This window comes from Sphaeramia orbicularis, chromosome 7 (assembly GCF_902148855.1).
Source record: "Sphaeramia orbicularis chromosome 7, fSphaOr1.1, whole genome shotgun sequence".
Taxonomy (NCBI): domain Eukaryota; kingdom Metazoa; phylum Chordata; class Actinopteri; order Kurtiformes; family Apogonidae; genus Sphaeramia; species Sphaeramia orbicularis.
Window position 1 is genome coordinate 15,448,367 of NC_043963.1, and position 120,011 is coordinate 15,568,377.

General features: G+C 38.1%; 4 protein-coding genes across 8 annotated transcripts; 2 read left to right on the forward strand and 2 right to left on the reverse strand.

Annotated features, from left to right (window-relative positions):
- Positions 1-36,228: 36,228 nt before the first annotated feature.
- On the forward strand, positions 36,229-43,304 carry perm1a (PPARGC1 and ESRR induced regulator, muscle 1a). Its single transcript, XM_030139367.1, has 4 exons — positions 36,229-36,271; positions 37,052-40,929; positions 42,336-42,452; positions 42,586-43,304. The coding sequence occupies exons 2-4, from the start codon at positions 37,077-37,079 to the stop codon at positions 42,693-42,695; spliced, it is 4,080 nt and encodes a 1,359-aa protein (XP_029995227.1). The 5' UTR covers positions 36,229-36,271; positions 37,052-37,076; the 3' UTR covers positions 42,696-43,304.
- A 1,597-nt stretch (positions 43,305-44,901) lies between these two features.
- plekhn1 (pleckstrin homology domain containing, family N member 1) lies at positions 44,902-58,514 on the reverse strand. The gene is made up of 16 exons (XM_030139939.1): positions 58,333-58,514; positions 56,543-56,633; positions 56,259-56,420; positions 55,156-55,236; positions 54,561-54,651; positions 52,581-52,714; positions 51,874-52,023; positions 50,705-50,785; positions 50,519-50,594; positions 50,105-50,250; positions 49,685-49,831; positions 48,704-48,946; positions 48,042-48,197; positions 46,920-47,150; positions 46,630-46,690; positions 44,902-45,720 (listed from the first exon to the last, which is right to left on the reverse strand). The coding sequence occupies exons 1-16, from the start codon at positions 58,404-58,406 to the stop codon at positions 45,536-45,538; spliced, it is 2,109 nt and encodes a 702-aa protein (XP_029995799.1). The 5' UTR covers positions 58,407-58,514; the 3' UTR covers positions 44,902-45,535.
- Positions 58,515-72,102: 13,588 nt separating this feature from the next.
- Positions 72,103-91,702, reverse strand: klhl17 (kelch-like family member 17). 3 transcript variants are annotated; one of them, XM_030139070.1, is made up of 12 exons: positions 91,306-91,702; positions 87,887-88,151; positions 84,866-84,987; positions 84,552-84,773; positions 80,679-80,795; positions 80,332-80,563; positions 79,481-79,625; positions 79,008-79,175; positions 78,315-78,403; positions 78,091-78,164; positions 77,772-77,953; positions 72,103-74,638 (listed from the first exon to the last, which is right to left on the reverse strand). In XM_030139070.1, the coding sequence occupies exons 2-12, from the start codon at positions 88,098-88,100 to the stop codon at positions 74,410-74,412; spliced, it is 1,794 nt and encodes a 597-aa protein (XP_029994930.1). In that variant the 5' UTR covers positions 88,101-88,151; positions 91,306-91,702; the 3' UTR covers positions 72,103-74,409. The 3 variants fall into 3 exon arrangements, with proteins under 3 accessions (XP_029994930.1, XP_029994929.1, XP_029994931.1); XM_030139069.1 differs by lacking the exon at positions 91,306-91,702 and adding an exon at positions 90,194-90,708; XM_030139071.1 differs by lacking the exon at positions 91,306-91,702 and adding an exon at positions 90,194-90,702 and having other exon boundaries at positions 80,350-80,563.
- Positions 91,703-91,733: 31 nt separating this feature from the next.
- On the forward strand, positions 91,734-115,935 carry noc2l (NOC2-like nucleolar associated transcriptional repressor). 3 transcript variants are annotated; one of them, XM_030139066.1, is made up of 19 exons: positions 91,734-91,788; positions 92,767-92,910; positions 93,505-93,688; positions 93,779-94,034; positions 94,529-94,619; positions 94,730-94,808; positions 95,013-95,123; positions 95,216-95,329; positions 95,536-95,724; positions 96,905-97,044; positions 98,583-98,694; positions 101,043-101,156; positions 102,632-102,733; positions 103,608-103,751; positions 106,494-106,607; positions 107,643-107,778; positions 113,426-113,518; positions 115,514-115,518; positions 115,598-115,935. In XM_030139066.1, the coding sequence occupies exons 1-19, from the start codon at positions 91,769-91,771 to the stop codon at positions 115,739-115,741; spliced, it is 2,292 nt and encodes a 763-aa protein (XP_029994926.1). In that variant the 5' UTR covers positions 91,734-91,768; the 3' UTR covers positions 115,742-115,935. The 3 variants fall into 3 exon arrangements, with proteins under 3 accessions (XP_029994926.1, XP_029994927.1, XP_029994928.1); XM_030139067.1 differs by lacking the exon at positions 115,514-115,518 and having other exon boundaries at positions 115,599-115,935; XM_030139068.1 differs by lacking the exon at positions 115,514-115,518 and having other exon boundaries at positions 115,602-115,935.
- Positions 115,936-120,011: the final 4,076 nt, after the last annotated feature.

Consider the following 120,011-nt stretch of genomic DNA (forward strand, 5'->3'; position numbering starts at 1 on the left):
TATTTTAACCCTTCCATGCATGAATTATGAGAACCTTAGTCAAGATTTTTTTTCCTGGGTGTTTTTATTCCTCTTTAGGCATGAAAAAGCCAGTGTGATTGAATTTTTTTTTTTTTAATGAACCTATTTTTTATGGAGCTAAAAAAATGTCTGCTCAGCTGGACACCATGCATTTAATTTTTGAAGCAAAGAAACATATTTAAAATGCAATAACAGAAAGTGATATACTGTGTGAAAATGCAGCTAATGTGATGTTTTCTCACATTTTAGCATATTCTAATACTAGTTATTACTCACTTCATGGAGATAATATGCAAAAAAAAATTGTTTAAGAAAACTTAATTAATTTAACTTAATTAACTTAATTAACTACAAACTGTTAAAACAACTACAGAATGATTTACACTCAAACATGTTACTGCAGATCAGGTTTATTAAAAACAGCAAAGTTACAGTAATTGTGTGAACTGCAGTGTATGAGATGGTGCATAAGCGTCCACTGTGTTGGCTAATATGCAAATAAAACAACAAAACCCATGAATATACAAGAGAACAGCTGTAGAATAACTGTCCACTGTAGTGACCACTGTGCATGAAAGGGTTAAAGTAGTTCATATTTTATTAAAAATAAATGCCTGAAGTGTAAAGTGTTATGTGAAATTTCACTGAATTAACCATTAAGGGACTTTTCAGGTTTTTCTATATTGGTTTGATACTCTCATGTGTCAATTTGCAGTTTGACATTTTGGGAAATACACTACAAACAAAAACTTAAGGATATTTCTTGTTTTTTGGGGGGTTTTTTTGGAATTTTTTTTGGGTCATTTTTGCCAGCGGAAAATAAAACTATGTCTGGTCATTAAAAAAATGTGTTTCAATTCAGTTCACACACAAAAAAGTAAAAAGCGCTGTGCAAGAATCCCAACTGGAAAAAATTGCCCAGAAATTAAAAATATCCTTAACTTTTTGTTTGTATGTATAGTAGCTCTCTGAGAAACACACTTTTTATGGAGGACACCACTTTAACTTGTTGTTGGTGGTTCTTCTCAGTTCAACTGGACTGGTTTGGACTTTATAAACCAGTCCAGTTGAACTGAGAAGAACCACCAAGAAGAATGATGACCTGCGTAAGTGAGAACCTACACAGACACTTGAACTTGTGTTTTCCTTTAATTACTCATCTGTCTGTATTCAACGTGAGAAAAGTCTGAAGGTATGACAAAGCAGAGCGAAACTTGCTCATCACCCCGGTCTTTCCTCCTCCTCCTCCTCCTCCTCCTCTTCTTCCTCCTCCTCCTCCTCCTCATCCTCACATGACTCTTTGTCCTCGTGTCTGGCACACACACTTACCAGCTTCTTCTGCCCTGCAGGCTCATACACCTGCCTGCTTTGCTGGAGCAGAGTCATGTTTCAGCGATGAGGCAATGTCCGACCAATGAGCTGCGGTGAGAACGGTTAGGGAGCGTGGTGGGAACTCTCCTCCCATCGCTCCTCTCTCTACCTGGGAACCGGCACTGCCTCAGGGAGGGGCCGCCCAGTCGCTCGCTGTCTGAATGAACACCAAACAAAAACTCTCACCAACAGGTGAGTTACACGAGTCAATGTTGGTTTTTCTCTTGTCTATTCTTCTTCCCTCCCCCCTCATTTCTTCATTCATGGCTGGCACACTGCTTTACATTTTGGCAGGATTGAAAAAAAGAGAAAGGACACAGAGAGAGAAACAAAACAGTCAAAGTGTGGGAACTTTTTCTTGTTCCTTTTTTCTTCCTCCAAGAGCTTTTATCAGTATTAACTCCGCTTACACAGGTATTTGTGCACCTGTGGCACCGGATTAGTGGATCAGCTTCTTCATTGTGTGAAAAAATAAGCATTGTGGGCTTTGTTTTATTTTTATTACTGATTCAAAACACATTAATCCTCAGCTGAATGTTGAAGTGAACAGTATTCTTGATTCGCATTAATAAACTGCATCTGTACATCAAAGCAGAGAGTGAAAAGCAGCTGATTCAGGGTTTTTTTTTTGTTGTTGTTAATGGTGTCACACTTGACAGCTGCTGACAGACTGATAACACAGGGTATTTTTTACTTTATTACTTCTATAAAGACAAGGTAATTTAATGATGAAACGTTAACAACCCCCAGATCTGATCTGATCTGGTGATATATTTATCTATTATGAAAAAAGTTCAGACTAAGTTCTGGTTCGAGAGGCTAAAGGTTAGGGAACACCTTTTTGTTGTTACATGTGAATTATTTTGTACTCAACACAACATAAATTATGCCCCATTGGAGCTGAAGTTATTGTTCTGTTGTCAAAGCTCTAAGTCACTTAATAAATGCTTCTCTTGTAGGATTAAATCAGCAGTTACACAGCAGGTTCAGGCCAGTACAGGGTTTTATCCACACACACAGGTTAACCTGAGACAAAATAAAGGATTTTTGACAAATTATTGTTTTGCTAGTTTCAGGGTTATTATGAAAATTTGAAAACTGTATCAACTCTGGTCCAACTCCATTATAATGAAAATAAACTCTTCATTAAAGGTCAACCAGGTCACTTAGCTGTTATACTGTATGTGTAGTCACATGTATTTAACAGACATACAGTTTAAAACCTAAACACTGTATTTTAACTCTTCATTCTCTTCATACGCTTTTGGAATCTCTAACTGCCACAATAAGTGCATTTCCATAAGCCTACTAAAACACATTTTTGAAGTTACACATTTGGCAGTGTTTCTACACTCGCTTGTGTTTTTTTTTTTTTTTTTTTTTTTTTTTTTTTTAGATTTTTTGAAAAAGACTTGATACATAAGACATGAAATGAAAACACAGTCATCCAGTGAGTTCTGATATCACAAACATTTAACTCATATGACTGATCAGCTGGCTATCCCCCAGTGACTTCTTGGGTATTTGTATTCCTATGAAGTACTAAAATATGACTGTAAGTTACAACACGGAGAGTGCACAGATGGGAAATGAAAAATGAAAATATTCCTCAGTCTCACCAGTGGAAAAAACCTCATAGCCCAGAAACATAATGTTCTTCTTCTACAGCCATGTGTAACATAGCCTATAGAGGTCTGAAGTCCCACTGTGCCTCATGGGAAATAACTTTTTCCTTATCCAGTTCATATTCACACAGTGTTAGTAGTCAAGAAAATTGTTATTAGTGACAAATACAGTAAAGAAATATGTAGCTTAATGTGAGCTCAGTGGACAGCATCACATGTCTAAGATAATATTGCAAAACCAAGAAAACTGCAGTTTGTGGGAAAGACAGTAAAGAATCATCTAGTTTGTGTTAAACAGCTCAGTAGACTGCATCACTTATCTATAGGCTACATGTCACCTGCACCAAAAACAGCTGCTGTCTTGACACATTTTACCCCATTCTTCAAGAAAGAGGTGAAAAAGTAGTTCCAGACACAACAAACCCCGCCCCTTGCATGTATTGTAGCTTATTTTGACATCGATCCAGCTGATGTCATCATGTCTATGCATGTGCTGATGTCAGCATATCAATGGCCTCTATATATGTGCCTAGTTTGAAGTATATTGAAAGAAAATTGATGTTTTTATAGACATTTGAAATTTTGCCCATTATAAGTAAATAGGAAAAGAAAAAAAGAATTTAAAAATGCATAAAAAAATTTGAACTCTGACCTACTTTTCCCAAAATGTAATCATATCTATTCTGGGTCACTGGTAATGTATAAACCCAATTTGGTATGCATTCAACCACTAGTTTTGATGCTACAAACATGTGAAATTTTACCCATTATAAGTAAATGGGAAAAAAAAAAAAAGCATTAAAAATTTAAACTTTGACCTACTTTTCCCACAATGTAATGACATCTATTCTGGGTCACTGGTAATCTATAAACCCAATTTGGTATGAATTCAACCAATAGTTTTGTTGCTAGAGTGTTAAGAAACAAACAAACTGAACCAAAAACAATACTACCCCTTTGGGGGGTGGGGTATTAAATTTTAAATGTGGTGTAAATCACTACAAGTCTGGCCACGTTGAAGCTGCACAAACACCTTCAGCAACTGTGAACAGATCTTGGAGAAAGACGATTATGATGACATCACCTCCATGACTTCTGGATGTGTAGTCTTTCTTTTATGTATTTTCAGTTTTACAACCAACTGTGATTTCCTTGACTTGCAAAATGATCTTTTAACCCATAAAGACCCAGTGCTGCTTTTGTGGCAGTTCCCAAATGAATTTTTCTCTATTTTTAACCTTTCTTAAGCGATTTCTCATCATTTACTCTAATATTCTGCTCTGTATTTAGCATTTGTAAGTGAAAATCAGGTATTTTCCTATGTTTAAATTATTGATTATGTAAATGTTCATAAAAGCTCAGCTCAAAGTTGAAGATTATCATATCCAAAACAGAGAAAACTGAAGAAAGAGATACATTTTCCTACAAAATATATCATCAGGTGAACATAAAATAAGTGTCTCCAACCACTGTTATTGATCCAGTTCCATGAGTTTTACTGGTTAAACCAATGTTGTAGAAGATGACGGTGTTTCCATGGTAACTACAGAGCCCTTGAATGTCCAAATGGGTCGTATCTGATGACCATGAAAAGATGACAAACTACGTTTTACACCAATTATTGACATGGATTGATAGGATTAGTGGATCAACAGTTTAGTTGATGGTTGTTTGTGTCTTTATGGGTTAAACTGACAAACATCATATGCATAAAGGAAACAAAAGTCAAACAGGATCACAAACATTACTTGTCTCTTACCACTGACTGTAATACAAAGTTTTTTTTTAGCTCTACTGTGCCACATGACCACACTATGTACAGTAATCTAGTTTATTTATTATTCTTATTCTTATTCTTATTCTTATTCTTATTCTTATTCTTATTCTTATTCTTATTCTTATTATTTACTGACATTTATTGATTTTTTTAAAATATTTATTGACATTTGTTTCTGTTTTTATATTTTAACTTGTTTTATTTATTTGATTTTATTGTTTCTTAATGCTTTTATTATTTTTTATTGTGCTTTTTGTCTTCTCTACAGCACTTTGGTCCACAGCGGTTGTTTTAAAGTGCTTTATAGATAAAGTTGGATTGGATTTAGCTTCAAACCTATTTCTGGAATGACGCACACTTTAGTTTTCCTTCTTGCAACTTCTGAAAACTTTACTTGTAATTATCAACCAATCGTACACAGTGTAAATGTTGGCGTGCGTGTGTTTATACGTATCTGCTGGGACACTGTTACTACCAACAATGAACACTCACAGCATTAAATGGACTAAACAGCAGGATAGACACCTAAGTGTGAAAAAACCCTCCCTCCTCTTTAAATGCAGACCCCCCTTCCTATACCCCCCCCCCAGACTGCACCATCCACTTGACCGCCCAATAAAAACAAGTAAAAAGCTGACATTGCACTTCATTTAACGCCGCATGCCCTTCACTCTGCCTCCTACTTAGGCCATTGTCATTCACAGAGACTTCGCAGTTGTTAAGAGATTCATGTTGTCCATAAACTAAAACTCCAGACGACAACAGAGGGGCAGCTGTTTCCTGGGCACACGGCCTGTTTTGTATCCTACAAGCAGGTGCCTTTACACTATGTCAGTTTATGAGAGTACAGTTTACTTTTGTACTTTATAACTGAACAAAATCTACACACGGACATAGTGTTGTGTCCTCACCTTATCTACCCTAAATCTACGGCTGAACAATAATGCTTTGACCATAAAATAACCCATAATCTCTAATGTATAGGTATGAAACTGAATCCAGAGCTCACCTTTAGAGCAGGGTAAGTGGTTTCTGCCACAGTTCCCTGGGGCAACGCTTACAGTGATCCACAACTTTAATGCACATGCTCACTGGGTTTAACTCCGTATATGAGAGGAGTCCACAGAGGAAACAGGAGACATGATGAGCTACAACCCCACATTATCAAAGAAATAGCTGAAAAATACGTGAAAAGCCTGCAAAAAATAACACTGAGGTTAAATACAGTACCTTTCTTTTCTTTTTTTTTTTTCTTTGCTTTGTTTTATTTTACTTTTTCCTTCTTTTTGTGCTTGACTTTCATTTTACATTATGCTTTATTCTTAGTGTATACACTGTACATTTACATACATATGTATGTATAATATGTTTTTGCTGTTCACGTGAATGTCACTGATGGTAATTTTGTTTGTTGAAATAGATGCAGTTATGGTTTGCCTGGATGGCAGGAGGACACATTTGAAAAAAAAAAAAAAAAAAAAAAAAAAAAAAAAAAAAATATATATATATATATATATATATATATATATATATGTGTGTGTGTGTGTGTGTGTGTGTGTATATATATATATATATATATGTATATATATATATATATATATATATATATATATATATATATATATATATATATATATATATATATATATATATATAATATAAGTAGCTATTTGTCTTATTGTTTTTTACATCTTGTCTTTTTGTGTATATGTTTGTGTGGGTGGGAGTGGTAATAAAATAGGGCTGTAGAAAATATCTGTACTGCATAACTTATTTATTTCTACCAGTTATTTACCTTTTTTGTTCAGCTTTTTCTTTATCACATTGCAAAATTGTGATGTTGGGAACAGAAAATGAAAATTTGACAGTAAAGCAAAACTAATATAAATTTTTATTGGCTTCATTTTTAAGGAGATAATGTCCATCTTGTGGCTCTTCCTGGAGATCCTTCCATTATTTTTTTTTTTTTATTTTAAAGTTGTTAAAATTTTGTTCTGTTTCTTCTTGGGGACTTTTCCACATCTTAATCAAGTCTGGAGAGTCACCAGTTCGACTCCCCAGACTGGCAGAAAGTTGTTGGCTTATGTGCCCTTGAGCAAGGCACTTGATACGGCAAGTCCACTGCTCCTAGTCGGCAGCATGTGGTGTGTCCCTGCATGTTCTAGTGTTGAACTATCAGGGTCCAAATACACAAATAAATGTACCAAAGACTAATAAAAGTAGGTTTAGCAAAATATGACCCCTTTAAGGGTTAAAATGAAAACAAACCTGATGATTGAGGCTCCTATATGTGTCTATATGTGAAGTGTTGTGAAACTGCCCACACAGCTGAAGGCTGGACAGACCAAAATATCACAGTGTAACTTTCAACTGTCTAAGTGAGTTTTTCTTCATTGTTATTGGAGTTTATTTTACTATTGGTTGTTAAGAGGAACACAAATGTATCAGCAGAGGAGGAGGCAAACACTGTCTATTTATTTTCTCTGTTTCAACTCCGATGCTTTCAGACGTCTCCCTACTTTTCTTTACCTTTCCGACTGCTCTTTTCCCCCCTTTTGTTCTGCCTCTTTCAGTCTTTGGTTTACAGCAGCTCCACGGGGGAGACGGACATGTTTGCTCACTCTCTCACCAGAAGGGGCTGTCAGAAAGCTGGCAATCACAATGTGCAAATATGTTCATGCAAAGTCAGCGCCACTGAAGGGAATTGTGGGTTGTTTGTTGGCATATGTGGAGCGGGATGGGGATTTGGAGGTCTTGTCATGACCGCATGTGTCCACATTTTACAACTGTTATATTTCTTTCATGTGTGCGCACTCACGTTGGTGACAGATGCCTTTCTTGGTGCATTTACTGTAGCTTTTTGTCCTCCTGAGTCAAAGAGGCAACACTCCGCACACACAGCAGAGGAACTTTAGGTCATGAGAAATTATATAAGGTTACATCTTCAAGAAAGCGGTAAACCTAAAAATTCCTGTGAATTGCAAGACGTCTTATTTTAGCCCTTTACTAATGTGTCTTACAGATCATCTATGAGTGTTTGTGAACTGACTCTGAAAAGTTGTAGTCCTTTTTTTCAGCCTTATTTAAAAGTACGCGCAAAAAGTCTGCTCTGTTTAGTATTTCAAAGCAGACTGGGAATTTCCACTGATAGAGTCAGGCTGCATTTATAGTCTGCTCCGGTATGGATGTAGACTTTGGTCTGACTCACAGTCTTTCAGGTTGTTTAAAGGGGTTCTGTGCACTATTGATATTCTGATCTCTAACCAGCAGGGGGAAGTGACGCAATAGAACACACTTGAGACAACCAAAACCACCAATCAACTTATCAACACTATGTATCCACAGACTGTATCACTCACTGAATAGAGTGTAAAGCTAATTGTCTACACACATCTGGATTATGGGATTACCAAGTTTTCTTCTTCAATCTAAAACTCATAGATACATAGATGCTCCATCAGCTGATAGTTTACATTATAGCGCTGTTAGCTTAGCTCTGTTTTTAGACTGAAAACAACCACAGTAAAACCACAGATCATCTGTTTTCTGTACAGTTTGTGTTGTCAATAGCTCCATTAAAGATCTGTTTAGAATCGTCTAAAGTCAGAACTGTCACAGTTTAGTCTGAACCGTAGATTAACAAACAACAATTTAGCAAAGATAACTAGAAAAGAACTCGGAAAGCGTAGACCTCCGCCAAGGCAGATCAGTGCATCCCTCCCTGATCACCACCAAAAGTGAATCATTTGTTCCTTGTGCCAGTATTAACATTTCCTGAAATTTTCATCCAAATCTGTCCATAACTTTTTGAGTTATCTTGCACACAGACAGACAGACAGACAGACAGACAGACAGACAGACAGACAAACCAATGCCGGCAAAAACATAACCTCCTTGGTGGAGGTAATAACATCACATAAAAACTATACCTTCATTTGCCTCATCATCAATCTCACCCATGTAGAAGAAACACTGTCATTTCATCATCAAACTCCATTCTTTTCATTTATAGCTGTGGTGAAAACAACAGTACTTCTAGTTTTTAATCACTTTATCACTTTCTTTGACTCTAAAAGTTGTTTTTTATCAGTTCTCATCCCATCTGGTCACTTTCTGATGCTTTGATCAAATGCCGTGGTGTTCGTTTTCCCCAGAGTGACTCACTACTCCCTCTAGCGGTCACATAAATCCCCGGCCTGTCGGTGTAAATAAATTCAGTTCATATCTCTACAGTCCGATACACTGGCATTTTTAGCTGAATGTCAGTAATCTTTATTCAGTTATTAACATTAAATAGAAACAGAAAAAAACTGTGGAAAGAGACCAGTGTTTGGACCCAAGATCTGATCTCCATAGTTGGCCTGTCGCTGCATTACACAACTACTTTTTAATCTTTAGAGACCCAGTACGGGAGTGTGGGTAAATGTACGCCTTTGTTAACAACATGATATTTTTCCCATGCATCTATTTTTCTTTATCTTCATTTTCCAGCATGAGGGTGATTTATCACTAAGTCACATTTGTAAAGATACCAGGATGACCTGACAATCAAGATCATCTGTCTTGGTGGCAAATGCCCTAAAAAGAAAAAAAAAAAAAAAAAAAAGAAAGAATCACTCTTCCCACACAGCTTGCAGTCTGAATCACCATTTTCATTTCTCTTTTGTGGTAGTCAGCACACTGATGTCACAAAGAAAACAGGGCAGCTGACAAGCAAAATTTGAATTTCCAAAAAAAACCTAAGCCATGTCTGTGTAAGATAAAGATCCACAGCAAAGAGCAGCAGCTACTGTTGATCTGTTTCCTATTCTTTGTCAGGTTTATCAAAAAATACAGATAAAAAATGTAGTAATGTGTGAATGTTTTATTACATTTCCAACCACAAAACTTAGAGCCCCATGTAGTTCACACTGACCACAAACATCATCAGTTTGATACAGAGGCAGATATTTATGTTTCCTTTCTTATGTTCCTGACCAGTAAACCAGAACACATAAATCACACCTCCTACAACTGACTTGCAATAAAAGCTTCATTTGTTTGAGAGTCTAAGTTGACCTTGTTAGACTATTTTATGGCACAGTTTAGAAAGACGTGTGAGTAAGCAGATTGCACACTTAAACAAGTCCTGTTGGTTCTCTGGTAACCAATAAGAGAAATTCGTCACCTTGCAGTAATGTGTGATTTCACACACATGCATTGTTTCCAGTATGACTACATGCTAAGTAATCCATTAGTAGTGGTAAAACTAACTTTGCAGGAGGGTAGGGGAGTATTAGGTCATCCTGGGATTATCTGACAGATCATAGAAGTTATCTCAGATCCGACTGAGTACATGTTATGGCTGAATGTCAACCTTTGTCAAAACTTAGCATAAGATTTTCAGTGACAGAGGTTTTCCTTCAGGCCGTTGAGTTCCTTTTCCTCTGGATTTCCATGTACCCTCCCTCCCTGCCTACGGAGGAAGTGACTTGTCAGAGTGGCACAAAAGCCTGCCACCTAATAAATTTAGGAGGAAATAAGTGAAAGAAAGCAGAGAGGACCAGAAGAGAAAGCAAAGAGGATTAGGGTGTGAAAACACTCAGGCAGAATGGTTTTATGGCTCCATGTTAATTGAAGTGATTTTAAAAAGAATCCCATATTCCTTGAGGGCTGAAAGAGACAGGACAGAGCAAAGGAAGAGGGTGCACAGCCATAAAACAGCTGCTCTTCACTAACCTACTGAAACTCTAAACACAGGCGCAGAAAGAACATTTGCATGTGGAAAGTCCATTATAATAAATGTGATGCTGAAACACATTGGATTTATGTTCCTTTAATATTTCAGCTTAGATACAATTACCAGTGGACAACTCAACACCCATTTGTCTGCATTTTTCCAGGAACCTAGTCGCCAGCAGAAAAGGTTGCAATTGTCTGTCTTTGCAAATGACATTTATGTATAATTTCAATGCAATTTGTCATTGAAAGATCAGCTACTGTTTTCCCTTTTGCATAACAGCCCTGATGGCACATGGGGTGAATGGAGGACAAACAAAATCCAAGGGTTTACCACCAGAAAATGGAGTTTGACTGATCTCACATCCTGTAAGCTTTAGTTTTCAGCAATAAAGACACTTTGGGAACTGTTTGGGAAAGATTATGTTTTGCTGTTAATATTACTAAATTAAATATGAGTCCTTTTAATAACATTTTTGCAGATTTTTGTATACGTGGTGTCATTCTTTAATAGTGAACTGTTCTAAAAATTTTGGTTTGAAATGCACTTGTGCTTCAAAAACTTTGGCATATACACTGTTGGCCATAAAGTTGGAATAATTTTGTTTTCAGACACATTCCTCTTATTATTCCTATTCATTAATATCAACTATGATTACATACTGAATCCCAGTTATACTTTATCTACCACAAATAAATCACATTGTCGCAATCATTTCATGAGAAGAGGTAAACATATTTTATTCCAACTTTATGGACAACAGTTTATGCATCTGTGGCTCGCAAAAACACACATTTTATTCTGATTGCTTTCCAAATGCCAAATCAAGACTTAGTGTAACTACTTGTGGATGTGTCAGAGGGGATCACATCCGTTTGTTTTCTGTATCTGTGTCTTTGTCATTTTAAGGTCTCTCTTCAGCCCCACAGCTTGGTCATTTTAAGCCAGATCAGACTCTCTACCTCCACGTTTTGTTCCACAAGCCTCCTGCTGGACGCTGAGCTCTAAGACAAAGCCCTGTTTACACTAATGGCCCACTAGGCCTTTTGCCACAGAAACAAATAGCAGTGGGGGGAAGTCAATAGAATTTAACATTTTGACATTTTTCCTCAAGCTCTCAAAACCAATATTGACCCAGCTCCCCTGCATGGCTGTCTTTAGTCCAGGACCTTGGCATACAAATCAAGCCAATGCAGCCAGAACCGCAGGCAGCCAGTCAAGGGGTGAGGCCAACAATAGCCTGCCCAGGATGGGGCTCTCCCACTGGGCAGGCAGAGTGGCCACTGTCCCTGGTCTCAAGCTGGTCCACAGAGGCCTGATGTATGAAAGAGCCCATGCTATCCCGCCCGCTTTAATGATTCCATCTGAGAGGACCAATTGTGTCTGTACTTTAGACCCTGCTGGTGAGTGAGGTGGACAAGTAGAAGGGACAGTGGGGGCGCTCACATGTGCAGAACAACCCCATAGTGGGCCAGCACTTCTCAAAGGCCAGATTACAATCAATTAGAGCCTAATGAGCGAGAAGCTGGACTTGTAACCTGTTGCAGCAGGGTAGTTGTTTAGAAAGCTCTCAGTTGGCGAACACATCAATAACCTCTGAAATAGCTGCAGACTGAAAGCAAGTCGCAGCAGGAAGTGCCTGAGTGCGTGGCCACCTATATCTGAATCCTGCTTCTGTCCCTTGGGCCACATGACTGCGTTGCCCAACACAGCTGCCAGAACAAAATCTTGCCAGTGTTGGCAATGGTGTGTTGTCTGCACACCATGGATACATGTAACAACAACATAAATTTGGGAGATATGTGTCCTGTGGTCCAGAAGTATGGTAGAAATTTTAGTTATAGGCCTAAAAAAAACCTTTTTGGTGGTGTTTTTCTGTACTAAAAACTAAGTAAAATAAGAAAAAAGCTTTATCCATAACCGAATGCTGTCTATGTTGAAACCTAACTTTAAATTACACTGTAATTTCCCAGTTTGGGATGAATAAAGTACATCTATCTATCTATCTATCTATCTATCTATCTATCTATCTATCTATCTATCCATCCATCCATCCATCCATCCATCCATCCATCCATCCATCCATCCATCCATCCATCCATCCATCCATCCATCCATCCATCCATCCATCCATCCATCCATCCATCCATTAAAAAATTCATAATCCTGTTGGGGCGACACAGTGGTGCAGTGGATAGCACTTGTGCCTCACAGCAAGAAGGTTCTGGGTTCGATTCTATCACCAGTCCATGGGGGTGGGTCTTTTCTGTGGAGTTTCCATGTTTTCCCCGTGCCTGCGTGGGTTCTCTCTGGGTACTCCAGCTTCCTCCCACCATCCAAAGACATGCATTGATAGGTTGATCAGTTAATCTAAATTGCCCATAGATGTGAATGTGAGAGTGATGGGTTCTCTATATGTCAGTCCTGCGATGAACTGGCTACATGTCCAGGGTGTACCCCGCCTTCGCCCATAAGTAGCTGGGATAGGCTCCAAGTGACCTCCGTGACCCTAGCGAGGATAAAGCGGGTTCAGATAATGAATGAATAATTCTGTTGTTTCTGAGACATGGTTGTTTTTAAAACCACATTCTAAACACCAAAAGCACCACGAGAAGTAAAAACAATGACATTGAAAAATGTGTATCCAGAAAAATTTGATATGAAACATATTTTTGGTTCAGAAACACTGACATTTGGCACATCCAAAGTTTGCATAAACAAAAAATGGCAATGTTTCATTGGCAAGACTTTTGGGGTAGAACACTGAAATAATTGACCAACCACGCAGATGCTGAGACTATATAGCTATTATCCACACAATGGGCACTTTATTCCACAACATAACACACCTTTCTATGGCTCTAATATATGAATAATGATGGCTTCTTCTTCTCTAGATGCATATATACAGGTGATTCATGCTTTTTTGGTAAATGTTTGTGGATATACAGTACTGTTAGTCCTCGGCCAGCATTAGGTTTGTTGGTTTAATAAAGTTCTAATGACCACACATGCATTTCTCAGTCTGTGTTTTAAAATACAATCTAGATATATGGGAAGTATGTACAGCAGTAGAAACAAACATTTTAGGGAAAAAAAAGCTTCTATAAACCACAGTGGTTGTATTTAGTGAGACCTGAACAGCAACAAAACAGCAACTTTCTCATATTTATTGGCTGATGGGAAAACACTAGAAGCCCCAGTGATGGCAATGAGTGGATCTTGATCCCACTGCTTCCCAAAAACCACTGAAAACCACTGAAAAATACCCTTCCAGAATGAGTAAAGGTTAGCGCATGACCAGAGGGAGTGCGTCAAGTTGCCGATTGCAGACTTGCATCGGTTGCAAACTGGTGACACATCAGTAAAAAAAGCAAGTCAGCTTCTCCCTTGAGTAGCAGAGTGTATGTAATGTTTTAAACTGCATTGTGCCTGACATTGACTGAACGATCATGTACACTCTCCAAACATTCACCCCAGACCGCATCAGTTAGTTTTACCCCCAGCTCATCCTCCCATGCCCTCTTATTTTGTGCGTCTTTTATGGCTGTGTACATATTTCTTGTATCCTATAGGTGTATGTGAAAAGAGAATGAGAAATACATGTACATGCTAATTTCAACTCTAGAAACAACCGACCTATAGGTGGTGTAAGACCTATATATGGGTGAATTCCCTGGATCTGCAGTCTCATAAGACCCTCAATAGTACTTTGATGGTTTATACAAGAACACTAATATTTATATGGTCTAGCACTACCTTTACATATCTGTATTGTGTGACTTTTTGAGACATATTTTATACACTAGCATCTTCTTCAATGACTTGCCACAAACCTTATGTATATTGGCACCCCATAACAACAAACCTCATTACAGAGATGTTTTACACACTCAGTATTTATTACATTAAATATTGAGCCTATCCTGTTATTTTTGTGCGTATTTGTATTACTGCATGCTAGGATCTTGCTTCCTAAAACCATACCTCTTGGACATGACAATACTCATTACTTCTCTGAATAGTTTATTTTGTAAAATATGTACGTACTTGTAATTTGAAGATGATTTGGGTTGTAATTTAAGATGACTTCTCTGCCCGTGTTTCTCTAAAAGTATGAGAAAAGATCCTCAATGCATCATAATTGAAACATACACTAAGATGTGAGCTACACTGGTGTGGAGATTGTTCTGGTTTTCCTCTAAATATGTTGCTACCACAGCTTTGAGCAAAGAGAGTCAGAATAACAACAAACAGCAACAAAACAATCCATTCAAAAACTTTATATTGTGAATGTTTCATTGTGTTAGCCTCTTCTGTTTAACTTGTGATGGCAGGGAACCTGTTTTGGATGACAATAAGGATTATGGCAGTAGGTAGATGATCCAGGAGGTCACACAGAGAGCAAACAATAACAAAAATTGGGTGGATTCACAAACATAGCAATCAACAGGTTGTTTTCTCCTTCCTGGCATGTGTGTGTGAGAGCATTGACTGCTTGCTCGCATATGTGTGATACTAAACAATTGTGTTAGTTTCGACCAGAAGAAGCTCAGAGAGTGTCCCAGCCCAGTAGGGGAGCTCGTCCTCAGGCCGCTCGTACCTGAGGAGACCCTCCCTCCACAGAGAGGCTTTTTTACAAGGTTGAGCCACAGCAGGGGAGAAGAGAAGGTGAAACAGCAGGAGTAAAAGCGACACTCCGGCCTGAGGTGAAATGGGGGGAGATGAGGGGTTACAGCAGAGGAATTGTGAACTGCTCTCCAACAATCTGAAGCCAACAGGATGAATGAAAATATTTTCCCAAGTAAGTCAATCCGAAGACTATCCATGCTTTGATTTGATTAAGCAAGTAGAAGATGATCTCTATGTGAATTAAAAAAAAAAAACTCAAATATTTCCCACACAAAAAGTCAAGCCCCAGAATCACTGGAAGAAATTTTGTTTCATTAACTAAACCAAAAGAGATCAAATTGAGAATGTACTTGTATGAAACTAAACAAACAAAAAAAGTCTCATTTCAGCAAAGATTGCACTGCGTTGAGTTTCAAGCATTATTTCAATTTAACCCATAAGGACCCAGTTTGATATTTGTGTCAGTTCCCAAATAAATTTTTCTCTATATTTAACCATCCTTAAGTGGTTTATCATTATTTATTGTAATATTATCTTCTGTATCTTGTGTTTTTTTCCCAATAAAAATCAGGTATTTTCCAACATTTAACTCACTAATCATGTAGATGTTCATGAAAGGTCAGAGTAAAGTTGAGAATTATTATACCAAAAGTAGAGAAAACTGAGGAAAAAGTGACTTGGTCTTTACACTACATACAGCCTTCTTTTTTACCATATGCTTTTTACATTTATCCTAGATTTCTATACATTACAATTGTGGGAAAAAATTATTAGACCATCAAAAGTCATCAAAAACAATGGATATGCAATCAAGTACTAATTCCTGTGTGTATCATGTGACTAAATAGACAGAAAAGAAAACATGGAATGCCTAAAAACACTGTTTTTGCCAGTACAATGCCATAGATATTGATGTAAGAACTGAAGTGATTTTGGTTATTATCAAGAAAACCATGGAAAATGGATAGATATCAGCTCTGAAATTAAACTACTATGAGCTATTTTTGTTGTTATCATTATATTTGTCCAAACAAATGTACCTTTAGTTGTACCAGGCATTAAAATGAACAAGAAATTGAACAAAACAAGGGGTGGCCTAATTATTTTTTCCGCAACTGTACTTATTTTGTATAGTATGTGAGAGCTAATGGTATGTAGAACATGTTCAACGCATATGTTTACGGGTTAAACATTTAATTTTGTAGACATAAACCATATTTCTCACTCTGAATATCATCTTATGTTTGGACAGGCAGTATTTAGGGTCTGTGAAAGCACATGAAATCAATGTGTCTAAATCAATCTCCCTCAAAATAAAAGTAAATGTGCTTTTGCTATCAGAGTGTTTTAGCTTTAGAACTGCCCACTGGAGGAGATAAGATTTGTAGAATCAGTGAGTTTTTTCTAAATTACATTTTTTTTTACATACATGCAAACTTTTCTAAGTCATTTTTGTATCTGCTTATTCTATTGGGTTTTTGTCCTGTTATTCCCCATAAATTTTCCGCAGAAGCATATAGATGCCAATAGTTTTATTTCAATCCACCTGTTTTTATTTCCATTTTCAATTTTTGCAGAGGTGAACAGAATGGAAAAGAGAAAAATGAAAAACATTGAAATATCACCAAAAAAAAAAAAAAAGTTTTCAGGCTTTGGAGAGGAGGCAAAGTTGGTGGATCAATAAAAGGCGAATGCATTGGATGTGTGGACCAATGTGGAGACCAGAACATTCACTGAATAAATAAATAAATAGAGAAAACAAACAGAAATAACATATTAGATAGAATCACCAATGAAACAGCAGCATGAATGTAGAGCTACAGAAATGAACATTAGATAAACCATGGAAGAGTCTGAGACAGCATTAGCTATATGATCCAGATTCAGTGCAGCTCAGGGGGATGGAGCTAAATCTTACAATACTGTCTATAAACTGCACAATCAATAACTTAGTAGTAGTTAAACGACGTCTAATGGGCAAAGCTTTCTATTGTGACGATGATGAACCAGGTCTTAACCCATAAAGACCCAAATACCCACTGGCGACCAAAATCATCTACCAGTATAAAATGTTTAATTACTTGTGATCCACTAATATTATCAGTCCATGTAAATAATTGGTGTAAAATGCAGTTTGTCATCTCTTCATGGTCATCAGATATGACCCATTTGGACATTCAGAGGCTCCATAGTGAACGTGGAAACACCATCATCGTCTACAACACTAATTGACCAGTAAAACCCATGGAGTTTGATCAGTGACAGTGGATGGACACACTTGGTTTATGTTCAGTTAATGATACATTTTGTTGAAAAAGTCACTTTTTCATCGTTGTTCTCTTTTTCTGATAATATGACAACATGATCGGTAACTTAAATATTCAAAAATACCTGATTTATATTGAAGAAATGCAAAAGACAGAGGATAATGTTATATTATATTATATTATATTATATTATATTATATTATATTATATTATATTATATTATATTATATTATATTATATTATAAATCACTTAAGAAAGGTTCAATAGAGAGTAAAATTCGTTTGGGAACTGCCGCAAAAGTAGCACTGGATCTTATTCACATCACACTGGTGGAAGGAAACACGCTTAATCCATAAAGACCCAGTGCTACTTTTGTGGCCGTTACAAAACATTTTTTTCTCTACATTTAATTTTTCTTATGTAATTTATCACCATTTATTATGATATTATCCTCTGTAATTTGTGTTTTTTCAGTGAACATCAGTAATTTCCCTATATTTTATTTACTGGTGATGTAGATGTACATGAAAGCTCAGATTAAAATTGAAGGTTATTTTATCAAAGACGAGAGAAAGCTGAAGAAAAAGGGACTTTTTCAGCAAAAATATCAATACCTGATTGTAAGACCAAGCATCTCCATCCCAAATTAATTTTGATCTATATTTATCCATCCTTAAGTGGTTTATCACCATTTATTATAATATTTTCTTCTGTGTCTTGTGTTTTTTTCAATGAAGATGAGGTATTTTCCAACATTTCATTAAAGCTCAGAGTGAAGTTGAGGGTTATTATATCAACAATAGAGAAAACCGAGGAAAAAGTGACTTTTTCAGCAAAATCTATCATTAATTTAACATAAACCAAGTGTCTCCATCCACTGTCATTGATCCAACTCCAGGTTTTACTGGTGAATCAATGTTGTAGAAGATGACGGTGTTTCCATGGTAACTACGAAGCCTCTGAACGTCCAGATGGGTCATATCTGATGACCATGAAAAGATGACAAACTGCATTTTACACCAATTATTTACATGGATTGATAGGATGAGGGGCGACACGGTGGTGCAGTGGTTAGCACTCGTGCCTCACAGCAAGAAGGTCCTGGGTTCGATTCCAACACCAGTCGACGGGGGGTGGGACCTTTCTGTGTGGAGTTTGCATGTTCTCCCTGTGTCTGCGTGGGTTCTCTCCGGGTACTCCGGCTTCCTCCCACAATCCAAAAACATGCACTAATAGGTTAATTGGTTAATCTAAATTGCCCATAGGTGTGAATGTGAGAGTGATTGTTTGTCTCTATATGTCAGCCCTGCGATGAACTGGCGACTTGTCCAGGGTGTACCCCGCCTTCGCCCTTATGTAGCTGGGATAGGCTCCAAGCGACCCCCGTGACCCTAGTGAGGATAAAGCGGGTTCAGAAAATGAATGAATGAATGATAGGATGAGTGGATCAACATTTTACATCACTAGAAGGTTTTGGTCGCCAGTAGATGTTTGGGTCTTTATGGGTTAAATTTGTATGTTCTTCTGCTGATTTTCTGAAAATTTGGTTAAAACTTTCAGCACTTTACGTTGGAGATTATGATAATGATCTATACAAATGAGGACTCTATGTGCACTCCAGGCATCATAATTAAGGTTCAGATAACATTAACGTCTGGTAACTGTGAACTATGTGAATGCCAGGATTAAACTTTTACTCCACGTATTCGCAGTAACCATTCTTTGAGCTCATAAACTTACTAAAAGCTGACAGAGACCAACTCTATCCTTTCAGACACTCAATATTAAAACGACCTCACCCTTTTAAATCTGTCTCCACATGCTCACCTTCTCAGACTGTTGTGGGAACACTTTCGAGCCCCGACCGATCACGGTAATATATGATGCTATTAGTTTCCGCATGGCGAGCGGTTGGGTACCACCGGTCACCACTGTGCTGAAACACTTTTAATCAACCACGACCCACTGTGAAAGCCCCAACCCCACCCGGCTCCCCACCTGCCAAAACCAAGCACTTCACCTCAGCAACATCTACGCAGCAGCTAGTATTTAGTAATATCGTGTGGCAGCCTTGAAGCTTCAACTATAATGTACCTACTGACAGCACTAACCTCTCCCAGGCCTGGTACCCCCTCCTAAGGTTATATTACAACACAGTGGGAGCTCTGAGAGAGTAGAGGAGGGAAAGGAGTGATTGTTTGGAAGTTCTCATGACAAGCTGGCATTTTCCCAGGCTACAGTGGGGGTAGACTTTCTCCCAGCATGCTTAGCTCTGTGTAGTTTGATTAAAATTGTGAAGTACAGAGTTGCTCAAGTATATGGTCTTTGTTGGCTCGTCTCTCTCTGCAACCCATCGCCTCGGCATCTATAGTCAACGTGCCATCACATAGAGACTTTCATTCTGACCGCTGTGAGGCTTATTCGAAGAAATATTGAGTAGGCAATGTTACTCAAAGCATGAATGCTGACTCGTATCACTCCACGGTGAAAATGACAGTGTGGTAATGTAATTTGTTCCGTGAATACATAGCGCAGAGTGGAGAAAAAAAAGCCTTGATTTTGCAATATAAGAGACTGACACACACTGAAACATGCACGGATACTCTTAGGCCAGTGTTTTTCAACCTTGGGGTCACCTGAAAATTTCTAGTAATTGATAATTGATGTTTTAATGTTTTTAATGTTGAATATTTAATTTTACCCTGTTTTGGTTATTCATTTATATTGACATACATGATGTTGTTGTATTCCTTTCATTTTGCATTGATCTGACAGCATCATGTTATGTTATTTCTGCCCTCTCTGCAACAATACATTCCAAGTTAGTCATGGTTTCACGTTTGCTGTACTTTTCTCTTTTATTGTGTTGTTTTCTATGTTTTTATTCTGCTGTTGTGCACTTTTGCTTTGTCTGTCAAAGCACTTTGTAAACTCAGTTTTTAAAGGTATTATATAAACAAAGTTATCATTATTATAAAAATAGGACCAATGGCCCTGTAGCTTACTGGCCAAATTAAAAGCTTTGGGAAATGTATCCAGATGCCATTTATTATCCCCCAGTTATGTGTATTTATTATATTGCAGAAATAGCCCATGTTTTGGTCATATTCCAATCAGATCTGTAAAAAAGTCAAATTCCAACTTGACATCATTGATACTTACTGATTTATTGGATCAATCCACTTCCTATCTGTTATAATGGGAAAATGTGTCAAAGTGGCATCAAATCCAGAATCAGATCCGGATCCAAATAATGTCAATACCTTGTGGTGACATCATCATAAAGAAGCTGTATACCAAGTTTAGGAGAAGAAGACGACTGAATTTTTTTCCACATAAAAGCCCATGTTAAATTTTCTGTAAGTTCCCAGATCCAGAAGAAGATCCTGATCAGCATGTGGCCATTATGTTTTGGTCATCTCCCCATCAGGGCTGGACTGTAGAAATTTACACTGGATATCATTTATATTTACTGAGTTATTGCATTGATCCACTTCCTATCGCTTATAATGGGGAAATTTTTCAAAGTCGCACCAAATCCAGAATCAGATCCAAATAATTTCACTAAGTTTTGTTGACATCATCATAAAGAAGCTGTATACCAAGTTTGAAGTCAATCGGAATTGTAGTTTCGGAGAAGAAGATGATTGAAATTTTTGTAACGGACGACAGACGACGACAGACGACGGGCGCTGCATGACGACAATAGCCTACGGCCTGTTGGCCGGTAAGCTAAAAAATTGCTAATAAAAAATATTTCTTAATGATTCAATATATATTTTATTATAATTAAAACACCACACACTTTTCCTAATAAAAATCAAGTTCAAATAAAATGCAGGATATAATATCTGAGAGGGCATATCTTGATTGACCTGATCATGTGACCGCGTGCGTTACTACGCTTCAACCTGCCCGGACACAGTCGCACAGAGAATGGAAAGATTTCTTCTCCCACCTGGCCCCACTAAGACATCTCCAAGAGAAACTGAGAAGCAAACACCAAAAAGGTGTATTATATACATTATATAGCCTGAATGTCATCTAAAATTAACGTTTATTTGTAACTTAGTATAGCAAACTATTACATGATCAAAAACAAATTAATTTTAGCAAAAAAATGTCTCCGTTTTGAATGTCTGGGGTCGCCAGAAATTTGTGATGTTAAAATGGGGTCACGAGCCAGAAAAGGTTGGGAACCACTGTCTTAGGCTGAGAAACTGCAGATGAGAAATTTTAGCTTTTAGGCGTCCACCAGTATTACAACACAGTCACAGCCCACTGTGGTTTAACAATCATACCAGATAAGACGAGAACTTGCAGTGAACTCTGGGAAGGTGGTGACATCATACCAGAGAAAAGGCTTTATCGTCCAAACTCAGGCAGGTGTTTCATTCTTTTGGCTCTTCTTCACATTTACAGGAAATCACTGCTGTCAGGTGGAAGACTGGAATATTGGACGCAGCTTGTTTCAGTCTGTTTTAACATCAGATTTGAATTTCCAAATGATTCATTTAATAGAGACAATAGAGTTGACATGTTTCCAACACTGAGTATGAAAACTGATGTGCTGCTCATACAGGTTGTATAATTCAGCTTCTGACATTGATTTCTCTCTTAAAAACTGTATGTTATGTATTTTTGATGCTATATTAGTACTTACAGTTTCAGAAAAAAATATTAGACCATCAAAAGTCATCAAAAACAATAATTATGCAATCAAGTACGAACTCCTGTGTGTATCATGTGACTAAAACAGACAGAAAAGAAAACATGGAATACCTAAAAGTACTGTTTTTGGCAGTACAATGCCATAGATATTGATGTAAGAATTGAAGTGATTTTGGTTATTATCAAGAAAACCATGGAAAATGGCTAGATATCAGCTCTGAAATTAAGCACTTATGAGCTATTTTTGTTATCATTATATTTGTCCAAACAAATGTACCTTTAGTTGTACCAGGCATTAAAATTAACAAGAAATTGAAGAAAACAAGGGTGGTCTAATAATTTTCTCGGCGACTGTATGCCGTGGCATGCAAAATCTTTTCAGACAGATATTAAGGTACATTAGTTATTTCTTCTCTCTTATTTTCATTTTTCCAAACAAATTCAAAAAGTACTACTATGTAGCCTACTTTATCTTTACAAAAAATAGAAATTTGTAAGATACAACCATCAACATAAAAATAAGACAGACAGAAAATTCATAACAGAAACTCACTCTGCCAAGGCCAACAGTAAACTTCTTTTTTAACAGTCTTATTAAACCTCCAACACTGATCTATGTTTCCTCTTTCAGTTGTCAGTGGTTAGTTTAACCAGTTTTACCATATGTTACCATGGTAACAGAGGTCTTCCTTCTAAATTAACCTGGGGATAAGCTGCCCTCCAGTGTTCTGAAAGGTAAAAAATATTCCAGTCTCCTTCAAACTTGAGAGGTGTGCAACCCTGATCTATTGTTCCAAGAAGATTTATCGAAATCATTGCAGTAGTTTTTGTGCAGCTTTACTGATAGGCATGAAAAAATGATCACAGAATATCCTTTGGCAGAGCTGAAATGTAATTTCATATTTAAATGTCACAAAAAAGGTTGATCAAAAGGTCTCCAAGGTGTGGAAGTTAAGTTAGGTAAAGTCATTTAATGCTTCTTTTTGTTATGCTTTCCTCCAATAAACGGCAGAAACTGTGTTATTGTCTCTTTTAGCCACTAAAACAGTGAAAACTCCAATAAAATGCTGAATCCTACATTTCCTATTATGTAAATCTGTGTTTTTCCTGCCAACATTGTCTGGTTACTGCCTGTTTTTAACTCCATGTCACCAGTTTTTAGCTCAGATATTCATTAAAACACTACTGTTTAAAATAATACTGTCATAGGTTGTCAGAAATTATTTTTGTGTTGATTGAAACCTCTCCAAACTCACAGGAGTCATTACACAACTGTTTTCTTAAGCTGAGGTGTTGCTCACCATGACAGTTTTATTGACCTTTAGAAGTTCAGCTGAAGTGTTTCACATCTGAAATGTTGCAAGCTTCCAGTAAACAGTAGTGAGCTCAGTATTATATCACAGGTTGTATCAGACATAGGGCATATTAATGACATATATATATGTAAGTATGTGTACTATTTAACTAAATGTTTGGTGCTCTTTTTAATGTTCTTTTGGTCTTGCTTTATGACATGTAGGTTAATTGTTTTAAGCCTGACCGCACATGTTCTGATCACTGGAGCATAAAGTCTGATTATTCGGTGAAAGGGTTGAAGTGTTGAGAGGGTTTGGGAGCTGATGGCATTGGCAGTGCCGACCTCTGACCGCTTGCTTTTGTTGTTCCTCATTAAGCGGTGGGAACACATTAGCCAATACTACTTATTACCCTTTCTGTTGTGGCAACTAGCAAACAAATAAGCTTCAACTTGCCTCTTGTTACCTAAGCTCCCCATTTGGCCTCTGGCATCATACAAGTGAAGAGTGTCTTTCCTTGGAGAGCTACTCTCCCCAAGACCCAGACAAGCTCTGGAGCACTTGTCAGAGACCCACCATATTGTGGCATGAATGGTGCAACCTCAATGCGAATTCTCCCACCCTCTCAGGTGGCAAAGGCCAGCATTGACTGACTGGTTGTGTTAATTTAGCTGCTTTCAGTCCTACTTGATCCAGTCTTTTGGACCTCAATGGCAAAAGAGTTAAAAACATCTCAAGTGTCAGTGCAAGAATGTGCCATTCAGCCTCCAGGCGACGCATCATTAACAAATGTTGTGCCACAAACAACCAGCTGTGATTAAACAAACCAGGGATTTTGCGTCTACAGTTTACCTCACTCTGTTGTCGGCTATTGATAACCTCGTGCACTGAGTGGTTTTAGGAGAGTCGTTTAACACAGTGGGTGATCCACATCAACAGGAAACAAACACCCTGCAGATTTGGAAGAGGAAATATGTGGCTGTTAAACCACAGAGGCAGTGGAGTTTGTTTGTGCTCTGGAAAACGAAGGACCTGTACTCTGGTGCAGTCATTCTGCCCAGTGACGAAGCGGCGTGGAGGCAGACTGAGGTTACAAAGGGGATGGCCCGTACCCTCAGTGGCGCTACACCCACTCTCACCAACAGGCTGACTCAGATCCAGAGGGCAGCCAGGGCACAGCACACACACACACACACAGACTGAGTTAGCCTCGGTGTGTGTAGACTTCACGTCTGTGGGTGTGCACTGCAAGCCTGCTCGACCCGGCTGTGATTTACAGGCTGAATTTGACAAGGTTGCAACCTGCGCAATCCGCCTTTTCCTTACTGGGGAGGAGACACCCTGAATACCCTGTGATCGTGTTACAGACCAAATCTGTTTATAACACTTTTACAAGGGCCAAGGTCCCAATTTTGATTTTATTACCACTCGTCTACCGTCTCTGTTAAGGGTAAACTGGCGACTGAAAGTTACACAAAATACTTAGATTTTATTAAGACATGTTCATAAATGTGCCCTTAAACTTCACATGGTAAACCATCATGTCACAAATGAACTTTTTAGAGAAAATATTAAGACACACAGAAAAACGTAACACTGTACAGCAAAGCAGTCCTTTTTCAGTCCTACATTTCAACTTGGGCATGCTTACATGTACTGTAAAACACTATAAGTTGTACTGTTATAATTTGTAGTAGCCAAAATGAAGAAAATAGCGGATACTTGGTTCTATTTTGAGCTTATTAATATAGATGCATTATTGTAAAAGTTGTATATTACTATTTCATTTGATAGTTGGTTGATGCAATGCTAATTGTGGCTATTTATACCTACTTAGAGCTTTCTATTCCACTGCTACTTTCAGCTTTTAAGCAAAGAAAAACAAACAAACAAAATCAGGAGTGTCAATCACGTTTTAGATGTTCATAAATGAAATTGCACAGTTTTCCATGTACTTTAATTCTATGCAACCCATACTCAGAGGCAGAAAATCGCAGCACACCTCAACTCTCGCTTGACAGTAAAACTGAAGCAAGAAATCTGGGTGTAATTATAGATAGTGATCTAAATTTCAAAGGTCATATCAACCACACTACAAAGGTATCATTCTATCATCTCAAAAACATTTCCAAACTAAGGGGCTGTTTTTAAATACAGGTTAAAAATGTACCTTTTTTCAGCAGCGTTCTGTTGAGTTGTGTGTGTGCATGTGTGGGTATGTGCACATGTGTGAGTTTAAGCGTGTGTCGATGGGATTGCTTACTTGCACTTGCACTCTCTCATGATTGTTTTTTATGTTATATACCTGTTGTGAAGCACATTGAATCTGTCTTGTGCATGAAATGCACTTAATAAAGTTGAACTGGATTGAATTGAATATACTCCTTTGTCACCACATCTCAGTGGTAAATATTCCATCCTTTACTCCAGCACATTGGTTTAACAGCTTTAGTTCCTTATTAGATTACAGTTTTTCATTCACATCCTGTCAAATGAAAAACCACAAACTTCCAAATGTGTTGATCTTAAATGTTTGCGATAAACCGAAGGAGGAAGTGTTCCTTGTGGGTTGGAAAAAACATCTTGCTGAAAACATCTCATGAAAAGTTTTCAAGATACAGTCATGGGAAAAATTATTAGACCACCCCTTGTTTTCTTCAATTTCTTGTTCATTTTAATGACTGGTATGACTAAAGGTACTGTACATTTGTTTGGACAAATATAATTATAACAACAAAAATAGCTCATAGTAGTTTAATTTCAGAGCTGATATCTAGCCATTTTCCGTGGTTTTCTTGATAATAACCAAAATCACTCAAGTTCTTACATCAATAGCTATGGCATTGTACTGACAAAAACAGTGCTTTTAGACATTCCATGTTTTCTTTTCTGTCTGTTTTAGTCACATGATACATACAGGAGTTAGTACTTGATTGCATAACCATTGTTTTTGATGACTTTTGATGGTCTAATCATTTTTTCCGCGACTGTACATGTTCTCACAGTGATGCTGCAAACATACGGTGATATTAAAGAATATGATTATATGCTGTAGATTAAAAGAAAACCCACAGTATATATAAAGTTCGAATGAGTGTTGTTAATATATAGACATAAAATGCAACATACATGTTAATGCAGCAGTAACAGGAATCCAAAAGCATTGCATATAATGGTAAAAGATTAACAGAAACCAATTTCCTGCTCAGTGGTTGCTTTAACTTTATAACGATCATCATCACACAAATACTTTGTCACACTGATCTTGCACTTCTGACACTGTGCAAGTTGTTTTCTATGCCATTTGACACATTTCCACATAGAGGCGTTAAACCTAATTCCGCCAAACAACACGTACTGTCCCTGTACATTGGTGGTACACTAAAAGACCACTTTCCCTGAAATGATCGCTGTCAGCCTCAGACAGTGTGCAGCAGTAATAAATGAGGTCAGGGGGCTGTTTCATGCTACATGACACCCTGACCAAAGTGATGACAGCACAGGAGCCGGTGTGTTGCATGTGATGAGAACCCTGTGGAAGGATAGCTCTGTTTCCCAGCAACACTCTATGCAATCTATGTGGAGGCATGCGAGAGGTGAGTGGCAGCGCTTCAGTGTGACTGGTCGCACCACTTCCTATTGTTCCCCTGTCACTGATAACCCCTCTGACCTGAGCCAAAGGAAGGAAGGCCATCGCTTGGATTGTAGTGTTGGGCTTGTCAGCTCTTTGTCTCCAGATAACTTATTAACCCATGAGTCTGCTGAGAAATGAATGATTTCTCACATGTCTTGCCGTATGGTTAACCCAGAGTAAACAGCTTTTCAGGAGTCTCTGTGAGGTAAAAACAAGGACAGGGAGGATGTTATCCACGGAGACTGAACAGAAATGACTTTAGAAGTAAGGGAAACATCCAATATTTAGACCCACTGAAACTTTTGGGGAGGTAATTTATAAACATTTAAATAAAAGTAAGATAAGGATTATTGTTTAATTCTGTTATGTACTTTGAGCCCTGTTGTCATGTGCAACCTGATCATACAGTCGCAGAAAATATTATTAAACCACCCTTGTTTTTTTCAATTTCTTGTTCATTTTAATGCCTGGTACAATTAAAGGTACATTTGTTTGGACAAATATAATAATAACAACAAAAATAGCTCATAAGAGTTTAATTTCAGAGCTGATATCTTGCCATTTTCCATGGTTTTCTTGATAATAACCAAAATCACTTCAGTTCTTACATCAATATCTATGGCATTATACTGACAAAAACAGTGCTTTTAGGCATTCCATGTTTTCTTTTCTGTCTGTTTAGTCACATGATACACACAAGAGTTAGTACTTGATTACATAACCATTGTTTTTGATGACTTTTGAGGGTCTAATAATTTTTTTACGTGACTGTGTAAGTAACTTTATTCATCAAGCAAGTAGAGCTGGAGGTTAGAAGATTGAACATGGCATAAAAGAAACTCTTTCAATCTGAAAAAAAAAAAAAAAACAATTATTGAGGTTTGTTTGTGTGTTCCATCTTGTTTCCTGTCACCCCAAGTTTCCTGTCTTTAGATCTTGAGATCCAGCAATGCATTTTTGTCCTGTATAAGAGACAAGAGTTTCTTTTCTTTTTTTTGTCATTTTGTTTTTTTTTAAAAAGGCAACAAAATATCTCCAACATTAACACTCATACAGATATGATCTATTAGAGCCCTTTTCGTATTTCTAATATTATACATACAAAAGTGTAAAAAAAAAACTAACATATGAACTGGGTGCTCACACTTTCCGTATTTCTTGCTTAAAAACAATCATAGCGTTACAATACCTCGGGAATCTTTAAACATTACACGTTTATGCAGAAAAACATAACACAAAGAATAAATACAGGGAGATTATTAAAAAAAAGAGGGGATTATTATAGGAGTGATACAAATTCTGGCCTGCTAGAGGATACAAAATAGGGGACAAGAGTTTCACAGCTTTCCTGGGTCTCAGGAGGTTAAAGGTAATGACAGAAAAACAATATGATTACAAAAATGTAATTATAAGCAGTGTGTCCTAACCCTGAAAAACAGCTACAATTCATTTTATGCACACAAACAGATTTGGTTAACATTGTTACAACAAGCAGCTGTTCAAAGCAGATAATTAATCCTGCTGATGAGGTCTGCAGGGTTCTCCAGTCAGGACAGAAACCAGAGACAGACCGGTGTCAGCCAAGGTCACCCCACACCTCAGGCCCCGAGGCCGCCGTCACGCGTCTGCTGCCTTAATTGAACACTGCTCAGCGTTACTGGCTCGCTTTACAAAAACTTGTGCTGTTTGACTTCAAGGGAAGAAGCAGTGAAAATGGGTCAAATAGTTTTATGTGAAGGAGCTAGACTGCCTTAAGGCTGGGAACACTAAGAAGCAGCCTCGTGGAGGACCAGATGTCTAAAAATATCTTGACACTAGCTAATGTGTAACGCCGCGGTTTGGCAAGTGATGAAGAGGAAGTTCTAGCTGAAGATAACTGTTCATTAGAATGTTTGATCTTATACACAGAAATCCTGGATCATCTTCATGATTAAATTACAAATAAGAATAATTTTACATAACTTTAAATAATTGTATGTTTTACTGGGATTACAGATACTTTATAAATTGGTCAAACTTTAGAAAAGAGTTGCAGCTGACAAACCACAAAAAGAGAGCATCTACGCTGAGTACAAAGACATTTTAAAACATAACTGAATTAATAAAAGTCCATTTTGTGGAAAATTAGAAAGCTAACTATGATTTCATTAGTCTGCTGTGCACTCAGCTTTGGTTGCACATGTTACTCACACCGAGACAGCCATGTTAGTCCTGGAAAGAAAAAATAAATGTACTCAAATCAAAATCTGAGATACCTATTTAAGTACCTAGAGATCACCAATATTATCATACTTGTACTACTTTTACTCTACTGTTTACTGGGGTAAAATTTAGTTTTACTCTTCTAATCTCCAGCCCCGCACTTATCATTTGTTGTTTTGCATAAAGCCTACTCATTGCATGTCAAAACTGGTTTAAACTATACTGTGAAGTCCACAAAATGAATGCAGTAGCCTGCTAAAAATGCCAAAGTGACATAATAAACTACCTGACCTAAAAGTAGAGACACATCAGCCTGAGAAGAGAAAGAAAAGTCAGTTCAGCACTGTATAAACTGCTATCTGTGAGGGTCTTAAGGGGGATTTTTACCCACAAAACCTGCAAGCAATGGCACATCAATGACCCATCACTGTCATTTACCATCACTGTCACTTTACATCACTTTTTACAGATTTCACCTGTCACATTTGCAAATTTTTATTCATTTGATTGGATTCTATAGCTCAATTGTATACAAATATAACTAAAAATGCTAGCCTGAACACTGAAAGTGTCACTTGTAGTGCTATTACCTTACGTTTTTCTTATGTTCACTGAAAACCCCCTCATACCTTTAAGCCACATGCATATGTGATTAATTAACAGGCATGCATATAAACTGGGGACACTTCTAATTATAGCTATTATGAGTAGGATACAGTAATTTGTTCACAGTATTTAGGTGAATTTTTGCACAGCTCTAAACCTGTAACATTCTTTTTGGCCAAAATATATAATATAATGAGTAAGCAGCAGTGAGTTAGTTTTAGATTTTGTACATTTCTGTCATTTAAAAACAGCACAAAATATGAGATACTTTCCCATATAATACTGTACATGGTGGAGGGGTGTAACACTGTTTTATATCAGTCTTCTTGGACATGTCAAACATTAGCAATAATAGTGATTTCATTGCATTAGCAGTTTTTGTGAAATGTATGACCCTCATTAACTTGCATTGCAATCTCATTTTTAAATCTCACATAAAACAATACTAATGAAGTGAAATCAGTGTTATTGCTACTTTTAAACATATCTGAGACTCTACTCACCTGCAATAACCCCACACTATTAATTATATTTTTAAAAAATCTTTTTTTTTTTTTTTGGTCTTATTTTTTATACATAACAAGTGACATGAATTATTCAGACTAGCATTTAAAGGGCTAAAATCCTGAAAATGATTAACACATTTTGATACTTTTAAACAGAACTGAAATGGTTGAAGAGATTTATGCAGAAAAAACATTGACAAATGATGATTTTATGCCAGCTTTTGCGCATGTGCAATTGTGGCTCGAGGGTCGACCGAGGATAATAATTGCTGGGATCCACAAGGCTGAAAATATCTTATAGCATTGCGTTGTTTATTAATCTTACCACCTTTAATCTTCCTCAAACTATAAATATCCTTGAACACAACACAGGACAGTACCAGTTGTTTTGTATCAGACTCCGGCTCAGTTCAGACCTAACTAACAGCGGTTATTGTCCGCCATCTTGTGGGAAGCCGGAAGGACTGCACTCTGCTATAACCTGTGGACGTGCTCCCTCCACTCAGTAAGTTAATTGTTTTATCATGTCAAGTCAGAATACTTTAGTGTAACTACATTTATAAACCGTATCCTATCAAATGTATCGCTCCACTCCTCACATGAGCACTTTTCTGGCTAACTAGCAAGCTAGCTAACCCCGTTGACTTAGCATGTGATCAAGCAAAGTGATCCGTCTGGAGTTATTTTCATTCAGAAAATGTTGATGAAGTTGCCTGTAGGAACAGTATAAATGTGTCAAAACACAGTTGGTGGTTTTCTGACACGATCTCCAAACAGTAGGTGCACTCACTGACACCTGAGTGTGACATTTGAAGAGAAGACAATGATGTTTTGTTGGTGCGACTGATCAAATCTCACCATTGTCAGGACGCATAATCCTCGTGGGGGCCTGCAGGCGGTCTGTGTCTTTACACCACGAATAAAACTGGTGACGGCAGACGAGACGGAGCTGCAGGATTTCAATACAATCGCGTATCGGGTTTAAAGGGACGGGTTCAAAAGTTAAATCAGGTCTGTTACAGGTAACGACGGGCCTGCATGTAAATGACTGATATTCATACATACAGAGGTGATGGAGAATTCAGCTCTTTATGTAGAAGTACCAACATCACACCTTGAAAACTCAGCTCTTTATGTAAAAGTATTAACATCACAACTTGAAAATACTTAATTCTGTATTTTAAACCTTATTTGAATACAAGCAGGCTACTTATTTGCATTAGGACATGCATGTAAACCCTTCAGATTAAGCAAAAACAAAAAAAATACCTCTTTATGCAAGTTGTTTTTGTTATTTTAGATAAAGATTTGTAGCAACTAGGTTAGCAGCTCAGAGAAAAAAAAAGTCATGTCAGAAGATTAGTCAGAAGATTAATCAGACATACTTGCTTATATGAGATACACATAACCAGGATTAACATGTGTTTTAAGCATGTAGTAGGACATTGGTCCCACTACATATGTTTGTAGTTGTTTAGAACATTTGAATTTATTAAAGATTATAATGTAAATAGCGTCTCTCATCACATGTTTAAGGGCTGCCATTTATAACCTGAGGACTGCCTCTAGGGTCTATTACAAAATATATCTTGTAAATTAATTTTTGATCTTAACTGTTTGTAATAATTTTGTATAAATTGATTGATTGATTGATTGATGTTAAATATTGTTTATTTAATAATATTTAATGGGTTGAAACCAGTTGTCATTACGTCATTGAGCTTTAAAAAAAGGCCATCAAATCATTCATTTCAAGCAGCGTTTTCCAAACTTAGGGTTCTCAAATTTGGTTTTATTGGATCGTCAAGTGCCAAAATTGTAAAACAGTATTATGATACAACAGTACTTTTTTTTTCCTACATAAATAGACAAGGGTTCAGCTCATTTGCTGAGTGTGCAGGGATCTCTTGCAAACCTCGACCTATAAATGTCATCAATTTTTTGCTGACACGTGTGCCTTGATTGTGACAATTGTCATTCTCTCATTCTTAATCACACGCGCGATGTTGAAATGATGCGATTTTTAGGAATGTCAGTTTCATTAAAGTCATTTGAAAGAGCAGAGAAGAGGATGAAATGTATATTTGGTAAAGGGGGTTTAAAGCTGAACAAATTGGACTCTGAACAACAGTGTAAGAAGTCATCATTGCAGCATCATTTCAGTTAACATTCTGAACAAAGAAACAGTTTTGACAGTGTAAAAGTCAGTTGTATGTGTTATCATTTGACTTTATTGGTGACATACTGTATGTTGCTAGCTGACTATCATTACTCATCAGTTTTAGCTTTGAGTGACATTTTAACATTCTTACCCTACATTCTTTAAGTGAACAAAGTCAGTAAAAATGTAAATGGTTGTAGCAATTCATTGTGTATTTTTCTGGGTTTGGGTCCCTGGAGAGAGAACGTTTCTGTTTTGAGTCTTGAAATAAGAGGAGCCCCTGATTGAAAATACATTTTCTTCTAGATCTTACTCAATTTAACTTCTGTCATTGAGACTTATTTCGGCAAAACACAAATTAAAATGTTTCGCTTATGCTACAAAAAGTAGCTATAATAATGCTAATAATGAAAAAAGAATAAAAGTGGTTTTATGGGCTATAATAGCTTGTAAATCATGTACTTTATAAATCATTAATCTACTTCCATCTCCTATTGTTTTTTTTTTTAATTCTGTAAGTCTTAGAGTGAAACTAACCCTGAGATTTCTACATCAACCTGTGTGGCATTAGTAACTTGTTAAACCTCCTCTTTGCTTTCTAAACAGTTACCAAAGATCCAAAATAGGCATCTTTGTCTACAGTTTTCTGTTTTTCTACCCTTTGCTTTGCCATAATTAAGACTTTGCACCCCTGTTTGGCACAAAAGATGCCACCAACTGAGGATGCTTGGTAACGGGGCCATACACAAACTTCCTTCTGTTTAAACATCATGTCGCTGAGCTTGAGCTGAATGTGTCTGTTTACTGGGCTTTGTTTAATTGACGCTGAATTGCCGGGGCTGACATGGTAAACAATTAGAGGGAAATTCTCTCACATTAGCCGCTGTGAAACAGCCCAAACAGATTTCAATCTTAACTCCAAGAACTGACTCATGAGAGCCTAATCCTGTTGATGGAAACAGAATCCCACCCGTGTCAAAGCGGCCCGCTGCCCCAGGTGCAGTAGCCACACAGGCCCTGGCTTGTCCCCCTTTATCATGGCTGATGAATTGAGAGGGCCCTCTTGGGCACACAGCCCAATCTGTGGTTTGGCTAATTAGGGGGTCTGTTTCTCATAAATGTCTATAGAAATTAAAATTAGGCACATAATGACTGTATTTACAGCCTGTGAAAGTGTTAGATGCAGATACACCATTTGGAAAAAAACCTTGTTGATGTGTGCAAGAATTTGCTGTATTTCAGCTTTTAAGGCCTAAAATAAGAACTAAGTTAAATATAATGCAGAAAAACTTTTATTAAACAATTTAAATTCACCATTTTAGATGTAGTCAGTTCACGAAACAGTAGTATAAGGTAACATTTGATTATATCCTATAAATTTTTTGCTCTGAATGACCAATAAGACCATCATTGTTAATCAATGTATTTAAGTGCAGTTAAGATGCATTAGACATCTGTTAAGCACAGTTTAACAGCAGTTAATGAGATCAGGACTGATATGTTATCTTGGTATCTTTTAGTGTCAGTGACATTCTGTGAGCGAGGATGGCACTGTAGTAATCACAGTAATCACATTGTCCTACTGATAGCTGTAAACAGAGGCTCAGTACCACCTCAGATAAGCTGTCTTCCCTAATGGTAGATTTCACATTCAAGCAGAAAATAGTCCTTGGTTTTAGCCTGACATCTGTGCTGTAATTTAAAGTAGATAAGAAGATAATGGTTATCCAGTGGTTGACAAAATATTCACAGGTTAATTTTAGGTAAAGTATTGTAAGTTATTTAGAAAGTATAAATGCCAGTCAGATTTAATAGGAACAGTTAAAGATAAAACTGGTTATAAAAATTAACCTTTGATTAACTTTAAAATCATAGTGCAGCTTAAATCAATATGTGATAACTATATGTGGAAAAAAAATTCAGACAAGTGCAAATCTAATTGTTTTAAAAGGCTAAATCTAACTTTGAGGTTTAATTATTTAATTAGCCTACATGGGACATTTCTCATCACACCTTAGACCAGATTGATAATAATACATACAATACATAGGTTTTATGTTAAATTGGCTAACTAACATGTCCACTGGACAATAAAATGTGCTACGTAGGCTTGCAAAGTATTTAGCCCTTGGATGTTTCTCCTGTTATTTATGCTAAATATAATTTGGATTTTTTTCAACAATTTCTAAAAAATAAAATTGAAATCTTAAACATCGAAGCAAAGACACATTTCTACAAAGTAATGTCAGTTGAAAATGTATAAGTGACTGCATAAATATTCACCCCCTGAAAGTCAGTACTAGTTGTGCCTGTGATCACAATCCCAGCACTGAGTCTTTGTGAATATGTCTGTCAGGTTTGCACATCTGGACACTTCAGTTTTACTCTGTTCTTCAAGGGCTTGCTGCCAAGAAGCATTCCCACAGCATGATGGTCCCAATTCTTTCCATTTCTTAATGATGGATTTAACAGAACTCTGGGGGATATTCATTGTCTTGGAAATGTTTTATGTCCTTCCTCTGACATTAACTTTTTCTGAGCTGCTTGGAGTGTTCTTTTGTCCTCATGGTGTAATTGCTGCCAGAAATACAGATTGACCAGGTACTGGACCATCTAGACACAGGTTTTGAGACACATTCATTTCTCCCAAGTAATGTTTTTCACTCATTATGAGACTACTATCACCAAATGACTGCATCAGGATTGAATTAAGTCAGTCATTTTCAAGGGGGTGAATATTTATGCAGTCACTTATTTTACAATACAAAGTTTTGCTACTTTGAGTAGATGTTTTAGAAATTTACTCAATTTGACAAAGTGTATTTTGTTTTTAAATTTCTTTTCAGAAAAAGGAAAATTATGTTGACCATAATTCCATTTATAAAAGCAATACAAGTGGAAAACATCCAAGGGGATGAATAGCTACTTATAATAGGCATTGTATGCATTAAAATGCATAAGCTTGTTTTAAAACTGCTACTTGTAAAATCTAAGGACAATGTGTAAACTGTTCTTTTTATAGTGTTATAAAGCACCAATAAATTATTAACTTCATATTATTCATAGTGTATTATATAGATGCTCCATAGGATTACTTATGCTAAAATGTCATCTGAAATATTACAGCATGTAAGCCTATTCATAAAAATGTCTCATCAATTAATCCAGCCATGTTTTTTTTTTACCATAATACTTTTTAAAATACATTTGTCTGCATTCTTTCAACCAGGTTCAGATGGGTGACATGAGTCACTCCAGTCTCTCTCTGGCCAGTCTGCTCTCCAGTAGAGATTGGAAACATTGCAGAGAAAAGATTCAGATCAACTTTCACCCCATGACATCACACCAGTAAGGTATCAGCTGACTAATGTGCATATGCACTCACACCTCACATGACTGCATATCTGCTGTGTGAATGGTTGAGTATCTGAATGTTGTTGAGTCTTATTGCTACCACCAAAATAAAGATGCAAAAATAAACTCAAATGTTATTAAATAATTTTTAGTAAGTATACCTAATCAAACAAAGTAAAAGTAGAAACAGTATGCTGTGTCACACATTGAGGAGTTAATATCTATTTAAAGATCTGAAACTTTATGCCTCTGTCGGAGATGGTTGCTGTAAGAACATTGCGTGTATTACGTGATCAGAAGCACCGCTCTATATTTATCAAATCATGGGGCTTGCCGTGCTCATGACCAAGGACGTCCACCAGAGGACATTCAACATACCTCCCAGACTTTCTCCTCCTGTAGACCAGGATCACAGCTGAAACCAGACAGGTAGGACCCCAGCATGAAAGTTCACATAAATGCAAGAATAAGTGCATAGATTATTAACATTGAAAGTTGTCATACTCTAGCATACTGAAATTTGACTTAATGTGGGGTAGTTTTACTTTACTGCACAGGTATGTGTTACAGAGTGTAATGTGAAGTTATAGTGAGATATTCAGTTGCATTTAGTTCAGTTTAAAACAGTGCAATAGAAATTATAAGATCAAAATAAATTGTGTTTTTTTGCAGCATGCTTATTATGATGTAATTAGCATGCAAGGTTTTTCGTACCATTATAAGACTTAGGTGCAGCAGACAAGGCATTTTGGGCACCAACCAAGACACAGTCATGTAAATTCAATGTGAAGAGCCTGAAAACTGACCCAAATGTCTTTTCAGATTTGATAGTTGTAGTTGATAGACAGTACACTTAAGCAAGATTTGGTTTTAAGTTTTTTTTTTAATGTTTTTAATGTTTTTCCAATTTTCTATGTCCACATAAAATAGTATAAATGTTCAAAATCATGCTGAAGTATATGTTTTTTATTGAAAAAGGTAATATTTTCTTGAACTCCAAGACTCCACAATACTGTTCTTAAGTCTTTAACACAGTTAGTGAAAATACTAGAACAAATCAGCACCTGAGCTTTATCTAGCATGTTGAAATTAAATAGCATTTTCTGTATCTGTTTTGTTTTTTAATTGTTTTATGATTCTAAAATTAAAGGCAGTAAATGTTTTTAGCAGTGCTTATTCTAATGACAGTTCTTCTGATTGGTTTTATAGGTTGTACTGAGGCCTGTCTGTCAGAATGGAAGACTTCGATTACAGTGTCGAGATCTGTGACCGTGACTGGGAATGCTTCTTTGCAGAGTGCGAGGAGTGCAACCTCCTTCCTCCTTCATTAGCAGGTGTGGATAGCTCAGGTATGAGTGACATGGATGATACAGGGTCCATTCTTGCGAACAGGGATCAGAAAGAAGGCCAAACAGCAGGCTTTGTAGAGGCTGAACGATCTATCGAAGGTCCCCCAGACAGTGAAGGCTCTCCTGTGGAGCTTTACTTCAGCAAACACAGCATGGGAGGAATGGAGAGCGTCCTCTCGGGCAGTGAGGAGGATATACACCTGCAGTCAGTCAATATGTTCTTTGAAAAACTGAAAAGCCTTACAGAGGCTGAAAAAATTACTGAGCCAAACCAAGTGGGAGCTAGAAAAAACAGAGAAGCAGCAGCACAGGAGGAGGAGCAGTGTAGTGATGGGCAACAAGCCAGCTGCACTGGCTGTACTTTGCCAAAAAACATCCCCAAGTTAAACTTTGTGTCTGCCAGGGGTGAAACAGTCGTTGGCAGAGAGACCGTGGAGGCTGTCAACACCATCAGCAACATAAACACAATGAAAACAGATGAGCCTCGATCCAAAATTTCCCCTGAACCTTCTGCCAGTAACTCAATGCTACACACTTACAAATCAGCTCACCCTGAAACTGAGTTATTCATCAGAGAGGAAGCCTGCACAGAAAACAGAGTTTATGAGATAATAGAGTCAAATGACTCACAACCGGGGAAGGTTGTCTGGTCAGAAGCAACACCTCATTCTAACAAAGTGACAAATTTGGAAGAGGAAATATGTACACCTTTGTGTGATGTCACGCAGGAAGATTTTTTGAGAAACCCTCTGACTCTCATTAAAAGCCAACACACTGATTCACCCAGAAGTCTGGATTCAGTCACAAAGGTCAAGTGCAAGGACGACAAAAATGAAATCTCAGAAGTCTCAAGCAAATTGTCAAGCCTAGAGTCATCACCATCTGCCTCTTTCAAAAGAAAGAGAAGAAAGAAAAGGCGACTTAGTGTTGAACCAGCAGAAAGTGGTTTTGGAAATGAGAAAGACTCAGAAGAGGAACAGTTCTTATGGAAAGGAAGACTGGATCCATGCTTGCCAGAGGATTTTTACTTACCTTTGTTAAAAGAGCCACAAATGAATTATGGCTTCACACCTCCTTTATACACATACTTGGTCACAAATGGTCACCCTGTAAACGTTAAAGAAAAAAGAGTAAAAGATCTTTCCCACTCTGTTCCTTCTTGTGACATTCAACACCTAAAGTTTCAAGACAGTGTTTTCAAACAAGCTAGCTGGACTGAAAGTATTACAACAGATGACAGGTTTGCAAGCCTACAAAGTCAAAGTGATTCCAGTGTTGTGTCAGCACAAAGCGATGCTTGTAATGTAGGGATAGATTTACAGCCATGCAGAAAATTAACAGTAAAAGATGGACTGACTGAAGATCCATCGATGACACTTTCAATTTCAGACTGTGAAAGAGACAAATCAACCCTTACCACAGAAAAGAGAGACTGTGAAAGAGAGGACACTCATGCTGAGAGCCTCGAGCTGTCTAATAAAATGAATCATAGTTTCATTTGTGAAAATGAACAGTCTTGTGCAGATGAGGTCAAATCAGTAACTCATACTGTTTTACCGAGTGTAGAGTTAAATGATCCTGATGTGAAAGTCTGCCAGCATGACACAGTATCCACTGCTAAGTCTGTCATGGGCGTGGAGACTGAAAGCTCTGGCGTAGACAACCTTTCACAGTGTCAAAGACTGGCTGAACTACAACAGCTGGAAACTGGGTGTCATGACACATACCAATATAGCTATATGCTGGAAAAAACTAAGCTTCACTCTGTGAATGGTTCTGATGTGCAACAACTGGCTAATCACAACACAAAAACTCTTCAAATAAAAACCAGCAATTCTTCATCGTATGAGAATGACCCCACTCAAAGTGACAGCTTGACATCAAATGGAGACAGTTTATCACTTGATAAAAACCCCTCCAGTGTAGATATATTAGTGAACCAAACAGAACACCCTCCAGATGATCCAAAATCATCCAAACAAACAGATTCATTGGTGAAACATGAAACACCTGAGAGATGTGAATTAGCAGTGGTACAAGTAATGGGTGAGAATCTCTTTCCATGTAGTGAAATGAATCAAATAGGTAATGGAGAGATACAAACAAATCCCAATTTCTCTGAATCTGAAGATTTATCAGTATGTCTTCCAAATAATTCATTAATATCTTCTTGCTATTCTCTGGAAACACAATCTCTTGAGTCACTCTCAAATGAAAATAGCAAAGATGCACTGGGAAGCCCTTGTTCTTCTCTTAGTCCAAGTGACACCAGATGTGAAGAAAAAAAATCACAAATCCTCACAACAGCTGACAAAAGAGAGGAAACATCTCAGGATAAAGGCCAGGATGTATCATATGTCACAGAAGAATCAAACTGTGACTTAGCTAATGAAGTGGAAGTTTCCACAGTGAGATCCCAAGTAGAAAATGAACCTGTGGATTCAAAGTGTTCAGTGTTTGCCATGTCATCTTTTTGGAGGGAAATGGAGAAGCTGACAATAAATGATATTTTAGGTTTAAGAGTTATCAACAACAATCCCCCAAGTTCCCTCCCACCATTACTGGAAACCGAGAATACTGACTTGGTAATGATGGATTCTGGCTGTTTCTGTCAGGTCGATGAATCCAATCTAGGACAAACTAGCATGGAAGCGTCCATTGTCTCTGATCCTGTTGACTCAAATTTAAGTTCTGTTATAGCAGTTGATGCATCCTCTTCAAAAAGTGTCATGTGGGAAAGTGAACCAGTTTCAGTCAGCCTACCTGTGGGTATTTACCCATCGAGTATGACTTTAACAGCTGCGAGTGACATTTCTCAACCAGTCTTGTCTGATGGCACTCAGAAATCCCTTCGAAAAATTTCAAAAAATGTAAGTGTACATAATCTACGTGCCCTTGAATCTGAGTCTTTTAGCCACAAATATGAAGGCCAAACTTCACAAATTTTAGAGGAAGAGGAATGTGCAAACTTAGAGTACGTAACTGACAAACATGTGCCAAAACAAGACTTGAACTCTTTACCTTCAGTTTCAGCAGAAAGCTACAGAATTTCTCTCACAGATATATTTCAGTATTTATTCGGTGGAAAGCAGTCAAACCCCAGTCAGCCACCTACAGACAGCATTAACAGCAGTTTCACCGATGGAAATTCTGTTCCTGAAACGTATGACCATTTCTTCTCAGAGTTTGATACAGATACCTTCTTCTATCCGCTCATCACAGCAACAGATGAAGCCAAAGATGAACTTGTGCCAATCTTCTCCTACTCTCGCTCAGCAAATAGAAACCTGCAGTTTCCTGAGGCTTATGATTATTTTTTTGTCTCCTCATCCTCTGATGATTCCTCTGATGAAGAGGATAAAAATGACCACAGGCCTGTGAGGGTGGTAACAAGATTGAGCCGTAAGGCAAGCGCAAGTAAGATTTCAACAGATGTATATGATAATTTCTTCACAGATAGTGACCTCAAGGAGGATTTCTTCTGGCCAAAATCATTCTCTTTTAGGAACATTCAGTTAACTGGGCGTGCCATCCAGAGGCGGAACTCAAATTCTTTGCCTTTACCTGTAATGCAAAAACCTCAGTCCCTTCGTAGGACTCTCACTCCCATCAGTGCCCTGGGAAATCAAGATTTTGTTCCTGATCCACTTCTCTACCACCTGGAAGAGAGGATCTTCAAACAACTACAACAACAACCTTTCAGATATGAGGATCTGCAAACAGCTGTCGCAAATCCAAGTAAGTCTAGTTATGGTGACAGTAGGAGTTGAAGATACCCAGTTCCATTATTTCAGCAAAGGCATCAAAACACTAATATGAAAAATAATTACAAGGTCCTCCATGAAATATACTTAAGATATCCCTAAGATAGATGTAAAAATACAGAAGTATTAGCAGCAAAAAGTAGTTTAAGTATTGAAGGAAAATCCTATTTAGTCTCCCTGGTTATATTATTATGTATGACATTGTTAGGTTATTAATACTAAGACATCAGTGTTGTTGAGCCATGTTACCGTTGTAACTTCTGAAGATGCAGCTGGTTTGAAATACTTTATATCATATTTTATCAACAGGTACATCAGAAACATCTGAAATATCATTACATGACTTCGGTAGAGTTCTGACACACAAATCTGTTTTCAGTTTTTGGACAGTATTACTATTTATTGAAACAAAATCATATAGGAAGTTTAATGGGAAAATCAGTATTTGGTGGAGCTGTTAGGGAAATGTTGGAAAACATTAGTTTAATCTTTTACAATGTGTATTTGTGTTATTATATTCACAGTGTAAAAGATAGATCTCAAAAGTAACCAGTAACTAAAGCTGTCAAGTAAGTGTACTTTTTTTCAATACTTGTCTTTGAGATGTAGTGGACTAGAACTATAGAGTAGCATTAAATAGAAATATGGATGTAAAATTCATGCAAAACTACCTCAGAGCTACAGCTCTTGAGAAAATGTAATTACTTTCATAATCCATTGACTGACAGTTAATGAAGATGCACAAATATTGTCAAACAAAAAGGAGAGCCAAACTGTTCTATTCCAGCTACACACTTTGTGTATTTCACCCACTGACAAAAGTAATGGAGAATATGTTATCCACTCAGTCAGCTGTTGCACTCATAAATGGGATGGACTCTCTTCCTTCAGCTGCCAGCGGAACGTGGTTGTACGTGATAGCTTGACTTCAGTCAATGAGTGTCCCCTCTAAGCTGCCAGTAGAACACTCTAATTTATGAGGGAAATGAAATCACTCCACTTAACTTCTTATATGTCAAAAAAGCTTTAATTAAGATAACTTATAGCACAGTGGTATGGCATCTGGTATTCAGCAGCTGTCGTAAGAATTAGTTTACAGCCTTTAAAAGCCATGAAGTCAAATATCATTTGCCTTGTTTACGTAAGTGTAATTAGTATGGGTGCTGTCAAAGCTGGGCTTTGACTGGGTCATGGTTTGACCCAAACAGGAAGTTCCAACACATTAACAGAGGCTTGTCCTCAGCTGTCGGTGTGTTAATACCAGTTAGACTCCCTCTCCCACTGACTTCCTACTGTTTGCCTGTGGATGACTGTTAACATATGTGCATTTGTGTGAAACCCTAACGGAAGGAAGATGTGTATCTGTCATTTTATTTAAAGGGTTGGACTCCTCCTTCCTGCCTCTCAGACACTCTGATATGTGTCTAGTTTGTATTGCATTTGCTTCATGGGTGCTGAAAACTGCAAACCCACAGGATGGAGACACCTGGAAGGCTGGTATGTATCTCAGTAAAATATTACATAAAGAATGGACTGTGATGGGCTAATGATATTGTATATACATAAAGGATCAGACCTTAAGTATGAATAATGTGATGATTACTCAGCTTTTCTTTGTATTTCTCCACAGTTCTGTTGGCAAATGTAAGTGCCCTTTCAGCCATCCGATACCTGCGGAAGTATGTCAAAGTGGAGGCAGCAGTTAGTGACAATAAAACCAACCATGCAGCTAATGTCTGAATCTTGATATCTGCTGCTATTAATATGCTGAGTTTGAAATGATGATTTTCCCATGAATATATACTAAGTTGTGAATGGCTGAAGTATTGTGAAATTTGTCATGTAAATGTTTGATGTGCCGCTACAAGTCAGTTTGCAATGTGTTTGCACTGTAATTATGTTATTATCTTAGATTTTATTAATTTCTGTGAAAGCTGAAAGGACAGTGGTAGGTAATGTCAACAGAACATTCACATGGATCATGAAATGACCAAAGCAGAGAGAGGCTGTGCATTTACTGAAAAGAGAGTAGTGCCAGGTTTAGTCAGAAGTGCTGACTGCAGTTTTAGATGGACATGTGATAACAGGTTTACTTGAGGCATGTAGGATGATGTTTGAGCAAGGTTTTTTTTTCCATTGTATCACATGATTATGGCATATGATAAATATTTCCATTAACACTAATTGGAAACATTTTATAACATGGATGAGACAGTATTTGTTGCACTGCGAACTTAAAAAAGACACATTAATAAGACAGCCTAATGAATGCATATTTAATGATTGGGACTTTTTCTGTGCCAGTGTTGTATGAGAGACATTTTGTTTTTCAGTATAACCTTTTGTATAGTTGACTTAAGCATTGTGTCAGATGGATTGGTCTGTGATGTGATGTGATGTCATTCAGTTTAAATGTGATTAAAAGCACTTTTAACATACATGTGTTTCCTGCTTTTCCAGAATCTCTGAAACAAAAACATGAAACTTTTCAAACACTAGAGGGTGACATGAGTTAACGTTAGAACCACAACTGGAGTCTTGTGTGACCTGCAGTTTTTAATTAATGTATCAAAAATCATAAAATAATACTATTCTTGTCAACATTGTTGGCAGGTATTCCTATGTATGTTTTCTCTTATACATACCTATTACCACCAGATGGCAATATTGAGCCATGAAACATGTCTGCACACAGCCCAGTATGACCCTGCTCAGACTGCGTTAACATTCAATTTGATCTCGTGTACAGCTCTAATACAAGATCTGAACTCACTCGGGACACATTTCCATCTGATGATTCAGATTATGTTCCTGGGTGGTCTTTAACAAAATTTTTCACATTCTGTAGTAGTCCTGGGGACGTGTTGAAGGACGGCCTACTCAGCAGACATGCTCAGTTCATCATGCCAACAGTGCAGTATTCGAGTGTTTTAAATACGTCTGAGCTTTCAGAAATTTCCTATGACTGCTTAATATTTGTGATGTGGCCAGAGCTCGCCTGATTGACACTCCGCCTTTGCCTGTTTTTTTCCTTTGTGGGGAAATACACTATCCACAGTTCATATAATTATATACAAGTTCATAAGCACTTGAAGATTCAGTTGTCATTAAAGTGTAAAATATATCATGCAGTTAAACCAAGAAAAGGAAATGGACCGGTCTAGTGACTGATTACGTGAAACAATCTGCCATCAGTCTTTTAGTGGAATAGTGAATTTTAACTGCAAATAAACATTGCAAATCCTGTCTGTTCAACTTGAAATTAACATTTGCTGTGGTTTCGGCTATAGATGAGCTTCTTTATTTGCATATTGGTTGGAGAAGTCAGATCCAATTAGGAGTGATCTATGAAGACATATCTGGAGAGGCTTTTTAACACCAGGTATGAATAAACACAGATCAGACAGCGGTATTTGTTTTCAGATATCTCATGATGAAGTTAAAGCAAAGTATGAACAGGGTCTACAATTATGATAATTCTGTTGTTATATCGATGTAATATTGAGTTCCACGAAAAACGCATACAATTGTCATTTATAAACTACTGAAATATTTAACTAGTTGTTATTGTTTGTTTGATGTGATGGAAATTTGAGGACACCACAACCTCTACAAACTGTACTGGAATTTGTAGGGTTTGTAAATGTGTAGCTACTGCTCTGATCTGGTTGATTGTGCAGCTCACCTTGACTTGAGTTTAGGTGTTTCAGTATAAGAGAAAGAGATTGAAACTCTTGTGTGAACTACGTATTGGACACTAGGAAGAATAGCTACAGCCTAATAAACTAAATTGAAGCTCATCAAAAACATCATCACCAATTTATCACTCTAATAATAATAATAAATGCAGGTATTTTTCTGTGAAACACCCGAATACACTACTGTATGTAAGATATATTATCAAAGAATCTCTAGCATTAGAAAAAATAAAGATATGAACTTATCTGTTCACTTTTCCAGTTTTATTTAGAATATAAATAAACACCTCAAACAAAATATTTATAAAAGAAAACCACACAGTTACATACATTTTGCCACAGTGATAGTATTCCTAGCACTGTAAAGGCAGTCAGTTGAAGCCTGTTTACTGTGACAGTGAAGTATAATAAAATATTAACTGTACAATTTTTACAAAAATATACATCCTTTACAATAACAAGCCCTGCTGGAATGCCTTTTGTAGCTTCACTTATAAAATGAAATAGATAACAATATGTAAACTGGACAGCAGGTTACAAAATACCTTAAATATTAACTGAACATATAGTTAACATACAATTTACAGTGCAATCCCATGAGAAATTCAAAAAATAAGAAAAATGCTACAAGGTATATACACTGTTGTCTTCTTGAATGCTACATGTTAAACAGACAGTGGATTTCGTACTTGTTTTCTTTCAACATTCCTGAACTCATTAGTCTTTCGTTACTGCCCCACATCTAAAGTAGTTCATGGGATTTGTGGTTCGTACTGTACATAACAGGACCAACACCGGCTGTGATAGTTGACTTTTATTATCCCTCTGATAGAGATCTGTTGTTTGCACACGTCCAGACGAGTGCCGGGCTATTGTTATGTTTTATGACCATCTCTGCTGGGTTGCCATGGCACCAAGGCCTCTGGCCCCAAAGTCTAATCCTGTCCAGTGTGCTGAAATTCCAGACGTTGGCTGAATCATTCCTGTATCACAATCGTACTCCCAAATGTTGTCATAGTCCATTTCCTGGTCATCTGGCTCTGTGGGTTCAAGGTATGAGTGGTGATCTGTAAGTCAGAGAAGATTCCCAGGCTTTAGCTTCAAACAATGACAGACAGGCTCACCCTGGCTGAACAAACTGGGGCACAGTCCCAGCGTACTTATGGCATGATCGGCCAAGTCCTAACATATAAACCTTCTGCAAAACCAGTAGCGCCACATGCCACTTCTACACCACCTTCATTCTGACAGTGCAACACAATGACTTTGTCGCAACAACTTTGATGAAATCTAATCAAAGTCAAATGAAATGTTTTCATAGGTGATCAAAGAATCCCTAGATAAGAGAGTGTGACCCTGGTCCAGTTGTATGCTGTCCATCACAGTCTAGAAAAAATCCTGTTTATGGAATAGTGTTCCCTTACATTGAGCTCCCCCCCATGGGGCATTTGCACAAATGGTATTTAGAGCTACACTAAGCTCCATTTCATTGGCACATTTGCGCATTTCCTGGACTTTCAATTCTGTAGCCTTTAACCTTCTGACTACCTGCTGACAGACCCAAGAGGTCAATAAATCCAACATGTATGCAGTGTTTAATTTAGGTGTAATGGAGTGTGAGCAATGCTCTGTCTGTCCTTGGTGTTATTTAGGTAGGCGGCTGGCAGTGTTGACTTTCATAATTCACACTTGTTAGGAAATATGATCCTGCAGTGTTACAGCTGAGATCTGACTTCCTGTTGTTTCTCTATGGAACTACAAATTATACTTGGCTGTGCTATAGTAATTGTTTTCTTTTTAACTGTAATTATTCAATTTAATTTCTTGCATTACATGGAAGATGGATATTTGTTTTTGTGATGGCTGGAAGCATATAATTATTGTTAACTGACAAACATTCTTAAGCATTGAGTCTACACACTGGGTTGCGCTTCATAAACAATAATGTTTTAAGTCTTCATGCCTTTAGTTCTTACCTGGTGAGTAACCGCAAGACATCTGAGAAGTGTTCATCATAGAGCTTGATGGGAGGAGTATCTGTTAACAGATGTGACAACAAAAGAAAGTTACTTCCCATGATCAACAATAACAAATACTCTCATGTTTCCTTAAATATTTTTTATTTATGGCACCTGTTTAAATATCACCTGCAGAACGAGTATATACACATTCTGTGCTTCCACACAGTGCACCGTGGCACCACTTTGTCCTGCTGCATTCCAGAAACCGGAGTGTCCTGGGAGATGAGTATCTTTATGTTTCTCACCTGCTCTTGCACTTGGCCAGGCATCGGCAGCAGTTTTAGCCTTGACACGGCCTCTGCTCTCTGCTCTGCTTGGCTTTGAGGAGTTTCCAGGCCTAAAGCGTGGCCCTGGGAGTTGGTCAGGACCAGGCTTCTCCTGCAGCGCCTGCCCATGGGAGGAGTGCGAAGCTGGAATGAGGAGGGTAGGAGCTGGGGGGGTTGATGATGGTGAACCGGCTCCTGCCAGCTCTGGTGCTGAAGAACAGAGAGGGGAGGTTAGAAGGTCAGGCTGTGATCACATTGTATCTTGGATAAATTCCAAACAAAATAATCTAAATGTATCATCAACAGAGTAAACTGCAGTGAGGAAGTTTTGATTGATTTAGCTTATAGATCTTTCAGTCAAGAAGAGAATGGTAGGTTTTATCTATTTGATTGAAAAGGCAATGATTTTTTTTTTTTGTTATTGTACAAACAATTGATCAGATATTAGATTTTTTTTATTACAGTGATTAAAAAAAAAAGGTTTATAGAAAGGGTGAAATTATCAAATAATCTTTAAGTGTGTATATGTTTATTCTGAAGAAAGATTAGCGCCAGGTGTAGTCAGAGCTGTACAGAGGAAAGATGGAAGACGGTGATAACAGATTTGCTCGAGACATGCGGGAAATGTTGTTTGAGCATGTTTGTTTCCATTAAACCACATGACACATAAAACCACATGACATATTTCCAGTAACACCACCTGAAAACATTTTATAAAATAAGGTAGAATGTGTTGCATATCTGTATTAGTTCAGTGTTATCAGAGACATTTTGTTTTTCATTGTCATCTTGTGTGTAAGTATTACATCATATGGGTTTCTCTGTGCCCTGTTGATGCTGTTCAGTTTAGTTGCTCAAAAATTGATCCCCAGGTTCAACTCCTCTAAGAAAATAAATAAATAAAAAAAATAAAATGATGAAATGGAACAGATTTAAGCATTTTTAGTAGATGTGGTACTGATTCAGTAATAGTTGTAACCAAAAAAGTAGCCTGATTGTTTCTGACCTATGTGTGTACATATGTGTGTGGAACTCATGATATCAGACAAGCTGTGCAGGTGTAAACTGAACCTATGGATCTAGTATCATTGACCCACTTACCACTGGCCTAGCTTCATCCAAGGAGTAGATTTCGGGGCTGCAGGGCTCATCGTACAGGGGCGACAAAGGCTGTCGGGATGCACACAGGTCTGAGTGACGCTGGGGTACATTCAGGGAGTAGTTCAGAGATGTCTGAGGGGTGCTCCAGCTGTTAGACTGATAACAAACAGTTCAAACAGATGCAGGAGTTAGATTCCCCAAGTGCTTATAAAAAAACACTGGTGAATTCATTCTTCTGTCTTGCATTCTTCAAGTTCATACAAGGCAATCACATAAACCACACTTCATTAAAGGATTTCGAGTCAGATTCCAAAGTGTAGGTGTCGGATTAATGCCAGATGTAGCTTGACACCACTCTGTGGTCTTACAAATCTGATCTTATCTGTGCACTTCACTGATGTTGACATTTTTAGAAAAGTCTCCAAGTAAAGTTTTAACATTTTACTCAAGATTTCATTCACTTACTGCACTGTCAAGTAGATGAGTCTTTCAACCCCAATTTGAGACAAATGTCACTATTACACCATTTGTTAACACTATCACAACCTCGTCTCAGCAGACTACTTGGTGTTTCTATTTTAGTTGCTGTGCACATGATATGTCAAATAAGCCAGCAGTCTCGAGGGGGATATTTGGTTAAGTTAGAGGCCAGGCTAAATTACCTTTACAAGCGGGGTTTTCTCCAGACTCTGTGGGCTGGTGCGTTGCAAGGCAGAGTAGGGGGTGCTGTAGATCTGAGACAGTCCTGAGCTCTCTGCAGGATGAATGTAGGAATTGCGCTGGGGGGACGAATAGCGTAGGGACAAAGGTCGCAGGTCGCGCTCAGGCTTCGTGTGGGAAGACACGCTGTTGGTTCTGCTGCCCAGGCGTGCAGTCTCTGTTGAGGAGGGACGGCTGGAGTTGTACTGTTGGGATAACAATCACAACAGAGCAAGAGTTAGTTAAGACTAGTGTCTATGCAGACACAGGTGTCATTGGGAGTTTGAACTACTCTGTGTTTGTAAAGCATACATTATAAATGGCCTCTTCATTCGGCACAGCACAAAATTCACTTTCTGCATTGTTTTGTGTTTTTTTTTTTTCTTCCCGGTATAGCAGTCTAAGCGTGAGAGAAAAATGTTTCCATCAATTTAATTGGGAGATTGTAGGTTCAGGTCAGAAGCTGAACAATAACATGTCTTCTGGGCACTGAGCCTTTCCCACTTAAAGCTAATTAGATGGGCAGTTGGCCTACATAGCCCCTCTCCCTAGGGAGTTCAAAACTCCTGATAATGCAAAGTGCTTTTCTTCCTTTTTCCAAAGTTAACAAGTAAACTTTTCAGTGATGAATCAGCAAATAAAGGCATTGAAAAGTTTGGATGTTTTGGAAAAAGAAAACAAACAAAAAACATTCCTACATTGCCTTTAGACAACCACTTCAGCCTTTGTTGCTGTTACAGGAGCAGGTCAGTTAGAAGGTGCTTAATAATTAACTTTGCAAAGAAAAGTATTGCTGTTCAGATACACCAAAACAAACAAGATTTTTTTTAGAAGTTGTAGAACTAACTCCACCCACATTTAGAGCTGTCCAACTGTTTTGATAGTGTGGTACTCAGTTTAGTTTCTGAATACTTTATGCAAGAAGAAGCCAATAGTTGACTTACACAAAGGGGTTCAGCATATCCAGGAGAAAGGGGGTTGTCTTCATGTATTGGTAACTGAAGGTTACGAGACCCACTTCCACTGTGGCTGAACTTTAGGGACTCATTTCTTCCTTGGCTGTTTCCACTCCACCTGTCAAACTGTGGAACCTGAAGTTTGTAGAACAAAAAAATGTGACTTAAAATATAATAGGTAAAATAAATCAAAATGTTGCATTTTAGAGCATTGATTTTGTAGTATTGGAGAATGTGGTAGTCATTTCATTCCTGGATATAAATTTACTTAAGAATTAGGGCTACGTCTTTATCGCTTTTCCTCATACTTAAGTTCACCCCACCCACAGGTTCTCAAACCAAGTGGAAATAGCTGGCTAGATAGTTATGGATCATCAGTGGCTATGAAAGGAAGGTGGGCAGCCTTACCTCTCTCTGTGTTGGAGTGTAGATGATGTCATACACAGGGGGCGGCGGGCTGAGAACAGGCACGTCAGCAGCTTTGAAATGCTGGATCCAGTCGCAGAACTCAGTCCTATCCAGACAGGACACGACTATGGGGTTGATCAGCTTCCCTGGGAGAGAGGAGGGGGACAAAGCCTGTCATTCGGTCCAGTCGCTCACTGGAATGTGCTAAAGTCAGATTGTCATTCATTGGGGATAAAACCAGCTCATTCATGGAGGGTTAAACTTTGTGACGTGAGTAGATTCATGGAAAAGGCCACTCAGGGTAAAACATGCATAAGAATGTACACTCATTAAAATCCCTTTAACATGGATGTTTACAATGCTCATGTGTTTAAGAGCGTGTCATATAACAGCTCACTGGTTCGGTGTATTTACCTTCAATCATAAATGTGTTTGGCTTGACATCTTGGCAGGGTGTGGTCACAGTTATCATGTTGAGCGGAAGTTTTCCCTGTAATCACAGTGACACCTAAACATGACTCTGATGCAAGTATTGACAATATGGTAGGCAAATATCCAAGGTAACGATTTAGAAGAAAAGGTTAGTGAGTTCAGTGGTACCTTATAAAAGAGCCCATCATTTTCTTCTGATAGGATGATGAGTGTTGATGGGTACATCACCAGAAGTCTGTCACTTTGTTCCTGTAGACATGAGAAAGTTGTGAGTTTACTTATTTTATTTAAGCTATGGGACAGTATTTAATTATTAGCAACATAAGCAGAGACCTTTCCTATTTATGTTTGCCACTGCATGCATTGTGTATGCAAAGTGCCATAATAATCGCAGAGATACCATATCCGTGTTGAGATTTCTGCTTTGTAAACTAGATAAAGTAAATAAAGGAATAAAAAAAGTAAATGCATTACCCAGTCACAAGAAAGAAAAATATAAACTTTGAGCGAATTAAACCTGAAATCTGTGGATTTTTATATAGATGCAGTTAACAAAATAAGAAAACCAGATCGATAATATGACTGTGTGCATGCAATATAAAAAATAACGCAAAGTACAGAATACAAATATTATAGCATAATACTCTGTTGAGACATGCAGTTTAAATCCCAGTAAGATCTTCTGTCATACCAGTTAGGGGGCCATTTAAAGGTGCGGCAGTTTATGTTTCCTCTCCCTTTCAGAGGGAGTGTCTGGACAGACAGCTGACATTCCAGCTGTGAGGTGAGTCGAGTCACTGCGTGAGCTGGGCAAATGCCTCTCACACACCCAGGCCCTAAATCTCACACACTTCAATAGAGATGCCGCTATTTCCCACAGAGAATTAATTACAGATATCCAGCAAGTTGTCTCATGACTGATGTTTTTTTTGGAAGAATTGTTAGTTTGCACTTCTAATTTGTTTAGCAGTGTCACATAGTTTAGATTTTGCTGGCTGCAGGTGTCTGACATTATGTCATGTATTAAAAGCAAAACAAATATAATAGACCATGGCCCCACCCTTATCCGTCACTCCTTACATTATGTTGAGGTGATGTGTGTCTTGTGCAATTCAAAATCTATGTGAGTCACCTGGAATTAGTGATTTTTCCACCTTGTCATGGTGGGAAAAAAATCCCAGAGTGTTAAAATGCGAATGTATCACAGGTTTCGGTCTACTGTACTCTATAATTTTTTTTTTTTACCATAAATAGTGAAGAGCAAAGACTGTGTTTTACAGCATTGTAGCTTGACATAAATGATTCTAAATGACTTGATGACCAGTGAGATGTCATACCTGACAAGGGAGGTGCTGTAGACGGACTTTGGTGACATAGGTGATCGGACCCAAGCTGTCCCTCTGAGAACCTTCCCACTCATAGATGGGCTCTTTGTTGATGGAGTTCCTCAGTTCCTCTCTCCCTTCGAGTGTCTCATCTTTGTGTACCTACAGTACAAACAGGGAATAACAGGAATAGGAGAGAATCATGAGCAAAGTCAGTATGAACAGGGCAAATTTAATCACGTTGTTGTTCTAGATTTGTTTCTCAGAATGTCATGTGTTTGTTTATCTAAAAGGATCCTAAGCCAAAGCTTTAAAACAGTTATTTATTGTGATCTCAGTCTAGGTGTTTCATCAGTGGTTTTCCAGCTGTGGGTGTGGAGTCAGTACTTTAACCTTGCTTAGATATCTTGGGCAGTTGGATGTAGATTTTGATGTGGTCAAGGCCACTCCCTAGTGTTCAGCCCTCAGGGAGAGCCAACCATGACCTACTTGACTCACCAAATCAACATGCTCACACACATCCTTTTTTTATCAGAAGTGATGGGAACCATCACATTTTTTTGGCTAATCCACTGCATGGATTAAAACATGACCACATGTGAGTGCATGTTTGAACTTGCATGTATGTTTTTCTTTAGGAAGCTCAGGAGACTTTTCTCACATAACAAATGTGGCTCATGAAGTTTTTGGTGAAAGGTGGCACCAAAAATAAAACTTACTTTGACTCTTGTGTAGTTTTCAGGGGCAATTGCAGTGCCTCCGTTGGCCTCAATATTTTCTTTAAGCAGTCCAAACCACATGTCCATTTCCTCTTGACTGGCGCAGTAGACAATGATCGGGTTAAGGCTAACACCTGTAGGGTTCAACAGTCACAAGTTCAAAAAGGGAAAGTGTCACCAAGTCCAAAGAAAACCAAGCCATGGTGGTTGATCATTAATGGTGTTCAAACTCTCTGAACAGCTCTGCTATCTTGACTGTTTATAGGATGTTAGCTGTAAAGTAAAATAAGGCAGTATTACACATAGTCATGACAGAAAACCATGTTAGACCTTGGCCAGAAAATTCTTTCTGACCTGCTGCTTTTGGCATTTAAATGTCCTCCCACGGCCTGCACAGGAGGAATGAGCAAGACCTGGGATGAAAAGACCTGGAATCTCCCTTTGTCAGCCCTACACATACCACAGATAACCAACACAGATAGCCGTTGGCTTTGTACTGTAATTGTTGGAAGCTATAGTCTGCTGATTCTTTCTTAATAAACAGTCACTCTAGACTTATCTGTTGAATTTAGATCAGTTCCAACTCCTCATATTAGACTTGATCATGACCCTTGAAGAGTAATGTTTTTTTTTTTCACAGTTTAAGTACTGCTGAAGGCCTGACAACTATTAAAGCCACATAAAGCTTTCTAACCCCTATTGGTAAAACCACTCAACTATCATTATGTAACTTTAACAGCTACAGTAATTTAAACCATGTGAAAACTTCCTGGAATTTTTACCGGACATGGTGCGTGTTTGCTTCGTCACTCTCTAATTCACCCACGTTTCTTCGGCTGATTCATATTTTCAGCTCAGTGAGAGGAAGGCACAAGTCTCACAGGAGAATTTGCCATTCTATTGGATCTCTCACTTGACTCAGAATTTCATCATGCTTCCTCTACATACTTCCCATCAGCCTCTCCAAAGATAAATAAAGGTCTATACTGAACAAAGAAAACAACTGAAATATAATATCTCAAAATAACAAGTTGTATCTGGGAAATATGGCAAAGCCAAATGTGATAAAACAACATCAAGGTGAGTCAATATTATGATTGCAGACATGCTTCAGACTTCAATAAGAACAAAGAATTATAAATACAGAAACCTTACACTGATCATTACTGGGACTGACTTTCCTCTGTATTTTACTTAAATCCCTGACTTCACTCATTTGATTGTTTCTCAGGAGAGGACCAAATCCCTAGAGTCCCCATATTCATGACAGCAGCCTTTTCATCTTAATGAAAATAAATCAAGTTTGAGATTATTTTTTGTCTCTTCAGAGTTCAAAAGATAAGTGAAATTATTGCCCAGCATTAACCTGAGAAGTTTTTGGAATGTGCCATAGATTATATGCAGTGACAAGGCTAAGAGCGGTGGCTGGGCTTTTCTTTGCGACAGCTGGGTTGACTGAAGTGCACCTGTTCTCTAACAAGCAAGGCCTTTAAGGCCAGTTTGGCCCCCTGACCAAGGGTGAAGGGGGCCCAAGTCTAGTTAGTCTAGGGGTTGAGTAGAGGTGAAGTGGGTCGCGGCACCTTTGAATCACTGGAATGTGACAACATAGGAAATGCTGCAGCTTGAAAATAGCGTGTGGTTTCCTTTTGGTTTTTGAAGTGATGAGAATTTTTAACTTTGATTCCTCGGTGTTGAGAGGGACAAACATAGCAGACCACCTTCAGAGGTGAAAAATAGTGACAGATTAAAAGTGCTAGACTGAAAAAGTATGACCCTTAGACTCCAGTCAAATTTAATGCTTGTCTTCCTATTTTGCAGTTTGAAGTCAGCCACTAGCATCTAATCATCCTGCCTGATTACCCAGTTCCAGTTTCACTAATTGATCAGTTCAATTCAACACGACCAATAAAACTCAGAATGGATGATTAGAGCATTCCAGGGCTTGTAGCCAACACCCACTGTCCTTCAAGTTTAACTTACCGTTTATTTGAAAAGCGAATTCCTGGGCTTGGCTGTGGTTGCAGTTCTGTTGCAGGTTGCAGATTGTGAGTTCTTTCAGTGGAAGAGTTCCCTGTACACAGCAAAACCAAAAATTTTCAAATATACACTTTTAGTAAAAAGTATTATCTTTCATACATATAAAGTTTAGTCTACTACATTCATTGTTCTGTAGTTATACTGTCAAAAAGTAAATGTTTCAGAAAATGAATCACTAAGGTCAGTCTTGTAAGTCAGTGATGTATTCATGTCTGTCTTTTATTTGTCGTCATCTCTGTCCTGACTCAGCCTTTCTACAGGTGCTTTGCTATTACTTTTTGACAGGCTGCTCCTTACAGACACTGTGCAGTGATGATTAATGGCTGCTCACGCTTTATGAGACAGGTGAAGACACTTGATCATACTGTTTACTAACACATTGGTGGTTGACAGGGTACGCATGTTAAAAGGTATGATAATACAACATAAAATTTTGCCCCACAGGAATAATAAAAACTATAAAAAAATCTATGTGATAGTTGAAAATGTAACCCTGTTTATTATTGTTCCTTATGTAACTGTGAGTTACAGAACTCACCTGGTATGTCAGTCCCGTTGTATTGTTTGACACAAAGTGAAGGTGTGTTTGGAAGAGATCCAGGTAGCAGTCATGTACATCCTGCAGAAAGAAACAGGAATTGCGGCTGAAAACATAAACTGACTGTCTTCATTGAAATAGTTCTCTATGTGCGCATGCATTCAGTATGTGCAGTTATTCAAAGACCTGAAGGTGCATGTTGTATTAAAATGTCTACTGTCCTCCCGGATGTGTTTTTACAGTGTGAAGAGAAGTCAGATAGAGACTGATAAACCTCTGAATCACTATCTTTTGATGAATTACCTTTCAAATTCCTGCCAGAGGCTTTGTCTGACAGCTAATATTTTTGTATTTAATTTTGAAACAACTTGTTCAATAATACCCTGATGTTGTAATATCATGAACCAACTATGCTGTGATGGCTTGATAAAAAGTTCTAGAAATGTGTGAATCATACCAAAAAATTTGATTTTTCCTTTTTTTTTTTGGACAGTGGTTCTTCCTGTCTTTCATTTTTATGTAGCTTCCTGTGTCAACACTTTCTGTTTCTTTTGTAGTACCATTTTGTGTTAAAATACAGTATGTTCTTTTGTCATCATGATCTCATTGAACACAACATTCCCTATATCAATCTTTTCTTTCAACTTCTTGACAGAGCTGTTGTGTCAAAGCTCTGACAAATTGCAGTTCCCACCGCGAGGAGCCGGCATGTCCTTTATCAGTCGCTGGGATCAGAGGAACACTCTCTACCCTGAGGTTTTCTTTCCTAATAGTTTCACAACTGTAGCACAGACAAGCATGTCCAAACACAGGCTGCGGTGTGCTTTTTGGAAAACTGATTTGATTATTCACAACCACCAGTAAGTTTCAATATATCTGTGGCTGCAGTGTAACATCCTGTTACTCTCCACCTGTTTTCGTAGTTTTGACACTAAATGTGCTCACATGGCTGATGGGCATGATGCGTCATTTATAGGCTTGGTCATTGTTTAAGACCTCATTAACCACAATGGGAATTGTGCAGCATTAGCTTTGTTTTCCTTTCAAGTAGTGTTTCTCATATCATGATGCAGTCATTAGTGATGTTATTTTGTTCCTCTCACCTGGCAGTGGAGGAAGCGGAAGCGGACTTTGGAGCTATGAATCATCCTCCCATAATTCTTCACATTGATGCTGCTCTTCTTCCAGCCGCTGGCCGGGTCATAGGGAAACGGTGGATCCCATTTTATGTTCTCTATTGTCTGCAGATCTTTAGGAGACATTTCCTGCAACAAGTTATGACAGAATGAGCAGAGTCAAACACAAACCAGTAAGACCTGCTGTTAAAATCAGAAAGATGGCACCTAGTTTTAGTTGGTGTGCATTTCATTAAGTTGTATATAATTACCTTTCTGGGAGTGACGGTGCACAGGATATTGATGATACTGTTAGACTTCTCCTGTCCTTCTTGGGGATTCTTCTTGCGAAACAGGCGACTGCTGCTCAAGATAGAGATAAACATGCATTACTACCTACTTTCCCATGTTTGACATTTCGCTATATAGTTTACTGCCCAAATGCTGTGTCAACAAGGAACTTTTCCTGTTCATACGAGTCCACATTATCAGATGGATAGATGACCCAAAGACAAGCTTTACTGATTTGCATTTCAAATTCAGGGTCAGTAACGTATTTCCCCATTTTTTACAGTACTCCAGCCACTTAAGTCAGTTGTTGCAGAAAATTAATGACATTGGATAATGGTTTGTGTTTCCTGTTAAATCCAAGAACCAGAGCCTTCTTTTGTCCTCATTTCTTCAATGCCATCCATTTAAATGATAAGAACAATCAGGACTTGTGTTTCCAATAATGAGGATATGCATAGGAAAATGTGAATTCAATGTCCTTCTTTGTTTTGCATGAACCTCAGCTGTTGCCATTAGTGTCACATCTTTATGAGGAAGCCCCTACATTGCAGTGATAAGGCATCGTGACTGCTTTTACAGTCTCCATATGTAGTTTATCTGCTTATCTGCGAACATGTGTACCAGTGTCCTTACGGAAACAACACAGGCTTTGTTTGTGCGATGGGAACCAAGGTCTGTCTCATCAGGAAGCTCATGTCCAGCATTAATCATTATGTTAGTGTGTAGTTGAAGACACTGTTCTGTTAAATCCCACTTTAAATTTCTCTAGTATGCAGACATGATATGATAATCATGCACACTGATGCAATCCACAGTTGCAGAGTGAAAGAGGAATGTAGATAATAAACAGGTAGTGTTTTGAACAACCAATGCTATCCAAGCTGCTGCTGTGGCATTCAGTCAGAATTCACTGTGGGGAATACCTGAGCCTGGCCTGATTCACCAACACAAAAAGGTGGGTTGGAAACACAGGAAACAGGGACACTGAAAGTATTGTTCATGCTGAGCCATCGATCCAACGTTAGGATATCAGCATTCAAGCTCCAGCTGAGAGTTTTTCAAATGTAATGGTTGTGGTTCTGTTTTTATTTGAAAACCAAGGCCCACATGGCACGTTTGACAAAACCAGACCCTGACTCACTGCACAGCACAGGGCAAAAGACTGGAGCACACACTAATTAGAATCAGATGCAGTGGTCCAGTAGAGAGGGCTGGACCTAAGTGTAACATGTCCTGGCATAAACCTTTAGGATTAATTAAGAACACCAGGTTGAAAATTCAGCAAAACCTGCCACTGTCAGCTGGCATGGTCCGAGTCATATTACTAAAGTATAAACTATTAACTAATGCATCAATGGTCATGTCTGGATCATAAATGTTATCAATTAATAATTATTATTGCCCACATCTGATGGAGTCAGGTCCTGGGTTTTGGAGGGAAACCAGATTCACTGACAGCTGGCAGATCATCTTCACAGAGATGCAAAGAGGAGGCAAATGGTAACTGGATCATTGACACCGTTGGCCAGACGGACACCGCTCAGGAACGGCTCTGGGACTATCCCGTATTACCATTTGATCCTGACCCTGGCCTCACAAAATTCACAACCTCTGTTTAACCCCACATCTCAAACCCTGAGAAATACCAAGAATTCCTTCCAGTTGAAATACAGAGTCTAAAATAACAAACGGCAGTCAAGGACATGACATGCTTTGAGTGGAGCAAGCACGAGACAAAATTACAGTACTAACACCTGGAAAAGTTTCTTACCTGTTTCTGCGTATGAAACTCTTGCTAGAGAATCTGAAATTGTGCTGGGGGACACATGACATGCTGCTCCCCATGCTGCTGTGGTCTGTTGGTATTAGCGCCCTAGACAAACTATACTCCTTCTGTGATGGATGACTGTAATCCAAGAGTGCAGTGTGCTCCCTGTTGAAGTCAGAGTTGTACTGAGGCAGAAGCAGGCAGGGTGAGGGCTGTTTAGACAGACCGGTGAGAGCTATCTGCGTAAAAGGGGTGGGGTTTAGAGCTGTGTCACAGGCTGTGTGTGGTGAATAATCAGTAGAGCTCACACCTCCTGTGAGTTGCCTCTGTCTGTTAAATCAATCCCAACAACAAAGACAGGGGGGTTCAGGGAGAAGTGTGCCATTTCACACCTTCCAGGAGCCAAATGGAGCTCATTGTGGCGACTGCTGAAATGATTGGTCACTAAACACGCTGGATGGTGTGTGTCAATCAAAGGTGAAGCTGGGAGTGAAGATAGCATGCCCAGACATGAAAAGTGCCTTCAGTCTTGAGAAGTATGTTTATTATTGTACCACGTATTTTAACCATGTGAGTGTCATTTTGAAATTGAAATATATGGGAAATATGCTAATGTTTGAATAATGGACAAAAAATAGACATAACATGGCTTATAACTGTAACTGGGAAAGTGACTGTATCATATTTCTGTCAAACACTACGAAAATTAGCTTTACTGATTGTTGTTGCTGCTTCTTTTTATAGGATATTTGCCTTAAGCCTTTCACCAGTGCTTCTGCAGTCATCTGTCACTAGTGTAAAGGAAGGGTGGTATGTAAACATGAGGCTTTTATATTCAAAGCCACTTATTTTCATAAGTCAAGAGGTGTATGCAAACAATGTCTTGTGTGTATGCAAGGAGCTGAATGACACATCCAACATATGTAAGAATGGAAACTACCAGTGAAAAAACACACTCCCACTGAAAAAATGTCTTTTTTATTGGTGAAAACAATATTGAATTGGAAATTATCTGACAGTATAAAATTGAGCTATACCTTGGTTTATAAATATTGATGAAGCAGTTCAGTCCTTAGTATCCTGTTGAGAAACTGCATTGTAATAACATGAAGTTTAGTTTATTAGTGTATTAGTTTGGATCCCCATTAGCTGCTGCACACCACAGCAGCTACTCTTCCTGGGGTCAGTAACAACATAAAAACAAAGCACCACAATTTCCCACAACTCGCTCAACAAACAGGATGTACATACACTCAACACAACAACATGAAAACCAAATTTCAACAGCAAGCATACAATGCAAAACAATTACAAAAACCTAACAAATAACAAAAAAGAATAACTAAATAAATATAATAAACCCAAAAAACAAAAAGAAAAACCGCTCCAGAACAAACAAAAGAAAAACAAACCATCTAGATGATATCACTATAGGATGTGCAATAGCTCAGACAGTTATTCTTGGGTGAATATTAAAATTCTTAACCTTTTAGAAAAACTAACTGCTTGAATTTATGAAATTAGAAATTAATCTTTAAATAGTTTACCGCAAATATTTTCCACATAAATGTAAATCTACTCTTTCACTTTCATATCGAAATTTGTTAGAGTTAATAACAGTAGTCTTTAGGTGTGGTATAAAATGTGTAATTTTCAGATCTCCATAAATAGACAGTGACAAGTGGTCTTATCAGTCAGACTGACGAGTCAACACTCATAATCATACAGTGTTTGCTCACTAATTAGATCATTGTCTGTGTTAAGCTCTAGTCATGAAACAAAGTAAAGTAAAATGTGTGCCGCATCCTGGTAATGCCAACCTGTTTAACCGGATTGTTTAAACGGATACACCTGAGGCACCAACAGTCCTCAGCCTGTTTAAAACCAACTGTCAGAGCTTCAAACACAGTGCATTATTGTTCTGTGAGGTCTTGTGAGATGAGCCGCAGCGCTCATGATAAGGTTAGGTCAAGTAATTTAATCATGGGAGAACACTGACTGAACTGCGTGTGGTGTGACCGAATAACAACATCTGTGAGAGAAAAGGTGTAAACCCAAATAATGAAAATGTCTTTATCACTTCAGTACATGAATTGCAGACAGATAACAGCAGAAAGTGTCTATCTTATTAACTAATCTCAGAATTAACTCATTATTTCTCTGAGTTAATCCCTGATGACTGACACTGAAAGAGATTGTTCTACATAATGTTAATTTACAAGGAGTCAGACGTGACATGTTAGATGAAGGGATGGCCCTCAAAACCACAGTGTCATAAATATCAGTCTAATGACAGCATGCATAAAGTTAGTCATCAAACAGGAATATAAATGAAAGTCAATAAAAATGCTTCTGTTCCTCATAAAGGATCTTCTTTTAATTTAATAGGTACTGAATTAAAGATTAAAAACAGATTGGTAGTTGAACAGTGATTGTAAGATAAGAAACAACTTTGAATACTTAAAAAAAATTATTGATTCATTCTTGAAAACAAGTTCAATAATTCATTATAAACATGAACTATAAATCAAATTGGTAACTATATATTAAATATGTCTGAGCTTATAATTCCAGTGACATTCAATGGGAGGAATAAGTAAAAGATTTTAAAAATTCTATTTAGAGCAATTTATTGTTGGTTAAAACTGAGTTTGAGTAGCAGTAATTTTAGTTTTTGGTGCTGAAATATAGTATGATCAAAGCGTATAATACTTTTGTTTTAGTTACTGTTGTGTTTGTTTTTACTTCTGCCTGAAAGGTGATTAGGATCATTTTAAAATAATATGACTGTTTAACAAGGAAATCCAGTTGATTATATCGTTCTCAGTATCACAGTCTCAATGATGTAAGAGGGTATGGTTATAAGGAAGCACCTCTCTAGTCTGGCTTTGGATCATCATGGAAAAGCAGATGATGACTCACATGTGTGTTGCAGTATCCCGAAGATCTGATGAAGGAACACTGCTTGACAAAAAACAATCTTGGGAAATTTTACTCTGAAGTAAAACCAGTTTCAGGATGTGAAGGATAGGTTCTTCCCAAAGAATTTTACCTGTGCTTACATGGAAGTATACTGTGACTCAGTCATTGGCGTGATCTAGGATGCCTCTAAATTCGCTGAATTCTTCTAACCTTCTTGATAAATCACTTAACACCTGTCAATTTGTAAAAGGACTGTGATATATTAAATTTTAAACATTTTGGACTCTGTCAAAACCTCAGTAAGTCTGTGATTGTTTTTTTTTTATTTAGTTCTCAACCCGGATTCAACATTTATTATGTCAATAAGACTTGAAGACTAAAAAGGGTCTCCGGAGTTACGTTTGTGTCCTTAAAAGACTGCGAATGCCAAGGCCAAAAACAGGCTTAGTGGTACACACCTCACCCCTTACTCCTTCGCATAGGATTTGCAGGTATAGAAAATAAAGATTAAAAAAAAAAAGTTTGTACCTCCATTGCTGTGTGTTACAGTTTGTTTTTAGTATAAATTCAGAGTAGTTAGTACATTGACTAACATTCATCTATTTATGTGTCTATTTATAAAAAAGGTTAGAAAATAATGGGAGTTTTACAGACCCCAAAGTCATGTACAGTTCCAAAAAACAATCGCTGGTTTGACTATTTATACAGTCGCAGAAAAAATTTAGACCACCCTTGTTTTCTTCAATTTCTTGTTCAATTTAATGCCTGGTACAACTAAAGGTACAGTTGTTTGGACAAATGTAATGATAACAACAAAAATAGCTCATAGTAGTTTAATTTCAGAGCTGATATCTATCCATTTTCCATGGTTTTCTTGATAATAACCAAAATCACTTCAGTTCTTACATCAATAGCTATGGCATTGTACTGCCAAAAACAGTACTTTTAGGCATTCCATGTTTTCTTTTCTGTCTGTTTTAGTCCCATGATACACACAGGAGTTAGTATTTGATTGCATAACCATTGTTTTTGAGGACTTTTGATGGTCTAATAATTTTTTGAGTGACTGTAGGTATGCATTTGAATAAAATAGTCTAGAAACCACTGACAATGTGTCTCCATATTTAAGTAAGTAAAGAAAAGTTAAAGTAAAAAAGTAAAGGTAGTAAACTGATCTTTAAAGACCATAATACAATAAAGTTTTAGGCTACGAGTATAGTAATCAGTGTTAGGCATATTACGCCTGATTTTCAGACACATCTGTCATGTGTCTTGGTGTGTTCTTCAGTCTTTCACACTGGTGCAAAAATGCAGGCAGCTCAGCTTTGTTTGATAGTTTGTGACCTCCCTTCCTCTTGATCACATTCCACAGATTTCCAAAGGCATTCGGGTCTGGGAAGTTAGATTAGTCTTTGAATGTTTCTAGGGCTTTGTAGACATCATTTGTTGTGTCTGACTAATAGTATAAACCACTTAAATATTTAGTTAACTAAAATATTGAGTCTTGGAATTAATTATTGGACTACAGAGACGTGGTGTTGAAATGCATCTTCCTTTGTGGATTTTGGTGGAGTCGTGCTCCATTTTCCTGTGGAGGTTATAATAAACAGCTGTTTTGTTTCAACTTCAGCTCTGTTTCTGTTTTTGTTTCCGAGTCTGCTAGCAGTGACTAGCACATGAACACGAATATTAGCCAGATTATAGGTTATTAATACTTTAGATTGTCTTAACCTCATACATGTAACTGTTTAAAGTTTAAATTAATGGTGCCTCAGAAATGTTTTTCATCATTTAGTGTAAAATTAAAAAAAAAAAAAAAAAAAAAAAATCAGTGTTTTTTTTGTACATAATTTATAGATTGTGTTTTGTTATTATCATATTTATCACTGCTGTAACAAAGTGATATAATCATTTAACCACTTTGAAATTAGTATTTTGAAGGGTCACTGTATTGAACATCCACAGCAAATTAACTGGTGGTCTGATCATTTTTTCCAAATCTGTTTGACAAAAACAACGATTGATGTCCTCACATTATGAGAAGAGGGAACTGAACTAGTAAACACAGAATCAATTATAGAAATAGTTGCCGGTTGTTATTTATTTAATGACCATTTATTGTTAAAGGTTAAATTAACATTCCATTCAAAGGAAATAACTGGAGTAAGGCTCACTCTTACATTTTTGTGTCGCATTACAAGACAGGAAGGGGGAATACCGGGTGTTTTGCCAAAAGCAACACTGAGTGTATCCAGAAAGGCAAACAACCCATTCATTTTTTCCTGGATCATTTCATGTGGTGGTCACAATTCATGAATAAGCCATATCCGGACCATATTCCCACACAGTTTCCCATCACAAATATCCACCTAAGTATTTGGTTTGTGTCAGTGTCTGTGCCCCTCTCTGTATAATTTTAAGTCTATGTAAATATTTCTTATATTTGGGCCCTAGATTATCTGTTTTATTTTATGTGTCACATGTGCTCAAAGCAACAAGCCCAGAATTCAGAATGTCATTCCCTCCATGTGTGGTGGGTTGAACTTTGGCTCTCCCTGAGAAGTCACTCGCTGGTGTTTATCCAGACTCAGTGGGTGAGAGCAGCGGTGCTAAAGTCACACCTTGGGCCACTAAAACGGAGTCTGGATATGAGGCCCCCAACATCAGGTGTCCAGCAGAGAATTCAACGTGCTGAAGTTCTCACACAGGATGACCATAAAGAAATCTTAATTGGACCCTGACCCGTCTTTGAAGGCAAGATCAGTCAAAGTCAGTTTAACTAAACATTTCCGTCTCCTCATTGAATGAAAGCCTGTCAAATACCACATGTGGTAACAATGGATGTGAGTTTTGTTTAACTATGCTAATATGCAGTATCAACAAAATGTATGATGGAAATTGGATTTAGAGATAATAAAAATCCATACAATTACAGAAATACATGCCAGTATTGACATTAGAGCAGGGGCCTTAGACATGCGGCCCGGGGGCCAAAACCAGCTCGCCAAAAGGTCCAACCTGGCCTGCAGGATGAATTTTGGAAGTGCCAAAATTACACAAGATATTAACAATCAAAGATGTCAAACTCATTTTTCATTCAGGTTCCACATATAGACCAATATGATCTAAAGTAAAATAATAGCACAATAACCTCTAAACAGTGACAACTCCATTTTTCTAGGTTCAACTGGACAAGTTTTGCTCTTTTGAAGCACAACTAGTCCAGTTGAACCTCAAAGAACTACCAAGAAGAACAATGACCCGGGCAAATGAGGAATTGAATGAGAAATTGTTCTTATTTTAGTTCCAAACTCCAAAGTTTTTTACAATATTATGCCTGTTACCAAATGTTTGTGTAACATTGTGTGTTGTACACATAAGTTCAGGCATAATATTGTTAAAACTGCACTTATTTTTCTTACAAATTTAATTTTTTTTCAGGTTATTCACATGCTTTTTGTTAAAGGGTAGTTTGTAAATGTAAATATTTTCATAATTTAATGTTTTTATTGCACTAAAACAAAGAGAAAAAGTTGTCATTATTTATAGGTTATGATGCTTTTACTTTACTGGTCTCGCCCACTTGAGATCCAATTGGGCTGAATGCGCCCCCTGGAAGAAATAAGTTTGTTACCCCTGCATTAGAGTCTGTAGCATTAATTATCTAATGCTTAGAATGTATTTTCTTTCTATGCAAAAAATTTAGAACGCAGTCAGGATGACTAATGTTAGTGATTTGTGGGAGCTTGTTTGACATGACTGTTCATTTCTTGGGAAGTGTATTCATAGAAACCCGAAAAACCACTGACTAACCACCGTAGGCTTTGAATGCTGTGGGTGCGGCTTCTATTTACCTAAGAAATATTGAATCCTCCAACTAGTAAACTAGTCATGATTATTAAAAGTATATATTATAATTATCAACAACGCAGAAAAAATAAGGACTCCGAGTGCTGTTTTGTGGATTATTAGCTGTAGTTTCTAATGTGCTTAAAGGTCTCATGCTAAGATCCTCCTCTGTTACGACCTTGCACTTCCCTGAAAATTTGCAGTGGGAGGAAGAGAAAGTTACTCTGTCAACCTACGTTTTAAAGGAGCTTTTTAAAACAAATGTCTTTCATCTGTACAGTTATCAGTACTTTTAATGGGGCTAACAGACCTTTTTCTTACAACCCTAATTCTTAAAAAAAAAAGGGATGTTGCATAACATGTAAATTTAAAACACAACACAATTGTTTGCAAGTGTCATAAACCCATATTTTATTCACAATACAACATAGAAAACTACTATTTTACTATCTATTTTAAATATTATTTTACCTCTGTAGCATTCCCTCTTCTTTTAACAACAATTTGTAAACATCTGAGAACTGAGGAGATAAGCTGCTGGAGTTTTGAGAAAGGAATGTTGTACCATTAGGATTGTAGTTGCTCAGCTGTCCTGAGTCTTATTTATCATACTTTTCATTTTTCATTTCATAGTGTAGCAGATGCTTTCAGTTGGTGAAAGGTCTGGACTGCAGCACACCAGTTCAGCACCTGTACTTTTCTACTACAAAGCCCCACTGTTGTAATAGATGGAGTATGCGGATTTAACATTGTCTCTGAAATATGCAAGGCCTTCTCCGAAAAAGGCGTCGGGATGGGAGCATATGTTGCTTTCAGTTTTGTACCTTTCAGCATTGATTGTGCCTTTCCAGATGTGCAAACTGCCTATTCCATAGGCACAGATGCACCCCCATACCATCACAGATACAGGCTTTTGATCTGAGTGCTTATAACAAATCTCTCCTCTTTTGTCTGGAGGATGCAGTGTCCATGGTTGACATTTCGATAGGTCTGACCCCAGTTTTCTACTTTGCCTCAGTTCATTTTAAATGACAAGACAGCAACATTTCTGGATCATGTTCACATATTTCTTGTTCTTCGCATGACAGAGCTTTAACCTGCATTTGTTGATGATGTGGCAAACTGTGTTTATAGACAATGATTTCTGGTAGTGTTCTTGAGCCCAAGCTGTTATTTCTATTACAGAATCACGCATGGTTTTAATGGAGTGCCCCCTGAGGGTCCAAAAATCACATGTACCTGATACTGATTTTCAGCCTTGTACCTGGTACAAAGAGATTTCTTAAGATTCTTGGAATCTGTTCAGTACATTATGTGATGTAGATGATAAGATATTTACTGTCAACAATGAGGATCACTGTTCTGAAAATGTTCCACAATTTGTTGACGCAATTTGTAGCAGATTGGTGAGACTCTGCTTATCTTTACCTCTTAGAAACTCTGCCTCAGTGTGATCTATTTAGACCCATCATATCACTAGCTGGGTTTCCATTACAGTTTTCTGCAAAATAAAAGCAGTATTTCTACAATTTTGACCAAGTATAATTGCTACTTGCAGGTGTTTCCATTAAAGAGTGTGTGGCTTTTGATGCATGATTCTACTTAAAGTCATGTCTACCAGTCTCATGATATGTTGAAGTTCTTGCAGAGAAAGAGTGGGGGGGGTCTGTGCGTACCTCACACTTTCACTCTGCAGGCACGCCTGATTGTCCCAAGGCAAAGTCCTTATTTATGGCAGCGGTCACGCATAATGGATTTCTGAGAGAGAATTGTACAGTATTCACCAATGAGTAGTGGATCTAGAATTTACGAACGACGTGAGCTACATTTAATGAACTGTTATGTTATTGAACCTCTTGTGGCACCGGACGTGTCATGCCCATGACTAGTGAAAGTGCGCAAAATGTGTTTCCATTACAGTTTTGCGCAATACTTATGATTCGAAACGTCTCAAAAACCACCTTATGAGAGTGTAATAACTTTTTTGCTATCTTTGACAGTTTTTGCCGCATTTTCGTGTTTTCATTACCAGTTTTCTATTGCGCAATTTACATTTTGCGCATTTCTGAGAGAAATGGAAACCCAGCTACTGAACTGTTGCTAATGAACCTGAATAGATGCAAAATGACCAGTTTCTTTTTGGAATTGGGGTTGGAATTGGGCTTTATAGGAATCATGACGAAACACAACAATGCGGCGATATGAAATGCTCCAGTAATGAACCTGTCCAGCCCCTCCATCAACCCTCCCAGCACCCACCCACTTAATCCTTTGAGCTTCTGCATTTTTGACTCTTTCGGATACCAAATACAGTAGTTTGTGGAGGTAATTCTCTAACTTGGCAAGGCAAGGCAAATTTATTTGTATAGCACAATTCATACGCAGGGCAATTCACAGTGCAGTTCCCAAGTTAAAAACATACAGCGACTATTAAAACATAATCAATAAAACAAATAATCAATTAAAACAAAGTAAAAGAGAAGAGTGCAGATAGTACACTTTCAGTTGTTCTATGCATGGTTGAACAGAGCCGTTTTCAGCCTGGACTTTAAACATTGTCAGAGTAGAGGCCTGTCTCACATCATCAGGAAGACTATTCCAGAGTTTTGCTGCATGGAACTAAAACGCAGCTTCACTGTGTTTAGTCTTGACTCTGGGCACCAGCAAAAGACCTGTCCCTGAGGTTCTCAGAGTCTGAGATGGTTCATATGGGACCAACATGTCAGAGATGTACTTTGGTGCTAGACTTGTACATGAGCAGAGCTGTTTTTAAGTCTATTCTGTTCCACAACTTGCTCCAGTCTTCAGAAGTAATCTTCCAGTATTCCCCTAAATTTTGAACAGGGTTGACAGGTTTTACGTTGCAGGGCTTGACTTATCTGGAAGTAGTAAACCAAAAAATGCATGTCCGTCTTGCAGTAGGGGCAGTGGTCTGGTTTACACTTCAGCTAAGCATCTCCATGGCCTGATAAGGGCTGCACAGAGGCTGACACTCAGGGAAAGAGGAGAGGCTTCAGTGGCATTTATGCAGGAACTGACTAGCCCCCGGATCAGCTGCAGCAGCTCTTCCACACTGAGCACATTCATTTAGACAGGTTGTAAACTCATTACCATCGTCATAGCAGCGGAGGTGACTCACAGCTACAGCGATCAGAGGCGTGCGAGTGCAGTGATCCATCCACATATCAGACACCTGTACATAATTTAAAGTGATGCACCATCCAAAAGCTTTCAGTTTTAAAGACTCACCTCTTAAGTAGGGTGGTTAACTTTTAACTATCTCAGCGGGCACAAATTCTTTGTTTTATTATGCCTCTATAAGCCCCTCTGGTATCTTTGAACTTCTGCTGGAGTTACCTTTACCACAGAGATTATATGACCAGTCATGTTTATCTGCATGTCAGATGGATTATGCAAACATTTCTGCACTGATTTTCATGAAACCAGTTGAGAAGGTATAGTATGGATCAGGGACAGCCATTGAAACTAACCAGTGGTACCAGCAGACAAATTAGTACTAAGAACTTTATCGGCAACAGTTTAACTATTCAATGGAACTAACTGACATACAGTTGTGGAAAAAAATATTAGACCACCCCTGTTTTCTTCAATTTCTTGTTCATTTTAATGCCTGGTGCAACTAAAGGTACATTTGTTTGGACAAATATAATGATAACAACAAAAATTGCTCATAAGAGTTTAATTTCAGAGCAGGTCCATTTTCCATGGTTTTCTTGATAATAACCAAAATCACTTCAGTTCTTACATCAATATCTATGGCATTGTACTACCAGAAACAGTGCTTTTAGGCAGTTCATATTTTCTTTTCTATCTGTTTTAGTCACATGTTACACACAGGAGTTAATACTTGATTGCATAACCATTGCTTTTGGTGACTTTTGATGGTCTAATAATTTTTTCTGTGACTGTATTTGTATTCTGTTGGTTTGGTTTATGGTTAATTAATTTTGTGTAGCAAGTGTATTTGGGTTTGTGGAGGTTTGTACTCTTTCAAGTTATTTATTTAGTTCATTATAACAAAAATTTAGTGAAACAACAATTTCAGTAATATACTGAAAATATAGAATTATACCAGAGAAATGGATAGTGTTATATGTGAGATGAGAGAACCCTTTACTAGTTTTCATAGTTTAATGTAAGGTATGTACAGTTTCCATTAGTACATCTCTGTATAGTTTAATTCTCTACTTTAAGAACTCAATACAAACTTTTTGCAGCCACATTTTAGCTGCTCAGCCTCTGTAATATTTTGAGTGTGATATTATTGTGAGGGTTGTTAAACTTACTTTAAAAATGCACAGATCCATATTGTGTTTATAAAACTGTAAAAACTTAAATGTTTTACTGATCTCACTTTAAAATGATTCTGCAACAGGAGGGATTAAGCCTAAATATTCAGTAAAAAGGGAAAGGTAATGTTTCAGATTTTCTAGTGTCACATTTTATTTATTGCCTATTTATGCCATTTTCATTTTTCCTTCACAACTTTTACATTTAAAGAAAGTCACCAGAATTTGTAAACAAAATCCATGCTTTTACCTGCAGCTTATACTACAATGCTGCAACACAACTAAACTGATCACCATGTGTGTCCATGCAACACGTCCCTTTTTGCGCCAAAGCTGTGTTTTGCATTGTGTATATGTAGCCTGTGTTTGTCTGTGTTGTGGGAGTAGGAGTTCATAGGTCTGAGTGTGCAGAGGCAGCCACAGGTGTGAATGCCATGTGACTGAGGTCAAGAAGGGTAAAGTGAGAGTGCTCAGCTGTCCTCTTAGATCACTGTGAAAGAGGAGTATGTTGGGAAGGTATCAAGCCAAAGTGTACAGAGTGCCTAGCAACTCTAGTAGCAACACAACCTTTAGCATGTGTTTGTGCATGATTTCATCGGACATTTAGCTTCTTCTCTTACATATGTATAAGGAGTGCAATAAAATGCAGCATTTATTGATATGACTAGTGGTGGGATATAAATATAGTGCATTTACTCAGAGACTCTTCTATAGGTGCTTCTATGAAACTGGTCCCTAAAAACAGGACATGGGGGCTAAAAATTCAAACCAGATGTAGATTACTGTTATGAAGCAAGTTTGGAAGCACTTTAGATCTATTTTGAAAATAAGTATTTCCTGAGATAAAAGAGAAACAATTTTTTCAGATAAAACACATTTTTATATTATTTTTATACAAGAATCCGCACCTAACACAGGAAAAAAGGACACAAAAATTATGCGCTACTATTTTTTCAAATATCTTTTTATTCTGTCAGGTACATTTTGGGAATCGAACCAGTTATGCAAGGCAGTGTGTTTCATAAAAATGGCTGCTGTTGCAAAATCCCTCAAGATTTATTTGTGTTTAAATGGGCAGGTTCCACATTTAACGCCAATGGACACAATGGGTTACACATGAAACCTGGAATGAGACTGAGATTCATGAAAAACCCACATCTGAATTAGAAAAACCACTAGGATCATCAAATTTAACAGTGTCTTTATTTATAGTAGTATAAAGGATCATTTCAAACCATGTTTTTAACATAAAATGCAGTGACACCTAAGTAGCTTTTCCTGTCTCAAATATGGTCCTGTTTTTAGCCCCAATATTTGATAAAAACAATATTAATTTTGGGATGGCTCAGAGCTATAGTATTTTTTTTTTTTGCATTTATCTGAGGTCATCATTACGTACATCCTGGGGGGAAATATGTCTAAATTTCTCTTTTATTTTTTGGTCTAAAAATCTGGTAAAGTGCCAGGTACCAAAATGAACCCTGTTTCATAGAAACACCCCTGTACAAACGTTATATGCCTTTACTTGAGTATTTCAGTTTTACACAAGCCTCTATGTGTACTCCACCACATCTCAGAACTAAATTTTAACTTCAGTCCACTATATTTGTACACATACATTCACATTATAATTTTCACTGTTGAAATACGTATGGATCTGACTATTTTTAATATAAATAAGAGCCATAAGTATTTCAACAGTGACACAAATTTTGGACGGCCTTCACTTGCACTGACTGCTCTTTGGACCTTATTGAGAATTCCAGTGAACAGCTACCAAACTCAAATTCATTATTTGGAATCAACTCCAGACCTTTTATCTGCTTTATTTGGCAAAGAATAACCAGGGAACAGGACACATCTGGACATGAAGCTGTTTGGGAGTCTGATATCCAAGTACTTTTAAGTCTATAAAACTGGAGCAACTTTGTTTAAAATGCTTCTAATTCCTAAATTGTTAATGCAATGTTTCTGTGTAACTCCTTGAATTAAAGTTCAAAGTATACACTTTAATCACAACTTAACTGCTTCATTTCAGATCCACATTTGTTTTCCTGTCCAAATACTTACAGACATGACTGTAGATGGTCAAGCTAACTTGAAACAGATGGTTCTAACAGGACATCAATGCTACCAAAGATATGATATTTTAACGCTGCATAACTGGTCCTTTCTGCCTCTTCTAAAGTTAAGGTTGAAACCCAAAACGGGTCACCCAACTGTTTTTATTGGCCCACCTATAATCAGAGTAAAATACATAATATTATATGCAAGTTTGTTTTCCCAATGAAAACAAAAGTGTTCTCTGGAAGAGTTTATACACCAGTGAAATGCAGTTTCCTATTTCCCCATGCTGTGAAAGTAGAAAAAGGTAAGAGAAAAAAAGATGAGACAAAATTGGCAGAAAAGAAAAAACATGAAAATGACAAAGCATGTAAAAGATGCAACCAGATGTAAAAAATGTGAAATTTGTAACACTGAAAATGTTGAAGAAGTAAGGGTTGTAATGAAAAACATAAAGAGACATTTAGACTGAAAGACTGGGAACAACTGCTGTAGATTATATAATATATAAAGTAATTAAAAATGAATTCAACCTCATTCCCACATCTACAGCAGTAAAACAGAACTAGTTGGAGCAGTGGTTTTTAGATTCCCACTCCTACACCTCATTAAATACAGAGCCAAATTATCACGTTTGAAAACATCTTTATTTTAATTTTTGACAGTGTATTGCTCCATTTCGCAATAGTGCAAAATTCAATATTTTAAACTTTGTCATAAATAACAAACATGTAATAAACAATTTTCACCACACTGAACACAAACAAAAAAAAAAGCTACAGTCATATCGAAATTGCACAAATGGATTTAAGATAACTTGAGCAGTCGTTCTATGTACAGTTCAATCCACAGAATGAAGGCCAAAGTCTTATGTGGTTTTGTGCACCTTTCTCTTCAAGTGTGTCCCTGACTTACATCAATTTCAGAGTAACAGTATCTCCATAAGACCATCACAGCCCCAATTCCACTGGGTCCACTCAAACATCTAAATGAAAAGTCGATTGTTTTAGATAAACATAATTGGATCTGCAAACCCTTTAAAAAAAGGAAAAAAAAGGCAACTTCTCAGAAGTGGAATGATATCACTGCGCTACACATGAATTAAACCAAGTCCGGGTAATCAATATCACCCACATGTTCTAGCCAGTAAAATGATGTTTAATTATATAGTAGTCACAATATTTCTAGGTAAACGTAGTGTAGTTGGTGAGAATAGAATCCATTTCAAGAATGAGGTAACACGACAACATACCACACTTGGTAGGGTGTGGTGTGGATGATAATATGACAGCACAAACTGACGACAGCATTACTCATTAATGTCAAGTGTTCGTATAGTATACTGTAGGTAAACTCGAGATTTATGCTGTAAAATCATTTTGAGCTGTTGTGGTCCAGAGATTAGATCCATCACTTTTCACTTTTACAGTTTTAAATGGGAAAAAAAAGACAATATAGACATGTAATTGACTGAATCTGTATCATGTGAGATCGTGCTTGTGGCAGTGAACAAATTAAATGCTGCATATCACAATGCAAAATTCATTCCTCTTAACCAGGAGAAATACAACTCCAAATGCACACAAACTGAACTACCTGTCACACCTAGACATTCTCTTTGTCATTTCCATCAATGATATGCACACCACACGCCTAAATAAATACATTAAAACACTCTTAAATAGGTCTGATCTATTTCCTTCTCTTAACATTTTGAAAACAGAATATATTTTATACATTTTATAAATACATATCGCTCAACATAATTATTCTTTCTTTGTATATTTATATATATACTGTATATATAAAACAAATTCATTTACAGTTCTGAGGGCCTAGCTTTCATATGTTGGTATCCATGCTCTCTTGCAGTGTGGAGGGGTTTATAACATTGCCTGTTACTGCCACCTAGTGTGAAACAGCAGCACTACATCATTTTATCCTCCTGTTGGGAGTCAATGCCAATGTAAACATGCATGGTACAGCTAGTCAAAGCTACATTCTAAAAGTAAATCATTCAGTTTCTCTTGTATACATTATTGCAAAAAATCCTGACATCAAAAAAAAGAAAGAAAGAAAACACTTGCAAATGACAACAACAATAACATTAAACCAAAAAACATTTACATTACACATGACAGTTAAGTATCCACCAAGTTTCAAGACAAGTGTGTCAAACACTGAAGTGGTGGGAAAAAGTGGGGCTCAAGTAAAGACAGGGGATTGTTGTACACCTTCCAGGAATATCGTTGCGCTTTTAAAGAGGGTGGGAGCTGGTATCTGTTTGGTGGAGCTGTACAGTAAGGTTTCAGGCATCTTGAACTGATACATTGCAATCTAGCTTTAATGGTGAACTTGGAAAAGAGCACCCAGATTGTTTTGACCATAGAAACCCCACATTATACAGAAGGCATTTTAAAAGTTAGTATTATTAACAGAATTACTGTATTTTTTATTCTAGTGTTTCTCCATCACTCCAATTCTATGACTCAAATCAACATTACAGCAACAGTAGTTTGTTTAAAACAATAGCTGAAGCTGTAAAAGTACTGAAATCGAAATCCTCTCCTTGTTGCTGTAGGTACCGTAAGAAAATTAAAATAAACGGTAGATTATGTCTTTTGGGATTACAGGATGCTGCAAAAAATGCCTCTGAATTTACAGCACCGATATTAAATATTAAAGCTTATATTTTACAGCATATTCTGACCAGTTTCACCAAGTGGCCACTGATTGCAGAGTACAGTGCATTAACCATGACAAGAGACTCATTCACACCCTCTTTCCCTCCATCCATTCACTTCTCCACATCCCTCGTTTCTTTACCTGTCTCCCCTTTTCCTCCCCCATGTTAAACCGAGCAGTTGCGTCTTTTCCCAGAACCAGTCTGGGCTGTAGCAGCAGAGGCCGAGATCAGCCAAGCAGTGACCCCGTGTCAAAGGCTGGTGGAGGAAACCGAGAGGGTGGGCGAGGAAGGCGGTGGGAAGTTAAGCAGCTCCAGCACCGCTACACCCACACTGCTGCGCCGTGTGAACATGCAGGAGGCTGCCACCCATTTGTTGCTGCGCGGGTTGTATTTCTCGATGGAGTTGAGACTGGAGCTGCCATCGTTGCCTCCTACTGCGTATAGCCACCCATCCATGGCCACAAGGTCATGAGTGCTCCTATAAGGGGGAAAAAATAATGAGACAAAAGGATTTTACTCAGGCTTTAGTCACAAAATATCTGTGTTAATTTTTATTCACTATTGCACTATAACATGATTATGGCTAGGATATTATTTGTATTATGTTTTTTTTTTTTTTTTTTTATGACTTGCAATTTTTCTTAAATTTTTCAGAACATATCACATCATCGCATATCAAATACTAACATTAGAGCATTGGTAAATTACTCACCCTACCGCCCACCCACCCATAACCAGAAGGGGTCTTCATAGTCGATATTGTGGCTTTTATCCCACGCACATCAACTTTGAGTATCCATGTATATAATATATACATACACCATAAATATCTACACAGATGTGTCTAATCATAATATACACACATGCATACATAAGGTATGTGATCATTGTCTTCTCAGTGTGGATCCTCTTAGTCTTTAGTCTTTGAGATCTAAAGATGCTAGGTATTTGTTTCATTTCAATTATGTTTCTGTCTTGTCCTGCATCCTATATGACATTCTTTCATATGCCGCTACTTTTCCAACTTCCGTCACCCATTCCTGGAACGGAGGTTCTCCATATTTCTTCCAGTTCCTCATTATAATTTGTCGTCCAGTCATTAGAACAGTCTGTATCCTCTATTATGTTTTTTAACACTAGCACTAGGGATAGTTTAGTGGTGTGTGTTGTTTTGGTCTGTGTAAATGGAGCCTCTCAGCAACTGGATAAGAAAAGCCACAGAGCTGATTATAGCATGGTTTATTCATGCTGTTCACAGTCAGCTGTTGTCAGGTTTACCCGTTCCTACAGTATGCTTACTCACAGTGTGGTTGTGTCTGTGTATTTAGAGACCTGGGAATTATGTGAATTTGCTGATGGGTCTGCATCTCAAAACAGCCCTCCCTGATGCAAATCTTATTCCAACATTTGTTGACTGCGTGCATGCACGCCTGTTTAATAAATACCCTCAAGACAAGTTTCATCTTCTAAGGTTTAAAAAGAACTCACTGTTGTGGAAAATAGGTCATTTGGCATGTAAGCGCTGAGTTTTTCGGCATGGAAGACCTCCAAATGCCCTAAATCCAAAACCTAAAGCGCAAAAGATTTTCCACACAGAAAAAATAATCACTGAACTTTCCTGCAGCCTTTAAATACAGCACTTACAATATCAATGTAGTTTTTATCTTTTACCAAAATAAAAACAAAATCTGGGTTAGACTGATAGAACCAAGCTGTTATTTTGGCAGAGTTGACTATAGCCTGTCTCATGGAATTACACAAATTCAGAGCCTGGATTCACTCCAGGGCATCTCCTCTCCTATATCTCATTCATCTCTTTCATGTTAACTGAAATATAAGGCAAGAAAAACACAAATGAATAACTAAATGAAGCCTATAGAAAAGTACAATCCCACAGGAGTCAGAATTATGGCTACTGTTTGATTTTTTTGAGTGAGTTGAATGTAATTAGGTAAGGAATAGTAAGTTGAAAGATTTTGCACTTTTTCTTGATGAACTTGATAATAAAAATAATGTCAGACACTGTCAAATTTGAGGAATTAATTTGGGAAAAAAAATCAAATGCACCCTGTAGAGTTTTCTTCTAAATAGGGAAGGAATTTGAAGGAAAAGTAATTTTTCCTTTGTCATAGAACATTTACACATCCAACATGATCATATTTTGAAACCGTATTTGTTTGCATCTGTGTTGGTTATATCGCAGTTATCCTTTTCTATCCTGTTGCATTAGTACATCTCTTGGCAGGTTGCCACCACCATTTATCAGTGGTACTGCTTCAGACTCTTAACAGGAATGTGTATTGTAGAGATAGACCAATCGAGATGATAGGACAGTTTACAAACTATTGGTATTGGCAGAACATTCCTCTGATAGCATCGCATAACTGAAATCAGGCTGGAATTGCAGAGTCTGAGGGAATAATAGCTCAAAAAAAATAAAATAAAAAAATTACACCCACATTCATCTAAATTTTTGATGGTTAGTTTGAGGTTTAGTTATCCAGATTTATTCATTTAGGACTCTGATGTTCACTTCATGTATAGCAGTGTTTCTCAATGGGGGCAGTACAGCCCCCCAGGGGGAGTTGGGACATCTTCGGGAGGCGTTTGGAACGAGAAAGCTGAGGGGGGCACTCAGGCACAAATGGGGGGGCATTATCCAGTGTTGTACATCACACACACACACACACACACACACACCCCCCACTGTAAGGAGCCCATGTCCGACATATAACGGGCACATACTCACTCACATACTCCCCTCCAGTCTTATACCTACCCCCATTGCAAATTTGTTTTCGGGGGGCACCAGGTGGCCAATGATGAGGTGAGGGCGGCTTTACCTATTGAACTATATAGCCCCCAAACAGGTCCGTTGCGGTCACAATTTTTTTTTTCCAGGAGTGGGGGGGTGGCATGGGGCTCCAGATGCCATTAGTGGGCATTTTGTTAAAAAAAAAAGTTGAGAAACATTGACGTATAGCATCATCTACATATATGTTCTTGTATTACCTTTGCATGCAATTCCAAGGTATAAGGGTCGGCTCAGAAAACATTTTTACATATGGCTTAAAGTATTTATTGCACTGGTCTATGAGTAAAATACCTACAGAACTAAAGTAGTGAAACTTTACTAAGTTTGAGTCACTAATAAAGACAATTTCAGTCAAAAATGCTGGTTTGCTGTAGTTTTCAAAATACAGTCTTGGGTAAAAATGGGTTTTACTCCAAAGGAATGTTTGCCTCAGACCTACCAGATCTACTTCAAACCAGTCTGTACATTACAATACATTCACTTTTCAGGTTCTTTCTTATGGAAGATTTGTATTTACTATTGCAAAGATGCACATAAACCAATTCTGTGTAATAACAACACCATCATATACATTGAAAACATCAGCTAACCAGCACTTTTTAAAATTTTTCCTTCAGTTCATCTTATTAAAATATGTAAGATTTAGCATATTTAATCTCCAAGGCAGATAATTTCTAAAACAAAAAAAAACTGCAGACCAGTGTTACAGTATGTAGCTGTATTTGTAATACTTTACATTTTACACTCTATAAAAAATGTCACTTCAATTTGTTTGGTGAGAAATCCTGTAGCCTACCTGCGTATGTTCATGGGGGCCACTCCCTCCCAGGTGTTTGCCTTGGGGTTGAATCGCTCCACTGAGTTCAGGCAGCTTGTACCATCGTTGCCCCCTGCCACATAAAGCATGCCGTCCAGCACCGCCACCCCGGCACTGCTGCGTCGACTCAGCATATTGGCAATCGCTGTCCATGTGTTGCTCTATTCAGCAAATCAAAACACACTGGCACCATTAGGATTCATCCAGCTTATTACTTTATTTTCCACATGTATTTGATCAAAACCTGGCACATGATTACCTAGTTCTTTAATCATAAATTCAACAGCTAAGAATTTACCTGCGGGTCATATTTTTCTACTGTTGCGAGATGTGAGGAGCTGTCATAACCTCCCACTGCATACAAGCTGCCATCTGGAGGGGAAAAGGGAGTAAAAAATAAAGAATGTAAATATTAGCAAGTTGGCAATATCTGGTAGCTTCAGACATAAATCGTACTTAGTGAAAAGTAAACCTGAAAAAGAACAGCATGTTCATTTCAATGTGTTTTGGGAAAGACTGTACCTAAAGTTGCTACTCGAACATATCTCCTACGAGTGCTCATGGCAGCAATTGAGGTCCATGTGCTGGTCAGGGGGTCGTAGCGCTCAGCACTGTTAAAAGAGAAAAAGACGGTCAGTGGTGGAGCAAGTACTCAGAGCTTCAATATCCCTGGGTGTAAAAAATATTGTGTAACAAGGCACTGGTATCAAAATGTACCAAAAAGTATCAAAGGTATTGTAGTGTAGGATGGCCCATTTCTGGATGTGTATGTGTTCATGTGTGCATCTTTAATGTTACTAGAAATAGTGGGTTTCATTTAATTACTGTATATTATGGTAGCATCATCAATATAATGGTCATTTATTTGACTTTTGTTTTATAGTAATATAAATTAACACAGTAATAAGATTACGGTTAAATTCGGTCTCTGCATGTTAGCCATACTAATATACACACCGTACCTAGCATTAGCATGTGATATTGAATAATGAAGATTTAGTGGAGTCGAAGTGTCAAACAGCAGAAAAGTAATGTACTCAAGAAAAAGTACAAGTATTGCAACCTTTACTAAAGTACAGTACTTCTACATTTTATCACTGATTTTGGTTTATTGACAATAACAGATTGCTTTCTTCCTAAGAGGAGATAAACAGCCAGTCAAGCTTAAAATTAAGAGGACACTTTGCATTCATCAACATGTCAGCCTGCATGTACCTATTAAGGCAGGAAGCTCCATCATAACCTCCTGCAGCGTACAGCAGGCCATGAAGGACTGCTACACCCAGACAGCTCCGCCGTGTTCCCATGGAAACCTCCGGTTGCCAGGAGTTAGTGATGGGGTCATACGACTCCACAGTTGCAAGGTCAGAGGTCCCATCATATCTGAGGAGATGGGGATGAATCAGAAAAGGCTTGTTGACGACTGAAGCGGTACTATGACCCTGAACCGGCACAGTGAAACAGTCAAGTTAACATTTGCATAGAGGGAAGACATGAGCAGCTTATCATGAACACCAGGAAGACACGTTTATTTTTGCTTAACAATCGTTCAGAATAATTTACATGTAAATTATCCTCTTGCCTGCCAAAGGTACTCTACTGGTGTGAGTAAGAGAGATAAGACAGTGTACCAGCTAGAAATAGCTAAGGCTGTGTGAAAGATCAAAACCAAGAATACTGTCACTCACCCTCCCACAGCATACAGTCTGTTTCCGATAGCTGCCACGCCCACTCGTGCCCGCCGAGTGGACATGGATGCCACCATGTGCCAGCGGTCCGTCCTTGTGTCATATGCCTCACAGTCTCCATGAATAGCAAACAGGCTGCCACCACCTGCGCCACATAAGCACACACAAAAAGGCAACAAGAGGCTCAAAACTTTAAGAGGTGACATGGTTATTTAATTGAGTTTATATTTAGTTTTTTAAATTAAATTTCAGTGTTTACATTTGAGACCTTGACTCAACGCATGGTTCTTACCAGATCAAGTGTCGATTTGTTCTGTTTACTGCTACAAGAATGTCTTTTATTTCAATGCTACATTAATTTCATACAGTTGAACTGTATACTACATATATGTTTATTATGAGATACTTTTGAAGTAATGTTGTGAACTGATGACAAGATACTTTAAAAATGCCCCAATATGTCTACTAAGGTAAATCTAGAATGCTTTCTAAAGAGTGCAAATCTTCAAATAATAAACCAAGAGTTTTTAAGTTCAACTCAGTGTTTCACTTGGCTTTCATGCACCCATTAAGACCTGAAAACATCTTGTAGCTATGGAAGGCTGTCAAGGTATGACAAGCAGTGTGGAAGAAATATTAAAATTAAAGCTGTAGTGCATGATTCAGTTTATCCCATATATTTGATGTTATCAACTCAAGTACGAATACCTCATATTTGTACTTCTACAAACATCTTCCACATAACATTTATATCAACATATCATATAAGGATGTCACTTCATACATTTTATGACATGCAGTTGGAGGCTAAGGTAAATTAATGTGTGACCTAAGTGTACCCTATTGGGTACCTTCAGAGACACACTGACCAACGGCGAAGAGCACAGGGCTGGCACCCTCACAGCGTCGTGGGCGAGTCCGGCTGTTGCTGAGGACTCCCCTTTGTTCAGGCATCAGGTGGTACTTGAGAGCCTCGATAAGCAGGTCTTTGCACTCAGAGTGGTGGCGCACCAGCAGCTCAGTGTCCACGTTGCTCATTAGGAAATCTCGCCTCAGCAGTGGCAGCCGCACACACTTCATCAGCTAAAGGACAGAGCAGGGGACGGCATTTGGTGAATTGGGGTCAGGACGAAAAAGATGACAGAGACTGAAAATGAAGGTCTGAGCAATCATCCTATGTGAGTGGAAATACTCTTACCCAAGGTACATGTTGCCTGCGGCCATCTATATCATGTTTCACCCAGCTCAGGACAGCTCGATATACTTCTTCTTCAGATGGCACATTGAGATTGTCACTGGAGATCAAATCAAGCACCTGAACAGAGGACAAAGCACATAGGCAGATGCTTTTCATATAGTGATTCTTTTGAGCAACTGCCCATCTAAAAGGAATAGGCATCACCAGCAAAAAAACACAGCATTTGATGATGAAAGTAGATTTTTTCATTACATAAAATATACAAAAAGAAATTGCGACAAAGCATTGATCTACATTCCATTTGACGTTGAAAGCTCCCTGAATAAACCTTTCGTCACCCAGGAAGTAAGTTTAGTTTCAGCATTTTGTACTTGGCCTGTGAGCTGAATTATTACTTCATTTTTTCTGCTCTTCCCCTTTGCAGTATGTTATCTGGTTTATGTAAAGCACAGTGCTGCATTTTTCGTGTATTATTTCAAATTCAGTCATTGAACAGTATTAAACTGAAATGTTGCCCATCATTTGCAGGACCTTTTTTTACTTTTTGAATTTGCAAACTGTTTCTGGTGCATTATTTTAACATCTGTTAAAAGTGTAGAGGTGCTCAGATATATTTAAGTTACAACAATATGAGTGTGTGTCTGTGGCACGACGAGTGCTGCAGTCTGAGTGGTTGGCTGGCTCTGTTCCCAGATCAGCCCAGAGCTGGCAGAGCTGGGCGGGGCCAGAGCAACCAGCTGCTGCTGCTGTCTTGCCTGGCCAGATCAAGGCAACAGTTATCAGCCTCCCAGGAACAGCCTCCACTAATCCACACTCACACAGAGAAATAGTGCTACTGCTGCTGTTACTGCCCAACCCTGCAGTCTCTGTTACCTCTGCATATACAGTCCTGCAATGCATTATCTCAATTCCAAGTGTGCATGTTTATCAAGGATGTAAAAGAAAATTGGCTGTTTATGAGGGTATTAACTGTCTTCAGAGTTTGGCAGCAGGAATGAGGGATGCAAGGGATGTAAGATGTTTTCATACACTGCACAGACAGTAATTAGGATGCAACCAGCCTCTGTTGTCATCATAATGTCATGCATTTGATGCTACATCTATGAAGCATTACACATTTGTATTGGTCGTCACAATCCTGTCATGACTTGCCACTTTATTCCAAGAAGGTGAAAAGAAATATGGGGCGTATTTCACAGCTCTGTAAGCTCAGAGTCCTTTGAGCAGCAAGCACATAAATCCAGATCTGGTGCAGATTTGTGACAAGCAGAGAACAGCTGCAGACAGAATGGGGCAGAAAGCCAAAGGAATGAGAGAAAGGAGAACAGGAAAAGAAAGAAAATGTTTATTTTTAATCTGCCTTTATGCAGCTTAACTTTCACTGTTTTAAAAGCCTGTGCCCACATACTCCCATTGCACATCCTCTTTTCTAGAGGCTTTGAAGGCCACAGATGAAGAGCAGAGTTTAGCATTTTACACTCGGGGAGCACTTTCTCTTTAAAGCTGTGGGGATTTGTTTCTTATAGGTGTGAAGATAATGGTAAAGTGAGACTGGCAGCAATTTGTTACTTGTTTTCATTGCTGCTTTAACTCACTGTAACGTAATATGGCTCACAGGCATTTGTTTTACTGATGAAACGTTATGCTTTTTCAACTGGGCTACAGTAGCGTGGAAGCAATTCTTGATTTTATTAAGACATCATCATAAACTCTACCAACACGTGACTAAAGAATGAGCCATGTGTTGAGCTGCCTGATATGAGTCAGTTTTTTTACCAAAGAAGAGGACACATGCAAGGTTATACATTTCAAAAGTTTCACAAAAACTAACAAGCTGGTCACAGTTTTTTTGATCATGCAGAAATATCTACACATGCCTGGCAATTAAATCCGTAGTTGACAAAGCCCATGATGTGGAGGTAGAAAAAAATATTGCTGTTCAGTGTAAATGTCACTTCTTCTTCCCCAATAACTACTTCCAGAACAGAAACCACTGTGTTGCTCCCACTGAACACACTGAATATGTGATTTAGTGAAAAGTGATCTAAGGTGGCATGTCTGATATAGTAATCCAAGGCTGCACAGTGGCATGACAAAGCCTCAAGGGACAATGAATGACGCTCAGAGGTCTTTCTAATGAATGTTAAAAACACAACGGTATAATCCTTCCCCTTGGGGAGTGTCTGCGGTGAAATAAATGAGTAGATTGGACATCAGCAGCTGTGCTCATTCTACTAGTTATAGAGACAATAGATAATTAGAAGCCTTGCAGTTTTTTGTGATATACCTGTTTTTTTTTTTTTTATTTGGCTTATTACTAAAATATTGATTGGATTAATCAAAGTGAGCCCCTGAAATGAAGGGCAAGTTTTACACACATCTGCTGAAAACTATCTTGACAGAGTAGATACGGAGAACTGAAAAGATACATACAGCTGAGAATATACCAGATCATTTGTACTTCTATCTACAGTACAGTTTTTAATTCCCTAAATATAATAACTATATAATCTTGGTACAAAAATTATGAGAACAGGAGATTGCTACCAATTCACATATTTACATTGGATACCACCTGCTATAAAACAGAAAAAAAGAAGAGCAAGTCATCTGTTTGGAGTTACTGTAGAAATATGGTGGTACAAAATGGCAGAATCCATGCAGGTGATCCACAGGTTATATTGAAAATATATTTATGAACATTAAATACCATTTCTGTAATTTGATTAGATCCTTCAAAATCCCCCACAGTGTGAGACAAATGACCTTGTGAAAAAAAAAAAGTTCTAATTTTCAGCTCCTTTAATTCTCAATTCGACCATTAAATCGTGGCATGGGGTGAGGAAGACTTGGTCAAACTTCAAATGGTGGAAATCATATAAATAATGATGAAATTATGACATTTCTTATTTTTTCTGTTATATTACAGTTGAATAGAAACTATTCACATCAATCAAATGGTCACTTTTAGCTCAAATATTACAATTAGGCTGTTATCTTACAATGGTGAGTGTCAACTTGCCTGAGCAGCCAGGCAGGAGGCTACGGTTGTCTACTGGGAAAAACCATAGGCAGAGGCATTGTCTAGCACCAGTTTTCTCCTTTTATTTTGTGCACCAGGTTCACCATATTCACAACACCACAAAGACTACCCAAGCAATAGGCAACAACTCCCTTATATACAGATATTGATTCCATTAATTACCGGCATGTTCCATTTGACAGGTAATCTAATAGATAAATATACAATAAATATATACATAAAACCCATTACCAATTAATATATAATTCATAAATATGTACAAACATCAAATACCCTTCATAAATAATTTACATAAATCCAAACACTCCCCTCTAGCCGTTTCCCACTTGGTTACTCCTACCCGGAACTATCAAAAAGGTGCTGGTGCCCCCCAGGGAATTCTTTGGCCTGAACACCTTTGGAGGGAGAGGACAGCCTGAAGGTAAGTTTACTGTTTACCCAATACAGTGAATACATTCAGCCAAACACTCAAACACTGTTTTATTTTGCAGTCAGTTACTGCTGCAACTGCCTGTAAACTAATGTGTGTCCTGTGTGTGCAGGAAACGCAAGGTGGACCGACCCAGCATCCTCCCTGGGACCTGTGTGTTTGTCCCAACCCAAACAAGACGGACAACAATCAAACAACCTACAATTTACAATTATCAATAAATGTTTTTTTTTAAATATACCACCTGTAGGTTTATTTATTAACTAATACATGCCAAAAACCAATAACTGTTATCTTTACTCTTTTCAGTTACCTACAATAAACATAAATCAGATAACAGTGAGCCGCCTTTAGTGAGGTAGCAAACATTGCATGATACACGTAAAACCATCACTCCTACCTGTTTCAGTGGCAGTAGCATGAACTCTTCAGTCTTGGACACCTCCACAAAGTGCTGCAGGACGTACTTGTGTGCCGACTTGAGCAGGTCACTGCAGGAGTGCGTGTCAGCAAAACCTCGAATGCCCAAGCAGTTGGATGGGTCCAGCTGGCTGAGGAGGAACTTGCAGCAGGCGTCTCTTACCCCGTTGAGCTGCAGAAGGCTTGCAGCTGGGAGCAATGTCTAGAAAGAGAGTAATTACAGGTGAAAATACATTGTTTAATTTCTTTGTGAGAGAATGAAAAACTAATTTTGGCCTTAAATCTTCTACTTACCTGCACATTGCCTTCCCCAACCACGATCTCTGCTGTGTAGGCATACTGGACCAGCTGCTCCAAAGCCTGGGGGTCTATGTCATGAAGTGTCACATGGGTCTGTCGACTCTCTGACATCTCATCTGCATGGCCGCAAAGAAACAGCTATTACATGCTTTCCTCAAATTATAATCAGTCCAACTCTGGAGAATATTATTGCCTCCCTGCTCAGACTTTTGACAAATGTAGCTCTTAATGTAGACAGTGCAGCTGCCAAATGTAAGCCAAGCTCATTTTTTGTTGTCAATTTAATCATAACTCTGTTTTATTTTGAAATTCCTGAATCTACTCCCTCTGAGCCACACAAACTGAAGTAATCTGCAGAGCTCTGTGTCATGAGGTTTAACATAACAAATGCTAAACCTCCTGACACCAGGTTCCTATTAGTTAGTAGATAGAAATGTAAAAAAGCTAAATATCTGCAGGGGATTTGTAAATGTGTAGTTTGGGTATTCGTGTAATATCAGCAGATTCTGTTAAAATGGGCTAATTAGTGACTGGGTCAGAAGAGAGCAGCCACAGCAGCTGAGCCTCAAAGCCAGACGACCAACTGTCAAGAGACACATTGTACACATAAAGAGGTCTGGTATCAAGAGGAAATGTGAGACATACACCTCATCTGACCACCTGTGCCCTTGACCAGAAGAGAGGGAAGGAAGCAATAATGCTGCAAAGGATGAAATGGTGTTCACTGTGCACACAAGTTGTCGAGCAAACTCAGAGCAACAGTTTAATAATGTTTGGAGAGGACCTTGAAAAGTCTGACGCAAACAACATTTATTACTTTATAGTATCCAGAAAGCAGGCAGCTTGTCTGTGTAAATGTGTTGTGAGTTTGTCTCGCTAAAAAAAGTGTTACTTAACCATCAGCCAAATTTGGATGATTAAAAAAAAAAACCTAAAATTGCCAAGTGCATAAAAACTATATCAACTGTAACACATATCTAAGATGAAGCACCTGACACCATGCCCAATTGTATCACAAGTGTCAAATTCCATGACAACTGCAATAAAGGCTGCTCCGACAAATTGGTTTTCAGACTTTTGAAAACAATGGGACAACAAGACTATAAAAGAATCAGACAATAACAGGTGATAAAATTCAAAAGGAGGTAATAATATAACTTAGAGGATGCCAACTGTGATGATGAAGAACGTGCTCTGTCTAACAGCGTTAATGGACAGCCATGCACGTTTAAGTCACCAGGACCTCAATCCATATGAGAGCCAATGGACACCATCATACCAAGAACCATCTTTTTCCTCTCTGAAATAGAATGGTTGCTAATTTTTTCCCCCGCTTTCTGCTGACTGGTCTAACCTAGTCAAATGAAGTCAGGCTATCAATACTATATTACAATACAACAATAATAATAATATGGAACAAAACATATTTCAGGATAGGGCTGCACGATTTTGGCAAAAAAAAAAAATCCCGATTTTTTCCTCTAAAAACCCGATTTTCGATTTCTATTTCGATTTTGGGTATAACTAGAAAAGACAACAGAAGTCAGCATGTCGTTTTCGTGAGCAGTCCACAATGCAAGCCACTGCTCCGACCTCAAAGCTGTGATGGGATCACGTGATAAACCCACAGTTTTGTTTTGTTTTTTCTCTTCATTAAATCTTTAAAATGAAGTAGAGTATACAAACAATGTATACAACAAGAAAATAACAGAACTTTGTCAGGGGGAATACACTATAATAAAATGTCCAAATCAGAGCAAATACTTATGTTTTTTATAGCCTTTTTGTTTCCACATTTATCCAACAGCTTTAAATAAAGTTCAACATCTTACAAATATAAATGATATTTGGTTTTGTGTTAAAGAACTTACATTTGTGAATGAAAAATTTGGCAAGTAAGATGACTAAATTAATTTTTTTTTTTTTTTTAAAAAGTTGTTTTTTTTTTTCCCCTTTTTGGGGTACCTGGGCCCACAGCAGTGATACCAGTGTAAGTCAGTGACAGGCATCAGTCGTGCGTGCATGGACCACGTAATATGAGTGATCCACATGCGGTTCTATTTAAACTGAGGGATCCGTGCGTGGAACAGACCGACCCAGGACACACTGGAGGGATTCTATCTGTGGAGCTGGGGGATGTGTGTGGGCACAGGGCTGTGTGGGCTCCTTTGCTGAGGCTGCTGACCCCGAGACCCAGACCCGGTTCGGAAGAAGACAGTACGGTACGGATCCGGGACAACGGAAGATGAGTGATCCCCATCTCGCTATATTTCAATTGCGGGATCCCTGCGTGAAGCCACGGCTTATATTGCTATAAGTACTGCGGGTTCATTAACAGATTTAACGTCTGTAGTCATTACACGGACTTCTGTGACAGACCGCTGTCACAGGAAGAGCCTATGGTAGCCCGCGGGCGCGCGGAGGCGCGCGGCCCGGAGGCAGAAGAAAGATGAAATCGATTTTACGATTTCCCTTTTTAAAAAATCGTTCTAATTTAAAAATCCGATTTCGATTTAAAATCGATTAATCGTGCAGCCCTATTTCAGGACTTCAACATATTAGTTGGTGTGTATAATCTCAGGTCAAACTAGCAGCCATCCTCTGTGCTCCATCATAAAAAGTTTATGTTTATCATTTACTATTTAGTAGGTGAAGTTTTTAGCTTTTAGCTGAAGCCTACTCCTTTTTTGGTCACTTCACCAAGATTGCTGTTTTTTTCAAGGTATTTTATATTTTTACTTCTGTTTTGTTATCGCATTGGTGTTGCATCAATGAACCCTGTACTATACTGACTGTTGTTTCACTTGCAACTGAGAGGAGAACCACTGATGCTAACATGGCCTATTCTTCAATAACATGATAATGTTAGTAAATGGTCATGCAAATGGTGGCCCCAGGACATCTTTGAGGCATTATTTCTAGTCAACATGTAGCTAGCTAACATATAATGTCTTTAGGAACAAATGTATGTATTTATTTGCACAGAAGAAAGACATGAAACAGGGATGGACTTACTGGTAAACATGGCATGGAAGTAGGGGCTGCAGGATGCCAAAACCACTTTATGTGCCTTGATTTCCTTGTTGGAGACATGGAGCACAATGTCACACAGCAGGCCTCGCTGTCGCATCCTGTTCATAGACACGAAGGAGTCATGGTAGTGGCGCTTGGAGTTGTGCGAGATGCTGTGGCCATCACGGTTCAGCAGCTGCATACCCCCTTCCATCATGGTGCCTGACGTGGCGGTTGAGGGCTCCTGCCTGGACCGCACTCTGGGCAACTGGAACATGCCAAAAGACACCTTAATGCCACTTAATATTAACACAGACATGTTCATCGGCGCTAGTTCAAAGTAGAACATCTGCCAAATAATGTGTTTACTCATCAAAAAAATCTTCTACCTAAGAAAAGTGTAGTTTATCTGTCTGTACGCAGGTGTTTTGACATATGACTGACACAATCATAGTACCTTCTGCCAATGTTAGTGTAATCATTTCGACAGCTATGACAGGTCTACCAGCATGACAAAAAGCTTAGTACAATTACAAAGCTAGTAAGCTGGCTGGCCTGGTTATGTGACATTAACTGTCAGGACTGATTAAATCTAATCAGGACCCCAAAACAGTGTCAAAAGGAGAACATTTTCCCTGAAACTGGAATCAGATGACTGTTGTTTTTAATCACTTTGATCATCTTGGCTCATCCAATTGCAGTGTCTCCTGACTAGAGAGCATAATTGCAGTAGAAGAAGCTATGAAATCCCCACCTCGCCCCAGCTGCAGCCTCGGGTAGGAGGGTGGGAGGATGGAGCCTGAGCTAGCCCTTTCGTTTGTTCTCTCATCCGCCTGCCCTGCACTCAGATGGAGAACGTTGCATAACCATCGTCACGCTGCATCTTAGAAGTTGTTTTGTCATAAACATTCAGAATGCACCAACGCGAACCACAAGATGAGGTAAACACAACCAGAACTAAATCAGAAACAGGACAACTCGTAAACAGACCACAGCTAGACACTGTTATCCCTCAGACGAACCAAATTATATGATGTTCTCTTAAGAAGTAGAGATACATGAGAAGGAGAGCACTGAAGAAGAATATATATCATTACGATTCTATTGCATAACCTAGTTAATATGAATGTGAGTGCCAAATAATCTTACTTTGTTTTTAATGAAATTGTAAGAAAAGTTGTGGACATCTAGAGTTTTGTTGTTGTTCTTTATGTGTGCGGCAATAACACAAACCACAAACATTTAGAGCAAATGAGTAGCAACGATAACACTTATGTGAAAAAAAAAAAAAAATTGGTTTAAAATCCAAGGTTGTAACATTGCAACATAATATTAGCTCTGATAAAGGTGAATTTAATGTGAAATCCCTGTCAAATAGATCCCTTACCCAGTATTTATGTAATATAATAATGCTATCATCTGTTTCGAGACACTCCTGTAAACAGATTCTCTGTGTAGCTTAATTGGAAACAGTCTTAAATGTCACCACAGCTGCTTGGCGTCTAGCTTTGGGGCTTCCACTTTCCAAAACACAATAGACTAGACACAAGACACACCAAACGTGTTCCTGTAAGAGTAAACAGTCTGTGGTAATTCCCAGGGGAAATACACAGGACAATACTGCGAACTGAGACAAGGATACACAGGAGGATGGGACGGACAGAAAACACAGCTGACCCTAACACAGTAAAGCACTTGAACTGCTCATGCCAATCAGGCTTCATACAATATATCTTAAAATATACAACAGCACATTTAAGTCTGTTCCTGTATGAGCACAATATGTTGTAATACCCAGGAGAATAACAAAAGGAGAGGACAATAGTGCAGTGTGAGACAAGGATACACAGTTGAACCTAATGGAGAGAAACACTTGTCCTGTTCGTATGAGCCAGGCTGGATCAGAATCTACAAAAGCACATAGAACGTTTTCTTGGATGAGTCAAAAGCCTGTTCCGGTGCTTAAGAAAATAACGCAGGATGATGCTGAAAATGCAGATGAGGATGGTTATAAATACAGAAAACATAGCTGTCATAGTTGAATGTAACAGACTAAACCACTTGTACTGTTCATCCCAGCCAGGCTTCATCTTAAAACCCCCCTTCCCTCTGGCTTAGCTGACACTGCATGCACAATCATGTTGGCTGCACTAATGTTGTAGTGTAACATCATCTGCACGATAATGATGTTTCTATTCATACATCCTCAGCCTCCTTATGTGATCCACAGCACCCCCAACGCCATATATTTTGAATAACAGCAGCTGCAGCAGTCCAGCTCAGTGAAGGATGAATGTGTTATTTCTTTACCGGCGGATGTGTCGCGGTGCTGGTCGGACCCAGTCTGCCTCCTTCGAAGTGATGCCTGGAGAATCAGCAGCTGTCGCAGTCAGATTGGTTTAAAATTGGTACCAATGTCTGGCTATCTGTCCATAGTCTGTTTTGTGCTCTATGCGGTTGACGTCAATGCAAAAAAAAAAATGTATGAGCGCTGACATCGGTTTTTTAAGGTGGAGCAGAAACTGATGGGGATGAAACAGGCAGCACAGTCCCTCCCGGTGAAATAATACATGTGGGTGGAGCGGAGTGATACTGGATGTACGCGGAAGGGTTCCTGCTGAGCCAATGTGATCAATTTACAACGGATGGTCGTTTATTACTTGACTTGACACCAACGACCTTAATCGCCCCCTTTTGTCTGTTCAGACTCCGGAAGTGCGTTCGATACATTCTATTATGGTAGCGTGAAGGGCGGGGTTTCCCTCATAAACGTTCTGATTGGTTAAAATCTAACCTAGTCCCTCAAATCGGTTGGCCCGGACGTCAAAATCTAACAAACAGCGACTCGATTGTTTGTACAGTATGGATTGGTGTACGTTAATTTCCTTACTCATGTTGTAAGCAAAGAAAACAAAACATTATACATGTTTAAGGATACGCACATAAACATAAGATATTTTCTACTTGTTTCAAACTCATGAAAATGGAGCTAAAATTGATTTTGACATTTAAGAAAATAATCTCATTCCATAAAATTAATTTCTAGTCTTTGATGGGATTTATTGTTTAACTCTCGGGTTCACTGTTTTACTGACTTGCCTTTTCATAGTTTTTTTTATTATCATGGTTTCTTCTCTATTTTGTGAATGAGATTGAATGGCAAAAAATAACACGTTTTGACGTTATGATTTAAGAAGTGGCATTGTAAAACAAAAAATAACCAAACAGTTAAGTGATCTTACACCTCTACTTTTAGGTTTTACCAGTATAAAAACTGAGGCAATAAGAAATACTGGTGTTTGTCTTTTAGCATCCACTTTTTGTATGCATTAATGAGTTAGCCGATTAACCACATACACAATAATTAGGATTTAAGTGACAAAGGTAGCATTAGCTTCGTCAGACAGTTCATTGTGACTCACCACCAGCCGTCGTCGGTGTCGAGATGACAGCGGAGATCTCTTCCTGTTTGTAAACTTGCCCAGCTTTGTGGTTGTTTAACGTTTCAGACAAAAATATATATATATATAATGGTTGAGTTGTGGGTCCGGGTCTCGTGAACGCAGCTGATCATTTAATTGAACCCTCACGTGGAGCATCAAAACACTGCCTGTTGTTCACGCGCTGCTCTGACACGTCCTCCGACTATTTATTTACTTTTACTCCAAATCCGTCGTTTGTCAAGCATTGTAATCTATCCAACACTGACTCTAAATAACGACAACATATGCCAACCGGGTTCCTCCAAAATTACTATTTTTCTTTTATTGCATTTGTAACCAGAGTTCGTTTACGTCGCAGTGTCTGTGAAACATCAAATCAATGTGCTCTTCCTGCACCGGTGGATTGTGGGTAGTGAGGTTTGCTCTCACGTTGTAATCCAGCATGGCAGGCAAACAGAAACGGTACGTACTAACTTTATTTACTCTTTTACCGTATGTTGTGATTTTAACAGCCCACAGACTTTGTTTCTAGCGTGGTAAATGTTGTCAAAGTAAACAGTTTAATTGTGAAATTTAACAGGTGTTATAGCTAAATTGTTCAATGACTATATGTTAGCTTAATGTTTTGCTAGCTTAAGGTACAACCAAGCTAATGGTTAAGTTGTGTACTTTTTCGCTGAGTTTTAAGCGTTTATTTAAAACATTTCATTAGGATAACCTCTCTCTCCTATCTGCCAAATTAGCTAACTGTGTTGGAGTGAAAATACATGGTTCAACCACTAAATCCTTGGTTGACGACCATACCCCCGACATTCAATGTTGCTCCCACATGTTAGCATAGATAGATAGATAGATGTGCTTTATTTACACCAAACTGGGAAATTACAGTGTAGCAGTAACATTACACACTTTCAATAACAATATAATACCACAGCAAACATGAGTAAAGAGAAATATGACATAAAAGCAAACATTATACTCTGTACACTATAAATTAGATGTATAAAAAATCTGGGTAGAATCTGGACAATAACTGTAATGTGCTGAAATAGAACTGTAAGGTACATAACAAGTTGAAATATTCCAACCGGGAATGTGCAAAATGACATTTAAGTGCAAATGGATTTATGGCCAGAGACCTCAGACAGAGGTGAGTTTATTGTACAGTGTTATGGAATGTGGCAGGAAAGATTTCAGGTAAGACAATGGAGCTGCAGCAGTCTTTTTAAGAAGGTGCTCTGCTGTCTGTCCAGTGTGAGGTGGAGAGGTTGCTCATCATTGTCCATGATAGAGATCAGTTTTTTCAGTGTCCTCCTCTCCACCATGATCATAAAATGGTCCAGGCTCAGACTGATTACAGAGCCAGCCTTGATAATTTTATCCAGTCTGTTGGTGTCCCTGGCCTAATTATCACACCTGCTGCTGTTTTGTCTCTGGTAGGAAACTGGAAGACCTGAGTGTGGATGAGTTCTTGCTGTCAGGTTTTGACTCTGCAGGTGAAGATGAATTCGAAGAAGAAACCCCCCAAAAAAATGGGCCAAAGAAGAATAACAAGAAAAATATCAAGGCTCAGACCCCAAATAAGTGAGTTCTGAGCTTTTTGTGAGCTTGGTGTTTTTGAACTAAAATCACTGCTGCATTTAACAATATTGGCGCTGAATTTTATTGGTGTACATGTTTAAGGCTGAGTTGAGTTAAACCACTTTATTTATTGTATGGCAGTTTAATCTACAGCACTTCATAATTTTCTGTAAGATCATTATATTTTTGTAACATTGCTGTCCTTCGAGATCCATTTATTTTTAAAAAGTAAGCTCAGCAAAGAAAGAGGGTCGGTTCTCAGTTTTGTGACAGTGCTCTTTCTAGTTAACACAAAATGTTTTAAAAGATTTTTTTTAACCTGATAAAAGGATAGAATTTTTCCAACCTTTTTTGAGTGGACAGAAATGGTGTAAACAGGTGTAATCTGAGCAGTTAATAACATTGTCAGAAAAATGTAGTGGATTAAAGAGCACAGTACTTGGACCTAAGATTTAGATGTAGTACAGCAGAAATATAAGGTGAAGTAAAATAGAAATTATCCCTAAAGAAGATTAACGTTGTTCTGTGACCATTCAGTTTATGCAGTTGTGATGAAAACACAATTACGCTACTCTCCTTGTGCATATTTTCCCCCAGAGATGACAAGAGAAAGGGCAAGGCTTCTGAGCATAAGGAGCAGCTGTCCAGGTTGAAAAACAAAGATCCTGAGTTCTACAAATTCTTACAAGACAATGACCAAACACTGCTCAACTTTGATGATACGGACAGCTCGGAAGATGAAGATGAGAAAAGATACCACAAACTGCCATCCAAACTTGAGGTAGGCCATGCCAGGGAGATGGTGTATGAAGTCTGTATATATTTTTTTGTTTTCTTAACCAAAAACATCACTGATCTGTTTTGCATGTAGGAGGCCAGTTCTGATGATGATGACGATGATGATGACAATGATGCGGATGGCCAAAAAAGCTCTTCCAAGAAATCCAAGAAGGCAGTGGAGTCCATCAAAGTCACAGATAAAATGATTGAAGACTGGAAAGCTGCCCTTAAGAATGCACCCACGCCTCGTCTCTTCAGAGAGGTCACTCAGGCCTTCAAGGCTGCTGTGGCCACGACAAAGGGTGAAGGAGCCGGGCAGTGTCGATACAAAGTGGCTGACAGTTCAGGTGAGACAGATGGAGATGAACTTCATTGATTCCAAGGCAAAATTCCCATTTTCCATCAACTCGGTAACAAAACACAATATGAAACCAAACAAAAAACAGAATTTATGCACAGTCCATGAATCATCAGACTGAGATGTTGTAGATTGTGATCGCAGTTGGATTTAAATATCATTTGTACCTCTCAGTCTTGCATCTTAATGACTATAGTTGCCAAATGCAGCTGCTTTTCGGGTTTGTCAGAATGGGATGAAGAGGATGATCTGGATTTTCCAAATGGCCTCTACTTTGCTCAGTGTGCGTCTCTTAAGCACCATCCCCAGTGTGTCCAGCTTTTCTCCAAAAACAGAACCAGCCCTTTTCATCAGTTTTTCTAGCCATTTTGCATCTTACACCAGTGTATTAAAAATATTATATGGAAAAAGTCTTTATAGGAAGTTTTGTACTCTGGTATTGCTGTAAATGACTATAGTCAACTTCTCTCCTCTTGTCTGCAGTTTTCAATGCCCTGGTCCTGTTCTGCATCAGAGATATTTATGTGGCCCTGCAGAGAATGCTCAACCTGAAGCCCAATAAAGACCAGAAAAAGTATGAAATGGATATAATTTCTTATGATCTCATATGTTTATTTTGGCTCTGATGTAGCTGATGAAAAAAAAACAGTTAATTTCTCACCGTCTTCCCTGTTTTGTTTCCAGACTAGTGCTCCCATCATCTAGTCCAAAGTGGCAGAGGAATCAGATAGACATCAAAATGTATCTTAGTGGAATAGTTCAGGTTTGTTGATTGTTAATCTTACAATTTTTCTTATGTTTTTATCACATCGTTATGTGGTAGATATTTCTGTTACAGAACAGTTTATTTAAAATACTGATCTGTCCAACTGCCATTATTTCTGCCACATCTTTCTTTGCTTCTTGAAGAAATTATTCTTCATGATCTGAACTTTTCTAACCTCCCTACTCTTTCTCATTTTTGTAGTTGTTGTCCTGTCTCACAGAAGCTACAGTTATTAGTGCTGTCCTGAGACACACTAACCAGCTCATTCCTTATTACCTGTGTTTGCCCAAACAGTGTCGGCACCTGGTGAAGGTAAAATTAGTTGTCACAGAATTGCATCAGAACTCACACTTTTTACATCCTTGAAAAATTATTTTTATGTTTATTTCTGTTTTCATTTCTAGCAACTGTTGAAGCAGTGGAGCACAGGAGAGGAGACGAGTCGGGTTCTCGCTTTCCTCGCCCTCAACAAGATTTGTAGACACAAACAGGAAGTGTATCTCAACCAAATTCTCAAGGTAAACTAAATACATAGTGATATTGGATTAGAGTGTCGAGCAGTAGACCTGGAGAGGCCACATCACTAATTAGAAATGGGATAATCAACAGAATTTGATCAGAAGACTGTCTTTAAAGATTAGATAGAACCTAATTTAGAGAGAGATTAATTTTGTACCATTTCTGTCGCATTCATTTAATTTTTATCTGTCTGTCTATTTTTTAGCAAATGTACATTTCCTATGTACAAAACTGCAAGTTCACATCTCCCAATGTGCTGCCAATGATCAACTTCATGCAGAGAACTCTCACTGAGATGTACTCTCTAGACACACAGGCCACGTACCAGCATGCATTCATCTACATCCGACAGCTGGCCATCCACCTCCGGAATGCAATGACCATGAAGAAAAAGGTTGGCTCATTGTTTTCTCTCAGACAGATGGGCTGCTTGTCAGAGCTGTGGAAAAATTATGTCTTAAATGACAAAAAAATACTGTTCTTTCAGTTTTTCACAAGTTGTTCTGTCTGTCATTAGCTGGAAACTTATTTTTGTCTGTGCAGTACTGAGTTAAAGAGGCAAATAGATTAATTTAATTGATAAAAGATATTACCTTAAAGGCTTATGTGCAGTATAGATATTCAATAATGAATTCAACTGTCAACAGCAAGGGAAAGTCATTGTTTACATATATTTGTTTTACAGTATCATAAAGTTTTTTACTTAAAACATAACTCCGAGTAACACTGTTGTCTTATCTTCAAGTACTACATCAATTTAGGCTTTACATTGTAGGTTTTTTAGCTTAACTGACTTTTAGCAAGAAACAGTCCACAGTAGAGACACCTTTTGTTTGCCAAATGGTTTGTATTGTCAATAGTTGCACTAAAGATTTATTTTGAATTGTCCAAACAAGGTCTGAACTCTATATTCCAAACTGTGAGCTTAGCAAACATGATAACTTAGCATAGTGACCTCAGATCTTCGTAACCTTCATAAGTAAACATAACCAGCCTAAAAGAAACACGGCAAGTTCAGCCTCAAATCTCATTCTCTTAATTTAGAGCCAGTGTTAGAGGGAAAAACAACAGCAATGCAGATATTTTCTCATCATGCTCTGGTCAAGACCCTTTGATAATTGTTTTCATTGAACTGGGAGTCTGGCAGAATCAAGGCAACAGTAGCTCAATACACCCTCTAGTGGTCACAGTGACACATTTTCCCATCCTTGTATTATCCTAGCTGTACAATATACATTGATATCTTTGACATACTGTCAGAACACTTTTTTTTCCCTCAGAAACTCCGTAATGGAAATTTTTTGCTTATCTTACTTTTGAGTGCTTTAAAGTAGAATTACTGCTTATAATTTATTTTGAAAGGGTAATTTGGAGGACAATTTTGTTCTGCAACTGCTGACAAAAATTAAAGTTACTTTTTATGGCATCTTTCTCTCACTTCACATACTCACATAGCAAAAAGAAACTTTAATTGGGTAAATGCTTTTATTTTTTGCTGCAGTCATGGCTTTGTATTTCAATGTGTATCACTTACTGATAACTAAGGTCCAGACTCTGCTTTTGTGTGTTCATAGGAGACGTACCAGTCGGTTTATAACTGGCAGTATATCCACTGCTTATACCTGTGGTGTCGAGTCCTGAGTACTCTGTACCCCAGTGACGTCCTCCAGCCTCTCATCTATCCACTCTGCCAGGTCATAATTGGAACCATTAAGTGAGTATATATGCCTCCTCTTATTCAAAGTTGTTTTTTTTTACTTTTCTAGCCTAAACTATGGAAGGAGTTAAATAGTAGATTCAACCTATTCCTACTGTCATGATAGAATAGTTAGTGTGTCTAAAGTGAAATTTCTATTACTTGGGGTTCTGCGTTATCAGTTAAAATGACAAATAAAAAAATTAGATATGTTATTATTTAAAATGATAACTCTTTATGTAGAATTTTTTAAATGTAATGAACATTTTTTCTTTCTATTTTTGACAAAAATACCAAAAAGGGTGTCAATCAGAACAGATTGACAAAAGTCTGTCAGTAATAGTTGAGTCTGTTTTTTGGTAAGATTTTGAGTAGTTTTCTTTATACTCTATACTTAATTACATTTATGGTGGAACACATGCAGATTTATATCATACTTAAGACAGCATTAGCACTAGATTAAGTCTGAGCCTGGTTTCACTACTGTCTTGCATTCTGTTGCTTTGATGAATGAAATTGTAATCATGCATTATTGTTAGATGATTCAATAATGAACATACTTTACCTACTTTTGTGATCCTTCTTGAAAACCATCTTCATAATAGAATCGCCACCATAATTTAATGAGTTCAGTGTTTAAAGTTTCTGAAAATTCATCAAATGAATGGATCTGTCACTTGCACTGAACTTAAACACCACATTTTTTTTAATACATTTTTTTTTATCTTTCTTTTGTTGAAGTGCCTTGTAATCACATTTAGTGTCATCAGTAGATTTACGTGTCCATATCACTTCACTGCAACAAATGTACAGAACAGAAGACAAGTAGCTTCCTGCTGTGACGGAATGACTGCTGACAAAATGAAATAAAGCACCATTACACAAAGGACTCCTGTGGTGCTGACGATTTCAGAAATATTTATGTTTTGATGATTATACCAGGACTGCATGATGTATAGTAGGTCAAGTTATAACAAAATGTATTTTTTGTAATAAAAACTGATGATAATGCAGTTTGTAAAGACTCACACATTTGCTGTTAATTGTTCAGGATTTCCACAGGTGCAAAGTCTGTTGATTTTCTTTAGTTTCAGGCCTTAATATGACTTGGAATAACTTTTGAAACGCCTTGAAATGATTGGAGTAAATACTTGGCTATAACTTTACAATTACATTTACATTTAATGGATGCTGTTCCCAAGCAACCCTGACTTTGAGTTTTCTTGCACAAGGAAGTTAAAACTGACATCTGGTCCCTTTCAAACAGGATCCTAATTTCAGAAAAGTCTTCACATTAGTGTTGTGTTGATCAATGCAGAAATCCTGCATTCTCACCAACTATGGTATATGTCACATATTTTTGATGACTAAATTACTTAATATTTATGCTCATATATGTCAGTCAGTTATATATTTATTTATAAGCTCCCTAGTGTTAACTATTATTGCCAGTGTAAGATTTCTGAAAGTGGTGAATTTGAATCTAATCTCTGTGTCACTGTACCTTTGCAAACAGCAGGTGGAGACACTGACCACTCTTTCCTCTGTCTCAACAGACTGGTGCCCATAGCGAGATATTACCCCCTGAGGATGCACTGTTGCAGAGCCCTCACTCTGCTGTCAAGCAGCACTAAAACATTTGTACCTGTCCTGCCCTTCCTGCTGGAGGTAAGACCTTCATGACATCGTTAGGAACTAAATCTCATCCAAACCCATCTGATTGAATCTGTCCTGTTTGTGCAAAGTTTAGCACAGAGTCAAATTCTTGCTCTTCAATGCCCCAGCACCACCTGAGAGACAGAATCATGTAGAACAAACTTTGGCTTGTGTTTGTCACAAATGGAAACGATGAAAAGGTAGATGTGATGAAATGTTCCGCCGGTGGTTTACTGTGGAAAAACATCAGTGGCGTATCAAATGCATTTTGGTCTCAACGGCCACAACTGAAGGGAAATGCAACACTGGGTTTAACAGTGTGAGAGAAGCACCTTTGTTATCAGACCAATCAAGGGTCACCAACTGACAATTTGTCTCTCGGTCAGGTGTTAAGCACGTGATTATGTGGTGTGTTTGTATATGTAGTGTGTTTTTTGTTTCTGACTGTTTATGCATATGTCAGGGGTGTTGTGGTTTGTTGGTGGGCACTTATGTTGGCAACAGTGACTATCCTGGTGTGCTGGGAGTGGTCAGTGTGTTTGTGTACATGTGTGTTTGTGTATAGGTGTATGCACATTTGTGTTTGAGCATCTGTGTGTGTGTGCAGCAGTTTGACCAAAGCGATAAAGGTGCAGTTGTGGTTTACACTTGAGTCCTAACACGCTGTGCAGACCACATCCTCTCTGCCTATGACCCACCCCCCACCCCTTCTTTCCCTCAACACACACTCGGAGCCCCCCCCACCCCCGACAGCAAGCCATGTTTATTTGTGACGCCCGATATTTCCTGTGTGTTTTTTTTTTTCTCCTTTACTGTTCCCCTTGTTAAAGGCAGGCTGAGGTACGCTGCTACTGTTTTAATTAGAGCAGCAGAAGCAGCCCCTTCCTCCTGTGTGTCTGTGCCTGTGTGTGTTCTCGCATCTCCGAGGGGGGTGTATGATTTGGAGCTTCCTGCTTCAGTAGCTGTGCGTGCATGTGTGTATATGTGTGTGCGTGCATTAGGGTTGGCCCATGTTTTCCCACTTCCCCCTGGCTCCCCCGCAGACCGCCACCACATCCTATGTTTGTACAGACAGCACCGGCCAGGAGCGTTGCTCTGCTTCGCACACTGAGCGCATTAACGACGACACACACATACACACCACACACATGCACACACAGAGAAACGCACAGCGATACGGGGAGTCAGAAATAGCTTGATACACAAATAAAAGACAGAAATTCACTTGCGCACTGTGGGCAGATGTGAAAGCTAAAGCTTATAGACAAATAGCCCACACGTTGGCTGTACTTTCACAAAGATAGACAACTCGGTAACACTGCAGTATTTAAGCAAGAGTAATGTATAAAATGTTTAAATGCACTATTTGAACAACCATTATCAACTAATGTGATGCAGTACATGAGTTATTTGTTTCTTATCCTGATGCTTGACATGCGTAGGAGTGATATCTCTGGGAAATGACATGAAAAATCAAATGCTTTGATTCACATATGTAGAGGTAGAAAGGTGCATAGTTTATAATGAGCCATGTTTAGTCAAATATGTCTTATTACATAGAATGATTTAAGACCAACATATGTTTTTGGCTCCTGTAGGCTTTCGTCAAAGTAAAAATAAATAAATAAATAAAATGCAGTACTTGAACTCTTATACCTTATGCGATCGATTAATTGATTGGAAACCGTTGGATGAATATGACTGTCCTTGTTTCATATTTGTTGTTACCTCCACATTTAACAATGAGAAGTGTAAACGTATTGCATTATTTTACTTCAATAAAAACACTGTCACTGTAGAACATTGTAATTACACGCAAGTTGTGGTGGAAAATCAAGTCAAAAGTGAAAAGTCAGTTCAAATGTATTTTTTCTAATTATTTGGTTGTTCTGACTGGTTCACAGGTCACAAGAAAAAAGTGGAGATGCACAGCCACATTAACCACAATTAAAGCACTGTAGACTAAGCTTATAGTACATAATGAAGTCGTCGTTTTTCTTGGAGTGCAATTGAATTGGCCCCTTAAATGTGGTTGAGAATGTTCTTCATGTTCAATTCAGAATTTCACTGATTGTGATTTGAATTCATGTCATTTAGAACTGAACTAAGTTTGGGGTTTTTTTTTTAGTTTTTTACATCACTTCACTTCTGAGCCATTTCATATTGACTTGAATGAACAACTCACTCACTGTTTTGGCAAAGTACAAAAAAAACATTCTTTGCTGCAATAAACAAGAATAATTCCAAGTCCGTGCTTCCATTCTTTGCTATAATAAGACTGTGCTATTATATGACTTGTTTCTGTTGGTTCAGAAGAGATTTTAACTTCCATTTTGGTTATTTGTATGTTTTCTTTTCAGATCTTCCAACAGGTAGACTTCAACAAGAAACCAGGGCGAATGAGCAAAAAACCAATCAACTTTGCAGTCATTCTGAAACTTAACAAAGTCAACCTGATGGAGAAAGCCTACAAGGTAAGGATCCTACAGGATTTAAACCATTAAATCCTGAGCAAAGACTGTCCACAAAGCGTGTTTGGGGAAAGCACTCATTGTAATACTTGACTCTGCTGCTGATCTGTGCTCTGAGGAGCAGCAGCTGATCAGTTCAAGTGAAGACGTTCAAGGTTGGTTAGTGTTATTTTCGTATTGGTGCCGTAGCCTGCGTGTGTGCATAAGGGGATTGAGGGCAGCGTTCAAAGCCCCTTGTCAGGGCCAAGAGGATTGAAACACGGCCTTCAGGGATTATCCCTTACGCTTCGCTCACTAGGGCAGTTTTCACTGCTGTCACCTGGGCAGCTGCCAAGAACCCCTACCTCGTAAGGTTGTTACAGACCTGACTAAAAGCACTGATTCATCTGGTTTAGGCAGCTTGTAGTTCATATAAGCCAAACAGGTTTCACTGTTAAGTGTTATTCTTTTATAATCAAACGTTAAATGTTCTGTACATTTCTTGAGCCCCTTAGGGAATTGTTATGAGATAGTGATACTGTAGATTAGGTCTTATTATTTTCATTCGTTTGGACCAATCTACTTCATATTTTCACCACGAGTCACACTTTTGCATAATTCATGTGTCTTTGTGTGTGAAACAGACACAGCATGTCCATTACTGACACTAAAACATAGAGACTATAACCCTAGTCTTTGTATTGTTTTTATGACTATGGTGGTACAAACACCTGCCTGCCAATGTGGTGGATGGGTTTCCAAGATTAACTTACAAAGCAGAAAATGTATCCACATGTGAACTTTGTAGCAGTAAAAAGTAGGGATGCACCACTTTTTTTTTTTTCAGTTTGGATGTCGATACCAGGTCACATAAATACATTTTAAAGTAATAATCATGCACCAGCAGCTTGGAAAAAACACTTGTTGATGTAGCTATGTGTAGTATCTCAAAGGTACTGACCTTTTTGTTGTTGATGTAATTTCTAGAATATAATATCATTTACTGAGTCAAATCTTTTGAAGTTGGTATATTATTGTTTTCTGTTATGGATTGTGAATTTTTTTGCCCTTGTAGGGTGATGTAGTATGTGCAAGTATGATAACATAGAACTAAACTAAATAGTCTGGCTTATAGAGTTTCCAGCTGTTTAGGCTATTACTCGAAGTTTAGTCAGTCCAGTCAGTGTTGGTGCATCCCTAGATGACAGTGGAAACTGTCTGATGAATTCTCTCTCATCCCAAGGTAAATTATATAAATTTTTAACTGGAATCTCAAAATCTGAAGATATTCAGTTTACTGTCAAATGGAGAAAACCATCAGCCGCACACTGGAGAAGCTGTGGCCTCCAAAACATTGGTATTGACAAAAACAAACCTGAAAAATTGCTGTTATGGTGCTACATCTTGAAAATGCTCTGTTACGGAATAAAATACCATTTGTGATGTAATTTTATTAGTACTTTTCTTACTGTTAATTTTACTTTGCTGCTCATTTTCAGGATGGTTTGGTCGATCAGCTGTATGATCTGATACTGGAGTATTTCCACACTCAGGCCAACACCATCGGCTTCCCTGAGCTCGCACTGCCCACCATCATTCAGGTAACAGGACTCTGTTCACATCTTGGCAGATAATATTGTAGGGTTTCTACATCTCAAAAATGTCCATAAAATTCAATTTTTTAAATTAAATACTGCATTAAGATTACAATGGTGGTCAATTAAACCAAAGTAAATGTTTGTATTATTGCAAAGTATAATATTAGTAGTACTATCAGTTCACATATACTTGTTGTTTTGTGCGTCTGAAACATCAAACATAGGTTATATAGATCTAGAAGTCACTGCATTACTAGCAGCAGTTTGCTGTCAGCACTGACTCATGTGCTGCTGTTGTAGTGAGATATTTATAATTTTTTTTTTTTTTTGAATTACACTTAAGCAACCAAACCAGCACTTTTAAGTTAACTTAATACATTTACTTGTCATTACTGCTCAACTTCCTGACAGACTAAAGCCTCTGCATCTAGTATGCAGTGTTATCTGAAGGTGTCTACTGTATAAAGTCCAACAGAGACAGTGGCTTGAATGTTTGTTGCAATTTCTTGTTGTTTTTGTATTCTAGTGTGTGTGGAGATATTTTGTAAGATGAAGTTTGTGTGGAGAGAATTAGTTAAAAGAAAAAGGGAAAATATATGTTTAGAAAAATATGTGTGGAAAATCATTGTCCTTCCTTTATTTGCATGGAGTTTTGTACATCCTCTCTACATTTTAGTTCACTAGGCTTACTCTAAGTGTTCAGTTACTTATGTATATTCTACTTGTAGTCTTAATGGTTGATTCAGGAGCTGCTTCAGGTTTAGCTGTTCACCTTAGAGGAAATGACCACAAACCCTTCTGCTCTGCAGAACAGGCAGCCTGGATGGAGCTTTACACTGCTTCTTCTTTCTCATACTCCCTCTTCATGTCCCTGCAGCTGAAAGCGTTCCTGAAGGAATGCAAAGTGGCCAATTACTGCAAGCCGGTGCGCCAGCTGCTGGAGAAGGTGCAGGAGAACAGCAGCTACATCACAGGACGGAGACAGAAGGCCGCCTTCGGAGTAGCCGATGCCACCGCTGTGGTGAGTGTGTTTAACAGGAGGAGAAAGAAAAAGAGCAGGGAGACTAGCTCCCAATTTCACAGGCTGTCATTCTGGAGTCCTCAGTTCACCTCCTGCATAGGTATCTTCTCTTATTTTTCTTGCTTCCTATTTTCTTATTTACATGGTTATAAATTTTAGGAATTGCTGGTAGGCTTAACAAACAAAAATCACACAATGGAACGTAAGGACTGACTGTTTATAAAGGTGGACATGTTTCACCTTAAGTTTTTGTTGTAGAAGTAGTTCTTTATATAACTATTGGATAGCCCAACAAAACATCATTGCAACAACTATTCACTGTCACTAATTTCTCTGTTTATGGCTTTTTTCTGTAAACAAACTTGTACATATAAAAGTACATATATTTCAACTGGCTCATCAGACTCTTTGGATCTGTCTGATTATTATCCAGCTCAGTTTTGGACTTTGACACACTTAGGCCCATTTAACTATAAGGGCAGTCCACTCTTCCTCTCTTTCCATAATGTTATACACAAACTATGAAATACAAGCTGTGTTTTACTCAGTTTTATGTTTAACTGACTGTTACCATGGTAACAAACATCTGGTGTTGTAGTAGGTTTCCCTTTGACATGCTGTTGTTCAGATAAACACCTCTTTTTTTTTGAATGTCTTTTTAACATATCAAGGATGTAATAATTCTCAGATTTAGGCACACTTAAAATTTAGTTTGTAAAGTATGATTCAAGTATTTTATGTTTAGATGGTGATAAAAGTAAAAACATAAAAGGAATAAAACAGTCTGATAAAATCTGAATGGAAATTAATTCCAATGAAAATCATGTCCATTAATTGCTCTTTTTGGTACATGAATCAAAGCAACATAACTACACAGTTAACCTGCCAGATTCTAATGAACGATACAAGGTGGACTTACTGTTTTTGTCAATAAGTGTAAGTTATGTAGGTTTGTCAGTTGAAACCAAAGCATGAGAAAGGTGTAGTGTAATACCGCTGACGGCTGTTGTAATGATGCTGTAATTGACTCCCTCTGAACTTCTCTTTGTAAATACCGAGGCAATGCCAGGAGTCATTCTGATCTCACCTAATTTAGACCCTGTGTAACCTGACGGTCCTTTAGTAAATGTTTTTACAATGTCACGGCTAATGTAAGATTTTAATGTCTTTTAACCATTTTCTCATAGTGATAAATTGGCAGTAAACTTAGCAGCAGTTCACATTCCCCAACATCACCCCTTTGGCTGAATATGGTCACATCTTACTCCAAAATTACCAAGATGATCAACGGATAAAACACAGTAGAGACATTAAACCATTGGTCTAAAATTCAGTGTCATGTCTACTTCTTAAACACAGTCTATGGTCATCACTTTGGTCGTTTACTGGGTTGATCATTAGTGAGCCAGGCTGAGCCTGTGTGTGTACAAACATAAGTTGCTGCTGGATGAAAAGTATTAAAAGCAGGAACTTTTTCTCTGGGCTCTGGTCCAGTTGAGTGAGAAGCTGCAGGCCATCGGACAGTCCTGACCGTTGAAGCCTCCAGGCAGCAGCTGATAATGGAGGACACTTCCCTGTATAAACTTCAGGCCTGGTTAAGAATGACCCTGTGGTTACTGGAAGCTCTTATGGGCTTTTGAACCAGAGGCACCTCTGCCTTAATGAGCAGCCATTAGCGTGTGTGTGTGCGTGTCTGTCTGTGTATGTGTTGGGTGTGTGTGTGTGTTGGATGTGCTCTGTATGGTACTTGTCCACACACATACATTTCTTCTTATTCTGCTGCAGCTCAGAGCTGTGGCACGAAGTGCTGATTAATATTTAGGAGCATTTAAGGAATAAATAAAAGAGGATGGCCTTTGTGTAATGTAGCAGATGAGAAATGTGTGTGTGTGCGCACACAGAGGTTGTGTGTGTTCGAGTACAGCAGACAGACAGCACGGCACCACGGCAGCGCCAGCTCCTGTCGCCACGGCGCTCTGCTCAGCGGAGGCTGTCGCCATGGTATCTACGTGGTGGCACCGTGGCAGCAGTGGAGATGTCACCACAGGCGAGGGGAAGGGGACAACCCTGCTGTAGGTGATGTGGAAAAGGCCATGGCCCCCCTCTGGCCACCAGCTCCCCACTGACATGTCACCCAAACTGAGACTTCGCCTAATTAACGATGCCCTGCCTCTATCCAGGTCACACTACGGTGTTATTCTGTCTGCATGTTTGTGGATTTTTTTTTGTTTGTTTTTGTTTTTTTTTGCTGAGGTGAAGCTGAACTTAGACTTTTCCTTTTTATTTTCCCATTCTCTTTTTTTTTGTGTAGAATGCCACCCATCTTAATAGCCACACAGCAAATTGTGGTAAATGTGTTGAGCCAGCGGGCGCAGGAGGCAGCGGTCTGTACGCTCTATTGGATTTGTTGGCCAGATAATGTGATTGGACCTAATCAATATCATCCACAAAGACCTTTAGGGGAAGGCTGGAGAAGATCCGCTGGTCTCCTTTTCCAGCCGTCTTCAATCTGTTTTCTACATCTTCTGACTGACTCTAATGTCTCGTCTGCTTCAGACAGCTTTGTGTAGAATCATTTTAGAGCCTCAATGAACTTGAAATATTGTGCGGAAAAGATTTTCAACAAATTTTCAACCATTTTGAATATTTAATGTTTGACAAGAGCCTGAACTTGGTCACTTTGAACCACTCAGACCAGACACTTTCCAGGGTTGTGATCAGTTTGTGTTCCATGTTTGTCAGGCTGTGTGGGAGAAGCAGGTCCAGGATGAAGGGACTCCGCTCAGCAGGTATTACAGCCAGTGGAAGAAGATGAGGGAGAAGGAGATCCAGCTGGAGATCTCTGGCAAAGAGAGGGTACGTATCCAACTACATATACACCACCTTCTGCCTCGTTCTGCTCAGTTAAAATAAATCCTTTTCGTCTTTTTGTTTATCAGTGTCAGTGTGATGGTGAAGGTTATTATAAGTAATAATGTAATAATAAGCTACTAGTAATAAAATCTAAGACAAACCCAGCAGTGAAAAGCAGTTCAATGTCATTAACTGAAAATGCAGTTTTCAAACACACAAAACTGAATAAAAACTCCAAAAGACAAAGCATACACAAACTGACACAGAACTGAATTGAGTGTAAGATCACCTTTGTTTTCTGAAATCCATATTTTTTACAGTTATCCTTTTAGGATTTTTTTTAATCTAGTAAAATAAACGTCTTTAATTATACATTACTATGGTTCTAAATCTCTTGAGTAATGTCCTGCCCACAGTGCCATCTGATTGGTTTGTATCGTCACAGGTAATAGCCTGTCAACACGGAAATGTGACAAGGTGTATTTATTCACTACTACTTGCTTATTATCCCTTCAATTCAGTCTAAAAAGTGAGAATAAATGTTGTTGAAGTATTGTCTGTCCTAATTTTTAGCAGTCAACCTACAAAGGTCTGGTTGGTTGAAAATTCACAAAGATCCTAATTATTCCTGCAATTGGTTCCAAATACTGTATATTCTTTCCAGGTCAGTAATTTGAAGTTTGCTTTTTATTTAGCTCCAGTTGCTAATTACTGCTTTGGATCTTGTAATGTTAACAAATATGATATAATAAAATCAGATGAAATGGATTAATATAGGATTGGAAAATTACAAGTAATACGGCTCACAACAGTAACTAAACCTAAACTGACATGAAAAATCAAATTGAAAATCTAACCATATTATAGCGACTAGAGGAAATGAGTACAATAATAACTTTGGATTTGGTTCTGTATATCCCAAAATAGTACAGCTATATAGAAATAAATACTTTACAGACGGATGAGTTATTTCACTTTTGTTCATAATCATTCAGCTGCCTTTTATGTTGGCCTGCCTGTTATTGTGTGTTTGTGCAGATGGAAGATCTGGACCTGCCTGAAATCAAACGCAAGAAGGTTCAGGAGAAGAAGGAAGAGGACAAGAAGGAGTTCAAGGATCTGTTCCAGTCTGACAGTGACTCAGATGAAGAGGAATCTGGATTGAAAGTCAAAGGTCAGATCATTGTTTCACATCAGTTTTTCTCCCTTGTTAAGTGTCCTGAAAAGGAGCTGGTTGTCGTTTTAGTAAACAGTGGTGTGCTGCCTCTTTTGGCCTCTAGGGGGCGGTATTTTGTTACAGCCTGAACTTTTGGTCCAAGAGCAAAATTTAAGAGGTGTCAATGGTTGTGTGTGATTTTAATACTTTTGTTCAGTTACTATCAGACAGGTTTGGCTCTGTGAATCTGATCACCTGTGGTTGGCGGTTGTCATAAGGCCTGGTGTCTTTAAACCTCCATAAAGACTCTGTAACTGAAAATCAAACCCAAGAAAATCTCAGATAGCTCAGATCTTTCTGGGTTCTTGCTTTCTTTAACCCCCGTGTGTGTCATCCTCTCGGGGTCATCTGCGGGTCGCAGGCAGCTGCAGCGTAGCTTTTACAGCTTTACACTCGGACACGTTCCAAGCAGAAAAAGCCCGGCACAAGGTCACAGAGGAAAGGAGTAGGCGGCAGGGGGATTTTTTTTTAAATGCATCTGGACTTCATTGTAGGGAGAGTCCCCACGAACGGATGGGCAGCTGCCGGCAAGCGGCGAGCCTCCGCCTCCCCCCCCCCCCCCCCCGTTCGTCTTTCCTGCGGCCCCCCCACTCCGCACACACACATGCTGAACCCCCCCCAACAGGAAGTACAGGCTTGGATCCCAGCGGGGGTTCCTAATTCAAACCAGCCCAGTGGAACAGCCAGAGGTGGCCGCTCCCACTCCCCGTCTCTCACTCCGTCTTTCTACCTCTTTCAGTCTCAGTCTCTTTCAGCTCTGGGTTAAACCAGCTGCCCCCGCATGTCCTCCAAACACGTGCTCATGCATTGCGATGATAGCGCACTCCCACCACCCCGTCGTCCAGCCTCGAGGAGCCAAAAGCTTTCGGGCAGCTCACCAAAGCTCTTTGTGGTCTCACACACTCCCGGAAAGAGGAGGAGTGTGAGAGGAGGGGGCCGATGATTTAGATTGATGTGTGTTGCGGTTCTGTCGGTGCGTGCGTGTGTGTGTGGGGGGGGTGTAAATCTTCAGGTCATCTGGGGGCAACTGCTTAGGCTCTACTGAATCCTCCACGCTGTAAAAAGTGGGAGGCAGTGAGGTAGACGGTCGTCATCCTTGCAGATCCGTCCCAAATACTGCTCTTGGGGCTTTGAAGCTTCAGTGAGAATTACTTGAGTGCCGAGGAGGGGGTGGTGGAGGAAAACTCAGGTGTGTGTAATCCAAAAGCAAAGCAAGCAAGTAGGACAAAGATTTTTTAAATTTATTTATTTTTTTAACTTGGGAGGTTATGCAGTCTCTTGTTTGTCAGCATTACAGAAAAACTACTAGAGTTTTAATGAAACTTTGAGCCCCACACTAAGGTCATTGTTAAACAACAAGTGAAGCATGTTGTTGGTACTTGGAAACATCATCAAACTCAATCCCAGCCCTTTCACTCCTGGTGAAAGCATAATAACTAGCCCACAGCTGTGTACCTTAAATTCAGTCTCTGTGAGCCAGTTTTCCAACATCATCCATTGATCTCCTAACGTTTACGACCTTTAGTCTTGTGTTGTAGCAGACGTGTCATCTCTGGACACACAGATCCGTGACGCACCCAGTGATTTGGTTAGCTTTGCTTCACGTGATAAACACCGCCTGGATTTAACTAAGCACATATGTAAGATCCTTCCATTGGATAGAAACTGCAGCGATTAATATGTTTCAGTGAGGAAAAAGTTCTTTAACCCTTTAATGGATGCAGTGAGTAGCTTCCCATTTTTTAAACATCAGTTTAAAGAGAACATAAGATAAGATAAGAAAACCTTTATTTGTCCCACAATGTCAGGAAATTGCAGCATTACAACAGCAGAGTACAAGAGCAGCAGTGGAGTAAGAGTTCCAGGGTCAAGATAAAGATTGGACTGTTTGAATGGAAAAAGGTCATGTGGTCTGATGAGTAGGGCTGTGTATTGGCAAGAGTCTGGCGATACGATACAAATCACAATACTAGGACCACAATACGATATATCGCGATATATCATGATACTGTTAAAAAGGCAATTTTTTGTTTCTTTCTTTTCTTTTTAATGATTATTTCCATAAAGAATTGAATTGCACCAGAACTATGTCCAAATACTAAACACATTTTTATTTGATCAGAACAAGATCTAATGCTATATCACAAAATTTCCTGTTAAAACTTAAATTCCGTTTTACAGACATTACGCTTTAAGATCCTGTTCAAATGTTCATATTCTGTTAGTTCAGAACTATCATCAGAACATTATTTTAGTTCAATCCCAACAAAGGAGCTAACATTATTTAATAAGAGTGTTAGATAATAATAAATAAAATAGAAACAAAAAAGAAAAACAAAATACTAAAACGAACCTCCACAATATCTGCATTTGAATAAATGCCTAAAAATATGGATACAGTACTTTTTAATATCGACACAGTATTGTGAGATGAAATATCATGATATATTGCAGAACCAATATTTTCTTACACCCCTACTGATGAGTCCAGATTGACCCTATTCCAAAGTTGTTACCCATAATGCCTAGCGCCTACAGTACAAGCCTGTGGGGGCAGTGTTGTGGTCGGGGCTTGTTTCAGGTGGTCAAATCTAGGTTCAGTAACGTTATGTGTCCATAAAATGACATAAATTAAGTAACTAAGTAAAGCTTTATTTATATAGCACTTTTTAAAACAACATGTTACAAAGTGCTTCACATAAAGGAGAAATAGATAAGAACAAATAAATTAAATAAATGTTGACATTGCATCAGCTTATTGAAATGATACCCCAGTGAATGTGCATTAATGAAAGTTATCCAGTGGATTAATACAGTTTGGAATGATGGTCAGGCTATGTATAAAGAATAAAATGCAGACTGTAGAACCGCTGTAATTACATTGGTGACTTTTACAACATCGTAATCTATCATGTCTCACAAAACAACCATTTTGTTCATAATAATTTGTTAGTCTACAGATTAAATGTTAACGATCATCAGAGAGGTTATCTGACTGTTGCGAAACCAACTGTTTTTTATAAAATAATAATCAGTCGAAGGTACTGACGCATTGAAGCTGAACAGCTTCTGTTTGTTCTTGGAAAACCAAAAGGCCATGATGTGTTTTCACCCAGAATTTTGGAATCTTCTTTCTGTAGTTGGGTTCAGTCCACACTAATATGCTTTTTATTTGATAATATAGATCTTTTACTGTGTTTACAGCTTGTTTTGGATGTTTTAGTTTAGAAACCTGTATATTGCCTAATACTATGGACGAAAACAGAGACTAGAAATAATGATAAACACCTCCATTTGTCAGCTTGGATCAGCTACGTATCCTGATTGTATTGTTGTTGGCAGTTGTTTTGCAGTTAAACTCTGCTTTTCACTAGTGAGCTGTTATTTGAAGAATTTGTCATCATTCCAGTGTTGAGCCTCATGATCATCGCCCTGGCTATATGATGATGGTGTTCCAGGCATGTGACAGTGTTCTGAGGTTACTTCTAAATTACTAAACTGTGATCACATAAGTGTGGATGTTGCCTTAGATGATCCATGGCATAGCTGACTGTTCCCCTGGTAACAAAGGTTTTAGCTCTAATTGTATTTTTTCTGATTTAGTTTGATGTACATATTAATTGGCTTTCTGGTTTTTAAGTGGAAAGCAGTTTCAGGATCCTGCCTTTTTAGTCCAACCGCCTGAAGGGTTCGATGGACTCGGTATCAGTTGTCGTCTGTCCGTCGTCTGTCTGTAAACAAGTTTATAAGAATCTTCTTCTCCAAAACCGTCAATCAGAATGACTTGATATTTGTTGTGGAACAAGTTTGGGGTAAGGTCTACCAGATTTGTTCAAAGAATTGGGAAATACTGATTTTTGAATTTTTGATGATTGAAATTTGAAAAATCCCCATTGGTTTATAATGGGACAAATTTCAAAATGCTATAACTTGAAAACAGTTGAAGATATTGATATAATTACTATTGGCAATAGATAGGAAGTCACATATGGGCTTTCATTTGGTGCCATGACCTTTGACCTTGAGTGACCTTGAAAGGTCAAACTCAAGGTCATCTATGTCCAGATTTCTAGAAACTTGTTCTCCAAAACTGTCAGCCAGAATCAATTGAAATTCATAGCAGAGGTTCCTTGGGGCAAGGTCTACCAAGTTATTTAAAAGAATTGAGAAATATTGATCTTGGAATTTTTTTTATGATTTTTTTTTTAATTTGAAAAATCCCCATTGGTTTATAACAGGACACATTTCAAAGTGCTATAACTTCAAAACAGTGGAAGTTATTGGTACAATTACTATTGGCAATAAATAGGAAGTCACACGTGGGCTTTCATTTGCAGCCATGACCTTTGACCCTGAGTGAGTTTGAATGGTCAAATGAATGTCAGTTAATGTCTTCAGAAATGTCGTTAAACTACAGGATCCTTGGTCCTGTTTTTTTATGTATTTACTACAAAATATGAGGGTTTCATGCTTAGCCTGTGTCCTATTCTTACATCAGGTTTCATGAATGTGAGTCCAGCAGCTTTTTACAAAATCCCACTGAACTTACAAAAAGACAAAAGGACATTACAAGTAGGGATGCACTGATTGGAAAATTCTCGGCTGATACCAGCGCCATATTTAAAATAACAAAACCAATGCAGATACCGATATTACTTTCTTTTCTTTTTTCTTATTTAACCCTCTTACCTATCCCTCTACAAAGAAATCTTCATTATATAAACAAAAAAATAGTTACTATTTCAGTCTTCCAGTCATTCATCACATTGTCTTTTAACACATTAAAATGTTCAAATTTATGAAAAAATGTTCAATATAATACGACAAATATCTGAAGACATCTTGTATGCAAATTGTTATTTGCCGATATCAGCAAATAATAATAATAATAATAATAATAATAATAATGTACAGCATCTGAAGTCCATTCCCTTGGTAGAGGCTTGAGGGCATTGGTTTCGGCTGTAAATCTTCATGTTTTGTAGATGGGAAGTGAAATGAAGGGAGGTACCTGGCGTCCAAACAGCCGCCGTTTGTCTGCTCATGTTGTGTAACCGTGTGATTGCGGCGCAGCAGTCGGAGGAAGTCGCTCTGTTTTGCTTCTCTCTCCTCCACGCCCACAGCCTCTCATCACACCTCAACTTCAAAGCCGGTGGACCCCAGTTTGTCCCTTTGGCTATACAACACACACACACACACACACACACACACACTGGTCCTGAAGTGTAACACAACACAATTTTAGACAAACTCCCAAGTTCTCTCCTGCGAGCACAAACACACACACACACCAACACACCAACATGCAGCTGCGGAACCTGCCTGCTATCTCATTTGCTATATTTAGGCCATGAGCATAAGATGTCTGAAATTGCCAGTAGTAAACTGTCATGGGTGTTTGTGCAGCAGCGGCGGCGTCTGTAATCGACTCTCAGTTCCATCTCAGGAGGAAATAGACACCTCCAGCTGCCTCTGATGCCTGGCCCACATATAGGTGTCTCCAAAGTCCTTTAGACGTCAGTGATGTACCGACGCAAACTGAGGAATATCTGGATAAAGTAACACACAAAACTGCATGCACCATCTGTTTTCTGTCTCTGTTCAGGTAAGAAAAACAGCCGTGGGTCAGACGAGGATGAAGATGTTGAAGACCTGTCTGACATGAGCGACGACGAGGGATTAGAGGGCAAAGACTCAGGTCTGCACAAACAAAACACTCACAGACCTGTCAGATTGGTTTGTTCTAATTATAATCCTCTGTGTATTCGTTTCGAATCGAATAAAGTCTTTATTATTGTGTTTAGTTTGTACATGACAGCAGGGATCATTTTGGAGATTTTAAATGGCAAAAACATGGAATACATTTGATATTTCTACCCAAAATCCAACTAAAACTGTATTGAACCTAATGTGGTAACAATTATTTTCATGATCGGTGACTAGTGTATGAAATGTTAAAAAAAAAAGTCTTTTACCATTTATAGGCCCCTATATTAATTTATGAGATAAAGATAATGTTATTATAAGCATTTTTAGGTAGAATTAATCAACAACAAAAAACAACTTTAAGAAGGGTTATAAAACTGGTGTTAAACTTAGCAAACAAATCTGAATAAGAATGAAACTGAAGCCCAAACTGCAAAACCACAAAAGCCATAAGTCACCAAACACACCCTGGTCTGGTCATGTGAACCCTTAGCAGTCAAGAATAACATTAAACACCAACTGAAAACTGAACAGGAAACCAATGCACAGGCTACAGTTCAAGTTATTTGGTGTATTTCATGAACTAATGATAATCTTAGCAGCAAAAGACAAATAAAAGCATGGACGATTCTGTTATCAGTTAAAGCAGGGGTTCCCAAAGTGGGGTACGTGTACCCCCAGGGGTACATGGAAGAAGCCCAAGGGGTACTTCAAATCTTTTGGAAAAATATATTAAATAAGTCATCATCTAATGTGAAATAAATAATAAGAATTAATGCTGAAATATAAAACATAATAAATACATTCATATAGTAGTTTTTTTGTTTATCATGTTGTTTAAGCTTTGGTAACATTTTAAGAACATTTCTAATTTATATTATTCAAAATGAGTTTATTTGAGTAGCTAAGTAATCATTTTTTGTTGATGAAAGGTTCATTTAGTCATTAATGACCAATTTATTTATTTTTCTTGATGAAAGAGGGCACTTTTCAGTTTATATTTTGCACACAAATTTACTTTCAAATGTGTGTTATTTTTTATGTATTACAGTTAAATATATGTTTGTGTACGAAGTTTTGGAAAACATAAACTGACACCTTTGGCACAGGAACACATTTTGCCTATATATTCAAGGGGTACTCATGCCACTGTAAAAAGTTTGAGAACTACTGAGTAACAAACAGACATTTGGCCTTTTGTTAGAAAATCCCGAAAATCATGACTCATTAGTGTAATAAAGTAATTTTATATGTATGAGCACTATTTATATTATATGTATGAGTTACACTTATGTAGAATTGTTTTTCAGATAAGTTAAACTAAATAAACAAAAGTCTATGTAAACTTTTCACATGCTGGTGCAGAGCATGGTGACCATGAGAGGGGATGGATGAGCTAAGATTAAATGTTTTTGATGAACAACAGATTTCATCAAACATTTCCACAACAGTATCATTTGAGTGTCTTTTAATGTAACTTACAGAAAACAACTTCAGTTGAAGTGTCAAGAAAAAGATGTTCAGTTCAATAAACAGAGGCTGTAAATGTCTGACTGCAGATATCAAACACCTTCTGTTCACCCTCAAATCTTTTTGAAGGAGGAATAATTTCAACCCGGACCACCAGATTATTTATTAAAGGTATATATTTAACCATAATATAACCAGTGAAGGCGTCCTGTGGAAAAATACTGACCTTATATTTATAGAGTAGTTCAGTATAAATCTATGGTTCTTGTTTTGACACTGGTCAGGTACTTTTGTCCATATCCTGCATCTGTGATAACCACTTGATCCGTCATTTATAGAGGAATCAAGTCTGAAATCCTTCAACAGATCCTTCCAGTTCTTCAGTGCCTCTAATGCTACTTTAAAGCAACAGCAGTGTTCAACACCAGCTACTGTTAGCTCAGAAAGAGTCAGCTAATGTCAAAAATGAGCAGCTCTTATTAGCACAAGAGACTAAACTGGACCTAATCGCATTCAGATGATCTGGACTGAACCTGTAAAACAGAAGGATCATCAGTCTGTACAGGAGAGTGTCGTCACTGTTTTTTGTTCCTGTTTTTCAGATGATGATGATGATGATGATGAAGAGGAGGGGGATGAAACAGCCTCTGGGGCTCCTCAGCCACTGTCTTCTGCTGCTCTGATAAAGCTGGCAGAGGGAGATGAGGATTTGGTGGAAGACCTGGAGCTGTCTGATGATGACTGAGGTTCAGGGATGTTCACACCTGAGACTAGTTTTCCTCTTGTTCCAACCAACAATCCATACTTGGAGTATTTTTGGACTTTTTGCTATTTTCTTTTCTTCTAAGTTTTGTATTGCTTTACCTGTACAGAACAAATATTGTGATGTAACTTTATTAAGCGTCAAGACCATATAAAAGACCTGAGTTCTAGAACCCACCTTGTCTTCTGTCTTTCTCAGCTGCTAATTAATCCAAGCGTGTCGGTGCATGCTGATGCGTCTGAAACCGCTTTCCGCTGTTCTCAGTGCATGTGCACACCTGTAGGCGCCCTCAGGCTTTCAGAGGACGGGCTATTTGGAGAGGGGCTTGCTGAGCCGGGCCGAGCCAGGCTGGACGGGCCAAGAGGAGGGGGTGCGTAGAGGCGGGTGTTGAGCCCCGAGGCGGCGGTGCTGTGCCAGGCTGCAGGGTGGCGTCTGATGCTGTGCCAAGACTCTCTGCCCAGGTGGTTGAGCAGCAACACAGGCTGGTCTGTTTCTCTGCCAACTCTTCACCCCCCCCACAGACCACTGTCTTCTGTCTGTAGTCACATGCTCAGACACACACTCCACTCCAGCTTCTCCCCCTTTTCTCTTTCGACTTCAGTGCACCTTTCCACAGCTACAGTCCACGCTGGCTTTTGTTGGGCCAATAATTATTGCATGCATTCACCGGTGTACGATGCAGAGAGAGGGCGCTTTGACACGGTTCTGCCACTTCACTTATTTTTGGTTTACAGCGATGGACGAAGTCTACAGATCCTTTACATGGGCTGGGTATCATTAAATAATTCAATACCAGAACCGGAACTGATACCTAGGCTTCCAGATCTGTTACTATACAACGGAAATTCCACTTTATGAAAATGACAAATCGGTACAAATTTTCTACATTCAATGGTGTTTTAAAACAGAAATTTGTAAAACTATTACAAGGTTACTTCATGGTCTTAAAAAGTCTTAAAAGTCTTGAATTTACAAATTTGCATTTAATACCTTTAAAAGTCCTTAAAAGGTATTAAATGTGATACGGCATTTCTTGGGCTGGGCGATAAAACAATAATGATATATATCGCAAAATAACTTTTCCTCTATAGAATTATGGGACATGCTCGATACAATTTCAATAGAATTCATTCATCCATGTTTTGACGGGTGTAAGAACAGCCAATCATAATTGAGAAGTGCCACACCGAACCAATCATGCTAAGTGCAAGGAAATGTATGTGCAAATTGGCAATGGGAAAGATAAAAACCATCAAAAAAGACTTGTGAGGGAAAAAAAATTAGTGGGGAAAAAACATTAAGGGGGAAAAAAAAAAACAGGTAAAAAATTTTGTGGGGAAAAACAAAAAACATTAAAAACAAAATTAGTGGGGAAAAAAAAACAGGAAAAAAATTAAGGGGGGAAAAAAATAACAGGAAAAAAAATTTAGTGGGGAAAAAAACAGGAGAAAGACTTGAACAGTCCTAAATTCCTCACATATCAGTAATTGATGCCTTTGGGATTATTTCAAACTGTCTTCCTCCCTGGAGTCTCTGTGCTTTATGTCCTCACAGGTTTTCCTCTGATCATCTCTGGACCTGCTGCTGTGGTCCTGCCTCTGTCCTGCCTTCATCCTCATCTCTCACTCATCCATATATGAGGTGTGTTCTGTGAGTATTGTAACTGGCATGAAACCGAAAGTAAAACTAAACTTTGGACGTTCGACTCCCGGTTTCTATGCCTCTCTTTTACTCCAAAACTTACATGAAATTTTCACAACTTCCAACCTATATTCGCTGGGCCCCACGAATTTGTCATATTAACCCCCCCCCCCCCCCCTTTATGATGCCCCAAACCCCCAGCATTGTTTCATGAAGATAGTCTGTTTTGTTTGTGTTTTCTTTTAAAACTTGAAAGCTTTTTCCTGCTGGTCAGACTTTCAGTTTAGTTTTAAAAATATGTACCTGTTTTATTTATCTGAAACAGTTGTATAATGTTCTTCAGCCCATCTGTCATGTTCAACTGACAGAAAATACATCATATTTAAATCAAAAATAACCTTCCTATGTCTTCATAACTAACGGAAAATTTAAGCTTGACAAAAATAGTGATTTGATTTATATCGTGATGCATAGCAATATCGTCTAATATGAAAAAAATTGTGATATGATTTGTTTCCATATCGCCCAGCCCTAGGTCGGTCTTAAATTATGTTACCAGATACTTGTTGGCTGTATTGTGTTTAAAAGTGCCTGTTAAATGGCTAAACTAGAAAGAAAGTAACAGTAGTCGACTCAGTTCTACCTGTTCCCCGACCCGACAATTTATATTGAAATTAGGAATCAATTATGGCTAACTTTGAAGCCCCCGATGAGAAATGACTCAGAACATTCAGCCCAACACGTGCAGCAGATAGTCACGTGCATGTCGCCCGAAAAAGTCGATGTTGTATGGTCATGGTAATAGGCTTTGAAATGAGCATTAAATTCTGTTCGAAGTAGTTTTAAAAACATCTTAAAAAGTTTGCATCGATAAATAGATTTCACACACTTTTGCGCGTCTGTCTGCATGCAGATTTTTCCCTCTAAACGCAGAAATAAAAGTGAGAACGCAACACCACTTTTGTGTTTTCTGTTCAGAACGTTACCGTTTAAATGTAGCCTCAATACAGAGACTTTACTACTTTACTAAACCAAACATAATGGAGGACTTTTGCATTCGACTGTATATGATGATTTTGATTAATTTTACTGCCGTAGATTTAAAAGTTGACTCTTTTGAACAGTTGGTATTTCTACATTAATGCATTAAAGATAATTTTTTAGTGTTGCTGTTCTGTGAAAACCACATATCTCTAAAAAGTCAGGTCATTGCTTTGTGATGCGTTTTCCAGTCAATCCAAGAGGAGTTTTAAGAGTTTATTCAGTTTTACCCATAAAGACCTAAACCTCCACTGGCGATCAAAAGCACCTACTGATCTAAACTCCTACGAATCCATGTAAATAATTGGTGTAAAATACAGTTTGTCATCTTTTCATGACGTTCAGAGTTAATGATACCTTTGTTGAAAAACTCACTTCTTCAGTTTTTGCTATTTTGATATACCCTTTGAATTACCTCTGGGTTTTCATGAATATCTAAATCAAACATAGGAAATTGAATGTGAGAAAATACACGATTTTCAGTGAAAAATGCAGATAATCTTTATGAATATTATTATAATAAATGGTGATAAATCATTTACAGCAGGGGTGTCAAGCTCATTTTAGTTGAGGGGCCACATTCAGCTAAATTTGATCTGAAATGGGCCGAACCAGTTAAATAACAATAATATATAAATAATGTCAACTCCAAACTTTTCTCTATGTTTTAGAGCGAAAAAAGTAAATTTACATAATGAAAAGGTTCACATCTACAAAGTATCCTTTCAAAAGATAAGAATAACATGAACAAACTGAAAAAAATAACTGTAATTCTAACAATATTCTGCCTCAGTTTATCATGTACACATTTACATTATAACTTACAGATCACAGTGGATCTACAAATACATTTAATAACAGGCAGAATATTGTTAAAATTGTACTTACTTCTCTTAAGACATTTCAGGTTGTTCATATTTGTTCAGGTTATTCTCTTTTTTTTTTTTTACAAAATTATACTTTATTTTAGTGTAAATACATGAAAATATTCACATTTACAAAGAGAAAAATTTGGAGTTGTCATTATTTATGTTATTATGATAGTATTTGACTGGTCCTGCCCACTGGAGATTGAATTGGTCTGAATGGGGAACCTGAACTAAAAGGATTAATATCTTAGTGTAATTTTTGCATTTCACAAATGCATCCCAAGGGCCGGGACTGGACCCTTTGGCGGCCCGGATTTGGCCCCCGGGCTGCATGTTTGACACCAGTGATTTAAAGGATAAATATATAGGAAAAAAAATCTGGGAACTGCCTCAAAAGTAGCACTGGGTCTTTATGGACTAAGGAGGAGGATTTTCTAAACCTGTGAAATAATATTTCATTGTTCAGTTCATCACAAATATTCACATAGTTGGAGATATGTGGTTTTCACTGGACAGACAAGGGATAGAAAATGGTAATCCTAAACTAAAAGTAAACAATATTTGCCTCAAATGTGTGTGAAATGCCAGTATTTTAGTCCAAGTACTGGGTTGTGTTTGTCCATGGTGGGTTTGTTGAACATGTTAGTGTCGTCACATTTCCTCCGGTTCACAGAGGCCCGGTCTAAAGTGAGGGGAAGTCC

Bases quoted from the DNA above. Each gene is read 5' to 3' on its own strand.
- perm1a (XM_030139367.1), top strand. From the start codon at position 37,077: ATGGAAGACTTCGATTACAGTGTCGAGATCTGTGACCGTGACTGGGAA. The intron at 40,930-42,335 runs GTAAGTCTAGTT...TTTTATTTAAAG, and splicing joins AACAGCTGTCGCAAATCCAA to GGTTGGACTCCTCCTTCCTG. The intron at 42,453-42,585 runs GTATGTATCTCA...ATTTCTCCACAG, and splicing joins TGGAGACACCTGGAAGGCTG to TTCTGTTGGCAAATGTAAGT.
- plekhn1 (XM_030139939.1), bottom strand. From the start codon at position 58,406: ATGGGGAGCAGCATGTCATGTGTCCCCCAGCACAATTTCAGATTCTCT. The intron at 56,634-58,332 runs GTAAGAAACTTT...TATCTTGAGCAG, and splicing joins AGTTTCATACGCAGAAACAG to CAGTCGCCTGTTTCGCAAGA. The intron at 49,832-50,104 runs GTAAGGCTGCCC...TACAAACTTCAG, and splicing joins ACACTCCAACACAGAGAGAG to GTTCCACAGTTTGACAGGTG.
- klhl17 (XM_030139070.1), bottom strand. From the start codon at position 88,100: ATGATGGAAGGGGGTATGCAGCTGCTGAACCGTGATGGCCACAGCATC. The intron at 80,564-80,678 runs GTAAGAGTATTT...TCTGTCCTTTAG, and splicing joins GCAGGCAACATGTACCTTGG to CTGATGAAGTGTGTGCGGCT. The intron at 78,404-79,007 runs GTACATGCAGGC...CTCTTTTAACAG, and splicing joins GGAGCTTCCTGCCTTAATAG to TGCTGAGCGCTACGACCCCC.
- noc2l (XM_030139066.1), top strand. From the start codon at position 91,769: ATGGCAGGCAAACAGAAACG. The intron at 101,157-102,631 runs GTAAGGATCCTA...GCTCATTTTCAG, and splicing joins TGATGGAGAAAGCCTACAAG to GATGGTTTGGTCGATCAGCT. The intron at 107,779-113,425 runs GTCAGATCATTG...GTCTCTGTTCAG, and splicing joins ATCTGGATTGAAAGTCAAAG to GTAAGAAAAACAGCCGTGGG.